Genomic DNA, 144,179 nt, shown 5'->3' with positions numbered 1-144,179 from the left:
CCTACATGAAACAATCATCATCCATAGGCTGGATCACTGTGCTTGCCTCTCAGAGATCCACTATTACCTCCTCCAGTTTTCACTATATTATAGCCAGAGTAATCTTCCACGTCTATCAGAAATGCGGATCTGATCACTTCCCTCTACCACATTTCAGTGCTTCCTATAAAAGCAAGCAAATCCTTCACATGTTTCTACCAACCTTTCCGGCCTAAACCTATGACACTTGCTCCTCATGATGCAAAGTGTTTCTGCACACATTCCCTGTGCATAAAATGTTCTTTCCTTTTCTCATTGCCTGATCAATTCCTTTTCACTCTTTCATGCTTGTATTCAGTCGTGTCCAACTCTTTGAGACCCCACAGACTGTAGCCTGCCAGGCTCCTCTGTCCATGGAATTTTCTAGGCAAGAATACTTCAGTGGGTTGCTATTTACTACTTCAGGGGATCTTCCTGACCCAGGGATCAAACCCTCATCTTCTGCGTCTCCTGCACTGGCTTGCAAATTCTTTACCACTGTGCCACCTGGGCATCCCTTTAGATTTCAGTTAAATCATCATTCTCTTGGAGAAGCATTCCCTGACTTCTTGACTCATTGGGCCTTTCCCTGTTAGAATGTAAATTCCAGGAGAGTAGAGACAACATATGATTTAATTACAATTTTATTCCCAGCACCTAGTATAATACAAAGAATAGAGTATGGCTCAATAAATATCTGTCAAATTAATGAGGACCAGACATAGAAAAAGGGATCTACAGTGGAAGCTGAGAAAAAATAAGCATGAAAGTTAGAAGAAACTGAGCTTTACAAGCCTTGGCTTCACAAGCTAGGGGTAGGGGTGGGTGGAGAGCATTTTACAAAGAAAGGGAGCCATAAAACCATCAAATGCTCCTGGAAAGTCAAGCAGGCCCATTGTTGTTGTTGATCAGTCACTCAATCCTGTCTGACTCTTTGCAACCCCATGGACTGCAGCACACCAGGCTTCCCTGTCCTTCACCATTTCCATTGTCAGTGATACCATCCAACCATCTCATCCTCTGTCATCCCCTTCTCCTCTTGCCTTCAATCTTGCCCACCATCAGGATCTTTTCTAATGAGTCGGCTCTTCGCATCAGGTGGCCAAAGTATTAGAACTTCAGCTTCAACATCAGTCCTTCCAATGATGGAGTTAACTAATATGTGGGTAATTTTTAGTGCTTTCAATAGAGTGATGAGGGCTGAATAGGAAGTATACTGGGCTGAGGAGTATGACAGAGAAGCAGAGATAAGTGTGTATAGACAGATCTTTAAACATGCTTGTCTCTGGAGAAAAGGAAAAAAGTAGAGTGGTATATGTAATAACACGTAGGTTAAAAGGAGTCTTTTATTTTAAACAATGGGAAGAAGATTGTTGTTATTGTTTAGTCACTAGGTCGTGTCCGACTCGTTTCACCCCATGAACTGTAACCCACCAGGCTCCTCTGTCCATGGGGTTTCCCAGGTAAGAATACTGGAGTGAGTTGCCATGCCCTCCTCCAGGGGATCTTCCTGACCCAGGATTGAATCTGTGTCTCCGCATTGGCAAGTGGATTGTCTACCACTAAGCCCATGGGAGGAAGATGCTTAGGTTTAAGTACTGCTAGAAAAGAAGCAGTTCAGAGAAAGATTGAAGATACAGAAATTAAAATATCTGTGGAATAAAATGAATATTATTTTTGTTAAGAGAAAAGATGCAAATTCCCTTGAAAAGAGTTTTACTTCCAGCCACCCAGGATAGACCTGTAAAATCAAGAAAAGTAATTCAGATTTTAATATAAAGTATGAGAGTGAAAATAAGGTAATCACAAAAATGATTTAGGTTTAATCTCTAAAAGGTATGATCTGTACCCCCTCATTACCCTCCCACCTGGGATGTCACCAAAGATTTAGGAAACATTGGAAATGTAGTCTTGAGAGCTTTGAAAGTGAAATGAAAGCTGAATGCTCATATCCCCTACTTCAAAGTTATTTTAATAGGTTTAGTTCTTAAATAATGCTAATTTTTTCCTATTGGAAATTTCTGAAGCATATTCCTAGTCGTTGTTGTTGTTTCTTTCTAGTTTACAAATTGATTACTCTTGAGTAGCATGATAATGATAAAAGAGAAAGGAGGACAGGGGATCAGAAGGACTCAGTGACAGCTCTAGTTCTGTTGCTAATTAGCCGTGGGACCTTGCTATGCTGTTTAATCTTCCCTGCCTTACTTTCCCCATCGACAAAATAAGGATAATAAGGTCTATCATACTTTTCTCACAGGGCATAGATCATGAGGATCAAATGAGTTCATGAATATGAAAGCCTTTGTACTCATATAAAACGCTATACAAAGCAGCTGGATAAGAACATACGAAACCTCAGTACAAAATGTTCCATCACTTTCCAGGCATGTGACTTTGGGCAGACTCCTTAACACTTCTGTTCCTCATTCTCCTCTCCCAGGAAATGGGGGGTAATATTCCCTAGCCCTGGAAGTGTTTACTACGATTAAATGAGTTGTAAATGAAAGGTGAGAGCATATTTGTTAAATGTGCCTTGATTCGGGACTTATTCAGCCTATGATTTTTTTTTTTTAATTTTTTAATTTTCGGTATAAGGAGGGGCAGATGCTATACTGAATGGTTTGACATTAGATAGGATTCAAACTCTGGGGCTTTCCTGGTGGCTCAGTGATAAAGAATCTGCCTCCAATGTGGGAAATCCATGTTTGACCCCTGGATTGGGAAGATCCTCTGGAGAAGGGAATGGCAACCCACTCCAGTATTCTTGCTGGAAAATCCCATGGAGAGAGGAGCCTGGTGGGGTTACAGTCCTTGGGGTCACAAAGAGTCAGACAAGACTGAGTGACTACACACACACAGGATTCAGACTCTAATGGGTTGAAGTCCTTTATTATAGCTTTGCTATTTGAAGGGCAAGCCCAGGGAAGCAGCAGCACTTGGGCGCTTACTAGGAATGCAGAATCTCAGGCCCCACTCCAGACTCATAGCATCAGAATGTACATTTTACCAAGATCTCCAGATGATGTGTGCACAATTAATTTTGGAAATCAGTTTAATAAGCCATCCACTTGCAAGAAGTGCATTCAAAGAGAGCAGTGTACACACTGTTACCTATGATGCCTTTGCCTCCCATTCATTTTTCCTTTTGTCTTCAGTCCCCCAACTCTCTTATACTGTGAAAATAAAATGAACCATGGAAGAGAAAAATGGAGCAAGAAGCTGAACAGTCTTCTAACATATTCGTTCAGTGGTTTTATACTAGGGCAAGAAATAGTTCCAGAGCTGCCATATGCCTTTCTATTGTCACTCCTTAGATGTCTCTGTCTGTAACAACACTGTCAAAGTGGGGACCTTCTTCTCCTAATTACTCATGGGTTCTATAACTCACCACCACCATCTAAGGCACTATCAAAATGTGCTGTGCTAAAGAGAGTGTCCAAGTTACTGCTCATTAACAACCAAGACAACTACGGAGCTACAGATTTTCCTGGTAGCTTCTCAAAGGTGAAGGTGAAATATAGGAAAATATTTAAGCGATTAGTTTGTAACTTTTTAATAGGCATTAGAGGTAGGCCACTTTTTTAAAAAATAGGCAGAAAATAAAATCGAGTCTGTTGCAGTAAATTTCAGTAATAATCACACCACATAGTCTGAGTCTATCATGGGCAAAAGTTTGGTTGTTTCCTTTTTTTTTTTACTTTGTTAAATGATCAGTTTGAAGATGAGGGAAGCTTGTTATGGTAGACAGTGATGATATTTCAGCAATGAAGTAAGTGTGCACATTTCTGATAAAGGTAAAGTAAGTCTACCCCAGTTCAATCCCCAATCTATCGCCTTTTGCTAAATTATCAAGAGTCATCTTGCTAGTGCTCCAAAGGAAAGAGATTTACAAAGTATCCCAAATAGGTTAGCATATCCTAGGCTGAAAAGATATGCCATAAGAACAAACATTTGAGGATGTTATCAGGGAGTGTTTCTGCATGAAGCCCACAATTTTTAAAATCACTCTATTTGCTTCATTTACGTTTTCCTTTTAAAAGGCAAATGGTCCTTTAAACGTAGTGTCCAAGGTTTTGATTTACAGAAAACCAGATGTTAGTGCAGTTTGATTTAAGTGTCTTTGGGGCTGGCTGTGACTTTCGAAGCAGTATATATTGTATTTATGTGGTGGCCTCTCACACAACATTTAAAGATTTGTGTGTCCCTTGGAGATACAGGTGAGAGAATTGTTGCTCTTTACTTCATGCTAACAGGCTCAAATTTTCAATTTGTAATTAAATAGCCCATAGTCATCTTGAGGGGCTGTTAGAACTGGTGCTATTTAAGCAAATTTCAAGGAAGTTATGGCAAATAAAGGCTCAGAAGATGGTCACCTGAGAAATCATGATGATTAAAAGAGACCCATCAGGGCTCTTAGAATGCAGTTAGCAGTGATTGTGAGCCTTTGAAAGAAACACAGATCCAGTCATTGCTAAATACAGGCAAGAGTGAATAATGGATTCTTCTCTTATGATCTGACTGCAAAATACATTTATTTTTTCTAATTATTTGTTTATTTGTTTTTCTATGACTGTGCTGTCTTCATTGCTGCTCTGGCCTTCTCTAGTTGCCGTGTGAGGGCTTCTCTTTGCAGTGGCTTCTCTTGTTGCAGAACTTGGGCTCCAGGGCGTGAGGTTTTCAGTAGTTGCGACTCCCAGGCTCTAGACCACTGGCTCGATAGTTGTAATGCAAGAGCTTAGTTGCTCTAAGGCATGTGGTATCTTCCCCAATCAGGGACTGGACCCCTGTCTCCTGCATTGGCAGGCAGATTCTTTACTACTGAGCCAGCAGGGCAACCCCTGGTTGCAAAATTTAGAAAAGAAAATATATGAATTTATATTTGCAAAATGTCTGAAAGGCAGGGAAAAAATAAAATTTCAACCAAGGAAGCAATTTTGCTGTAAATGCAAATTAGCTTGGATATTATCTGATTCATATCCCATGTGAGGTTTGGTCTTGTTCTAGGTATATAAGTATGGACTCTTCACAGGTGTTCAGGTTCAAGGGAAAATAGACCTACTGATAATTTTTTTAAGTTCTCAGTTTGCTCACCTTTCCACTTCTAGCTGTTGGAAGAACAAAACCACTGTGAATGAGACTCTTGTGCCTTACATTTTTCAGAAACAACAAGAAAATGTAAAAGAAACAAGTTAGACAGCTTTTTTCTTTTAAAAAAGGAAGGAAAGAAGGAAGGAACATGGGCAGGAAGTCAGCAAAGCAGGGAGGCAGGCAACCTGTGTAACCTGATGTGGTTCACTAAAAATTCATACCTTCCAGAGTATCATCTCCAGTTAAGGGCAGTTTATGATTAGATACTGTTCATAGGGTTCTCAAGGCAAGAATACTGAAGTGATTTGCCATTCCCTTCTCCAGTGGACCACATTTTGTCCAAAATCACTGCAGATGGTGACTACAGTCATGAAATTAAAAGACACTTGCTCCTTGGAAGAAAAGTTATGACTGACTTAGACAGCATATTAAAAAGCAGAGACCTTACTTTGCCTACAATGATCTGTCTAGTCAAAGCTAGGGTTTTTCCAGTAGTCATGTGTGGATGTGAGAGATGGACCCTAAAGAAAGCTGAGCACTGAAGAATTGATGCTTTTGAGTTGTGGTGTTGGAGAAGACTCTTGAGAGTCCTTGGACTGCAAGGAGATCCAATCAGTCCATCCTAAAGGAAATCTGTCCTGAATATTCATTGGAAGGACTGATGCTGAAGCTGAAACTCCAATACTTTGGCCACCTGATGTGAAGAACTGACTCATTTGAAAAGACCCTGATGCTGGGAAAGATTGAAGGCAGGAGGAGAAGGAGACAACACGGGATGAGATGGTTGGATGGCATCACCGACTCAATGGACATGAGTTTGGGTAAACTCTGGGAGTTGGTGATGGACAGGGAGGCCTGGTGTGCTGCAGTCCATGGGGTCGCTAAGATTCAGACATGACTGAGGGATTGAACTGAACTGATGATTAGATACTGTGAGCAGCTATCTTGTTAATATGATTTGATTGGAACTGCAAATTGATATCCTACATCAAAGAAGCTCTTTCTCTGGTCATATTTTTGGGAAATTACCTTTCAAGTTATGGTTTTAAAAAGGCAATAACAAAACGTTGTTTGTATTCTTACTATAAAAGCAGTTCACTGTTCCTGAAGAATTTTTTAAAATATAGACAAACAAAGCAAAAAAATATCGTTTGACTTCACTACCTAAAGAGAGTACTGTATACATTTGCCTATGAAGTTTTGTTTTTCAGTATATACACACACATTATAAAAAATAATGTTATGTAACATATGTGAAATGTCTTCCTCATCACTGCATATTCTCTGTAAATTATTTTTTAAAGACTGAATGGTCTGCCACTTTGTGGATTTGTGATAATTTGTTAATCCATTTCTATTGGGGAATGTTTATATTATTTTTAATTTTTAGAAACAGTGCTGAAATCAACATTATTTTAGTTTGGTGGTTCTCAGCTAGGGGTGGTTTTGTCCCTTGTAGACATCCAGCAATATCTGGGAACATTTTTGGTTGTCATAATGGAGAGGAAGGGAGAGATGGCATTGCCATGTACTGAACAGAAAAATATATTTCACAAAGTTGTTGAAACCCAAATGAGATCATTGGTTGTGCTTGTAAAATCAAAATATTAGTTTCCACTTATTTACCATAATACTGTTTTAAATTCTATCTACAGAATAGTCATAGTTTCTGCTGAAAAATTTTAAAGCATGGAGGTATGAATATTTTTATAGGTAACATAATTGTAAGTAACCCCCCACATGTATCAGAGGAAAACTTTCCAAATATTCATTATCAAAATAATCTCTCCATTATTTGAGAGAATAGTTTTTTTCCCTCAAAAAAATAGTTGTTTTCTTACATATTGTTAATACTTTGCCTTTATCTTGAAGGGATAATGTGATTTGGATAGATATTGTTTACTTTTGCCTGATCTCTTGTTTCCTTGGTCAAGCTTTCCAGAGCTTTGTCAGTTTAAGAACCAACCTTTATTTTTGCTTTTATTTCCATTATTCTGGGAGGTGAGTCATAGAGGATCCTGCTGTGATTTATGTCAGAGAGTGTTTTGCCTATGTTCTCCTCTAGGAGTTTTATAGTTTCTGGTCTTATGTTTAGGTCTTTAATCCATTTTGAGTTTATTTTTGTGTAGGGTGTTAGAAAATGTTCTAGTTTCATTCTTTTACAAGTGGTTGACCAGTTCTCCCAGCACCACTTCTTTAAAGAGATTGTCTTTTCTGCATTGTATATTAAAATTAAAAGCTTCGGCACAACAAAGGAAACTATAAGCAAGGTGAAAAGACAGCCTTCAGAATGGGAGAAAATAATAGCAAATGAGGCAAATGACAAAGAGTTAATCTCAAAAATATACAAGCAACTCCTGCAGCTCAATTCCAGAAAAATAAATGACCCAATCAAAAAATGGGCCAAAGAACTAAACAGACACTTCTCCAAAGAAGACATACAGATGGCTAACAAACACATGAAAAGATGCTCAACATCACACATTATCAGAGAATGCAAATCAAAACCACAATAAGGTACCATCTCATGCCGGTCAGAATGGCTGCTATCCAAATGTCTACAAGCAATAAATGCTGGAGAGGGTGTAGAGAAAAGGGAACCCTCTTACACTGTTGGTGGGAATGCAAACTAGTACAGCCACTATGGAGAAAAGTGTGGGAATTCCTTAAAAAACTGGAAATAGAACTGCCATATGACCCAGCAATTCCACTGCTGGGCATACACACCAAGGAAACCAGAATTGAAAGAGACATGTGTACCGCAATGTTCATTGCAGCACTGTTTACAATAGCCAGGACATGGAAGCAACCTAGATGTCCATCGGCAGACAAATGGATAAGAAAGCTGTGGTACATATACACAATGGAGTATTACTCAGCCATTAAAAGAATACATTTGAATCTGTTCTAATGAGGTGGATGAAACTGGAGCCTGTTACACAGAGTGAAGTAAGCCAGAAAAAAAAAAAAAAACACCAATACAGTATACTAACGCATATATATGGAATTTAGAAAGATGGTAACAATAACCCTGTATGCGAGACAGCAAAAGGGTCACTGATGCATAGAACAGTCTTTTGGACTCTGTGGGAGAGGGCGAGGGTGGGATGATTTGGGAGAATGGCATTGAAACATATGTGAAATGAATCACCAGTCCAGGTTCAATGCATGATACAGGGTGCTCGGGGCTGGTGCACTGGAATGACCCAGAGGGATGGGATGGGGAGGGAGGTGGGAGGGGGGTTCAGGATGGGGAACATGTGTACACCTGTGGTGGATTCATGTTAATGTATGGCAAAAGCATTGCAATATTGTAAAGTAATTAGCCTCCAATTAAAATAAATAAATTTATATTTTAAAAAAAGAACCAAACTTAAATTTCATTGATACTGTGTTTTATGTGTGTTTTCTGTTCCATCATTTTATTTTCTTTTCCTCTTTTTTTCATGTTTTCTTTGAGTTCATTTTGCTGTTCTCTAAATTCTTTTTATATATGTCTCGTTCATTAATAATCTTTTATAATACACACATTTAAAATTATATCTTTCCCATCTTCAGTTCATCTTGCCTGGTTTGGTTTAAACTGTTAATTATTGTTACCTCAAAATATTTTCTAAATTCTGTTATAGTTTTCTTCTTGGATTAATAGATTTAGAACATATGGGAATATTTTGGTTTTGTTGCAGTAACTGTTTTTAAAGATCTCTTGTTTAATTGCATGCCTTGTGTGGTGTCAAACCTTTAAAACTGATGAAAAAAATTAGAGAACAAAATGGTCAGTTTTTAAAAAATATTTTTTATTTGTGTTTGAAAAGAATGAATGCTCTGCAGCTATTGGGTATAAGTGCTATATATTTCTATTAGTTGAAATTTGTTATTCATAATTGTCTATGTTCTTGGTGTTTTTCTCTTTATGATTTTTTTAAATACATTTTAAAAATTTTCACTGTGATTGTATTCTTGCTTATTTTCTCTCACCTGTTGATTTTTGCTTTATACGTTTTGAATCTATATTATTAAGTATATACAAAATTATTTTTATAATTTTGTCATGAATACTTCTTTTATTATAAAGATGTGACCCTTAATGGAATATGACTTTACTTTAAAAATCTTTCATGCAATATTAATACAGATAATAGGGTTTCTTGAACTTGGTATTTTCATGCTAATTTATTTTTTATTATTTTATTTTCAACCTTTCAAAAACTTGTTTAGATGAATTATTTTAAAAAAACATATAATTGAGTTCAGTTATTTTTCTTCTATGACAATCTTTGTCTTTTTAAGTAGTGCAGCTAGTATATCTAATTCAATGTAAATTTTGGTAGATGGGATTGGATATACCTATCTTTTTTGTACCTTATATCTTTCCCACCTATTTTTCATTTGTTTCTCTCTCATTGTCTTTTGGGGATGGATGTTAATATCTTTATTTTTTCCTTGCTTTTCATTAACTCACTTGAGAATTATGCAGTGTGATTCTGTTCTGTTATTTGTTACCCTAGAAATGATAGTAATATACCAATTGCATCAAATTGTGAAATAGATCAGTGCTTTTTACCTTCCTTCTAGAAAATGTGAGTAGTATAAAACAATTTAGTTACACTAATACCCTTCCTAACATGTTATTTGCCTGTATTTTAGTTTTAATTTGTATTTATATGAGACACAGACATAGTTATTTATTATGACTTTATTTAGTCACCGTTTATTATTTAACCACACATTTACCACTTTTTGAAGTTTTCATTATTTTTATATCTTAGAACTTATGTCTATGGTTACATTTCTATGCTTTGAAGTATTTTCTTAGAATCTATCTAGGAAATTAGGATCTGCTGATGATAAACTCTCCCGTGTATATTTATTTATTTGTTTTATTGTTTTGGTTTGAAAATGCCTTTATTTAACCCTCATTCTTAAAAGTTATTTTCTCTGGATATAATTCTATGATAGGTTTAGCAGTTATTTTCTCTTAATACTGAAAATATTTTCTTGTCTCTGTTTCCTCTATAGAAGTCATTCTGTTATGTATTTGATGGTCCTTTTAATATATTGGGGCATCCCGGGTTGGGAAGATCCCCTGGAGAAGGGAAAGGCTACCCAGTTCATGGAGAATTCCATGAACTGTATAGTCCATGGGGTTGCAAAGAGTCGGACACGACTGAACAACTTTCACTTTTAATATGTTGCTCTTAATATTTCCCCTTTGTCTTTATAGTTCTGCATTTCTATTCTGATGTGTCTAATTGTGAATTTCAGTATTTATCCCTTGAGAAATTCATCAGTCTTAAGTCTGTGGAATGATGTCTTCATTCTGTTCTGGAATTTTTTTCAGTCTTTAAATTTTCATGTAATGCCTGTGCCACATTCTTTTCCTTCTCTCTTCTTGACATTGTGATTAAATAGATGTGAAACTTACACACACAACCTTCCATGCCCTTCTTTTTTTATATTTTACACGTAAATAGAAACTCTGTCCTGCAAATGGATCCTGCATCTATAATTTCTTCCGAATTACTAACAGTTTGCTAATTTTCTCTTCAGTCGTGTGTGCTGGGAACTTGTTCATGCACTTCTTAAACTTGGTTACACTATTTTTCTTTACTAGGATGCATACTTGATTATTATCTGTAACCTGTTAGGTTTTTTCTTTAATAGTTTATCTGTTCTTTGTTGATATTTTCAAAATTATGTGTTTTAAGAAAATATGATAAGTATATTTAAGCTTATACTTATGGGCAATTTACCCTCCCTACTTAAACATCTAAATTACTGAACAAATATGTCAAACAACAGTTTTCAGACACTGTGGGACAGGCAGCTCAGCAAGGCAATCTCTGAGAGAAGGGAAATAAATGAGAGAGTCCAAACTCACTGCCTCGAGAAAGTTTCAAGGCCTCAGTGTGGAGAGGTAAAACCCAAACAGAGCCTCTGTTCTTTCTTAGTTGAGAAGACAACAATTTTTGTTGTTGTTGTTGTTTAATTTTTTAAAAAATGAATTTATTTATTTTAATTGGATGTTAATTACTTTACAGTATTGTGGTGTTTTTTGCCATACATCAACATGAATCAGCCATGGGTGCACATGTGTCCCCCCATCCTGAAACCCCCTCCTACCTCCCTCCCCACCAATCCCTCTGGGTTGTCCCAGAGCACCAGCTTTGAGTGCCCTGCAAATGCAGGGAGGTCAAGGTGTTTAGAGTTTGCAGGGTTGAGTAATAGGAGATAACTGCTGAAGAGAGCTCCAGAGACCTACAGAGGGTCAGACATACAGACGACCTCCAGTCATCACCTGAACACAGGTGCAAGTATGCATGTGAGAAAATACCCAAGGCCAGGGAAAGGTCCATCAGGGCCCAGAATAGTTCATGTGCCACCAGACAGTGGAAAAACCTTATTTCTAAGGCATCAGGTAGAGTATTCAAGATTAATTAGTACCTTTTTTAGGGGAGGAAAATTAGCCCCAGAATTAATAGTTGTCTGGTTTTACCTAACAAAGTTTTGAAATAAAATTTAATAAAACCCTTTTGATGTAATTTAATTATGCTCCAGAAAAAACAATCCTCAAGAATATTTACCTTCTTCCAGCTCACAAGAAGGTAAAATTACAATGTCTGTATCCAATAAAAAAAATTATTAGACTTGGAAAAAATCAGAAAAAAATGTATCTAATAATGAGAAAAATCAACCATTGGAAACAGGAAACAGAAATTACAATGATGACAGAATTGGTAGACAAGGACATTTAAAATGATGATAACTATATTGCATATGTTAAGGTAGAGCAGAGCATTAGCATGTTAAGGAGAGAAATGGAATATATTTTAAAAACTCAAATTGAACATCTAGAGATGAAAAAATAATTTTTAGGTGAAAAATACATTAGATGGAATTAATAGCAGATTAAGCATTTGATGCAGGAGAAAAGAGCAGTAATCTTGAAGACTGAGCAGTAGACAATATCCAAAATTAAACACATAGAGGAAAAGGACTGAAAAAAATACACAGAGTATCAGTGAGCTATGGACAACTACAAGTGGCCAATGTGTGTGTAATTGGAGCCCACAAAGATGAGGGAAATGGATGGGAGAAACATTTTTAAAAAGTAACACGCAAAATACTTCCAAATTTGATTAAAAGAAAAACTAAACCACAGATCAAAGGATCTCAATGAACCTCAAGGATGAGAAATACTAAACACTAGTGTACTTCATAGTGAAATTATTCAAAATTAGAAATCAAGATAAAATCTTGAAAGCAGCCAGAGAAAAAGTATAAGTGAACAAAGATATAAATGACAGCTAACTGCTCATAAAAAAGCACAAGCCAGAAGATAGTGAAATCATGTCCTTAAAATTCTGTAGTGAGGGGTGGGGGAGTCAACAGTTGTGGGACTGGCATGAGGGAAGCAGATTTACTAATGTCTACTATAATTCCCAGTGAAGATGGACACCAGAATTTGTGGTTTATACCCCCTTTTCCCTATTGAGTCATTTAAAGAAAAATTCAAGTTAGCTGGTACTGATAAATGCTAAATGAGAAATAGATTTAAGGGACTAGATCTGATAGAGTGCCTGATGAACTATGGACAGAGGTTCGTGACATTGTATAGGAGACAGGGATCAAGACCATCCCCATGGAAAAGAAATGCAAAAAAGCAAAATGGCTGTCTCGGGAGGCCTTACAAATAGCTGTGAAAAGAAGAGAAGTGAAAAGCAAAGGAGAAGAGGAAAGATATAAGCATCTGAACTCAGAGTTCCAAAGAATAGCAAGAGATAAGAAAGCCTTCCTCAGTGATCAATGCAAAGAAATAGAGGAAAACAACAGAATGGGAAAGACTAGAGATCTCTTCAAGAAAATTAGAGACACCAAGGGAACATTTCATGCAAAGATGGGCTCGATAAAGAACAGAAATGGTACGGACCTAACAGAAGCAGAAGATATTAAGAAGAGGTGGCAAGAATACACAGAAGAACTGTACAAAAAAGATCTTCATGACCCAGATAATCATGATGGTGTGATCACTCACCTAGAGCCAGACATCCTGGGATGTGAAGTCAAGTGGGCCTTAGAAAGCATCACTACGAACAAAGCTAGTGGAGGTGATAGAATTCCAGTCGAGCTATTTCAAATCCTGAAAGATGATGCTGTGAAAATGCTACACTCAATACGCCAGCAAATTTGGAAAACTCAGCAGTGGCCACAGGACTGGAAACAGTCAGTTTTCATTCCAATCCCAAAGAAAGGCAATGCCAAAGAATGCTCAAACTACCACACAACTGCACTCATCTCACATGCTAGTAAAGTAATGCTCAAAATTCTCCAAGCCAGGCTTCAGCAATACGTGAATTGTGAACTTCCAGATGTTCAAGCTGGTTTTAGAAAAGGCAGAGGAACCAGAGATCAAATTGCCAATATCCTCTGGATCATGAAAAAAGGAAGAGAGTTCCAGAAAAACATCTATTTCTGCTTTATTGACTATGCCAAAGCCTTTGACTGTGTGGATCACAATAAACTGTGGAAAATTCTGAAAGAGATGGGAGTACCAGACAACCTGACCTGCTTCTTGAGAAACCTATATGCAGGTCAGGAAGCAACAGTTAGAACTGGACATGGAACAACAGACTGGTTCCAAATAGGAAAAGGAGTACATCAAGGCTGTATATTGTCACCCTGCTTATTTGACTTATATGCAGAACACATCATGAGAAACGCTAGGGTAGAAGAAGCACAAGCTGAAATCAAGATTGCCGGGAGAAATATCAATAACCTCAGATATGCAGATGACACCACCCTTATGGCAGAAAGTGAAGAGGAACTAAAAAGCCTCTTGATGAAAGTGAAAGAGGAGAGTGAAAAAGTTGGTTTAAAGCTCAACATTCAGAAAACTAAGATCATGGCATCTGGTCCCATCACTTCATGGGAAATAGATGGGGAAACAGTGGAAACAGTGTCAGACTTTATTTTTCTGGGCTCCAAAATCACTGCAGATGGTGACTGCAGCCATGAAATTAAAAGACGCTTACTCCTTGGAAGAAAAGTTATGACCAACCTAGATAGCATATTGAAAAGCAGAGACATTACTTTGCCAAGAAAGGTCTTTCTAGTCAAGGCTATGGTTTTTCCACTGGTCATGTATGGATGTGAGAGTTGGACTGTGAAGAAAGGTGAGTGCTGAAGACTTGATGCTTTTGAACTGTGGTGTTGGAGAAGACTCTTGAGAGTCCCTTGGACTGCAAGGAGATCCAGTCAGTCCATTCTGAAGATCAGCCCTGGGATTTCTTTGGAAGGAATGATGCTAAAGCTGAAACTCCAGTATTTTGGCCACCTCATGCGAAGAGTTGACTCATTGGAAAAGAGTCTGATGCTGGGAGGGATTGGGGGCAGGAGGAGAAGGGGACGACAGAGGATGAGATGGCTGGATGGCATCACCGACTCGATGGACGTGAGTCTGAGTGAACTCCGGGAGTAGGTGATGGACAGGGAGGCCTGGCGTGCTGCGATTCATGGGGTCACAAAGAGTCGGACACGACTGAGTGACTGAACTGAACTGAACTGATAAATGCCTCGAATAAAAGAAAATTCAGTGTCGTGTCTGTCACTCTGGATTCCCATGTACCCTTAGATTTTTGTTCAGTAATTTTGTATCCTCTTAACAGCACTTTGACATCTTTAGTTTGTTTTCATTCAGAGGATGGTCTGAACAACCTGTGCTGTGCTTAGTTGCTCAGTCCTGTGTGACTCTTTGCCACCCCCATGGGCTGTCGCCCGCCAGGCTCCTCTGTCATTGGGGATTCTCTAGGCAAGAATACTGGAGTGGATTGCCATGCTCTCCTCCAGGGGATTTTCCCAACTCAGGGATAGAACCCAGGTCTCATGCATTGCTTGCGGATTCTTTACGGCCTGAGCCATCAGGGAAGCCCCTCAATATTTCTGAAAATGTCACTAGTAAATTTCATGCTCATTTCCCACCTCACTACAAAAGTATTGTAAATGTTTTGTTATTTAAAGATCATAGTTTAGGTAATTAATCATATTGGTAATATACAATAATGTGAAAAGTTGAGTACATCACTGAAAGGCACAAGGTGTAGAAAGGAAACAAAGTAATGTTGTTGCCTCTCTCCACTTTTCTACAATATAGAACTACAACTCGTCCTTCAGGGACCTCACTCTCTGGGCAGGACACTCTGACTTGCAAGAAGGGCATGTTATCAATAAAAAAAAATAAAAACTTCATAAAGCTGAATTTACACTTCATTTTAAGTTAGAAGTGAACATTAATAGGATTTCTAATATTGTGTCTCTGCTGGTCTCCATGGATCATGTTGTTGAAAGCGGAACCATATGAGTTTGTGATTTTGAAGTAAAAATGGACAAATATTGGTGTCTTCTTATGGTTTAACTCACCCCATTTCAAAAACTACTGATATAGGCAAAACAGCACAGAATTGGGAGACAGAACTTTGAGTCAACCATTTGGCTATCTTGGAGCTCTTGAGACATTACTTTGCATCTCTGAACCTCTGGAATATTGTGAGACTTAAACAATATAACTTTCTTAAAATGTTTACCAAATTCTGGCACAGCGGGGAATCAATTTAGCGTAATAGTTTAGATGGTGGTCCACGTATCAATCAACTGTGAAATAAAACTAGTTCTATCATCTACTAGATGAGTCACCTTGGTAAAACTCCATAAACTTTCTATGCCTCAATTTCCTCATCCATAAAACAGGGATAAAAATAATACTCACACCACAGTGTTGCAATCAAGATTAAATACCTTTGTTTATAATATACTTAGAAAACTGCCTGGCACATAGTAAGCAAATAGGTATTCTTTTTATTATAGTAGAATATCATTAAAAATTGACAGCTTCCTTCCATCCCCTTCAAGTGAACACAATCAAGAAATGCAAACAGAAGAAAACTAATGCAAATGAGCTTCATTACTCATATAGAAGCTAACAACATTATTGAAAATAAGAGATATCTGGAATTCCAGTCATGATGAACAGAAGGTTCATGCTTATCAGAAAGCAAAAGACTAGAAATGCAATAATTATTTCTTAGTGTAGGAAATGGTCATGTAGACTCTCTCCTCTCTCTCTCTTCTTGTATCAGATGGGAAGTCGAACAGCTGTTTTGGTTACTTACAGTTTTTCAGTAATGCGCTTCACTTTGCCAGTGTAGAAAATCAGTGCATTGAATTGTTGAAATCCTCTATATTCCTTCTCCACATGGCTTCTGCTCCAAGGAAAATGTGACATAAGGGGCTCACAGCTAGAGTTACTATCAAAAGCTAGGCAAGCAGAGAAATATTCATGCCCCTATAGGATGCTGCAATTATGGAATACAATAGCAACTTTAGGCCAAATGTTGAATCCCACAAGGATCAGTTTGAAATGTTCACCCTAACTTTGTCTTATACCACACATATTTTGCAGTTTTGTAGCCTTTTTTAAATTTTCCGTTGGTTTTTATTTTATTTTTATTTATTTCTATAAAAGTCCCAAAGAGTCTGGAGTGAGTTATATTTATCTCCAGAAATGGGTACACTCATTGCTCTCACTTCCTTATTAGAAATTTGAAAGCCTTTGTGAACAGGGGTTCCTAACTTTTCTTGGCTCATGGCACCCTTAGGTTCTCAGTAATTTTTCATGGCTCCCTAGCCCTCCCACCCCTAAAAACTTAATTCCATTTACTAAGCAATTGGTCCAAAGAACTTAATAAGTATTAATATCCTAACAACATAGTAGCTGTTTGGAATAATATTTATACTTTATAATACTTACAAATTGAAAAAAATTAACTTCAAATAATCCCAATTAACCAATGGATATATGTATTTGTTGGTCACTGTACAACGTCTCAAACCTTGGAATCCAGTCAGACACTACAACGGGCATCTCCTGTTCCACCTTGATTTTTGCACAGCACTTGCTTTTTATCACAGTTACCAGAATGCCAGCTTTGCAAAGATATAGCATCCTCAAAATGAATGTAGTGTGCCTGGTAGTCCACAGATGTTACTGAGTTTACCTTGAAATTTTAAACTATACTATGGTGTGCCTATAGGTTTACTGTGTTGCCCTGTGACACCTTGACACACAATTTGGGAACCACAGGTCTATGCCATTTCACATACATTTGAAATTATTTCAAATAGGTATCCATTATGGACACATTGCTTTATGGAGCTAAGTATCACTTTCTACTTTTCAGAGTATTGTTACTGAGAAGGAAGCTGGATGGTGGTATTTGAATAAGTAAATGTAAGGAGTTACATCATCATAAAACATTTTTTGAGACTTTATTGAACATAAAGGGTGGTGAGGAAGACAAACAGAATTTATGTCCCTTAAGATGTTAGTGTATTTGACTAAATAATTTATATGTATGAGATCTGATTATTTCATTTTCTCAGTGAACTTTGTTAATACTTCCCCTATATCTCTGTTATATAGTTCTTCAAAATTTGATTTACCTTTTTTTTCTGTTCATCCCCTCCCTCTCTCTTTCTGCTATCATCTCTCTCCCTCTCTCCCTAGCAACCCACACTCAAATATTATTATCTCATCATCACCCTAATAAGCTCTATGATTCCCAACTTTGTGTTTTTATCCATGGTATTTCCTGTCTGATAGAATCAATTTCTCCCTAGTTTTCGCTTAACAAACTCCCATTCATTCTTCTAGCCTACCTCAAAGATTTTTCTTAATGAAATCTTCCCCTTCCCTTACCCTGACTATTCTTCCCTTTTCAGGACAAAATTACTCATTTACCTCTGTTTCTTCTTATACTTCTCAGTATATATGCCTGTGTTTCTATTAGTATTCAGTAAGATAAGAAACCCCAGAAGGGAGAGCAGAGAAAAACAGAAAGGTGGGAATAGAGTCAGATGACAAGGGATTTCACAAAGAGATTCTGCTTTCCATGATTTTAGTGGGGAGCAGATTAAACAGTCTGTGTATTTTTATGTATGGAGCTTGAAGTATGCTGAGAAGTCAGTCAAAAGTGAAGATATTGGAGAAGCAAAGAGAAAGTGGAATCTGCAAAACTGAGCTTGAGCTAATGAGAACTTACTAGAACCTAGGGTGGTTTCTCACTGCCTCAAGATTCCAACTTTGACAATGGGGGTGCCCTGCAGGAGAAGCTGGCACTCACCATCAAGCAGCTAAACATTCCTCTGGCCTGAGTCAAAGAAGTTGAAGGAGAAGCTGGAAGAACTCCGGCCCCATACCCATCCTGGGAGCTCACAGAGAAGCTTAACTGAGTTGTAGCAGAGCCTCCTGTCCTACATGAACCTTTCAAGGAAAAATGAAGATGGAAGCTCCTTTAATTCTGCCTTCTAAATCTCACACAATATGTATCTCTTTTTTTGTCTATGTTATTTTATTTGAGCATCATAACAACTCTCTAGAGAGCATGTAATATTTTTTAATTGAAGTATAGTTGATTTAGTTGATTTATTAGGTTGAACAGTATGAAAAGGCAAAAAGATAGGACACTGAAAGATGAACTCCCCAGGTCGGTAGGTGTCCAATATGCTACTGGAGATCAGTGGAGAAATAACTCCAGAAAGAATGAAGAGATGGAGCCAAAGAAAAACAAGCAATACCCAGTTGTGGATGTAACTGGTGATAGAAGCAAAGTCCGATGCTGTAAAGAGCAATATTGCATAGGAACCTGGAATGTTAAGTCCATGAATCAAGGCAAATTGGAAGGGGTCAAAGAGGAGATGGCAAGAGTGAACGTTGACATTTTAGGAATCAGCAAACTAAAATGAACTAGAATGGGTGAATTTAACTCAGATGATCATTATATCTACTACTGTGGGCAAGAATCCCTTAGAAGAAATGGAGTAGCCATCATAGTCAACAAAAGAGTCCAAAATGCAGTACTTGGATGCCATCTCAGAAACAACAGAATGATCTCTGTTTGTTTCCAAGGCAAACCATTCAATATCACGGTAATCCAAGTCTATGCCCTGACCAGTAATGCTGAAGAAGCTAAATTTGAACAGTTCTATGAAGACCTACAAGACCTTCTAGAGCTAATACCCAAAAAAGATGTTCTTTTCATTATAGGGGAATGGAATGCAAAAGTAGGAAGTCAAGAAAAACCTGGAGTAACAGGCAAATTTGGCCTTGGAGTACATAATGAAGCATGATAAAGGCTAATAGAGTTTTGCCAAGAGAACACATTTGTCGTAGCAAATACTCTCTTCCAACAACACAAGAGAAGACATTACACATGGACATCACCAGATGGTCAATACCGAAATCATATTGATTGTATTCTTTGCAGCCAAAGATGGAGAAGCTCTATACAGTCAGCAAAAACAAGACTGGGAGCTGACTGTGGCTCAGATCATGAACTCCTTATTGCCAAATTCAGACTTAAATTGAAGAAAGTGGGGAAAACCACTAGACAATTCGGGTATGACCTAAATCAAATCCCTTATGATTATACAGTAGAAGTGAGAAATAGATTCAAGAGATTAGATCTGATAGAGTGCCTGATGAACTATGGGCCGAGGTTCATGACATTGTACAGGAGACAGGGATCAAGACCATGCCCAAGAAAAAGAAATGCAAAAAGCAAAATGGCTGTCTGGGGAGGCCTTACAAATAGCTTTGAAAAGAAGAGAAGCAAAAAGCAAAGGAGAAAAGGAAAGATATGCCCATTTGAATGCAGATTTCCAAAGAATAGCAAGGAAAGATAAGAAAGCCTTCCTCAGTGATCAGTGCAAAGAAATAGAGGAAAACATCAGAATGGGAAAGACTAGAGATCTCTTCAAGAAAATTAGAGATACCAAGGGAACATTTCATGCAAAGATGGGCTCGATAAAGAACAGGAATGGTACGGACCTAACAGAAGCAGAAGATACTAAGTAGAGGTGGCAAGACTACACAGAACTATACAAAAGAGGTCTTCACAACCCAGATAATCATGATGGTGTGATCACTCACCTAGAGCCAGACATCCTGGAATGTGAAGTCAAGTGGGCCTTAGGAAGCATCACTACGAACAAAGCTAGTGGAGGTGATGGAATTCCAGTTGAGCTCTTTTAAATCCTAAAAGATAATGTTGTGAAAGTGCTGCACTCAATATGCCAGCAAATTTGAAAAATTCAGCAGTGGCCACAGGACTGGAAAAGGTCAGTTTTCATTCCAATCCCAAAGAAAGGCAATGCCAAAGAATGCTCAAACTACCACACAGTTGCACTCATCTCACACACTAGCAAAGTAATGCTCAAAATTCTCCAAGCCAGGCATCAACAGTATGTGATCCATGAACTTCCAGATGTTCAAGCTGGATTTAGAAAAGGCAGAGGAACCAGAGATCAAATTGCCAACATCTGTTGGATCATCAAAAACACAAGAGAGTTCCAGAAAAACATCCATTTCTGCTTTACTGACTGTGCCAAAGCCTTTGACTGTGTGGATCACAACAGACTATGGAAAATTCTGAAAGAGATGGGAATACCAGACCACCTGACCTGCCTCTTGAGAAATCTGTATGCAGATCAGGAAGCAAAAGTTAGAACTGGACATGGAACAACAGACTGGTTCCAAATAAGGAAAGGAGTACGTCAAGGCTGTACATTGTCACCCTGCTTATTTAATGTATATGCAGAGGACATCATGAGAAATGCTGGGCTGGATGAAGCACAAACTGGAATCAAGATTGCTGGGAGAAATATCAATAACCTCAGATATGCAGATTACACCATCCTTATGGCAGAAAGTGAAGAAGAACTAAAGAGCCTCTTGATGAAAGTGAAAGAGGAGAGTGAAAAGTTGGTTTAAAACTCAACATTCAGAAAATGAAGATCATGGCTTCTTGTCCCATCACTTCATGGCAAATAGATGGAGAAACAGTGGAAACAGTGTCAGACTTTATTTTTTTGGGCTCCAAAATCACTGCAGGTGGTGACTGCAGCCATGAAATTAAAAGACGCTTACTCCTTGGAAGAAAAGTTATGACCAACCAAGACAACATCTTAAAAAGCAGAGGCATTACTTTGCCAACAAAGTTCCATCTGGTCAAGACTATGGTTTTTCCAGTAGTCATGTATGGATGTGAGAGTTGGACTATAAAGAAAGCTGAGTGCCGAAGAATTAATGCTTTTGAACTGTGGTGTTATAGAAGACTCTTGAGAGTCCCTTGGACTGCAAGGAGATCCAACCAGTCCATCCTAAAGGAAATCAGTCCTGAATATTCATTGGAAGGACTGATGATGAAGCTGAAACCCCAATACTTTGCCTACCTGATGCAAAGACCTGACTCATTTGAAAAGACCCTGATTCTGTGAAAGATTGAAGACAGGAGGAGAAGGGGACAACAGAGGATGAGATGGTTGGATGGCATCACCGACTCAATGGACATGAGTTTGAGCAAACTCCAGGTGTTGTTGATGAACAGGTAGGCCTGGCGTGCTGCAGTCCATGGGGTTGCAAAAAGTCAGACATGACTGAGTGACTGAACTGAACTTAGGTGTCCAGCAAGGTGATTCAGTCATACATATATATTCCTTTTCAGATTCCTTTCCATTATAGGTTATTATAAGATATTGAATATAGTTCCCTGTGCTATACAGTGGGTCCTTGTTGATTATCTATTTTATATATAGTACTGTGTATCTATTAATCCCAAACTACGAATTTATCCGCCCCCTTCTCTATACCCTTTTGTAAACATAAGTTTGCTTTCTATGTCTCTGAGTCTTTGTTTTTTTCAATAAGTTCGTGTCATTTTTTACAATTAGATTGTACCTATGAGCAATATCATATGGTATTTGTCTTTCTCTAACTTACTTTACTTAGTATGATCTCTGGGTCCATCCATGTTGCTGCATATCACAGTATTTCATTCTTTTTATGGCTAATAGTCCATTGTGTGTGTATGTATGTGTGTGTGTATAGTAAATAGTGTTTCGATAAACATTTGGGTGCATGTATCTTTTCTAATTGGAGTTTTCATCTTTTCCATATATATGCTCAGGAGTGGGATTGCAGGATCATATGGTAGCTCTGTTTTTAGTTTTTGAGGAACCTTCACACTGTTCTCCAAAGTGGCTGCACCAACTTACATTCCCACCAGCACAACAGTGTAGGAGGATTCCCTTTTCTTTACACCCTCTCTGGCATTTGTTACTTGTGTGTGTATGTATATATATGTATATACTTTTTATTTTATATTAGAGTGTAGCTGACTAACAATGTTGTGATAGTTTCAGGTGAACAGCAAATGGGGACTCAGTCATACATATACATGTATCCATTTTCCCCCAAACTCCCCTCCCATCCAAGCTGCCAGGTAACATTGAGCAAAGTTCCCTGGGCTATACAATAGGTCCTTGTGGTTGGCCATTTTAAATATAGCACTGTGCACATGTCTATCCCAAATTCCCTAACTATCCTTTCCCCTCATTCTTCCCCTGGTAACTGTAAGTTTGTTCTCTAAGTCTGTGAGTCTCTTTCTGTTTTGTAAGTAAGCTCATTTGTATCTTCAGATTCCGTATATAAGAGATGTCATACAATATTTCTGCTTCTCTGTCTGACCAACTTCACTTGGTATGACAATATCTAGATCCATTATTATTATTTCATTCTTTTTAATGGCTGAGTAATATTTTATTGTCTATATGTACCATATCTTCTTTATCCATTCTTCTGTCAACGGAATTAAGGTTGCTTCCATGTCTTATCTATTGTAAACAGTGCTTCAGTGAACAATGGAGTGCATGTATCCTTTCGGGTCATGTTTCTCTCCAGATATATGCCCAGGAGTGGGATTGCAGGATGATATGATAGCTCTGTTTTAGTTTTTAATGAACCTCCATATTTTTCTCCATAGTGGCTGTACCAATTTACATTCCCACCAACAGTGTAGGATGGTTCGCTTCTCTCCACACCCTCTCCAGCATTTATTGTTTGTGGATTTTTTTATCATGGCCATTCTGATTGGTGTGAGGTGATATCTAATTGTAGTTTTCATTTGCATTTCTCTAATGCAAATGAAAGATGTTGAACATCCTTTCATGTGTCTCTTGACCATCTATATGTCATCTTTGGAGAAATGTCTGTTTAGGTTTTCTGCCCATTTTTTAACTGGGTTGTGTTTTTGTTTTTTTTTTCAATATATATTAGTTGTATCAGCTGTTTGTATATTTTGGAAATTAACCCTTTGTTGGTCACATCATTTGTAAGTATTTTCTCCCAGTCTGTAGGTTGTCTTTTCATTTTGTTTATGGTTTCCTACAATATATACTTTGTAGTCCACACTAATTTGGACCTCTGAAGAGAAGGAAATTCCGAGAAACATAGTTCTGACTTGGCTAAGTTGACACAGTGCAAATACACCACAGGCTTTAAGTGCCCTTGCTCAGGTGTCTGTCTCTGCCCCTAGAATGTGGCTACTGGAGAGCAGGGACCATGTCTGACATAATGTATCTCTAGTGCTTCATGCAAAACCTGACACATAATAGACACTTACAGATTTTTGTTGAGTGATGAATGAATGAACACACAAATAAATGAATAGGAGAAGATGTTGAACATCATCAGACATTATACAAGTAGTAAATATCTGGTCATATTACAAGAGAATTGACTTGTTACCAAAAGGAAATACTTAACATAGCTTACACACTCTAATCCCTTTAGGATGAGATGAATATATTTAAGCCTATCAAAATTTTATCATGTATATACAAGTTCCAAATTTATAGATTATGTTTATAGAGGTTCACTTGGTAACTTATTATTTACTTAAATATAACTGAATCGCCACTTTTCTGGACATATATGACAACAAAAATATTCTTTAAGACAAGCCACAATTAAATTATAAAAATAAGAATACATGTTGACTTACTAGTTAAATACCAATTTTTTTATTTAATTTCATTTATATACCTCATATTTCAGAATCCACTAGCACAGAAGTCACTGAAGATAAATATTGCCAACCTATCTCTGTCTGCATTTCTATTTATCACAACTTCTCCTGGCATCAATTCAATCCCAAGTTCTATTTTCAGAGTGTTTTGGCCTGTTTTAAGCTCCAGAGCATCACTACCATGATCATTCCTTAATTTTCAGTCTTCAAAGGCATCATCATATATAGCCTACACTCACCTGTAATCATGTGATTAATAGGCTACAACAAGACGGAACCCCAAATCTACATAGAACTGCATCCTTCATAGAAAAGCTTTAAGAATAAGCATACAAGTTAAACTTATTCTGATCCTTATGGAAGTAAAATCCAAACCTTGCCTTGCTGTCATTATGGGTAGGATGCAGAAACATGTCTCACTAATAATCCCCAGAATATAAGTAATCTTTCACTTTTGCTATTGGCTCATTACAAAATAATAAAAATTTAAAATAATAATAAAATTTGTTAAAATAAAATAAAAACTTGATCCTTGACTTTTGTTTATATCTTAAGGTATGTGAAAACTTTTACAGATATGACAAACATATAAGAAATTCCATTTTACTAAGAATAGACTAACTCTAATCCTGGTTATGATGAAATTTTCTTTTTTTTTAAATTTCTCTAAAAGCCTGTTGTATTTTTTATTTAATGAATCAGTTATTCTAACCCCTGGACAACTTTTCAAAATCTTTAGCAAGTAAACTTCTTTTCTAAAAGTTTGTCTCTGCATCTTCAAATAGAGAGAGGGAACTAAAATTGATGAGTGACAACTCTGTGTTATAAATAGGTTATGAGGCAGTCATTCTTACTCTCATTTACAAGTGAGAACATTTATGATTAGAAATGTTAAAAATTTCCTTAAAAGTAAACAGCTAATTTCAATTCCAGGATTTTAACTTAGGATTTTAACCAGTTGTAGAGGACAAAGCTTTAATTTCCTCCATTATGTCATAATGCTTCCCTACCCACCATTACTATACAGTGATTTCCAGGATTGAGGGTAAGTTTTAAGGAAGCATAGCATTTCCTTTCCTAATGTTTCACATTATCCTTGGGCACAGTCATTATTCATTCATTCTTTGATTCAACGAATATTCAATGAGTACCTTATATATACTGGTCACTTCTCAACATGCTAGAGACATATTGATGAACAAGACAAAATCCCCCTTCTTAATTGAGTTTCTATTCTAGTGAGGAATAAACATATAACCACAGAAATAAATATAGTGTCAAGTAACTAAAGAAAAACATCACAGGGTTAAGGGATGAAAGATGATAGAAGTTGGGGTGACAAAATGGGCTTTATAAATAAGGGGCAATGGGGTGCTTATAAATATCAACACAAGTCTAATAATGTAGCTTCTCCAATTATACAGAAATAAGATGAAAAGTATATTCCAAATAAGATTTTCATTTATGCTTAATTGCTTTAAAAATAGGATTGATTACTGCTACCATGAAATAATCAAGCTAGACTAGAAAAGTATGAGATTTCAGAGTAATAATAATGAAAAGTCTTTCAAGACTTCTATTGACCTGTCAGTATTCTGCTTCCAGTATCATCTTAGATCATATTTAAGTGTAAGAACTCTGGCCTTCCAAGTTCAGAGATTCTCACTCTCCAACTTTTACAGCCATCTTTCCCATTGATCCTGTCCTGAAATATGATTCCCTTAAAAAAATTTAAGGACACTTTCTTTCTACTTCTGTTACAAATGACAGATCCCTAAAAGTCAGACACATTTTCTATTTTCCTTTTTTCTTTCCATAACATTCTAAATATTAACACAGAGAACCACATATGAATTAAACATTATTTTCATCATGACTGGGCTTAAAAGGGATCAGGAAGAAAAAGGAAAATATAACCTTGACACTGTAGAGGAAAGAAGACTGAAAACAATTCTTATTTTAATGTTGTTTACCAAGAAGGCAATAGAGCAAAGTGATCAAAAGTCAAGTGAGTCCTGAAGTCAGATTCAGTTCAGTTCAGTTCAGTCACTCAATCGTATCCGACTTTTTGCGACCCCATGGATTGCAGCACGCCAGGCCTCCCTGTCCATCACCAACTCCCAGAGTTCACTCAAACTCATGTCCATTGAGTCGGTGATGCCATCCAGCCATCTCATCCTCTGTCATTCCCTTCTCCTCCTGCCCCCCAATCCCTCCCAGCATCAGAGTCTTTTCCAATGAGTCAACTCTTCACATGAGGTGGCCAAAGTATTGGAGTTTCAGCTTTAGCATCAGTCCTTCCAAAGAACACCCAGGACTGATCTCCTTTAGAATGGACTGGTTGGATCTCCTTGCAGTCCAAGGGACTCTCAAGAGTCTTTTCCAACACCACAGTTACCTGTGTTCAAATCCAAGGTCTGGAGTTGACTTCTTATATAAGTTGAACAAATTATTGCACCTTTTCGATGCCTCATTTCTCATCACAATTATATATAGGCTCCATATGTTCATTGCAATGAATGAGTAAGGCAAAAATGTAATATTCTTTTTTTGAAAAACGTATTCAGTATAATATTTATTTTCTTCTAATTTTTACTCACTTTTTTTTAAACTAGGGTGTAGTTACTTTACAACATTGTGTTGATTTCTGCTGTACAACGAAGAGAATCACTATACATTCACATAAAGTTATAATGTTCTTACTGCAGTACTAGGAACTTAATACCACACTATAAATAGATATCGTGCTGTGCTTCATTGCTCAGTTGTGTCAAACTCTTTGTGACCCCATGGACTGTAGCCCACCAGGCTCCTCTGTTCATGGGGATTCTCCAGGCAAGAACACTGGAGTGGGTTGCCATGCCCGCCTCCAGGGGATCTTCCCAACTCAGGGATCAAACCTAGGTCTCCCGCATTGCGGGTGGATTCTTTACCATCTGAGCCACCACAGAAGCCCACAAATATATTAGTTAATATTATTTTCACCATTGATAAATGGATGGATTTAAAGACAAAATATTTCTTTCCCCTCTCATCTGGAAAACTCCTTTGTACATTTCAAAACGGTTTTCTTTAACATCACCTTCCCTATCAAGTCCTCTGGGGTTCCCCAGGAAGACTTCAGTGTCCTTTTCTTGTGCTCCCATCATATTTTATTCCTAATTCTATGCTAGAATTCTAAAGAGATAAAGGTCCATCTAGTCAAGGCTATGATTTTTCCAGTAGTTATGTATGGATGTGAGAGTTGAACTATAAAGTGGAGCACAGAAGAATTGATGCTTTTGAACTGTGGTGTTGCAGAAGACTCTTGAGAGTCCCTGGAACTGCAAGGAGATCCAATTAGTCCATCCTAAAGGAGATCAGTCCTGGGTGTTCTTTGGAAGGACTGATGTTGAAGCTGAAACTGCAATACTTTGGCCACCTGATATGAAGAGCTGACTCATTGGAAAAGACCCTGATGCTGGGAAAGATTGAGGGCAGGAGGAGAAGGAGACGACAGAGGATGAGATGGCTGGATGGCATCACTGACTCAGTGGACATGGGTTTGGGTAAACTCTGGGAGTTGGTGATGGACAGGGAGCCCTGGTGTGCTGTGGTTCACAGGGTCGCAAAGAGTCGGACACGACTGAGCAACTGAACTGAACTGAACAGGAAACTCTCTTTCCAGTGGCTATAAAATCAATTTTCTGAAGTTTCCTAAATGTAAACCCTAAGATAAAGATTTATGTGCAGCTGGTTTATTTAGGGCGTGGTCCTGAGAGAAACTTGAAAAGGGCATGGAGAGACCAGAAGAGCTGAAGCCAAACAAAGGTGTGATTTCAGATGATGTGTCCCACTCAGTCTGATCCCATAGCAAGCTCTGGAGCTTGCATCATAACTCAAGAGTTCAACATCCCATAATGTGAGAAAGCTGGGCTTTCATGCCACCCTATCAGTCAGTCATTGGCTCAGCAGCTGGTATGGGGCATAAGCTCAAAGGTACTTCTGGCTTTCTGCATGCAATGCTTTGAAAAATATCTCAGGTGAGAGCCATCAAAAACAAAGCACACAGAACATGGGACATAGGGGCACACAAGTTAAGGAGGGAAGGAATCTGGGTGTAGGACCAGCAGTATCCTGATTCACAGTCCTTTCTTAATGAACTCCCACTATTTTAATGACTTAGCTCCCCTATGCTGCTGCTGTTGCTAAGTCGCTTCAGTCGTGTCCAACTCTGGGCGACCCCATAGACGGCAGCCCATCAGGCTCCCCCGTCCCTGGGATTCTCCAGGCAAGAACACTGGAGTGGGTTGCCATTTCCTTCTCCAGTGCATGAAAGTGAAAAGTGAAAGTGAAGTCGCTCAGTCGTGTCTGACTCTTAGCGACCCCATGGACTGCAGCCCACCAGGCTCCTCCATCTATGGGATTTTCCAGGCAAGAGTAAGGGAGTGGGGTGCCATTGCCTTCTCTGTAGCTCCCTTATACCACCATACTATTTTTGGTTCCTGTCTCAGTGCAAGAGGGGTTGGCCCTAGTAGCCCCTTTGTATAGTAAACAGCATTCTAACTTAGGGTAGTAACCAGAATGCCTGTGGCCTCAGCCTTAGAATAAAGCTGACACACCATGCAGGAGTCTCTGATGGCTGGCTTCACTGTTGCTGTTGATACTGAGCAGCAGCTATGGCCTGGTATTATTGCCCAAGTGTCACAATCCTTAGTCACTTTGCCACTCCTCCTGCCCTACTCCACCTCCTTTCCAACCTCTATATCTGAGTCTATGGTAACCACTGCCTCTTTTAATCTACAGTAGCTTACACAAGATTGAAAGTCTAATTTCCTTCCAACTCTACTAACCACATACACTGAGAGAGCCCCTTGCCTCATCTTTGTTTGAAGACTTGCTGCCCAGTACTTCTTCCTAAATCATTCTATCCATTTCACTTTAGCAGTTCCACTGGGGAAAGAGAAATTGCCTTTGTCCTTTCCAATTAAAAATTTAAAAGCTCTGTCTCCTTTTCTGATGTTCTTGCCATTCCACATGGGGTTGCATCATCAATTTCTCAGAGTACCAAACTCTGTCACCCATGTCTTCCATGTCACAGTTGGAATCTTTCCTATAAATAGAATATTCTTATAGTTAGACAGTGTTTTAAGAATGAAAATTTGTGTTCAGAATTCCACAGTACTGTTTTCATATATATATCCATATTCAAAAGTTTTTGTCAATACTGTTTAAGATTCAATGACATTTTCCCACTATGTCACAATTCTTTATTATAAAATTAGAAACTCTCTTTAATAGTTTGTAAGAAAGAAAAGAGCTGTTCAATGACAGAAATTTAATGTATAATTTTAAAATACCAAAAGGAGAAATCTTATATGGTACTTCTGCTTGAATTCAGATTCCTCTAGTCAGACATATGTAACTTCCTGGTGGCTCAGACAGTAAAGAATCCTCCTGCAATGCGGGAGACCTGGGTTTGATCACTGGATTGGGAAGATCCCCTGGAGGAGGGCATGGCAACCCACTCCAATATTCTTACCTGGAGAATCCCCATGGACAGAGGAGCCTGACGGGCTACAGTCCATGGGGTCGCAAAGAGTCAGACACGACTGAGCAACTAAGCACAGCACAGATAGAAGGGTAGATTAGATAGATTGATGATTTATAAGCTAGATTATGATAATTTCTTTCTACTTTGTTGTTCATTTATTCTTTAATATTTATTGACTTCCTACTACAGTGATAGGCCCTGGGAATAAAAGATGATAAAGAAACCAGAACTGCCCTTAAGATATTTAGCGGGAAAAATAGACATGAGAAGAAATAATTATCATACAGTGCTAATGAAAAAAAAAAGCAAAGACAAGAGGTAGGAATGCCAAACATTTTCCAAAATACTTTGTCTTGAATTTGCACCACACTCTGTTCAATTACTGAACTAATGATTGATTCTGAATCAGATCAACCCACCCAGGCCGAGTTAGATTCTCCCTCTTTGTGACTCCCTTAGAATTCATTACATAATCCTTTATTTCTTTGCTTGTCTACCTCCCTAACTAGACTCTGAGCATCTTGAACACAGGATTGTATCTAATTATCTTTGTATTCAAAGCATCAGTTATATTTTTGGCACATGGTTGCTCCTCAATAAATGCTTGTAAATGGAATGAATGAATGAATGGATAAACTCAACAAAAGATAGGGAGGGAAGAATTTCTTTGAAGTCTTTGTATATAAACTGATATTTAAACTACTAAGGATCTCATATTGTTCAGCTAAAATTCTGAAACTTCAGGTGAGGTTGAGAGGATTAATGAATGTCATGTGCCAGTCTCAACTTTGTTTTCTTGTATGAAGATCCAGACTTTGCAAATAAGATAGTTGTCTCCATCCACCATGCTGAAGCTCTATAGGGACAAAAACAACAGCTGCACATTCCAGAGCAGCTTATGAGATGTACTGAAAAGAGCTGAATATTTTTTATATCAAGAACATGGGCTTTTAAATACTTGTTGAATCAAATTCAGTAATGTTTGTGTTTGGTTTTTTTTGTTGGCTTTTTTTTTAATCTTCTAGATGGTTATTATTTGCTATCTCTACGGTACCATTACATGGCTGCTGCCTCAGCCTTTTGCAAGCAATTATGGTGAGTTTTAAAATCAAGTAGCAGTGCAGGGGTACAATTCTCCTGGTTCTCTAATGTAGTTCAACTTCATGCCTTAAGTATTTTTAAATCCATAGTTATGTGATCTTTTTTGGGCTTTTGAAATAGTGTTTAGGAGTAAGAGTCTTCTGCTGTTGATTTTCAACATTCAAATATTTCCCCCCATTTTTTGAAATGCAATCTAAAAATTTGGACTCCTCATTAAAATTAACTCTACTAACTTCAATATTCCCTTTGCAGATGCTTATACAGATAAGCATCCAGTCCCACTAGTTCCATAAACTATATTTGCCCCAGATGCCTCTTTAGAAGGTTCTAGAAAAGTGTTACTTTGAAAGACAGACACCTTCCTGAAATTTTTTCTTAGTGACTCTAAAGGGGAAATTAAGTTTGAAAACAACCAGATAACTCTTCTTTCCTTTTCCTCCAAGATAATCAGGATATGGATTCTAAAAATCTGAAGGTTTAGTAGTCTGGACTAGAGATAAAGCTGCCTTGCATTCTTTATGGGGCAGACGCTTCTGGGATACCCACATGTACAGTATCAAATGGAGCAGAACTCCAACTAGCTTGTCCTCGACTCATTCTCCTGTCACTTCTGAGTGCTTCATCTCTTCTCTTTCTCTACTCTTGAGCACCTTCATTTTACCCTGCCACTCTCCTGCTACTAAGCTCTACCTTTCTGTGAAGAAGTCAGTTTGACTTCTTTCAATTCTTGTTTGGCAGAAGAACTTCCAAATGTTCAAAAGAAACAATGATCTAACTTTCCTAAGAAGTTCAGTTGGATCATTCCCCTGGTGCAAGTGACCTGCTTTTATTGTATTCCAAGCTGCAAGGTTGTTTCCTTGTTTTTATAAAAATCAAGATTAGTAGAAAATAAGATAAGATCTAAAAGTTATACTCAGACTAAAATGTTATTTAGGAGCAGCTGGTGTTCATATAGGGGTTAGAATGCAATTAGCACCTGTCTTCTAAATATTTGGTAAGCATAAATTGAAATATATATATCTCATAATCTGTAAAATGGTCTGTTGCTTTTTGTGAGAAGAAACTTAAAGATAAAATTAGGAATACAAATAGAAAAGAATTAATTCAGTGATGATGCTGTTTATTGGCTTTTTAAGTAGAAACATAGCATGTAACAGGTTTAACTAAAAGGGACCTAAAAGATAATTTAGACTCATGACTTTTAGGAAGATCATAGTATTTTTTTCATGATAACACAGTCGAACTGGGAGAAATGAAACTAGGTCTCAGGACTCCTCATCCTATTATGCTCTTCTTAATTTAAGTGTCAGGTCAAGGAATTCATAGGCTGTCTGCTACATTAGGGCTTCTTACACTGGGCTCTTTGGAAGGGATTTGTAGATCTTCCCTAATTTCAGGTAAGTTTCAGTGTCAATGTGCACTTTCCTCTGGGTGGCTGGTGGTTGGGGATCATAGCTTTCAAAAGACTTAGAACAGCCCTACTATACTCCCCCTGCAAAAAAAAAAAAAAAATGAGGTATAAAAACCTTTGAACTAAATAAATATTTATCTTCTCTTAATGTAAAATCATGGATAAATGTTTTAGTGCTGTATCTTCCTTTTCAGTTCTGGTTCAGTCGTCCATGGAGAAGGAAAGTACTGTGGAGTAGGAAAAAAAAAAAAAAAAGAATCTTATACCTTGACCTTACATGATCCATCTATTCAGAGATCTTTCATTTACACACTCTGTATATGTGGTTTCCATTTCCTCACCACTTATCATACTAACCTACCCCCACCCCGCCACCAACTCATTCCTGAGGGAACTATCAAAATATCTAACTTACAAATGTAATATATCACAGTAAGGAAGTTCTCTTAGGCAACCTAAGACCTGTTGAAAAAAAATTAGTAAAGGGGTTTGCTTGCCATTTTTAAGTTACCCATCTAGATTCTTCATTATATGTTGTTTATTACTGTAGTACTATGGTTTCCTTTTGACAATTTTCTTTTCTCAGCTAGTATAAAACTATTTTCTCTTTGGCTGGCTCAGATTCCACCTTCTTCTCCCACCTGCTGAATCCAGATATCCTAAAATCTTTAGTTTTTGACCTTCATATATGTTATACACATTTCCTCAGGGGACCCATTCATTCTGAAGATTTACATCTGTTCTCTCCACCTAGGAATCCCCAATCTGCATCTTCAGCTTCTTTCCTAACATCTTATCTTTCAAACCAGCTAGATTTTTTTAAAATTTATTTATTTTATTTGGAGGCTAATTACTTTACAAGATTGTAGTGGTTTTTGCCATACATTGACGTGAATCAGCCATGGGTGTATGTGTGTTCCCCATCCTGAACCCCCCTCCCACCTCTCTCCCTATCCCATCCCTCTGGGTCATCCCAGTGCACCGGCCCTGAGCACCCTGTCTCATGCATCAAACCTGGACTGGCGATCTGTTTCACATACGATATATACATATTTCAATGCTATTCTCTCAAATAGCATTCTCCCACAGAGTCCAAAAGACTGTTTTATGTATCTGTGTCTCTTTTGCTGTCTCTCATATAGGGTTATAATTACCATCTTTATATATACCATATATATGCATTAATATACTATGTTGGTGTTTTTCTTTCTGGCTTACTTCACTCTGTATAATAGGTTCCAGTTTAATCCACCTCATTAGAATTGATTCAAATGTATTCTTTTTAATGGCTGAGTAATATTCCACTGTGTATGTACCACAGCTTTCTTATCCATTCATCTGCCGATGGACATCTAGGTTGCTTCCATGTCCTGGCTATTATAAACAGTGCTGCGATGAACATTGGGGTACACGTGTCTCTTTCAGTTTGGTTTCCTTGGTGTGTATGCCCAGCAGTGGGATTGCTGGGTCGTATGGCAGTTCTATTTCCAGTTTTTTAACGAATCTTCACACTGTTCTCCATAGTGGCTGTACTAATTTGCATTCCCACCAACAGTGTAAGAGGGTTCCCTTTTCTCCACACCCTCTCCAGCATTTATTGTTTGTAGACTTTTGGATAGCAGCCCTTCTGACCGGCATGAGATGGTACCTTATTGTGGTTTTGATTTGCATTTCTCTGATAATGAGTGATGTTGAGCATCTTTTCATGTGTTTGTTAGCCATCTGTATGTCTTCTTTGGAGAAGTGTCTGTTTAGTTCTATGGCCCATTTTTTGATTGGGTCATTTATTTTTCTGGAATTGAGCTGCAGGAGTTGCTTGTATATTTTTGAGATTAATTCTTTGTCAGTTGCTTCATTTGCTATTATTTTCTCCCATTCTGAAGGCTGTCTTTTCACCTTGCTTATAGTTTCCTTCATTGTGCAAAAGCTTTTAAGTTTAATTAGGTCCCATTTGTTTATTTTTGCTTTTATTTCCAATACTCTGGGCGGTGGGTCATAGAGGATCCTGCTGTGATTTATGTCAGAGAGTGTTTTGCCTATGTTTTCCTCTAGGAGTTTTATAGTGTCTGGTCTTACGTTTAGATCTTTAATCCATTTTGAGTTTTTTTGTGTGTGTATGGTGTTAGAAAGGGTTCTAGTCGAACCAGTTAGATTTAAGCTCAGTTTATTTTATATTCCTCCTTCAAATGTGGACCATCCCCATACATTCTCAAAGGAACTGAATCTCTCATACACAAATTGAATCTCCCTTCTGCATTCCAAATATCTTACAAAACCACCAACTTTTTCACAACCTCTAGATTGAGATATTCAAACGTTTTTGACATCCTATTCTTTTTTTATTGACGGCATCCAAGAACTACCTACATTCTATTTGTATTTTTCCACTGGTTAGCATTCCCTTTCAGTTTATTTAATAAATAAATGGGTTTTGAGAACCCACTAGGTGCCAGATGAATTGCTAGGGTGCTATGGGGGAAACAAGATGAGTTAGATTCTCTTTTAGCCCTTTAAGGAATTGCTAACAAGGAGTACCAAGCATATTTACAAAGAGCTACAATGCAAGGCCTTCATAGCATTGGCATTCGCTACCCTTGACTCTAATTATACTGTGCTATTATTGACTTTTGTCTGAATCCATACCCATCTATAGGATTTATTTCAAACTTTTCCATTCTACACACCCCACTTCATTTTTATTTTCTTACTTTCCTATCCATGGTCATTCCAACTACATGACTTTTGATTATTTTTTTCTCTCTTCTTTGATTTTTTTTTTTTTTCTCTCTTCTGGGCCTATGTGTAGAAGAATATGACTCCATAATCCTCCTTTTGATCCAGTGAAATTTTGGGGGCTGTGCCCTTTGGCAAACGGCATCAACCATAGGATAACCTGGACATTCACATTCCTACCTGAAAAGCTGATTTTAATTAACTGGAGCTCCCTTTCTCCAAGTCTCATTGCCTTTGGAAAACTGAGATCATTTGCTGCTTCAGTTCCAGCCACATTACTCTCACTGCAGGAGACCTGCCTTATGTAGTTATGCCACGGATGACCATCTAGGCCTTGTAAGACACCTAAATCACTTCCGAGTATCCTTCTTTTCCCACCTGAACACTTTGGTATGCTACAAGCTGTGATAAAGTGATCCCTAGGCCCAAATTAGTGAAAGGGGACACGACCGCCCAATAAACAAAATACAGGGCCCAGTATTTGATGCCGAGGGTGAAAACTACCGAAGTCTTAACATCCATGCCCATTCATTTCCTGATCTTTAGATATTCATATTCGACTTCAGGTAATGTAACTGAGTACTTGGCTCCCCCGAAATTCCTATGCTGCTCTCATGAATGTTTTATACAGCTCCCCAGCCTGGATGTTAACTGCTGTGTCACACAGTTGTGTGCAGAGGACAACAAATCACTCATACCTAGTTTTTGAGCTTTGGCCAGTTCCAGTTTTCAGGCAAAAGCTGTCAAAGCAAAAATACCTATTCTTAAAACTAGGCATCTTTTTTTTTTTTTTAATTTCTTCTGCCATTAATTAATCCATGAAAGCATCATTTTCGCATTCTTTAAAAAAAAAAAACAGAAATCCATTTTATTCAACTCTAAGATCTGATGAGAGAACAGTTGTTGAAACATGATTTTGTTTAATTTTAGGCTAAGATTTTATAGATCATTTGTAAATAGAGAAGAAAAGAGAGGCAGTAGTCACATTCTTGCTTTGATCTTGTTTCTAACCTGAAAGCTTATTCAAGTGATTAATGAAACAGGTGGTAAATCTAATTATCTACCTTTAAAAGCACTATTTTGGGTGTATGCGTATGTGTGCATGTATGTGTATGTTTGTCTGTCTGTGTGTTTCGCTGAGATTGCTTGATTTGCAATTTTGTATTTTACATTCCAAGAAACCTCACCTTTCAATGCTCTGTTTAGAAAACAGAAATTCAACATCTCTTCAAATATTCATTCCTGTAACTCTGAGGTGGGGGGTATGGAGGGGAAAGAATAGGTCACTGCACTGAGAAGAATTATGAGGGTATAGTGACATCTACAGGTAGCATGGATATTGTTAAATAGCATGTGTTTACCATCTGCTGAAGAATGGACTGTTCTAACAAGCCTCTCTTTGCCTTAAGTTTGTCCAAACGGGCCTTGCCCAAGGTGATCAGCAGGAAAGATTAGAACAATTAATCTGGAATAGCTGATGTAATGGATTTTGCTAAAATCAAAATATCTGTGCTAAAGGGGCCTTATTTTACCTACTTTCTTATACCTAGTTTATCTTCATTTCTGGCTCTCAGTGACAAAAGAGCCAAAATAAAACCTTTTTGTTCCAGTAGTCCCAACTCAGGTTAACATGATGTCAGAAATTATTCTCACATTTTCTTAATGAAAGGACTGAGAAGAACAGTAACAGTAGGGGATGTGGCTAATAATAAATTATCCTTGAATTAGGCTCATTAGTATCAATTATTTTGCTATCTGTGGAAAAACAAAACAAATCAGGAAAAGGTAAAGATAAAATTTAAGCTCCTTGTAGGGTGAGATTATGTTACAATTTTTTGTATTTCTCATGGTGGTTAGACATACATAGTGAATAGTTGCTCAACTGAGAAAAAAATAAAAAGATGTAAAATTGTTAGTTTCTCTGTCGTGTCTGACTCTTTGGACTCCATGGACCATAGCCCACCAGGCTCCTCTGTCGATGCAATTTCCTAAACAAGAATAATGGAGCGGGTTACCATTTCCTTCTCTAGAGAAGCTTCCTGACCCAGGGATCAAACCCATGTCTCCTGCATTGCAGACGGATTCCTTACCACTGAGCCACCAGGGAAGCCCCCAAAAGATGTAATGCTACTTTCAAAACTCTTTATTCTAATGTCTATTAATTGGAATTTAGCAGTCATGTTGCTAAAACATCTTTTCAGTATCCACTCTGTGCAAAGTGCTATACAAACCTGCTTAAAGGTTTAAAACCCCAACAGCTTAATAATTTCCTTGTCATTCCTTCATGACTTCTTTTTATTTCTGTATCTTTCTATTTCCAGTATTTACTTTAACATGAAAGACGGATACACTAATATATATATTATATATATAGAGAGAGAGATATATAGATAGATATAGATATAGGTTACATATATAATATATTATATACACAGTAATAAATATAATATATATATATTATATATGTCTTTCCCTCCAAAATTTCAAATGTTTTTTTCCATTTCAGTGCTTTTCATTGTATGTTTTTGTTTTATAATCTAGAATACCTTTTCTTTTTCTGAATATACAACTCGTACCCAGTTCAAATGTCCTGTTGTCTAAGTCTTTCCTGGATATATCAAAATAGAGTTATTTATTCCTTTTTTAATTTTCTTAACACTCTGTTCACCTCTCCTACCATCTTGCTGGGGCAACTCCTTTGCCCTTGGACATGGGGTATCTTTTTTTGGTGGGATCCAACATTCTCCGGTTGATGCTTGTTCAGCAATTAGCTGCAATTTTGGGGTTCTTGCAGGAGAAGATGAGCACATGTACTTCTATTCCGCCATCTTAACCATGGCAAAAACAGTCACCAAAAACAAGACCAGGAGCTAACTCTGGCTCAGATCATGAACTCCTTATTGCAAAATTCAGACTAAAATTGAAGGAAGTAGGGAAAACTACTAGACTATTCAGGTATGACCTAAATCAAATCCCTTATGATTATACAGTGTAAGTGACAAATAGATTCAACAGTTTAGATCTGATAGAGTGCCTGAAGAACTATGGACAGCGGTTTTGACATTGTACAGAAGGCAGTGATCAAGACCATCCCCAAGAAAAAGAAATGCAAAAAGGCAAAATGGCTGTCTGAGGAGGCCTTACAAATAGCTGAGAAAAGAAGAGAAGCTAAAGGCAAAGGAGAAAAGGAAACATATACCCATTTGAATGCAGAATTCCAAAGAATAGCAAGGAGAGATAAGGAAGACTTCCTCAGGGATAAATGCAAAAAAATAGAAGAATATAATAGAATGGGAAAGACTAGAGATCTCTTCAAGAAAATTAGAGATACCAAGGGAACATTTCATGCAAATTTGGGCACAATAAAGGACAGAAATGGTATGGACCTAACAGAAGCAGAAGATATTAAGAAGAGGTGGCAAGAATACACAGAAGAACTGTACAAAAAAGATCTTCATGACCCAGATAATCATGATGGTGTGATCACTCACCTAGAGCCAGACGTCCTGGAATGTGAAGTCAAGTAGGCCTTACGAAGTATCTCTATGAACAAAGCTAGTGGAGGTGATGGAATTCCAGTCGAGCTGTTTCAGATCCTAAAAGTTGATACTGTGAAAATGCTGCACTCAATATGCCAGCAAATTTGAAAAATTCAGCAGTGGCCTCAGGACTGGAAAAAGTCAGTTTTCATTCCAATCCCAAAGAAAGGCAATGCCAAAGAATGCTCAAACTACCGCACAATTGCACTCATCTCACACACTAGCAAAGTAATGCTCAAAATTCTCCAAGCCAGGCTTCAACAGTACGTGAACCATGAAATTCCAGATGTTCAAGCTGGTTTTAGAAAAGTCAGAGGAACTAAAGATCAAATTGCCAACATCCATTGGATCATGAAAAAAGGAAGAGAATTCCAGAAAAACATCTACTTCTGCTATATTGATTATGCCATAGTCTTTGACTGTGTAGATCACAACAAACTGGAAAATTGTGCAAGAGATGGTGTTACCAGACCACCTGACCTGCCTCCTGAGAAATCTGTATGCAGGTCAAGAATCAATAGTTAGAACTGGGCATGTAACAACAGACTGGTTCCAAATTGGGAAAGGAGTACATCAAGGCTGTATATTGTCACCCTGCTTATTTAACTTATATGCAGAGTACATCATGGAAAATGCGAGGCTGGATGAAGCACAAGTGGAATCAAGATTGCTGGGAGAAATATCAATCACCTCAGATATGCAGATGACACTACCCTTATGGCAGAAAGCAAAGAAGAACTAAAGAGCCTCTTGATGAAAGTGAAAGAGGAGAATGAAAAAACAGGCTTAAAACTGAACAAATGAACATCATGGCATCTGGTCCCATCACTTCATGGCAGATAGATGTGGAAACAATGAAAACACTGAGAGACTTTATTTGAGGGGGCTCCAAAATCACTGCAGATGGTGACTGTAGCCATGAAATTAAAAGATGCTTGCTCCTTGGGAGAAAAGCTATGACCAACCTAGATAGCATATTAAAAAGCAGAGACATTACTTTACCAACAAAAGTCCATCTAGTCAAAGCTATGGTTTTTCCAGTAGTCATGTATGGATGTTAGAGTTGGACTATAAAGAAGACTGGTGCCAAGGAATTGATGCTTTTGAACTGTGGTGTTGGAGAAGACTCTTGAGAGTCCCTTGGACTGCAAGGAGATCCAACCAGTCCATCCTAAAAGAGATCAGTCCTGGGTGTTCATTGGAAGGACTGATGTTGAAGCTGAAACTCCAATACTTTGGCCACCTGATGTGAAGAGCTGACTCATTGGAAAAGACCCTGATGCTGGGAAAGATATAGGGCAGGAGGAGAGAAGGTGATGACGGAGGATGAGATGGTCGAATGGCATCACTGACTCAATGGACATTTTGGGTAAACTATGCAAGTTGGTGATGGACAGGGAGGCCTGGAGTGCTACGGTTCACAGGTTCACAAAGTGTTGGACACGACTGAGCGACTAAACTGAACTGAACTGAACAGGAAACTCTCTTTCCAGTGGCTATAAAATCAATTTTCTGAACTGAACATTCTCTTCACCTATCATCTTTTCCCTTGAGATTAAAAATATTTATGTATCTGTTTTAGCTCTCCTTAGATATTTTTTTGAAAATAATTTAACTTATTTATTTTTGACTGTGTTAGGTTTTTTTTGTTGTGTGAGCTTTTCTTTATTTGTGACAAGCAGGGGCTACTCGTCATTGTGGTGCACAAGCTTCTCATTGCAGTGGCTTCTCTTATTGCAGAACAGTCTTTAGGCATACGGGCTCGGTAGTTGTGGCTCCCAGTATCTACAGCACAGGCTCCATATTTGTGGCCCACAGACTTAGCTGCTCAGTGGCATGTGAGATCCTCCTGGACCTGGGATTGAACCTGTGTCTCCTGCACTGGCAGGCAGATTCTTCACCACTGAGCTACCAAGGAAACCTCTCCTTAAATATCTTGAAGGTAGGAACAGTCTTGGACATTTTTATTTATGTGCCTTGTGCACCTTGGGTGCTCAGAAAATATTTATTGAATGAAGCAAAAGATTTATCCTGTGGATGTTGAATAACAATTTAAGAATTAGAGGATAAGGTAATATTTACAAAAATGATTACACCAGGTCATTAATTGGTCTCCATTTTAAGGAGTCTTCATTATTCCTAAAGATTTCTTTGAATATAGATTAAAATCTTAAACATAGTGTAGAGTTTCATTTGTGTGCTTATGTTAGAAAGAAGAAGAGGGTTAAGCACAAATCGATGGCTGAAGAGACAGGGAGGCAATAGAGCGGCCTGAATCCCCCCCCACCCCTTTTGGCATGGGGAAATGTAGGAATTTCCAGTGGTCATGGCCAGGATTACCTGGCTAGAGCAATTTTGCTAATAGCCCAATCAAGGAGGCTGGCTATCAGATGAGGCACCTTAGCAACAAGAGGCGATAGGATGTTCTGCTACATGGGATGCTCTTCTGTCAGAGAGCAGCAGAAGAGTAGGGCTTCTTGGAGACTCATGAAGAACCTTGATATATGTCCAACAAGCAGATCAGTATTTAGGCATTGTTGCACAGAAGGCATCTTCAGCCTGTCAACATGAGAGAAGCTGGAATAGCCACAATGAGGATTAAGCTTTAAAGAAAGAGGAAGGGGACTTCCCTGGTGGTCCAGTGGTTAAAATGCAATGGTTTCAATGCAGGGGATCCAGGTTTGATCCCTGATCAGGGAACTAAGATCCCACATGTGGCATGGTGTGACCAAAAATAATTCTTTTTTTAAAAAAGGAAGGAGGTGTCTCAGAGCCAGACCCTGCCAACACCTTTCATCTCAAACCCCATAGTCAGGACCACCACTCAAGCCTCACCTGAAGATAAGGAAAGGAGATGAGATTTTTTTTTAAAACTTGGAAGTTAATGCTTTAATTCAAACCAAATTTTAACACCCCATAGTGGCCACAAAACTAGGGAATCTTCATGAGATCATATTGCTGTACTGGAAAGGGAGATTCAACAATCCCCTAGAGAAGACAGTACAGTAACTGGCAACACTACAGCCACTTTATTTTCAGATTCCACCAAGCTGAAACTTCTCAGGAAACTCAGTTACATTAGTCAACAAAGGACTGTCTTGGTCTTCTAGGGCCATGTACTGGGTGACTTAAACAACAGATATTTATTTTCTCACAGTTTTTGGAGGCTGGGATGTCCATGATCGAAGTTCTGTCAGGTTTGGTGTCTAATGAGGGCTCTTTCTGTCTTGCAGAAGGCCATCTTCTTGCTGGTGGGGTGGATAGGGGTATGGGATGAGATGAGATGAAGTGAATCTCTAGAGTTTCTTCCTTTCTTATAAAGTCACCTGTTCTATCAGATTAGAGCTCCATCCTGATGACCTAATTTGACCTCTCTCACCTCCTTAAGGGCCTTATCTCCAATATAGTCTCATGGCAGGGGGTGGGGGGGTGGGGGGTTGTAGTGCTTATGACTCCATCTTGACTAAAGTCAACATATGACTTTAGGGGCACACAATTCATTCAACAACAAAGACCTCTTACCATGAGGCAGAAATTATTTACCAACACAACAGAATAGAGCAAACCAGGCTAAAAAATGATTTCCCATTCTATCCCAAATGCCTGTGTGCTAAGTTGCTCCAGTCCTGTCTGACTCTCTGCAACCCCATGGACTGTAGCCCACCTGGTGTCTCTGTCCATGGGGTCTCCTAGGCAAGAATACTGGAGTGGGTTGCCATTTCCTCCTCCAGGGGATCTTCCTGATTCAGGGATTGAACCTACATCTCCAATGTTTCCTGCATTGCAGGTGGATTCTTTACCTGCTGACCCATCAGGGAAGCCCCAAATATCCCAAATGCCTGGATATTGCAATTTCAAATAGAAGCAAGAGCTTTCAGACCTTCATTAAATAAATCTTGGATATATGGTCATGATTAAGACCAAAGGAACTAAAAAGCTGATTGGAAATTCAGAGGCTCAGTCATTTGTCTCCAATGCTGAGGTAGTTGATGCTGCCAAATACTGGGGGACTTTGGGGAGTGAAATTTCAGAATAATTTATCATGGCTTAAAAGTCAAAATATGTTCTTCAAAAATTAACATGTGCCATTGGCAATCTAGAGCTCAACAGCAGCAAGCCAAAACCTACAATCAACAATACATTGGAGAATATAGAAAGTAGGAATTAAATTGAAAATTTAAGGCCAAGTCCCCTCCCACCTAAAAAGGTTGCAACTGAAATCCACTTGTTAAGTCAGAATAGAAAATCTGCTCTTAAGAGATGTTTCTGACTTCCAGTTTTAGGTCTGACATATAAAGAGCTTAGAAGTACTCACAACAAGAAAACAACTGTTCTCAAGGAAAAAATCAACAATTCTTGTATTCAACAGAGAATGGAGCTCCTTGGCAAACTCCTGCCCTCCAAACTGGAGAGACAAAGAGAGAAAAAGCCATAACACTAGAGGAAATTTTAGCCTCTGACATCACAATTACAGCAAAAAGTGTACACAGCCTACTCCTTCCTAGTCAGATAAATTTAAACCTCACACTCCCTCAGATCCTTTTACCCAATACATCATGTTTGGCTTTCAATTTTTAAAAATCACAAGTCATACAAAAAGACAAAAAGCACAATCTGAGTGAACAAAGGAAGCATCAGAACCAGACTCAGATATGGCAGAGAGTTTGGAATTATCAGACTGAGAATTTAAAATAACTATGATTAATATGCTAAGTGTTCCCAAAGGAACAGTAGACAAATGCAAGAAAAGATAGGGAAGGTAAGAAGATGGAACTTTAAGAAAGAATCAAAAGAAAATGCTAGAAATCAAAAACACTGTAACAGAAATGATGAATGTATTTGATGGATTCATAAAGAAAAGAATAAGTTAACTTAAGGATATATCAATAGAAACTTTCAAAACTGAGAAACAAACAGAAACGAATGAAAAAGACTGAGCAGAATGTTCAAGGACTGTGGGACAGTTACAAAAAGGGTAATATCATGTGTGTAATATCAATACTGAAAGGAGCAGAAAGAGAGAAAGGAACAGAAGAAATATTTGAAGTTTTAAAAGCTGAGAATTTTCAAAAAATAAAAGACAGACACCAATCCACAGATCCAGGAAGCTCAGAGCACAACAAACAGGATAAATACCCCCCAAAATCGATATGTAAGCATATCATATTCAAACTGCAAAAAATCAAAGATAAAAAGAAAATCTTGAAAGAAGCCAGAGAAAATAATGCCTTACCTATAGAGGAATAAAAACAATTCAACTGGACTTACCTTCAGAAACCATCCAAACAAAAAGAGAATAAGGTAAAATGTTTAAAGTATTGCTGACTGTGAAGATGGCGGTGAGGGGGAAGCTAATGGCAGTGATGGGAGACGAGGACACCATGACTGGCTTCCTACTGGGTGGCATAGGGGTGCTTAACAAGAACCACCACCCAAATTTCCTGGTGATGGAGAAAGATACTACCATCAGTGAAACTGAAGACACATTCCGGCAGTTTCTAAACCAGGATGACATCAGCAGCATCCTTATCAACCAGTACATTGCAGAAATGGTGCAGGCACGCACTTGATGCCCTCTGGCACTGCATTCCAGCCATACTGGAGATCCCATCCAAGGAGTACCTCTGTGATGCTGCCAATGTCTCCATCCTGCGCAGGGCCAGGGGCATGTTCATGGCTGAAAACCTGCACGAAGGGACTCTCCACGGCCATGTAGCTTCTCCCTAGGCTTACCATCAGCCCTTGTCTAAGATGTGAGCCTCTGAGTTCCAATTCCCTGCCCCTTCCCACTCCACTGAGAGGCTAGGTGAGGTGCTTCCAGGTACCAGGGCTCTTCCATTAAAATCAAGCCTGGTTAGGGTAAAAGTAAATAAATCAATGAAAATTAAGAGAGCAGACACAAATTACTGGTGTCAGAAATGAAAGCAAAACCAGCACTATTGATCCCATGGACAGTAAACTGATAATTAAAAAATACAGTTGACTCTTTAATGACACTGGTCTGAACCATGCAAAAATTTTTCCAATAAATACAACAGCACTACATGATCTACAGTTGATTGAATCTTGGATGCAGTACCACGAATGTGGAGAGCCTACTATAAAGTTGTGCATGAATTTATTATTGCACAATGAATCAGTATCCCTAACCCCCATGTTGTTCAAGGGTCAACTATATTTTGAACAACTTTACAACTGCTAATTTGATAAAAGATGAAATTGACCAATTCTTTGAAAGACAAAATCTGCCAAAACTCACACAAGGGGTAATAGATAATCTGAGTAAATCTATAACCATTAAAGAAATTGAAATCAGTAATTAATAACATTCCAAAACATAAAACACCAGGCCCAAATGGTTTCACTATTTTTTTAATAAAAAAAATTTAACACCAAAAACATTTTATATTGAGGTATAGCCAATTAACAACGTTGTGATAGTTTCAGGTGAACAGTGAAGGGACTCAGCCATACATATACATTTATCCATCCTCCCCCTAACCCCCCTGCCATCCAGACTGGCATTTAATATTGGGCAGAGTTCCATGTGCTATACAATAGTTTTTTGTTGGTTATCCATTTTAAATATAGCAGTGTGTACATGACCTTCCCAAAGTCCTTCACTATCCCTTCCCCCCGCCACTATAAGTTTGTTTCCAAAGTCTGTGAGTCTCTTTCTATTTTTTAAGTAAGTTCAGTTGTATCATTTCTTTTTAGATTCCACATATAAGGGATGTCATATGATGTTTCTCCTTCTCCATCTAACTTACTTCGCTTGGTCTGACACTCTCTAGGTTCATCCATGTTGCTGCAAATGGCCTTATTTTATTCTTTTTAATGGCTGTGATATATTTCATTGTATGTACGTACCACATTTTCTTTATCCATTCCTCTGTCCATGAACATTTAGGTTGTTTCCATGTCTTGGCCATTGTAAACAGTGCTGCAATGAGCATTGGGGTGCATGTATCTTTTGGGGCCATGTTTTTCTCTGTATATATGCCCAGGAGTGGGATTGTAGGGTCATATGGTAGTTCTAACTTTAGTGTTTTAAGGAACCTCCATATTGTTCTCCATAGTGGCTGTACCAATTTACATTCCCACCAACAGTGCAGGTGGGTTCCCTTTTCTCCACACCCTCTCCAGCATTTGTTATTTGCGGATTTTTTGATGATAGCCATTCTGACTGGTGTGAAGTGATATCTCATTGTGGTTTTGATTTGCATTCTTCTAATAGCTAGCAACGGAGAAGGCAATGGCACCCCACTCCAGTACTCTTGCCTGGAAAATCCCATGGATGGAGGAGCCTGGTAGGCTGCAGTCCATGGGGTCGCTGAGGGTTGGACACGACTGAGCTACTTCACTTTCACTTTTCACTTTCATGCATTGGAGAAGGAAATGGCAACCCACTCCAGTGTTCTTGCCTGGAGAATACCAGGGACGGGGGAGCCTGGTGGGCTGCCATCTATGGGGTCGCACAGAGTCGGACACAACTGAAGTGACTTAGCAGCAGCAGCAATAGCTAGCAATGTTAAACATCTTTTCATGTGCCTATTGGCCATCTGTATGTCCTCTTTAGAGAAATGTCTATTTAGGTGTCTGCCCATTTTTTTAGTGGGTTGTTTGTTTTGATGCTATTAAATATCACAAGCTGTTCATAAATTTTAGAGACTAATCCCTTATCAGTCACATCATTTGCAAATATTTTCACCCAGTCTCTGGGTTGTATTTTTGTTTTGTTTATTGTTTCCTTTGCTGTGCAAAAACTTTTGAGTTTAAGTAGCTCCCATTTGTTTATTTTTGCTTTTATTTCCATTATTCAGGGAGATAGATTAAAAAAGATGTTGCTGTGATTTATATCAGAGAGTGTTCTGCCTATGTTATCCTCCAAGAGTTTTACAGTATCTGGTCTAACATTTAGGTCTTTAATCTATTTTGAGCCCCTTTCTGTGTATGGAGTTAAAGAATGATCTAATTTCATTCTTCTACATGTGACTGTCCAGTTTTCCCAGCACCATCCATCGAAGAGACTGTTTTTCCAACATTGTGTAGCCCTGACTCCTTTGTCATAAATTAATTGACCATAAGTGCATGGGCTTATTTCTGGGTTTTCTATCCTGTTCCATTGATCTATATCTCTATTCTTGTGCCAGTATCATACTGTTTTGATGATTGTAGCTTTGTAGCATAGTCTTAAGTCAGGGAACCTGATTCCTCTAGCTCTGTTTTTCTTTTTCAAGACTTCTTTGGCTATTTGGGGTCTTTTGTGTCTCCATACCAAATGGTTTCACTATTGAATATCACCAAACATTTAAGAAACAAATGATACCAATTCTCTAAAGTCTGCTCCAAAAAATAGATGCAGAGTGAACACCTCCTAATGCATTTTATGAGGGTCAGCATTATCTAATACCAAAACAAGGCACAGACATTACAAGACAGGAAAACCACCAATGGATATCTCTCATAAGCATAGATTTAAAAATCCTCAGCAAAATATTAGGAAATCAAATCCAGCAATATATAAAAAGTATTATACCCCAAAACTCAGTGTGTGCTCTAGATATCCAAGGGGAAGTTCAAAATTTTAAAGTCAATTAATGTAATCCATTACATTAACAGGTAAAGAAGAAAAATCATATGATCATAGTAATAGATGCAATAAAAGCATTCAGCAAGATACTATACCCTTTCATGGTAAACTCTAAGTAAACCAGAAAGAGGGGAAATTTCTTCAACTTGATAAAAAAAATCTGCAAAATGACTACAATTAACATCATTATTATTGATGAGAAATTATAAATAGATGCTTTCCCCCCTAAGATGGGCAACGAAGCAGGTATGTGCCCTCTCAGTACTCTTTATCCAAATTATACTGTAAGTCCTATCTAATGTAATAAAAAAGATAAAAATGTAAGGAAAATGTGTACAGATTGAGAAGAAGGGAATAAACTCTCTTTGTTTGCAGGTGATATTATTGTCCATATACAAATGTCAAAGAAATTAACCAAAACCCCTTCTGGAACTAATAAGCAATTGTTGCAAGGGCGCCAAGTCTGTTACTTTCCTATATGTCAGCAGTACACATTTGGAATTTAACAATAAAAAGCATAATATCATTTATGTTAGCAGCAAAAAATTAAAATACTTAGGTATAAATCTAATAAAATTTTATAAGGTCTATGTAAGGAAAACTGATGAAAGAAATCAAAAGTCTTAAATAAATGGAGAGATATTCCATATTCTTCTACAGGATGACTTGATACTGTTAAGGTGTTAGTTATCCTTAATGTAATCTATAGATTCAACTCAATTCCAATAAAAATCCCAAAAATTTACTTTGTGGATACCAACAAACTGGTCATAAAGTTTATATGGAAAGGCAAAAGATCCAGAATAACCAATTCAACACTCTAAAAGAACAGTTGGGAGACTGAAAATCCTCTAATTCAAGACTTACTCTAAAGCCACAGTAATCATGACCGTGTGGTATTGTTGAAAGAACAGACAAATCAATTTAATGGACCAAAGAGCCCAGAAATAGACCCATACAAATATAAGCAACTAATTGTTGACAAAGGAGCAAAAGCAATCCAGTGGAAAAGAATAGTCTTTTCAACAAATGGGGCTTAATAGCTGCAGATTCACATTCAGGAAAATGAATCTAGACACTGACCTTGCATCTTTTATGAAAATTGACTCAAAATGAATCATAGACCAAAATATAAAATGCAAAAATATAAACCTTCTAGGAGATGATAGAAGAGAAAATCTAGGTAACCCTGAGTTTGGCAATGAGTCTTTAGATACAGTGCTAAAAGCGTGCTCCATGAAAGAAAAAATAGCTAGATTGGATGTCATTAAAAAACAAAAACATGTATCTATAAAGCTCACTAAAGCAAAGCACAGTAAAATGAGGTATGGCAATAAAAGGCGTTAAATTTATCAAATAAAAAAAAATAATACAGTGCTGAAAAATTAAAAAAAAAAAAAAAAGAAAGTTAACAACAAAAACTTCCCAATATCAAGTAAAATTAGATTCCTTTCATTATAAGTGTTATTAGATTGATAAAATATATAAGGTAGATTTGGGGGAACAAGTAATTATTTTCATTTAAAAATGCTGAATTTTTAAAAAAAGACTTTATATTTTTAGAGAAGTTTAAAGTTTATAACAAAATAGAGAGGAAGATAGACATTTTCCCTATATCTCCTGCTCACACATATGCATAGCCTCCTCCATTATCAACATTACTCACCAGAATGGTACATTTTTTTAAAACAAAGATAAACCTACATTGACACATCACAATCACCCAAAGTTTGTAGTTTACTTTAGACTTTACTCTTGGTGTTACACATTCTATAGGTTTGGACAAGTGTATAGTGACATTTATGCAATCATTGTAATCTCATACAGAATATTTTCACAGCCTTAAAAATCCTCAAAAAAAAAAAAAAAAAGAATATTATTCTGTGATAACAAGAAATGAGGTATGAAGCCATGAAAAAACATAGTGGAAACTTACAAGCATAGTGTCACCTGAAAGAAGCCAATCTGAGAGAATTCCCCAGTAGTCCAGTGGTTAAGACTCTGTACTTCGACTGCATGTGGCCTGGGTTTGATCCCTGGTCAGGGAACTAAGATCCCACATGCTGTGTGGTGGGGCAAAGACAAAATTGTTTTTAATTAAAAAAGAAGAAACCAATCTGAAAAGGCTACATACTATGTAATTACAACTATATGACATTCTGGAGAAGACAAAACTATGGAAACAATAGATAGATCAGTGGTTACCTGGTGTTTAAGAAGGGGAAAAGGATAAATAGTTGGAGCATAGGGAATTTTTTAGAACAATGAAATGCTTCTGTATCAGAGACAGAGGAACGAGAGGGAGAGAGCAGGGAAGTGGGGAGGGGAAAGGGGAAACAATTCTTGCAGGTCAGCATTTTCTACATAAATGGACATGTTTTATATCTGTGCTGTCCAATATGAGAGCCCTATATAACTACTGCCTCTGGAGAAGGGATTGGCTACTCACTCCAGTATTCTTGGGCTTCCCTTTTGGCTCAATTGGTAAAGAATCCTCTTGAAATGCGGGAGATCTGGGTTCGATCCCTGGGTTGGGAAGATCCCCTGGAGAAGGGAAAGGCTACCTGCTCCAGTATTCTGGCCTGGAGAATTCCATAGAGTGTATAGTCCATGGGTTTGCAAAGAAACATGACTGGGTGACTTTCACTTGTAACTTCTGAATACTTCAAACATAGATAGTGCAGCTAAAGAACTGAATTTAAAATTTTATTTAATTTTCATTCATTTAAATTTAAATAGTCACATGTGACTAATGGTTAATATATTGAATAGCACATGTATATATACTTTTCTCAACTGAGAAAATTCAGTGTTTAAAAAAAACTCATTGGGTAGGTCATTTTGAGAGTGTACTACACTTAAAATATTAACTTTAAATATTTTGGATATTAAAAAAAGTAGATTTATGTTCCTCCTCCTGGAAATTTATTTGAGGGAAAAATGCATGAACAATTAAATAACAACTGAAATGTAACCTATACACATAAACTACAGACACTACTTTCAGCTATGTGAGGATATAAAGAAAATTATAAAGATAAAAGTAAAAAGAGGTTAATAAATATTTTTTTTGTTGTTCAGTTGCTAAGTTGTGCCCAACTTTCCAACTTTTTGTGACCCCGAGGACTGCAGCACACCAGGCCTCCCTGTCCTTCACTATCTCCCAGAGTGTGCTCAAACTCATGTCCATTGAGGGTTACATAAATAAATAGATGGAGAAGTCTTAAAAAGGAATGGAAAAAGAATATTTTGTGTGACCTAAAACCTGTTTTTATTCTTACCTACCAAAAGTTCTAAATATTAATAGTGCCCTAGGAGGGTTTCAAGTAACATTTTGAGCCATTCTCGTTTTATTCATCCTGTCACAATTTGGACAGTTTGAGGCTTGTATTTTAATAAATGTCCACAGCTAGCTAGAAAATATTCATTACTGAAGGAAAACTCTGCAGTTGAAAATGATCACCAAAAATGTTCATAGAAGTTCCAGGATAGCTATGGACTTCCAATTATTATGTTTGAATTTAACTTAAAAACACCTTATCTTCTGGGAAAGCCTAACCTCTAAAAGTTTAACACTTCATTGAAACATGTATATTATCATATGTGAAACAGATCGCCAGTCCAGGTTCAGTGCATGAGGCAGGGTGCTCAGGGCTGGTGCACCGGGATGACCCTGAGGGATGCCATGGGGAGGGAAGTGGGACATGTACACCCATGGCTGATTGATGTGACTGTATGGCAAAACCCACCACAGTATTGTAAAGTAATTAGCCTCCAATTAAAATAAAAATAAATAAACAAAAATAAAAAATAAATGAAGCATTAACAAGACATCAATGTGGGTAACAGTGTGGCTTCTCCTCAGATTCACTTGAGACTTATTTTAAAATCCAGATTCCAAGGTTGCTCCTGATTCAGTGGTATAGTGGGCCTGGAAATGTGTATTCTGAATCAACTTCCCAAGTGATTTTGATTAAGGCAGAAATGGAACCCATTCTTTTTAAGAACTCACAATTTTTGTTGCCCACTGGTTTTCCTCAACTAACGCTGAGAGACTGGAAAGAACTCACCACTCCCCCAGTGTCTGGTTGTTTTATTTACTTCCAATGTTCCCACTTCCCATCCCACTCGCTCCAACACACAAACTCTGCTTTCCCTACATCATTTGTGTGAGTCTCTGCAGCATGACTGTGCATTCTAGACATGTGAACAGACTCTGAATTCAACAAAACTTCCTTTAAACAGAGCCCTAATTAAAACAGTGCTGCTTTAATTTCAACACCTATTTATTTATATTGGTGGCTCAACAGTAAAGAATCCACCTGCCAATGCAGGAGATGCAAGAGACGTGGGTTTGATCCCTGGGTAAGGAAGATACCCTGGAGGAGGAAATGGTAACCTGCTCCAGTATTCTTGCCTGGAGAATCCCATGGACAGAGGAGCCTGGCAGGGTTACAGTCCATAAGGTCACAAAAGAATTGGACACAACTGAAGACTAAAACAACAATATCTTTGTATCCTTCACTGATCATTTGATATTGTTCTGGATATTGACTACTTAGTGTTTTTTGTCATTACTCTTCATGTGGACTCCATTTTGTTCTTTAAATAGCTTACCTATGTGTTCATCTTCAGCAAAAAGCTGAAAGCCAGGGAAGTCTTGGCTCTATCAATTTGGACTTGAATGCACATTTGATAAAATCCAGAACGTACAGACATCTCATCTAGACCTCTTGCTTTCAGTCACAAATGTCACATTCAATCCAACTCATTAAATCTAACAAATATAGGCCCCTTGGTCAATGAGTGTTTAGTAGATATTAAAGTCTGAAGAAAAATTGCATTCTGCATTCTATATTACATTCCTCACATCCATCACTAACAAAGCCTGAAGTTCAAATCCTGATACTGGATTTTTGTTTCCCTTTATTGTTGCTCTCTGAATGGCATATGCAATTTTCAAGCTATTGTCTTTGTAGGATTCTTCTTTTCAAAAAAAAATCATTGTCAATGGCTTAAGGAAAACCCTGCCATAATCAAAGCAGTCATAGTCATTGGATGACGAAAAATAGGGAGGAATAATTTGAAGTGCAGCAATCTTTTTCTGGGGGCTGAGTTTCTTTAGCCATCTGCAAACTGAAAGGAACTAACTAGGTGGTAGAATTCTGCCATTGTTCACTGGGTGGTTTGTGTATGCCAAGCTGAGATTTTTCAGAGTCTTTCAAAACTGCCTGATAACAAATAGAAAGAAGAGTTTGATGACAGCTGATGCCTCTGAGTAGTGGAGATTATACTGTTGTTTTCCTTTGTGCTGTTCCTATTTCCCTCCCTCTCTATTAATGATCAATTGAAACATTAATATTCTGGGATAGATTTTTATAATGAGATGGAAAAATCAGCAGAAATGTAAGAATGGTTTTTCTAAAACTAAACTGGGATTTTGAAAAACTGATAATCCACTTAAACATTGATGGAGATGTTTTTATTTTGATCTGAGTTGCTTGCTCTATAAGGAAAGACTGGTATATGGTAGCACATAATTATAAAACTTGAAGCTGTCTCCCAGTATCAGTGGATACCTAAAGATGTGCTTTTAAATGAAGAGAACTTTAGTAAAGTCACAAAGCCTTGTTTCAGTTCATTGATGAATGATTTTATAATATTATAAAATCATATATATATATATATATATATCCAAATGTCATAGAGGGAAATATTAAAATACTAAAATCCTTTTGAAGAGGGTTTGCTAAAATATATGCCGGAGGCACAGATTTCAGAAATGGTTCTATTTAATATCTTTATTAATTAGCTAGTACATGACTAAAACAATATATTAATGACAGGCGTGAGTTTTGTTCCACTGAAAGAAGACACTAATGAATACTAAAATTACCCAGGAGATGCATTAATATAGCTCTAAATATGTTACTCATATGCTGGTTTTTTTTTTTTTTTTTTGTCAGCTATCTTGAACCCCTACCTTGTTTCTCTTTTGTTTGAAATCCTTTGAAATGCAGCATTTAAGAAAGTAACTTGATCAAATCAATGCATTTCTAATTACCTGGCTAGCCTAAGTCCAGATCACAAGATAAAGACTGGGTTTGTGTTATAGCTTTGCCTGGGAAACTACTTTCATTTTTAAATTTATTGGAACTGTAAAGAGGAAAGTGGATATGCGCTTTCAGCCATACTCTACACTTCTACAGGCATCTCTGGGTCATGGCTCTGAAACCCTGTCTCTACTCTCTGCCTTTGCCTTTCCCAGATCTACAATGTGTGTCTTCTGCAGGAACTTGGCCTGCTGCAGTTTCTGAACTGGTCATTCTAAGAATAGCAGAGAGGATACCAGTAACTTCAACCCTAACATCTGGAGAAGTCCAGAATCAGGTCTTTTGAAGGACACAGTACACTGTACCACTTGGATGAATCACAGGCATTCATGTAACATCCTTATTGCCACATTCCACTTCCACTTCCACTATGCAAAACTGGTTCCTAACATGGAATTTCTCTCTTGTGGTTTCCACACATTCCTGTTATCCACTGAGCCTGAGCGCCTACCCTGGATTCACACCTTTTTTGATTAGGTCCCCTACAACTGGGCTGACTCAAGCATATTATCCCCCTTAGAGCTTTGGGTTCTTACAAAATATACATCTACTCTCCTTTGAGTAGCCATAATACAGTATCATTCTTTGGTGAATTTGGGATGACCTATAGTTAACATGGGCTTCCCAGGTGGTTCAGTGGGCTGCTTGCCAGTGCAAGAGACAAAGGTTTGATTCCTGGGTCAGGAAGATCCCCTGGAGGAGGAAATGGAAACCCACTCCAGTATTCTTGCCTGGGAAATCCCATGGACAGAGCCTGGTGGGCTATAATCCATGGGGTTGCGAAGAGTCGGACCCAACTGAACAACTGAGCATAGTTAACATATGACCCTTAGAGTATGTCTCTCAGTGATCAAATATGTCAAGCAAGTTTTGGATGTGGTTTGAAATTCTGGAAAATATAGAGTTAATATTTCAAGTCACTTATTAAGCTCCTTGTGTCTTAGATATCATCTTTATTGGCACTAAAACAGCTATTTTGTTTTGAAAATGTCCCTGGCCTATATTTCTTGCCCCATCCAAGGGCCACTACATTGTCACTGAAAATAGCAGAAAAACATAAGCTGAAGATCTGCCAGGAACACTGCAGACAGAACCTCCAAAATGTTCAGTGCCAAAGTCCTGAGAATCAGTGTGAAAAAAAAAAAAAATGGCAGGAGGACATGTTTTGATAGTCAAATATGTTAAGAAAACTCATCACGCTGTTATCCTTCTTGGAGTTTCTCAGTACGTATTGGCATATTGAGTGATTTGGGAAGTCTTGCAGTGAAAACAAAACTAGAACTTAACCTTGTTTAAATGATTTGCCTGTTTTATGAATAGCACCTAATACTATTTCACAGGCCCTGTTTTTGAAAATACTGATGTCCGTACCACTCAAGCACTGTTTAGGGGGTACATTTGACTTCCTGTAACAATGTCTCAGCAAGACAGGCTGGTACAGTATGATGTTCCACCCGTCATTGCTGTCATTCCCTCCCTAATAGGTCCCTGGTATATCTTCAAACCTGCTTTTCACCATGTACCATGATTTCTCCAAATACCTCCCATATCAACTGAGAATAATATAGCTCCAGAAGGGAGGAACTTCAGAGGTCTGCTCCATCCCTGCTGTGAGACCTGGGAGGCCCAGACAGAGTTTCAAGCTAAGGACCCTCACTTCCCCAACAGGTCGATTTGCCAGACATCCTGTTAATGAAAAACCAGGTCCTATATTTCTTTGTCCCGTGTTATTTTCTCCTCAGACAACTCAAGGAAGTGAGATCTGAAGGGGATGACCCTGTTAGGCAAAGAGAGGAATTCCATACTCTGTCAGGAGTCAGGGTGAGCAACCAGCATGAGCAGTGAAGGGACTGCTGCTGCTGCTGCTGCTGCTAAGTTGCTTCAGTCGTGTCCAACTCTGTGCAACTCCATAGATGGCAGCCCACCAGGCTCTACCGTCCCTGGGATTCTCCAGGCAAGAACACTGGAGAGGGTTGCCATTTTCTTCTCCAATGCATGAAAGTGAAAAGTGAAAGTGAAGTCACTCAGTCGTGTCCGACTCTTCACAACCCCGTGGACTGCAGCCTACCAGGCTCCTCCATCCATGGGATTTTCCAGGCAAAAGTATTGGAGTGGGGTGCCATTGCCTACCCCCAAAGAGAGGGTGTTCCCCCAGAGTCAAGGCCTTGGGAGGACCCAGATGGAGGTGACCATATCAGGTGCCTCCCTCACTTCCTTTTTGGAGTTTCAGAAAGATAAAACCCTTGGTCTGAAGAGAGATGGCCTCAGGTCAGTACAGTGAGTATCCCAGTAACTGCTAGGAGTCACAGGGAGGACCCCAAGTGAGGACTGAGGGGACCACCCACTTAATACAGGTTCACTTAACAGAGCCCAATTCTGCCCACCCTGAAAGTAAAAGAAAGAGTTAGTCACTCACTCGTGTCCAATTTTTTGTGCCCACATGGACTGTAGCCCATCAGGCTCCTCTGTCCATGGAATTCTCCAGGCAAGAATACTGGAGTGGGCTGCCATTCCCTTCTCCAGGGCATCTTCCCAACCCAGGGATTAAACCCGGGTCTCCTTCATTGCAGACAGATTCTTTACTATCTGAGCCATCAGGAAGCCCACTCTGAGCCCTGAGAAGTCTCCAGTTGGGTTGGCTGGTGGAGCTCTGAAATGCCTTCTCAGTTTCTTCAAGTGCTTATGGGACAAACAGGCCAGGAGACCCATGAGGCCCTAGAACACTACACTTAGAAAAAGTCTGGTGGAGTTGGCCTTCATCAGAGCACGCAAAGTTGAGTTTACCAGCTGGCACCACTTCCACCTTCCCCCTCTTCCTTAGCCTGTGAGGTCCCATTGCCATGCCTCCTACCCACACTCTTGCTTACTGGTACCAACAAGAGCCATCATGCCTCCGTATGAGAACCAATGGCAGCACATATGAACAGTGCTTTCAGGACCACAAGGAGACCCAAAGATTCAGCATCAGGAGTGTTCATAGGCACCTCATCAAGCATATCAGCTGAGGATTCCAGTGGTCAAGCAGAGCAACAAAGTCAGAGAACCATGCAGTCAGAGAACCACGCAGCTTTGCCAGACACTAAGAAGTTACCCAAACACACTTTAGATTAGAAAGTGGTTTTGTTGGTGATTTTACTGGGGTTCAGTTATCAAATGAAAGAGCCCCCCACAAATTTAGACATGGTGAATGTCAGAAAAAATGATAAGGAGCACTTCACTTCCTGGGATCCCTAGGAGAGTCTCTGAGCATATGGAGCTGGTCTTTGGGGTGGATGTGAAGGGAGTGGGCAACTCCTGTGTCCTTCTCAAAAAACTGGACCTCACCTAAGATGTGAGGCTGAGTTATGTAAAGGGAAGGCATGCATAAGATCAACCCCCTGGTGACTGTTCTGCACCTAATATTCAAGTGTATCACAGTGGGAGGATGGGACGTGTCCTGTGCTCTTGTCCCAGAGCAGGTGAACACAGTATGCCAATTAGATGTTTCATTCACATCGTTTCCATGGAGTTTCTGAGAAATAAGTGTGATTCTCCTTCGAGGCAGGATGGTAAGAAGCCACTGGGCACCTTTGCACTGGGCGAGGAGGGTCAGAGACCTCAATATCAGACTGGCATTTAAATTAGTTATTGTGTATAATATGCCATTGTACAGGAGACAGGGATTAAGACCATCCCCATGGAAAAGAAATGCAAAAAAGCAAAATGGCTGTCTGGGGAGGCCTTACAAATAGCTGTGAAAAAGAAGAGAAGCGAAAAGCAAAGGAGAAAAGGAAAGATAAAAGCATCTGAATGCAGAGTTCCAAAGAATAGCAAGAAGAGATAAGAAAGCCTTCCTCAGCGATCAATGCAAAGAAATAGAGGAAAACATCAGAATGGGAAAGACTAGAGATCTCTTCAAGAAAATTAGAAGGGGACATTTCATGCAAAGATGGGCTCGATAAAGGACAGAAAAGGTATGGACCTAACAGAAGCAGAAAATATCAAGAAGAGATGGCAAGAATACACAGAAGAACTGTAGAAAAAAGATCTTCATGTCCCAGATTATCACCATGGTGTGATCACTGACGTAGAGCCAGACATCCTGGAATGTGAAGTCAAATGGGCCTTAGAAAGCATCACTATGAACAAAGCTAGTGGAGGTGATGGAATTCCAGTTGAGCTATTTCAAATCCTGAAAGATGATGCTGTGAAAGTGCTGCACTCAATATGCCAGCAAATTTGGAAAACTCAGCAGTGGCCACAGGACTGGAAAAGGTCAGTTTTCATTCCGATCCCAAAGAAAGGCAATGCCAAAGAATGCTTAAACTACCGCACAATTGCACTCATCACACACACTAGTAAAGTAATGCTCAAAATTCTCCAAGCCAGGCTTCAATAATATGTGAACTGTGAACTTCCTGATGTTCAAGCTGGTTTTAGAAAAGGCAGAGGAACTAGAGATCAAATTGCCAACATCCGCTGGATCATGGAACAAGCAAGAGAGTTCCAGAAAAACATCTATTTCTGCTTTATTGACTATGCCAAAGCCTTTGACTGTGTGGATCACAATAAACTGTGGGAAATTCTGAAAGAGATGGGAATATCAGACCACCTGACCTGCCTCTTGAGAAACCTGTGTGCAGGTCAGGAAGCAACAGTTAGAACTGGACATGGAACAACAGACTGGTTCCAAATAGGAAAAGGAGTACATCAAGGCTGTATATTGTCACACTGCTTATTTAATTTATATGCAGAGTACATCATGAGAAATGCTGGGCTGGAAGAAACACAAGCTGAAATCAAGATTGCCGGGAGAAATATCAATAACCTCAGATATGCAGATGACACCACCCTTATGGCAGAAAGTGAAGAGGAACTAAAAAGCCTCTTGATGAAAGTGAAAGAGGAGACTGAAAAAGTTGGCTTAAAGCTCAACATTCAGAAAACGAAGATCATGGCATCCAGTCCCAAAACTTCTTGGGAAATAGATGGGGAAACAGTGTCAGACTTTATTTTTCTGGGCTCCAAAATCACCGCAGATGGTGACTGCAGCCATGAAATTAAAAGACGCTTACTGCTTGGAAGGAAACTTATGTCCAACCTAGACAGCATATTCAAAAGCAGAGACATTACTTTGCCAACAAATGTCCGGCTAGTCAAGGCTATGGTTTTTCCAGTGGTCATGTATGGATGTGAGAGTTGGACTGTGAAGAAGGCTGAGCGCCAAAGAATTGATGCTTTTGAACTGTGGTGTTGGAGAAGACTGTTGAGAGTCCCTTGGACTGCAAGGAGATCCAACCAGTCCATTCTGAAGGAGATCAGCCCTGGGATTTCTTTGGAAGGAATGATGCTAAAGCTGAAACTCCAGTACTTTGGCCACCTCATGTGAAGAGTTGACTCATTGGAAAAGACTCTGATGCTGGGAGGGATTAGGGGCAGGAGGAAAAGGGGAGGACAGAGGATGAGATGGCTGGATGGCATCACTGACTTGATGGATGTGAGTCTGAGTGAACTCCGAGAGTTGGTGATGGACAGGGAGGCCTGGGGTCGCAGGCCTCAAGGGGTTGCAGAGTCGGACACGACTGAGCAACTGAACTGAACTGAACTGAACTGATAATTTGCCAAACCCTGTATGTTCTAGGTTTTAGGTGATGATTAAATTATTGAAGACAAGGGTAGATTAGATGGAAGGACTTTTCATAGGGAGGGAAGTTGGTGATCCTTAACACAGATTTTGGAGAAGGCAATGGCACCCCACTCCAGTACTCTTGCCTGGAAAATCCCATGGACGGAGGAGCCTGGTAGGCTGTAGTCTATGGGGTCGCTAAGAGTCGGACACGACTGAGTGACTTCACTTTGACTTTTCACTTTCATGCATTGGAGGAGGAAATGGCAACCCACTCCATTGTTCTTGCCTGGAGAATCCCAAGGACAGAGGAGCCTGGTAGGCTGCAGTCCATGGGGTCGCACAGAGTTGGACATGACTGAAGCGACTTAGCAGCAGCAGCAGCAGCAGCAACACAGATTTAGGGAATTTGTGTTGCATCTATCTGGGGATGTGTATCTTATACCCATATTAAATAATTTATCATGTGATAGGGAAATATTACGTAGTGTTTCTTGCTATTCAGCATTTTGAGTGATTGGATTTTATTTATTTTTAAAAACATTCATTTATTATTTATTTATTTGGCTGTGCCAGATCTTACTTGTGGCATGTGGGATCTTCAATCTTCGTTGCACCATGCAGTATCTTTAGTTTTAGCATGCAAACTCTTAGCTGTGGCATGAGGGATCTAGTTCCCTGACCAGGGTTTGAACCCAGGTCCCCTGCATTGGGAGCATGGAGTCTTCATCACTGGACTACCAGGGAAGCCCCTGGATTTTCTTGGTTCTAGGATGCTACATATTTTCTGGCTTCTGCTGGAGTTAAAAAAAAAAAACAGACTGAATTATATCATCAGGGTCCAAATTAATCACAGTAATAAATGCCATGTTGAAGTCTCAACACAGGCCAGTCAATGTGCCAGATACTTAACACATTTTAACTACATCCCACCAGTTCTATAAGACAGAGCTTTTATCAAACTCACTTCACAGATGCAGAGCCTGGTGCTCATGGAGTTGTCATGTGGCTGTTAAGGGACAGATTTGAAACTTGATCCAGGTTGGGATTAGTCAAGGGCCCAGTCAAGAGCCCACATTACCCCAGTTCTTCCAGTCTGAGGCCCACCTTGTGTTTCTTATATTCAGTTTTCTTTTCTTCCTAAAAATGCAACTCAGGCAATTAAAAAAAAAATCTGTGCTTATACTACTGGATTGGAATACTTTCCCAGAGCAATGTGAGTACCAAAATAAATGACAGGGATGAATAAAGAAAAGAAAGCTAGTACTCAGTGACAAAATGATCATCTACATATGCAATGTCAACTAACTCAAAAGATCAGAGGCTCAGAAAATCATGCTGGACAGTCCCTTCCCCATAAAATATAAATCTCTCAGAACAGAATTTACATCAGAATCTAAGTCTGGTTGGTGAAGAGAAGGAAAATATGAGTGTATTTTCCCCACATGACAGAATACCACCTGTATGGAATTCCTGCCTTATGCTTTAGCTTCTCCATCTCACATCACTCCTAAGACAGGGACCAAGGTTTGTGGTAAGGACACTGCTCTGTGTTTGCAGGAATGAGGCATTTCTCAGGAAGCCTTTAACCCAAGAGGAAAGAGCCAAGAGGAGGGTCTAACTGTTAGAGGGCGTGGAAGACCAAGACCCCAGAATACAGGGGAGTCACACCTAGACAGTTTTCCATCTGCTATCAGACAGCCCCAGAGACAGCTGGCAGGCTGAGCACACCCTCACGTGTTCTTCAGGTTTCTCAGGGACTTAACAGTCTTGGCCTAAGAACAACAGAAAGAGGTATTTAGAAAGAGTGTCAGTCTTTGATAGATATGACTGTGGGGACCCTGAATGAGGAATGATGGAAGGACCTAGTCAGAACAGTGGGGTTTCTGTGAAGTCTGGCTCAGGCCATCAACCCTTAGAAGTCCAAAACAGTGCTGGCTTGATGTGGCTAATCCTGGCTTCCAGTTGGAGGGCCCCAGAAGGGGAATATCTTGATTTAATGGGAGCAGCTTCAAGTTAGCAGAGAGTAGAGTCCCTTGCCTGGTCAGGTATCTGGCCAGAATCTGAACAAGAATAATGGAAGCACTCACCCCACAACAGAGAAGCCCCACGAATTCCCCAATACTGTCAGCCCTGAGATGCCCAGGACAGGTGTTTGAGGTAGAGGTACCCCCTCAGCCTCCCTAGTCAGTCTTATGAAGATGAGGACCCTGGACTGGTGGGACAGCCACAGATCTGCAGAGAGAAAACCCAGGCCTTAACAAGAGTCAAAAAAAGTATTAACAGGAGACCTCCAAAACCAGAGGGAGACAAATAGAATTCAGTAAATTCTTAGCCCTGAGAGATCCAGAAGCACTACTTGTGAGTGGTCCCCTCATTCCACCAGTGTGATCTCAGAGAGGGCAAGGCCTCCTCTGGCAAGATCAGACCCCAGTTCTGCACAGTGGGTAATCTTGACCATAACAGGCCTTAAGGTGAGGACCATCAGTACTAATGAGAGGATCTCTCCCCCAAAGAGGGAGGCTCACAGAGTGGCGCCCCTCCTGACAAGCAGAGATGCTCAGAGCAGTGCCCTGACTCCCCCCACTAGGGACTCAGGGAGGCGAGGGCTTTGTTTGGGGGCTGGAGGACTCAGGCTCATAGATGGAAGAGTCCCAGGATCTGATACACTGCACACGGAAGACCCTGAGAGAGAAGCCAGGGACGGATGAATATTGAGCTACCGGGGTTCCCGTAGCACGCCGCCCTTGCCGTTGACCCCGGGCGACCTCACGTAGGACCGTACGCAGCTCCCCTCCACTTCCGCTTCGAAGGCGAGAAGCTCCACCGGTAGCCGCAGCGACCGTTTGGCGGAGGCTTAGTGTCCAGGAGTCGTCTGGAACCAAGGTGAGGACCTGAATGTGGCTGAAGGGACTTTCCCAACCCTCCCAGTAATAAAAGTGACCCATCCACATCCCACCCCTGTGTTATGGCTCTTGTGGGCCCCTCAAAGCTATCGTCTGAATGTGGTCTAGAGTGTCTCAGGCTAAGGCGTTGGTCTGTGGGGGTAGGCTGGGATTCTACCCCTGGAGGAGGTCTAGGTCCTAGATGAGGGCCCTGAGGGCTGAGGAGCAGAGTTCGACACTGCGAAGGGGCCACACTGAGCGACTTCCCTATACTGGGCTCTAGGACGCCCCGGGTAGAGCTGGCCGATTCTGGTGCCCCCTGCAGGTGGTTTGGGGGAAGTGAGAGCCTTGCTCTAACAATAAAACCAGTTTAACAAGGGACCTAGTCCCCAACAAGATTCATGGCTGTGACACTAAGTGAGGATGGGGGCTCCTCCCATAAGAAATGGGGCCGCATAAAGTGCCAGCCCTGTTTTCAGGCCTGGGAGAATCTGGCGTTTTGACAAGACACTTCCCAGGTCATTTCAGGGAAGTGACAGACCAGGTCAAAGGGGGCAGCCTCAGGTTGGCAAGGGAGGGTTTCAGATTTGCGAGGGGTTATGGTGAGAACCTTGGGGGCTGTGGGGATGTTCCACACCACGTCATTCGGACACATCCTCCATGTTGTCATTTCTGGCAGACCTCAAGGATACATGTCGGTTCCCACTGCAGGCTAATGGGGAAGTAAGGGTCTTGGTCTGAGGGCAGTGGTCAGCAGAGAGAGAAACCTTAGACCCTGTCATGAGTCAAATGTAGACCTTGGTTGCTTCTATGTCCTGGCTATTGTAAATAGTGCTGCAGTGAACATGAGTACAAGTGTCTTTTTACATTACCGTTTCCTCAGGATATATGCCCAGTAGTGGGATTGTTGGCTTATGTGGTACTTTTATTCCTAGTTTTTTTATGAAAAGTGAATTAAGTCAGAAAGAGGAAAGGCAATATCATATATTAATGCATTTATATGGAATCCAGAAAGATGGTACTGATGAACCTGTTTACAGGGCAGCCTGGAGAAGCCAACATAGAGAACACACTTGTGGACACAGTGGGGGAAGGAGAGGGAGGGGCAGATTGAGAGAGTAACATTGAAAATGTACACATTACCATATGGAAAATGGATAACCAGTGGGAATTAGTTTTATGACTCAGGGAGCTCAAAGCCAGTGCTCTGACAGCTTAAGAGGGGTGGGATGGGGTGGGAGGTGGGAGAGAGTTTCGAGAGGGAGGGGATATACAGTATACCTATGGCTGATTCATATTGATGTGGGGCAGAAAATAACACAATATTGTAAAGCTTTATCCTCCAGTTAAAAATAAATAAACTTATTTTTAAAAAGACATATAGAAGAAAAGAGAAGCAAAAAAAAAAATATTTTAGACTTTGAATTGGGATCTTGTGTGGGACCACAGGAACATCAACCTGCCTGCAACAGCTTCCATTCTTAGAGGACCATGTTTGGGAAGATGAGGTCATCTTCACTTCCTCCTGTTGGAACACAGTGTGGTTGGCTTTTACTATCAGACGGGCATCAGTTCAGGAGAAAGTAGAGTTTCTCTACCAGGAGCCCAATTGAGGAACCTGAGTGAGGAATCAGAGCGTACATCCCAACCCTTGGATTTCAGCCCAGGAAATCTCAGGGATGGGCTGTGAGGTTGAACATCTGCTTCAGTGCTTTATAGCAAGTCTAGGGGAGGGGAAATGTCTAGTCTGAAGGTGCAGCCATCAGTCAGGAAATGGAGAATAGTGCCCAAAATTTTAAGGAGCCAAGGTAAGGGCCATGAATGATGATCCCAGTGAACTCAGGATAGAAAATACCCTACTGAGCTCTCAGCACTGGGTATCCCCTGGGAGGGAGGTGGACTGAGGCATTCTTTCACTTGCTTCTGGATCATGTGGAAGTCTACAGTGTCTGCATCAGAGTAGCAGACGGAAAGGTGCCCAGGTTCCACCAGGACTTGATGTGATAATACTGGAGATGAGCTGAGAGGACGCCACTGCCAGCACCTGCTGTCACCTCAGTAAATCCAAAGCAGGGCTGAGAGGATGCAGAGGAATATTAAGGCCTCTGTTCTTCCTCTGGGATTCTCAGGGGACAGGCTGAGAAGGAAAACAGGAGCCTTGTGGGTTCCTAGGGCAGTGTCCTCAAGGACACCTGCTGAGGTGGCCTTTGATTAAGCTAAGGTAGAATCTCCCTGTTGTAAGGTGCTCATGTCACCTCATTCTCCATCCTCCAGGTGCCGCAGTCTCCTGTCTGTTGGCCCAGACTCCTGCCTGCAGTCCCTGACTACAGCTGCCATGCCTCGTGGGCAGAAGAGTAAGCACTGTGCTCGTGAGAAACGTCGCCAGGCCCGGGCTGAGACCCAGGGTCTTCATGATCAGGCTACCACATCTAGGGGAGAAGAGACCACCTCCTCCCCTCCTGATTCAGAGAGCACTCCCTCAAGTTCGTCTGCTGCTGGCACCGCCACGGGGCCTCAGGGAGCCCAAGGCACCACCAGTGCTGCTGCAGGTGCTATACGCAAAAGATCTGGTGTCGGTGGCGCAGCACGCTCGAGATCTGGTGTCGATGGCGCAGCACGCTCGAGATCTGGTGTAGGTGGCGCAGCACGCTCGAGATCTTGTGTAGGTGGTGCAACACGCTCGAGATCTGGTGTAGGTGGTGCAGCACGCTCGAGATCTGGTGTAGGTGCCGAGGGCCAAGTTCAGGAAGGTGAAAATTCCTCCCGGGCCTCAGCTGCTGCTGAGAGCTCTCACACAGATCTTCTGACCATGGAGTCAGAGAATTTGGTGCAGTACATGCTGTTTCAGTATAAGATGAGGGAGCTAATTAAGAGGTCAGAAATGGTGCAGGTTATCCACAAAAGGTACAGGGAGCAATTCCCTGAGATCCTCAGCAGGGCCTCTGAGCAGATGGAGATGGTGTTTGGCATGGTGCTGAAGGAAGTCAGGCCCAACAGTCACTGCTATACCCTGGTGAGCAACCTAGATCTCAGCGACAGTGAGTCTATGAGAAGTGACTGGGGGCTGATGAAGAATGGTCTTCTGATGCCTCTGCTGGGTGTCATCTACCTGAATGGCCATCGCGCCTCTGAGGAGGAGGTCTGGAAGTTCCTGAATATTCTGGGCATCTATGATGGAAGAATGCACTTCATCTTTGGAGACACCAGGAAGCTCATCACAGAAGATCTGGTGCAGGAAGAGTACCTGGAATACAACCAGGTGCCTGGCAGCGATCCCCCTCACTATGAGTTCCTGTGGGGTCCTAAAGCGCTCACAGAAAACAGCAAGACGAAAGTCCTGCAGTTTTTGACCAAGGTCAATGATTTGGTCCCCGACGCCTTACTGCCACATTATGAGGAGGCTTTGAGAGAGGAGGCAGAGAGAACCGGAGCCAGAGCTGCAACCGGGACCGGCCCTTCTGCCTCAGCCAGCGCTGGCCCTTCTGCCTTGGCCAGGGATGGCACTTCTGCTGCAGCCAGGGCTGTCACTTCAGCCTTGGCCAGGCCTGATATGTCTGCCTCGGCCAGGGCTGGCCCTTCTGCCTCAGCCTGGGCTGGCCCTTCTGCCTTGGCCAGGGATGGCACTTCTGCTGCAGCCAGGGCTGGCACTTCTGCCTCAACCTGTGCCCACTCCAGGGCCACATCCAGCCGCTCATCTGGCCCCTAGTGTGGTCTGAAGCCCATTCTTCACTTTGTGGTTGGAAAAGCCTGTCAACCTATGTTCCTAATATGCATCAATAACTTGTTGACTTTTTATTCCTCAATTTTCAATTGTTACTTTTTACAACAAGTTTATTTTAGGTTCATGATAGAAGTACTCGAATTAAATGTGTCTCATGCTATTTGCTGTTTGTCAGATTTAGGATTAAGAGTTTTGTTTTTTGAAATACATATTGGAAATCCTCAAATCACTTTTGTGATCCAAGATGAGAATAACTACACTTTAGGATAAGAATATCCATAGAAATGTGCAAGACACCGCACTAAGAGAGGCTCAGAATATAGATGCATAGAGAGATAGCTGAAAGTTTGTCAATTTTTGGCTTGCTTTACTCTCTGTTTAGTTTCCCTCTATGTAAATGTAAAAGATATATACTTTGATCGGATTATATTTTTCAAGAATGTTTGAGAATATAAATTACAGCAAATGATTTATACGTGGTTCTTCTTTTACACAAAAATTAATTGAGCATCTGCTCTTAAGAAAACTCCATGCTTGTACTGGCAATGTTTAGTCAAAAAAAAAATAAGCAGTGCATGCCTCTGCCCATGCAGTTATAGTTTCTCAGAGAAGCTGTCATTATTTGGAAGAGGCTGAGTTACTCTCTAAATCACAAAGAACAAGAAAGAAGCAAGGTAAAGAGGGGGTGGCAAGAACATATTACTTTGGTTTCATTGCTAAGCAGAAGTTTGGCTGATTGGGGAGGTTGGATCTTTTTTTATTTTTTATCAGTTAGAACACTGCATAGTCGCTGACATCTCTTAGATGCCAAAAAAAAAAAAAAACCAGCTGATGTAACATCTGAGGTCAAGATAATCATAGTAATAACTGCCATTGCCCCTAATGTCTCAATAGATACAGGTGCCGTGTCCGATGCTTTCCATAAATACATATATTCCACCAGTCCTACAAGACAGAGCTTATCAAACTCACTTCACAGTGGAGAGCTTGAGGCTTATAGAGTTAGAGTTTGGTTTTGTGCCGAAATACTTAAGGCTGGTAATTGACAGAGCTGGGACTAGACTCCTGCCCTAAACTAACTTTAGGACTCATACTATTCTTCTCTCCCCACCCTGAGACATACCCTTGTTTTTTTTTTTTTAAACAAGTACTTTTGACATTTCATTTCCTTTTCCTTATTTAGTTACTTTTTATTTATTTGGCTGTGCTGAATCTTATTTGCGGCACATGGGATTTACTTCCCTGACAAGGGATTGAACCTGGGCCCCCTGCATCGGGAGCCTGGGGTGCTAGCCACTGGACCACCAGGAAAGTCCCCACCCTGTATCTTTTATTTCAGTGTTTTTCTCAGCACTTCAAAATTTGTCCTAGGTGATAAAAAAAGAATGCCCTTGTGCTCAAGCTACTGGATTGGAATGTGTAGCCAGAGCAGTAAGAATACCAAATATATTTAACAAAAAATACATATACCTTATTCATTACTCACAGATGAATGAAAGAGACAATATTCTGTGCCAGTATAAGCATGTACGTTGGCCATGTTAGATAACCTCTGAAGACCAAGGGCTCTCCATATCTTGCTTACAGTCTCTTGCCTATAGAAAGTAAATCTATCAGAACAGAAATGCCATGAGAACCTTCACCTGGCTGATGAGATAGATAGATGTACTTTTTTTTTTTTCCCTGATGGGCTATCACCTCTCCTGGGACTCCTTGGGCTATAGCTTGTCCATCTCCCATCACTCCTGGGACAGGGACCCATTCATTCTCTGTAGCACTGCAGAGCAAACACGGCTCAAGAGTTTGCAGAGATGTGGAATTTCCCCAGAAGCCTTTAATCCAAGACACAGCAAGATGAGGACCCCATGTAGGAGGATTGAGGAGAGCAACACCCCAGAATATGGGGTGGGGGTCACTGGGATAGCACTCCCGTCTGCTCTCAGACACAGGATCTCAGAACTGTTAGGCCAAGCATGCCTTGCTTATTTTTCAGGCTTCTCAGAAACTTGGTCTTGGGGCAGAGTTCTGAGGTTGCATAGGAGAGAGGGTCAATCTCTCAGAAATGATGGTGATAAACCTGAATGAGGGTGATAGAAAGACCCAGCCACAACAGTAGCAACTTGTAAAGACCTGTCCTCATTGGCAATCCCATGAAGTCCAGAAAAATCCAGGCTGCTGTGGCTAACATTTTCAACTCAGGTCCCGGGAAGGTGGGGACATTGGGAATCAGCAGAGTCCTCAGCCTCAGATCAGCAGAGAATAAAGTCCCAGGAAGGGTGCAGAGTCAAATTGAAGACCCAGGGTGTGGATATGGAAGCCCCTCAACCCCAGCTGACAGGGCTACACTAAGTCCCTCCTCTCCAGTTAGCCCTGGGAAGCATAGGTAAGTGCTGGCCAGCTCAAGCGCCCCCTGACTTCTGACTGGAGGGTTTCAAGGAGATGTGGACCTTGGTTTATAGGCTGTCTCTTCATCAGAGAGTGGAAATCCCAGGCATGACATTTGCACAGTCCTGTATGAGGAGTGTGTCAACCAACTACCCCATTATAGATAAATTCTTAGAAAGTCCTGCAAATGTAATGGGCCCTGGGAGGGAAGAGGCAGGGCTTTCAGAGTAAGTGTATCCCTTATTTCCTGAAGGAGAATGGCTTCAGGGCATTTAAGTCCTTGGACTAATGGAGGAAGCCTCTATCAGCTGAGGAAGGGTACCCAGTTCCTAACAGGAATCAACTGATGGCACTGACTGACAGCGAAGGATCCCTCCCAGAAAGAAGGGGGCTACAGAGGGCACTGTTCCTGTTAGGCCTTAGACTGTGCCACTTAGGCCTGGTGACATGGTGAGTCCTACTCACTTCCTTCCAGAACATCTCATGGAGGTAAGGAACCTCATCCTGATCAAAGGGAGCAGCCACAACTCATAGAAGTATGATTTCCAGATTGTGCCAGAAGCCAAGGTAAGGACCCTGATGACTGAAAAGACCACCCACCTTAAAACAATGGGGCAGAACATATTCCCTCCACTACAGTTAGCCTCGGAAGACCACAGGCTGTGGTGGCCCGATGAAGCAAATTCCACCTCTTCCTCGCGGGTCTCAGGGAATTGGGGGCTTGAGGGGAGAAGCCTTAAGGTAAGTCAGTGAATATTTCCAGGTTGTAAGTATTTCAAGGTTATTTCTAAGTCAGGGTGAGGATGGTAAAGAATGTGGGAACCCACATACCAGGATGACCACATAGAATCCTGCCTACTATCAGGCTAAAAGGCCCCAGGCAGAGTTGTCAGCCCAAGGGACCCTTCAGTTATGACTGAGGAGTAGCAGGAAAGTTAGAGTTTTGGTCTGATTGTGGTGGTCCCATGTCAACAGAGGGGGGGATCTTGGGCTTGGCTGAGAGTCAAATTTGGGGCCCTGAGAGGAACTGTCTTTTATCCTCAACCAGCTTCTAGAGCTTTCATCCTTGTGAGACTATGGGCAGGGGTAGCTAGATAAGGCCACCCTTATTTCCTCCTCCAGGCTCACAGGGAGGTATGGGTCTTACTATGAGGAGATAAGCCTCAGGTCTAGAAGGAAGGGATTCCTCAGGCCCCACCAGAAGTCAAATTTTGGAGCGTGAGTGCAGACTGAGGGGTGGACCCATCCTTGAATAGAGACAAAGAGTGTCATGCCATACCCTTTGATATCAGTTCTAGAAAGCTCAGGGGAGGGCTGTCAGGCAAGGCTTTCCCTCACTTCTTTATATCAGGCCTTCATTTTGTTGTTGTTGAATCACTAAGTCGTGCCTGACTCTTTTTTGATTCATGGACTATAGCCCCCCAGGCTCCTCTGTCCATGGGATTCTTCAGGGAAAAACGAGTGGGTTGCCATTTCCTCCTCCAGGGAATCTTCCCAACCCAGGGACTGATTTAGGTCTCCTGTAGCTCCTGTATGTACCACAGGCAGATACTTTACTACTGAGCCACTAGAGTGGCCCTATTTCAGGCCTAAGGGAGGTCAGATCTTTGATGGAAAGTGCAGCCACCAGTCATGAGAAAGGAGGCATATGGTGCCTTCCAAGCACTGTGGTAGATGCTTTACAATTACCATGCCACCAGTCCTTCCAGACAGGGCTTCTCAAACTCCACAGATAAAGAGCCTGAGGCCCTCTCAGAGTTTAATGACCTGACAAACTTCCCATGGCTGGTAAGTGGCAAGGATGGTCGTAGGCCCTTGAGTTGAGTTAGTCTAAAGCTCACCCTCTCACTCCTGCAAGCCTGAGCTGACCTTGTGCCCTTAATTCCCTTTTTATTTTCATTACTCTGAACTGTATCAGAAGCAATAAGAAGAAGGACTCTCAGGTCAAACTATTATATTGTAATACATAGCTAGAGCAATAATAATAAAACTAAAATAAATGTGACATATGAAGTGAAGAAACAAAGCAATGATGTTTGCTGACAATAGGATCATCTGTTCATATATATGAGGTCTCAGATAAGCTTTAAAGATCTGAAAGCTTTAGAGTAACACATAAGCTCAAAAGATCAGGATTCAAAAACAAGTCATCTTAGAGCCATTTCTTTGTATAAAGAAATATCTATTAGACATAAAATATAAAGTTTATGTATTCAAACACAAGTTCCCTGTTTAGTCTGGCTGAAGGAGAGGACAGGTTTCCCAGAGTCCAGCTCCAGCAGCTAGGGAATCAGCCTGAAGGGATGAGCAGTGCTGGCGAAGAATGATGTAGCCTCTGACTCCAGGTACAGGACTACATGTTTATTTCAAGAATCAGGTCTTCTTTTATACTTTGACAAAAGCATTAGGTCAGAGGTTTGACATTTTTCAGTTCCCCCTCACCCAGATTTATTGTCTCATTGTTGCCCTTTAAACAGAGTTCCTGTTTCAGCAATTCTCTCAGAATGGTGTTTACTTGTGATTACATTGTAACTCATGCTTATGTCTGGGCTGCATACCACAGTCCTCCGTTTATTTCTTGTCTTTCTAAATCCTGCTTGCCCCTGGTATCCTAAGCTCACTATCTCCTAAAAAGGCTTCTAGCTATTCTTAATTATTCCTAAACCCTAAACTCAGCAAACTTCCTTTGCCATCAACATTTCCCTCACAAACAGGTCTCAGATAACAATCCTTCCCATGGCCTCAAGCTGCGGCCTATGTGCTCACCCTGGGACATTCTTTGTAAAAATCTTTGAACCCAAATGTCAATGGTTACTTTATAGATTATTTTCTGGCACAACTGCAGAAGGGTTTGTGCTTTCTCATAATTCTCTGAAGAACAATAAGCACCTTAACATTCTTTCTAGCCAACTCAACCAAATAAAGGAAAGAACAAGTCAGAATCACAAAACCTAACCCCTTCATCCTGGGACCGTGCCTGCAGGATGAGGAGAGGGGGTTGGGGCCATGCCTCCATTTTGTCAGTAATGCCTAACACGGCTCCCGACACAGGTTACCATGTTTGTTTCTCTCACGGGTCTCTACCTGGGCCCCCTTACTTATGCCATGGATTTCCCATCTCTCCTCACTCCTAGGACAGGGACTCCTTCTCTGCAACACTTGCAGTAGGGAAACTGCTTGGGGCTTTTCAGGGATGTGACATTTCCCAAGAAGCCATTTATCAAAGGAGCAAGGGCCTATAGGAAGATAGCCATGCATCTGGACTGAGGAAAGCAACACCCCAAGAATATTAGGTATAAGAAGGCTCCAGGTAGAGCTCTCAAGCTGAACATCTCGCTCACAGTACAGTTGTCAGGGGCTTGAGACCTTTGGTCTAAGGAGGGCAATCTCAGGTCAGAGAAGGAATTGTCAGATATATATGTAAAACCCCTTCAAAAGAAGTGAAAGAAATAGCCACCCAGAACCACTGGGGTTCTGTAGCGTCCATTTACTGATATCAGCCCTGGGAGGTCCTGAATTCCATCATAGGATGAGGAAGAGAGAGGCCTTGAGAGCTGAGAAAGACAGAGCACTACTGCCATGGGCAGGGCACGTTCCAGAACCAAGTCTTCCAGCTCCTCCCACATAGTGACATCCAGGGCAGATCCTTCATCTTGTGATTGAAAAGAGAAGTATTCCAAGTATTTGAGTGCCAAGATGGAGCTGAAAGGAACATATTTCATGTCTTCTTTTGTTCTTGCTTGACCTCAGTAACTGGGAGATGTATCTTTTTCTGTTTAGGGCTTTCTTTTTCTTTTTTGGTATTCTTAAAATACTCTTCCTTGTAATTGAAAGTTTATTTGACTTCCATATCTGTGTTTATGAACAAAATATATCCCATTTGTTGCTGTATTTCAGTGTAAGTATAAAGGTTTTGGTATTTTGTATAATGAATCAAATCCTTGAATCTCCCTTTGTGGTTCAGAACAAGATAACATGTCAAGAGAACTGGCATTTGCTTGCCAATGTGAATGAACACAGAAAAATTGTTGGTATCAGGAAATAAAGAAAACGGTCCTGACTGAGTGGCATCTGTAATACAGTGGAATGGGAATTCCCAGCCCCTGTATCCCCTCAGCAGCCCAGATTTTAACATTGTATAAGTAACAAAATACCTCTATAGAAGGTCCAGAATGCAATTAACAAATTGCAGTACCACAGGTAAGCATATAGCTTAGATCAGCTATACTTGAAATGGGTAAGAACAGCAATTTGACTTTATTGGCATTAACCCTTGTCTCAGGCTGGCACAGTTCAGTACAAAGAGAGATTGTGACCTTACTTGGTGGGGGAAAGTGAGAGTGGGGTGAATGTTCCGAGTGTCCAGGAAAATGTTAGAACTAAGAAATGAATTCAAGAAAGCTGCAGGACACAAAATAACACACAACAATCAGTTGTGTTTGTAAACATTAAAAACAAACTATCTGAAAAAAAAATAAGAAAACAGTTCTATTTCAAAAATGTCTAAAAGAATAAAATACTTAGAAATAAATTTAACCAAGGAAGTAAAAGATCTATACACTGAAAACATGGAGACATTGGTTGAAGAAAGTGGAAAAGACACAAATAAAATGATGTCCCAAGTATACGGATTGGAAGAATTCACATTGTTAAAATATTCATACTACCCAAAGTGATCTACAGATGTAATGAATGTGTGTCATAATTCCAGTGGAATTTTCCAGAGTAATAGGCTAAAATTCATATGACACCTCAAAAGACCTTGAATAGACAAAGTAATCTTGACAAAGAGGAACAAAGTTGTAAATATGGTGCTTCTTGATTTTGAACTATAGTACAAGACAGTGTGATGCCAGCATAAACATAGACACACAGATCAATGGAACAGAATAGAGCCATGTATAAACCCATGCATATATAGGCGAGTAATCCTTAACAAAGGCACTAAGAATACAAAGGAAAAAAAAGTATTCTCAATCAACAAATAGTGTTGAAAAAATGGAAAATCTGCCTGCAAAGAGTAAAGCTAGAGTCTTATCTTGCATCATACTCAAAAAAATGGATTCAAGACTTTAAAATGAGGCCAGAAATCATAAAATTCTTAGAAGAAAACATAGGGGAAAGCTCCTTGTCATTGGCCATGGCAATGTTTTGTGTTTTTTTGTTTTTAATTTGACAACAGAAACACAGACAAGAAAAAGAAAAATCAGTGGGGCTACATCAAATTAAAAAGATTCTGTAGAGCAATGGAAACAATCAAAAATTGAAATGGTGAAATAGAAAAACTTTGCAAGCCATATATCTGATGTTAATATCTAAATTATAGAAGGAACTCATACAACTCAATTACGGACTAATTAATTAACAATAACTAAAAAACGAGCAAATAACCTAAATATTTTCTAAGGAAGACATAGAAATGGCCAACAGCTATGTGAACAGGGGCTCAGCATCACTAATCATCAGTGAGATGGTAATCCAGACCACAATAACAGATCACCACATACCTGTTGGGAGAGCTATTATCAAAAAGCCAAATGGTAAGAAGTGTTGGCAAGGGTGTTGAGAAAAGGGAACCTTTGCACACAGTTGCTGAGAATATAAATTGGCACAGCCACTATGGAAAACAATGTGGAGGTTCCTCAGAAAATCACAACTGTAACTATCGTACGACTCAGCATTTCTACTTCTGAGTATGCAGTTGACCCTTGAACAACACAAGATTGAACTGTGCAGGTCCACTTATAGACGAATTTTTTTTCAATAAATACATGGGAAAACTATTCCGAGATTTGAGATAGCCTGAAAAAACTCACAGGTGACACGCATAGTCTAGAAATATAAAAAATTAAGGGAAAGGTGTCATGAATGCATAACATTTATATAGATACTAGTCTATTTTATCACTTACTGCCATAAACTATACACAAATATGAAAAGGTTGTATTTATCAAAAGTTGTGCACACACAGACACACACACACACACTTATGGACCATGAACAGCACTATTCATCTCTGATGAGCAGTTTCTGTAGTAAACTGTGATCGCAAAAAAAGTGATCACCAGTGGTTCTCAGGTATTTCTCACTGTGTTTAGTACAAATCTTGAATAACACCATTGAACTCATATGAAGTGCTGCTAGTGGTGCTGGAAGTGCTCTCAAGAAACAGAAGTCATGATATTATATGAAAAAGTTGAATTACTTGTTGTGTACCACACTTTGGGTCTGTAGTCATGGTTGCCACCATTCCAAGATGACATACTCCTTTCCCTATTTGGAACCAGTCTGTTGTTCCATGTCCAGTTCTAACTGTTGCTTCCTGACCTGCATACAGATTTCTCAAGAGGCAGGTCAGGTGGTCTGGTATTTGCAGCTCTTTCAGAATTTTCCACAGTTTATTGTGATCCACACAGTCAAAGTCTTTGGCATAGTCAATAAAGCAGAAATAGATGTTTTCCTGGAACTCTCTTGCTTTTTTGATAATCCAATGGATGTTGGCAATTTGATCTCTGGTTCCTCTGCCTTTTCTAAAACCAGCTTGAACATCTGGAAATTCATGGTTCCCGTATTGTTGAAGCCTGGCTTGGAGAATTTTGAGCATTACTTTACTAGCATGTGAGATGAGTGCAACTGTGCAGTCGTTTGAGCATTCTTTGGCATTGCCTTTCTTTGGGATTTGGAATGAAAACTGACCTTTTCAGTCCTGTGGCTGTCTAGGTTGATCAAAGCTTTTCTTCCAAGGAGCAAGTATCTTTTAATTTCATGGTTGCAATCACCATCTGCAGTGATTTTGGAGGCCAAAAAAATAAAGTCTCTCATTGTTTCCATCACTTCCCCATCTATTTGTCATGGTGTGGTAGTATCATGTCATCTTCAAACAGTGCATTTTACTTCTTTTTCAACTTGGATTCCTTTTATATCTTCTCTACTCTGATTGCCACAGCTAGGGCTTCTAAAATCATGTTGAGCAAAAGTGGAGACAATGCACATCCTTGAGATTTTCATATTAAGTGAAGTCAGACAAAGACAAATATCACTCATATGTGGAATATAATTTTTAAAAATGATACAAAGGAACTTATTTAAAAAATAGAAACAGACTGAACAGGTATAAAAAATGAACTTATGGTTACCAAAGAGCAAATGGGGCAGGGAGCAATAAATCAGAAGCTTGAGATGAACATATACACATACTGTATATAAGGTAGATGGCCAAGAAGTATCTATTCTATAGAGCAGGAAACTCAATATTCTGTGATAACTTATATGACAAAATATTCTTTAAAAGAATGGATATATATATAGGTATAACTGAATCACTTTGTAGTACACCTGAAACTTATACAACATTGTAAATCAACTGTACTCCAAGAAATTTAAAAAGAAAATCACTGAGGAAAAAACAGATCTGTCTGGACAGGTTTTAATGCAGATGAAAGTGCCCTATTCTGGGGGTTTTGCCACAAAGTACATGCATTGGTAAGGAAGGGAAGTGAACTCCAAGATTTGAGACAGAAAGAGGCTAATTCTATGATTTTGTGCAAATGCTGTCAGATTTTTGTGCAAATGATCAGGACTCCCCTAAACTATAGGGCTGCTAACCCTGAACCTTCAAGGGAAATGATAAACACCATCTGTCAGTCTTTTGGTTGTACAACAAGAAGGCCGGACAGCATGAACCTTTGTGGGGATTGGTGTCATCAGTGCTTCATCCCTGAATTCAGGAAGTACCTTGGGGGTTATTGACTGCCTTTTAAAATTCTTTTGATACTGGACAATGCTTTGGCCACCCAGAACCCCATGAGTTCAACACTGAAGGCATCAAAGTGTCTCCTTTCCCCTAAACACAACATCTCTAAGTCAGCCTATAGATCAGAGGGTCAAAGGGACCTTTAAGGGTCATTACACATGGTACTCTATGAAAATGATTGCCAATACTATGGAAGAGAACCCTGATAGAACATCATGAAGTCTGGAAGGATTACACAACTGAAGATGCAATTGTTGTCACACGCGCACACACACAAAAAAAAGCCCATGAAAGCCCAAACAATAAATTCCTGCTAAAGAAAACTGTCCAGGTGTTTTGCATGCCTTCACAGGATTTGTGACAGAGTCAGTTAAGGAAATCATGAAAGAGACTGTGGACATGACATGAAAGGGTGGGAGAGGGTGCAGAGTCCCAAAATACAGATCTTGGAAAAACCCAAGAGCTAACAGACACTACAGCAGTGGAATTAACAAAATACGACTTGATAGAGATGAATGGTTCCGAACCAGAGCTGGATGATGAGGAACAAGATGTAGAAGAAGCAGTGCCAGAAAACAAATTGACATTAGACAATCTGGCAGAAGTGTTCTGAGGACTCAAGACTGCTTTGACTCTTGTATGGCATGGACCCTTCTATGATAAAGGCACTGAAAAGAAAGCAAATGGTGGAAGGAGGACTGATAACACACAGAAACGTTTTTAGAGAAATGCAAAAGCAAAATCTTCAGACAGAAATTACAATGTATTTCCATAAAGATACACTGAGTGTGCCTGCTTCCCCTGCCTCCCCTTCCACCTCCTCCGTTCTTCCATCTCTGCCACTCATCAAGGTCAACCCCTCCTCTTCCTCCTCCTCTTCAGCCTACTCAGCAAGAAGGTGTCAGGAATGAAGACCTTCATGATGATCCACTTCCAGTCAATGAGTAGTAAATAATCATTGTGCCATACCGGTAATAATCTTATCTGTTGAGTATGTGTGTGAGTGTCTTTTGCTAAGAGCTCATAACTGTAGGCAAGGACTGTATGAGATGTTTCTGTGTCGTCATCATCTTCATCATCACCACCAGCTAAGTATTCATCATGTAGAACATTGCGTGCAAGACTTGTATTGAAATGGATAGCCTACCATTGCATAGGCAGAAGGTGAGTGATATTTAATATAAAATTAATAATGTTTCACTTTATTATTGTTTTATAACTTTAGTTTCAAAGAATTGTATTATTGCACACTGTCCCACCTCTCTCTTGACAATGGATAAACTGCCTATCAGCCTGTCATCACAGGTAAGTTTTCTCTTAAAGTAACAATGTTTTCAGTACTGTATTATAAGTATTACCAAAATAGTGTATGCCATAAAAATTTTTAGCTATTCATTCATTACTGTATATGTTCCGCTACCATGAAGCAATCCTATCAATTACACTAGGCTACTATAAAGCAGTCATATTGCTGCTTCATTATCAAAGCTGGAATCATTATACCTGTAAATAAATATGAATTGCTTTTCATATTATTTTTTCATGTTTGATATTTAGTGTCTCATATGTATAGTCTTTTGTGTCATATAAGACAATATAGATGTCAGTACTTACAGCCAATTTTTCTTATAAATGGATGCTGTAAATTTACAATGTTGATAAATACAGTACTGTGAATATATTTTCTCTTATAATTTTCTTAATAACATTTTTTCTCTAGCTTACTTTATCATAAGAATACAGTAGAAAATACTTATAGCATACAAAATATGCATTGACTGTTTATCATTAAGGCTTCCAGTCAATAGTAGGTTATTATTAGTTAAGTTTGAGCAGTGTCAAAATTATACAGGGATTTTGACTGCGTGGGAGCTGGTACTTCTAAACTCCACATGGTTCAAGGGTCAATTGTACATCCTAAGGAAGTGAAGTCAGTATCTCAAAGAGACATCTTCACTCCTGTGTTCATTGCACCATTATTTACAATAGCCAAGATTTGGTAACAACCCAAAATCTACCAACAGATAAATGGATAAAGAACATGTGGTAGATGCAGACGATGGGATATAATTTCACCTTAAAAAGTAAAGAAATGTTGTTATATGGGACAACATGGAGAAACCACAGGGACATTCTAAATGAAATAAGCCAGTCTCAGAAGGACAAATGCTGCATGGTTTCACTTATATGAGGTATCTAAAGTTTTTAAACACATTGAAACACAGAAGGGCCATGGGAGGGAGAAATGGGCAGTTGCTTTTCACTTGATATAATGTTTCAGTTATTCATTGAATAAATTCCAGAAATCTGCTGTGCACCATTGTGCCTGTATTTAACAGTACTGTATTGTGTGCCTAAAATTTTGAGAGTAGATTTGATGTTAAATGTTTTTGCCACAACAATAATTTGACAAGTTGATTGTTTTGCTCTCTCTCCAGTAGAGAGTAAGCTGAGTAAGTGCAAGCATTTAGAAAACAGAACTCTTTTATGCTGTTAATGAGAATGTCAATGGGTGAAACCACTGTGGAAAACAGTATTGAGGTTTCTCAAAAAATTAAAAATCGAAATATGATATGATTCAGCAAATCCACTTCTGGGTATCTATCCAAAGGAGTTAAAATTAGACTCTCCAAGAGATATCAGCATTCCCATATTTGTTGCAACATTATTCACAATAATCAATACAGGGTAACAGCCTAAATGTCCTTTGATGAATGAATGGATAAATATATGCTATATATATATATATATATATATATATATATATATATGTAAAATGGAGTGTTGTGTGTGTGTGTCCTCAGTCACTCAGTTGTGTCTGACTCTTTTTTGACCCCATGGAAGGTAGCCTGCCAAGCTCCTCTGACCATGGGATTTTCCAGGCAAGAATACTAGAGCAGGTTGCTATTTCCTCCTCCAGGGGATGTTCCCAATCCAGGGATCGATTGAGTCTCCTGTGTGTCCTGCATTGGCAGGTGGATTATTTACCACTGAGCTAACTGGGAAGCCCATAATGGAGTACTATTCAACCTTAAAAAGAAGGAAACTTTTTCATTTGCAATAACAGAGATGACCTAGAAGACATTGTGCTAAGTGAAATAAGCCAGACACAGAATGACAAATACATGATACCACTTAAATGAGGAATCTAAAACAGGCAAACTGATAGAAGCAGGGTAGGATGGTGATTGCCAGGGCCTGGGAGGAGGCGTAATGTGGAAGTGATTGTCAAAGGACACAGATTTTCAGTTATACAAGATGAATAATTTCTAGAAATGTAATGTGGAGCATAGAGCCTATACTTAACAATTCCATATTGGATACTTAAACTTTTGCTAAAAGGATTGTTAATTGTCCTTGCTCCTCCTCACCTCCACAAAAATAAATGAGTAAATCAATAAAGAGTATAGGAGGAAACTTTTGGAGGTAATGAACATGTTTATGGCATAGACTGTAGCGGTGGTTCAGAAGTGTATCAGATCAGATCAGATCAGTCGCTCAGTCGTGTCCGACTCTTTGCAACCCCATGAATTGCAGCACGTCAGGCCTCCCTGTCCATCACCAACTCCCGGAGTTCACTGAGACTGACGTCCATCGAGTCAGTGATGCCATCCAGCCATTTCATCCTCAGAAGTGTATATTTATTTCCAAACATCGAGTTGTATACATTAAATGAGTACAGTTTTTTTATATGATAATCATATCTCAATAAAGTGTTTTTTTAAAAAAAGAGCAGATATTTGGTCTTATTTGGGATTGTAGTCTGAGCATAATGCAAAGTGTGCTGCTGCTGCTGCTCAGTCGCTTCAGTCGTGTCTGACTCTGTGCGACCCCATAGACGGCAGCCCACCAGGCTCCCCCGTCCCTGGGATTCTCCAGGCAAGAACACTGGAGTGGGTTGTCATTTCCTTCTCCAGTGCATGAAGGTGAAAAGTGAAAGTTAATTCGCTCAGTCCTGTCTGACTCTGTGCAACCCCATGGACTGTAGCCCACCAGGCTCCTCCATCCATGGGATTTTCCAGGCAAGAGTACTGGAGTGGGGTGCCATCTGCAAAGTGTACAGTAGGCACTTTATATTTAATCAATAAAAGCAGAAAGAAAAAGTATAAATAAGGAAAAGACTGTTAATTTTTGGTTTACCTAACTCCTTCTTGTGCTTTTTCTTCTAAAAATTAAAGTTATATGCTTGTATTTGCTTATATTATTTAGGAATGTAAGATAAATTCTAATGGATTAGGCCGTATGCTTATTCTCTTGTTTATTTCCCAATTATTATTTGAGAAGGAGCTCTTTATTTTTTCTGTTGGCTGTGAAGCATGCTGGACCATCCCCAACCAGGGATCAAACCCACCCATGCCCCCTGCATTGGGAGCAGGGAGTCGTAAACAGTGGACCAAGAGAGAAGTTCTGAGAATGACCTTTTTGGTAGGCTTACTAGTACTGTGGATGCTTTTTAAAAAACTGGAACAACAGCAACCTCCAAAACAAGATCCTGTCCATTGAATTTTAGAGTCTAGGAGGTACTATTATATGAAAAGATGGTGAGATACTCTCTATGACCAAAAGCAGGGTTCTCCAAACTTCAGGCCTCCAACCAGCACCTCCTGTGAGATCAGCAGCAGCATTTAGATTAGAAATAAAATTCACAATAAATGTAATGTGCTTGAATTATCCCCAAACCATCCCCCATTCCCAGTGTGTGGAAAAACTGTCTTCTACAAAACCAGTCCCTGGTGCCAAAAAGGTTGGGGACTGCTGAAAGAACAAGTCAAAAGCAGGGGTAAGGAGGGCAGGCAGTTGGAGTTGAAAGCAAGTGTAAATGGCCTGCGGTGAGGCAGTTTGGAGCCTTGTTGTTGTTCAGTCATTAAGTCATGTCCCACTCTTTGTGACCCCATGGACTGCAGCTCACCAGGCCTCCCTGCCCTTCACTATCTCCCGGAGTTTTCTGAAACTCAAGTGCATTGTCAGTGATGCCATTGAACCATCTTGTCCTCCGCTGCCCCCTTCTCCTCCTACCCCAAATCTTTCTTTCCTAGCATCAGGGTCTTTTCCAATGAGTTGGCTCTTTGCATCAGGTGGCCAAAGTATTGGAGCTTCAACTTCAGCATAAGTCCTTCCAATGAATATTCAGGGTTGATTCCTTGAGGATGGACTGGCTTGATCTCCTTGCTGTCCAAGGGACTCTCAAGAGTCTTCTCCAAGACCACAGTTAGAAAGCATCAATTCTTCGACACAGCTTTCTTTATAGTCCAGTTCTCACATTTGTACATTACTACTGGAAAAACCATAGATGTAGGTACCTTTGTCAGCAAAATGATGTCTCTGTTTTTTAATACAATGTCTAGGTTTGGAGCCTTAGGAAAATGCAGAGCCTTCAGTGAGAAGTCATATTAAGTGAGGTTGTCTTGTGGGCTAGAGAGACAGTGGGAGTGGTGGGCATGGCCAGATTCTCAGATGGAGGGCCTCAGAGAGTCCAGAGACTCCTGCACTGGTGACATTTACCCTGGGTTGAGGGAGCCAGAGACCTTTCTATTAAGAAGGTACTCGATTATTTCTATCTTGTGTGTAATTGGGCAAATTCTAGGGAAGTTCTAGATTTTTTTGCTGGTACTTAAATACGTGGAAATATTGGTTATTTAGATGAAAGGGTAGCTAGGAAGGAAGATACTGGTCAATGACAAAAATTCTAAGAACTTTGAGTGGTTTGCAACTGGGAAAGATTTACCTCAAGCACATTCTATGTTACATCCTCTGGTGTGACTGTTACAAGATTGTCCTTGCTAGGCAACATTTTAATTCACTGTGATTTTCTTTGTCTTGGAGTTTGGTTAATGTGCTGTAGTTCAGGAGGCTAGTGAAACCGCATGTGAAACAATTGACCAGCTTAAACTGCTTTTGCCTCCTCAAAGAGATTGTTGATTAATCACACCTTGCGTCATTTTACAAAGAAAGAACTGTAAGTGTCCAAGAAGGAACGCATGACCTCAGGATGACCCCGGAGCCAAGACGTCAATCTGGGGAACTCAGAGACTACAAATGTTGCCCCAAGGGCCATTGCAAAATGAGAAGTCCTTCAATAAGGAAAGCCTGGCTTCCTGTAACCTGAGTAGCTGATGGACTAATTTAAGACTAGCCAATTAGCTTCCAAGTTAGAAATTCCCGTGACCCCTTAGATTTCACCCAGGCTGCTGGATTGAAGAGAGATTTGATACCTTGCCTCCTGCTTTGGTCGGCCTTGCAGTAAAGCTCTTTTCTCAAAAGCTCTTGCCATAAGTATTGGCTTCTGTGCACATCTGTCAGTGAGCCCATGTTCAGTGAGTTTGGGCAGCCTAGTTGAAATTTAGGACTTGTGACCATCTGCTTGATGCACTTAGCCCCTGGTGGTTCTCAGCACCCACCCTGAGTGGCCACCTCGACTGAGTTTGTCTAGAAAGTCGGCTCTCAGGTTCCTGTTTCCTAGCCATGGCACTCTGGGCTCCTTGGGCTTCTTTGGCTCCTTTCCTTTTAAGAAAAGGAATAGCTCCTGGATCATATATCTTTGGGGTGAGTAACCTCATTATAATGTTCCTATAGCTAAATGTGCTATGTGTAGTTAGAATGTGCCTGTAGTCTAATAAGAGAGAAGGCAATGGCACCCACTCCAGTACTTGCTGGAAAACCCCATGGATGGAGGAGCCTCGTGGGCTACAGTCCATGGGGTCACTAAGAGTCAGACACGACTGAGCGACTTCACTTTCACTTTTCACTTTCATGCATTGGAGAAGGAAATGGCAACCCACTCCAGTGTTCTTGCCTGGAGAATCTCAGGGACGGCAGAGCCTGGTGGGCTGCCGTCTATGGGGTCGCACAGAGTCGGACACGACTGAAGCGACTTAGCAGCAGCAGCAGTAGTCTAATAATCTCATCAGGGATGTGGGTTAGAGAGGACTGGACTGCTGAATGGCATCACCAACTCAATGGAAACGAGTTTGAGCAAACCTCAGGAGACAGTGAAGGACAGGGAAGCCTGGAATGTTATAGTCCATGGGGTGGCAAAGAGTCAGACACACCTGAGCAACTGAACAATGACAACAACACTGTGGGTTAGGGTCCCGCCTAGTGGAGTTTCTTCCATCTGGATAAAATCCAGAGGCTAGGATGAGGGGTTGTTTAGGGACCCTCCTGAGGGGAAAATGCAAGAGGTTAGAGCTGCTGAGGTATTCAACGATTGGGTTAGAGCCTCGAACACTACGTTAAGGTCCCAGGTCTTTGGATTTATTTGCCTATTTTTAACTATGTCTGACTGTTACATGTGTTGGGATTGGCTAATAGGAAGTTGGCTATTGGATGACTGTGACAAAATTTTATTAAACCTGTTATTAATGAGGGTCCTCTGAATCGGGAGATAAACGCCTTGCTCCTGGACTGGAAACCTTGCTTTATGGAGGTGATGGAGTTTTTTACTCATACTTTTGGCCACCTGATGTGAAGAGCTGACTCATTTGAAAAGACCCTGATGCTGGGAAAGATTGAGGGCAGGAGGAGAAGGGGACAGAGGATGAGATGGTTGGATGGCATCACCGACTCAACGGACATGGGTTTGGGTGGACTTTGGCAGTTGGTGATGGACAGGGAGGCCTGGCGTGCTGCGGTTGATGGGGTCGCAAAGAGTCGGACACGACTGAGTGACTGAACTGAACTGAAGGTGATTGCCTGTAGATATTGTTACAGATGGATATCCTTTTTTAAAAGAATACTTTTACTGGAGAATTACTGATTTACAATCTTGTGTTTAAGGTGCACAAGAAAGTGATTCAGTTACATATATATTCAATCTTTTCCAGATTCTTTCCCATATAGGTTATTACAGAATATTGAGTAGAGTTGCCTATGCTATATCAGAGGTCCTTTTCAGCTATCTATTTTATATATTGCTGGTTTGTGTATGTTCATCCCAATTTCTAATGTATCCATCCCCCCATGTTTCCCCTTTAGTCATCATAAGTCTGTTTTCAGAATGTGAGAGTCTGTTTCTGTATTTTAAATAAGTACATTTGTGTCATTTTTTAAAAATTAGTACCTATGAGTGGTATAATATGGTATTTGTCTTTGTCTGACTTACTTCATTCATTATGAAAATCTCTTAAGTCCATCCGGTGCTGCAAATGACATTCTTTCATTCTTTTTTATGGCTGAGTATGATTCCATTGTATTTATGTATCACATTTTTATTCATGGACCTGTAGGTAGTTTCCATGTCTTGGCTATTGTAAACAGTGCTGCAGTGACCATGGGTGTGCTTGTACCTACTCGAATTATGGTTTTCTTCAGATATATGCCCAGGTAGTCTATTTTTTAAATGTTATTGGAGTACAGTTGATTTACAATATTGTGTTAATTTCAGGTATATGGCAAAGTGATTCAGTTATACATTTATGTACATTCATTAATTTTCAGTTTCTCTTTTCATATAGGTTATCACAGAATATTGATTAGAGTTTCCTGTGCTACGTAGGAGGTCCTTGTTGGTTATCTATTTCATATATAATGGTGTGTGTATGGTCATCCCAAGCTGCTGATTTCTCTCTCCCTCACTACGTTTCCCCTTTAGTAACCATAAGTTTGTTTTCATCATCTTTCTGTTTTGTAAATAAGTTCATTTTATCACTTTTTAAAATTAGATTGCACATAGGAGGGATATACTTGTCTTTGTCTGACTTAATTCGCTTAGCATTACAATCCCTGGGTACACCCATGTTGCTGCAGATGGCATTCTTTCATTCTTTGTTATGGCTGAGTAATACTCCTTTATATTTACAGACCACGTCTTTATCTACTCCTCTGTTGATGGACATTTAGGTTGCTTCCATGTCATAGGTATTGTAAATAATGCTGCAATGAACAGTGGGTGCTGTACCTTTTTTGAATTATGATTTTCTCTGGATATATTCCCAGGAGTGGGATTGCTGAATATTATGGTGGTATTATTTTTTTGTCTTATTTTCCTGGAGTATAAGTGATTTACAGTGTTGTGTTAGTTTCAGGTGTATAACAAAGTGACTCAGTTATGCATACACATGTATTCCTTCATTTTCAGATTCTTTTCTCATACAGTTTATTACAGAATATTGAGTAGAGCTCTCTCTGCTATACAGTAGGTCCTTTTTTGGTTATCTCTAGTATATACAGTTGTGTATGTGGACTTCCTGGGTGGTGCAATGGTAAAGAATCCACCTGCCAATGGAGGAGACACAAGAGAAGCACATTCGGTCCCCTGATCGGGAAGATCCCCTAGAGTAGGAAATGGAAACTCACTCCAGTATTCTGGCCTGGAAATTCCATGGACAGAGGAGCCTCTTGGACTACAGTCCATGGAGTCACAAAGAGTCCAACACGACAGTTGTATATGTTTATCTCAAGCTCCTAATGTATCCCTCCCTCAACATTTCTCCAATGGTAACCATAAGCTTGTTTTAGGTATCCCAAAGTCTCTTTCTATGTTGTAAATAAGTTCATTTGTGTCATTTTTAAAAATTGGATTCTACATATGAGTGTTGTCATATGATGTTTGTGTTTCTGTGTCTTACTTAGTATGACATTCCCTAGGTCCATCCATGTTGCTGCACATGGCATTATCTCTTTTTTATGGCTGAGTAATATTCCATTGTACCACATCTGCATTATTCATTTCTCTGTAGATGGACATTTAAGTTACTTCCATGTCTTGGCTAATGTAAATAGTGTTATAATGAAGATTGGGTACATGTGTATTTATGAATCATAGGTTTCTCTGGATATGTGCCAGGAGTGGGATTGCTGGATCATATGGTAACTCTATTTTTAGTTTTTAATGGAACTTCCATAACGTTCTCCATAGTGACTGTGTCAATTTGCATTCCCACTGAGAGTTCAAGAGTGTTCCCTTTTTTCCACACTCCATTATTTGTTGTTTGCAAATTTGGGGATGATGACCATTCTGGCTGGTGTGAGGTCATACCTCATTGTACTAATCATTTGCATTTCTCTGATACTTAGTGATGTTGAGCATCTTTTCATATGCTCTTTGGTCATCTGTATGTCTTCTTTGAAGGAATGTTTGTTTATACACTCTGCCTATTTTTTTATGGGATTGTTTATTTGACACAGAGGTGCATGAGCTATTTATATATTTTGGAGATTATTCCGCTGTTGTTTGCTTTGTTTGCAAATATTTCCTCTCATTCTGTGAGTTGTCTTTTTGTTTTTGGTTTCTTTTGCTGTGTGGAAGCTTTTGACTTTAATTAAAGGTCACCTGTTTGTTTTTCTTTTTATTTCCATTACTCCAGGAGGTGGATCAAAAGCCATTTTACTAAAACAAAATACTACTGCAATTTATGTCAAACAGTGTTCTGCCTAGGTTTTCCTCTGAGAGTTTTATAGTGTCTAGCTTTACATTTCAGTCTTTGATCCATTTTGAGTTTATTTTTATGGTGTTAGAGCATGTTCTAAATTCATTATTGTACATGTAACTGTCCAGTTTTCAAGGCACCACTTACTGAAGAGACTGTCTTTTTTGGTTCGCTAGTATTTTGTTCAGGATTTTTCCATCTGGGTTCTTCAGTGATATTCGCCTGTCGTTTTCTTTTCTTTTCGTTTTTTTTTTTTTCCTGTGTGCTTCTCTATCTGGTTTTGCTCTCAGGGTGATGGTGGCCTCATAGAATGAGCTTGGGAGTGTTCCTTCCTCTGTAATTTTTGAGCATTACAGTGGAAGAAATTGGTCAGTCAACTGCAGAGCTCAGTTTGCGCTGATGAGTGGCCAGGAAGAGCCAAGACAGCTGACCTAATAGTAATAAATTCCATCCAGGCACCAAAACGCCCACTTTAAAGCAATAGCCTGTAAAGAGCCATGTGAAGGAAACAAAGTCTCTGATAACTACCTTTCTTAAATACCAATTAATCCAACCTTGTCAATCCTTATATAACACTCCAGTCCTGTTGGTACAAAAATCTGGGACCTGGGATTATCATTTTCTAAAGAATTTGAGACTCATTAACCAAATTGAGGATGATTTCCCACAAGCTTGAAGAATGTACAGAGAGAAATGGGGGGATTGAAGAATAAAGCATTGACCAGTTTAAAGTGGTTTTGCCTCCTTAAAACAGGTTGTTGATTAATCAAACCTTGAGTTATTTTTAGAGGCAGCACTATGCATGTGCCAAAAAGGAGCCTATGTTTCCAGGATGACTGCAGAACCAAGAGGGTCCAGTCTGTGGAACTCTCAGAGTAGGAATGTTGCCAGGGGAGAACTGTATGAAGTCCTTCAATATGGAAAATCTGGCTTCTAGCAGCATGAATAGCTTACATGAACTAATTCAAGACTAGCCAATTAGTTTCCTAGGTTGCAGTTCCCCTAAACCCTTTCATTTTACCTCAAACTCTGGATTGAGGAGACAGATTTGAGAGCCCTACTTCCTGTCTTCTTGCTACTCCACCTTGGATTAAAGTTTTTCTCTCAAAGCCCGTTCCATAGTATTGGCGTCTATGTGCATCAGGCAGTGAGCCCTTGCTGGGGAACACTAGTGACTGATAGGCCTGGAATTAGTCCTCTCTGAATTCCTCTAGATCCGACGCTGTTATACTGCTCTTGGCCTAAAGCAGAACTTGTGTCCCTTAACACTCAAATGTATCTTGGGATAAAAGTAAGGACTCTGGATATATTCCAATACACTTCTTCGGGCACAAAGCCTTGAAGGCTACATCAATAAATGACATGAATAAAGAAGAGAAACAGATGATAGGGACAGTAAGATCGTCTCTCTATGCAGTGTCCGATAACCTCAATCAGAATAGCACAAAACCATCTTGGATGGCTTTTTTCCTTTAGAATTGTATTCATATCTCAGACATGGTGACTTGGGTTCTAGATCACTGCAATAAAGTGAAAATTGCCATAGAGTAAATCATTAGGAATTTAGGGGATTCCCAGTGCTTATAAAAGTTGTTAATCCTATTGTACACTTACTAGAAGATGTCTAAAATATGCACAGAGCTTAATTTACAAATGTAAGACAGTTACAATAGTAACAAAGACAACTGATCAGAGCACCAGAAGAAATGAAATAAGGAAAGAGTTTAAAATGTTTAAAGAACTAACAATATGTGAAACAGGGACCCCAAGTGAATACATGATGTTGGGAAAATGATGCAGAACGTTCAATGCATGGTTACCATAAACTTTCAGTTTGTAACAAAACACAGTATTTGTGATGCATGACTACATGCGGTACAATGTTTGAAAAGTATGCCTGTCAATCAATTAAAACAAGTCATGAAAAGAGACTGACTCTGGCTTTTGAAAAGCATGGACCAGCATTTTTCTCTGGGAACATACCCCATTCTGCCCCCTGCCTTCTGTATTACTTTCCCCATCTCAGGTCAAGTCTGGGACATGAAACTGTAAGGTTTGCATTAGGGACACTGCTCAAGAGTTTGCCGGAATGTGGCGCTCCCCAGGAATTCTTAAATCCAAGAGATAGACAAAATTTGGGCCCCCATAGGTGAGGACTGGAGAGACAAGCACCATAAAATACAGGTCATTCAGAGACCTGCCCAAATTTGCTCTCAGGCCTAGAATGCCCAGACAGGACATTCCCTCTTATAAGCCTTGTAGTTCTCTGTGAGGTCAAAGTCTCAGTTTAAGAAGAATGGCCTCAGTTCAGTAGAGGGAGAATCTCAGGTTGGAGGGTCACGTCCCAGGACTGGCAAGGACCATGGTGAGTTCCCTGAGTGAAGAAAGAAGTATCACTAGACCCACAAACGAGGAGGCTTTACAGACCCCTGCCCCTATTCCTAACCCCGGTGGCTCCAGGCAGAGTTAATGGGGATGGGAAGCCTCTTCATTTCTGTCTGGTCTCAGCGAGGGAATGGATGGAACCCCAGTTCTTAGGAGGGTGGCATCTTGACCATCACCACCGGGAAGATGAGGACCATCAGTGCTGATGAGAGGGTCTCTCCCACCAAGGAGGAAGGCTCACAGAGTGACTCTGCCCCTGTCAAGGAGAGATGCACAGAGAAGCGCCCTGATTCCCCACTAGGGACTCGGAGAGGTGAAGGCTTCATTTGGGGGCAGGAGGACTCAAGTCCGTAGTGCGAAGGGTCCTGGGCTCTGACAGATGGCATGGTGAGGACTCTAAGGGATGACCCAGGGACTGCTGAACACTGAATGACGGGGTCCCCACAGAGCCCCACCCCTTCTATCATCCTTCAGAGATCGTGCACAGGGCAGCCATAGCCGAAAGTGTCTCTGCAAAACTTCCGTGCTGGTGGCGAAGAGCTCGGACTGATGTTCAGCGTGTTCGTGTGGCTAAGAGTGGATTCCCAGGACTGATCTGTAGGCAAGGTCAGGACCTGAATGTGGACTCAAGGGACCATTCCCCCGTCCTGTAACAAAGATAACACCCAAAGTCTCATCTCTGTGATCGGCAGGGGACGGTTCCTAAAACTCTCTTAGGCCGATTTCTTCGGTATATCTTGATCTAAGACATTCTGTAAGATAAGCGATTACTTGATTCTGTAAATGAAGGAAACCTAGGCCCTAACTCCAGTCACGGGAGAGCGCCAAGTGCGAACGAGGCATGGGGCAGTAAAGATGGTGACACAAAGCGGCACCCATGCACTCAATTCCCAGACTTCTCCCCTGCCGAACTCTAAGAGGTGAAACTTTGGAGGCTTGTGGACACAGTTCGGGAAAGGGAGGAGTGTCAGACTCTGAGAGATACGAAGATGGGGACTCTGAATGAGGACTGTAGAACACCCCGACAGGCTTCTTCCCACCACCCCGCCCCCCCCCCCCCCCCGCCACAACCCCACCTCTTCTGTCAACTATTGGAGATCCTGGGTATCACAGCTTTGAGAGTTAAGGAAGAGAGGGCCCAAGCCAGCAGATGTCCCAGTGTTCCTCCAGCAATTCTTCCTACACCTAATGAAGCTGAGCCAAATTCTGTACTTTGTGGCTGAAGATAGCATTCAGTGTTCTATAAGTAGTATAGAACGGGGCATCCCAGAGGGTGCACAGTGTATAATTCCTTGGGGTTTGTGTTCTGTATGAGGAATTTAGAGATAAATCTGTGTTTTTATATTCTTGCTACTTTTCAAAGGTTGCTCCTCAATGAAAGCTTATAATCTAAGTGTACGAATGACATCAGTCACACTTACTGTTGTTTATCGGTCTTAAGAGTTTTTCTGTTGTGTAAAAGAAGTGGGAAAGCTTCCATCTTATTTAGTAAGCTGGTGCAAGATAACCTGGCATTTCAATATGTTATTTCCTTGACAATTTGAAAACACTAAGCAGTGCAATATGTGGGATCAAGAAATAGAGGGAAAGTAAGATGGATGGTATTTTGTTTCCTCATCTTTTGTAGTCTGTGTTTTACAAAATTATAAATGACAGTGTATGTTTCGTTAATTCAAAAATGTAAAATTAAATTCTAAGAAATTCATCTCATGCTCACAGGCTCATTTATTCCCTAAACAGTAATTGAGCCTCTGCTCATAGAAGACTCCGTGCTAGTACTTGGAGAGCTGAGAAAAAGATCTAGCCACTGACTATAAAATTACAGAGTTGAGAAGCAGCTGTCATGTAAAGGAAATGGTGACATGACAGCAGTCAGATGTGAATTCCCTGATGCAAGGGAGTGGTGGGCCTCGGGAAAGTATGACTTCTGGTGCAAAGTAATTATAAGTTGAGTGCATGGCGGGCTGGATGAGGCTGTGGCAATCGTGACCAGGGACCAGGTTCTCACATGGTGGGCTGCATAGTTTAAAGACAAAGCCTGGGAAGGGAAACTGCCCTTAACAGTTACAGGCACACTTCACTCTGTTGCCCGTTGCTTTATTGTATTTCACAGGCACTGCTTTTCTTTTCTTTGTTCTTTTTCTTTAACAAATTAAAAGTTTGTGTTAGTCAACCTTGCTTCCAGCAAGTCTTTCGGCTCCATGTTGCCAACACCATTTGCTCACTTCATGTCTGTGTGTCACGTTTTGGTAACTCTTGCAATGTTCACACCCTCAGCAGCAAAAATGATGGACTCAGTGAAGGCTCAGATAGTGGTTAGCATCTTTTTTCTTTTAGCAAAGAGGTGTTTTTATTTAAGATATCTATATTGTCCTTAGGCATAATGCTATTGCCCACTTAATAGCCTATAATATAGTGTAAACATAAATTTTATGAAAGCACTGGGAAACCAAAAAATTCGTATGACTCAATTGTGATGTGGACTTTCCTTTCAGGGTTGAGACCCAAACCTTCAGTATTTTCTGAGTCTGCCTGTGCTTTGGAATTGTGAGTAAATCAGAGAGCAATCATGTGAAGCTGCCATGGAATGTGTCCTGTGCTCTTATTCCAGTACAGGGAAACCCTGTGGAGATTAGATGGTTTATTCATGTTCTCTTCTGTCTATGGAGTTTCCCAGAAACTCCATAGTTTCCCCTGAGGTGGGATGATGCCTTGAAGCCACTGGACTGGCTCACTCTGCCCTTGGGGTGGGGGAGCCAGAGCCCACACCACTAAAAAAATAATAATAATTGAAATCAAGTTACTTGACTGTAATTTGACAAACAATAGGGAAGGAATAGACACTTGTGGGTGGTTAAATGAATGAAAGTGGGAGTGGTTTATGAAAAAGGGCAAGTGAGAGATAGGTAAGTTTGGGGCCCTTGAAATATTTAGGAGCTTTGTGTTACATCCACTGAGGATATCTACCTCATGGTGACCTTCAGTGGCATACTCTTAATTGGGATATGCTAGTTTTCCTTGCTAACCAGGATTTTTCTGATAGAGGGTTCTCTGCCCTGCTGCTGCTGCTGTTGCTTCAGTCGTGTTCGACTCTGTGCCACCCCATAGATGGCAGCCCACCAGGCTTCCACGTTCCTGGGATTCTCCAGGCAAGAACACTGGAGTGGGTTGCCATTTCCTTCTCCAATGCGTGAAAGTGAAAAGTGAAAGTGTAGTTGCTCAGTAGTGTCCGACTCTATCGACCTGATGGACCCCAAACTACCAGGCTCCTCCATCCATGGGATTTCCCAGGCAAAACTACTGGAGTGGGGTGCCATTGCCTTCTGCAGTTGCCATGGCAGATCCTTGTAAATGTCAGAAAGAGATGTCCTCATATTCTTCTCAGGGGTAACAGAAAAGTGATGAGCTTGATTTGAGATGGAGGTCTCAGGTCAGCAGAGGGGGAACTCTTAGGCCTTCACCTGAGTCACATTTAGGGTACGGAGTCAGCACCCTCAGTGGGATCACCATCATATGCGTTCTCAACCTGCCTGATGCAGTTGTCACTCATGGCATGACAGGTGTGGTCAAGCAATGCCACCCTCACATCCTTTTGGATCTCAGGAAGTGAGAGCTTTTCTCTGTAGAAATGTTCTCAGATCCACAAAGAGGGGAGCCTCGGGTCCTGCCTGCATCCAAATCAAGCTAACTGAGGATTGAGGGGCCCACCCACTTTTGGATAGAGGGGTAAGAGGGCCTGGCCCTGCACTCAAGACTGAGATCCTGAGAGAAGGGTGTGGGACTGAGCCACCACCCCAGGCCCCAAAGATTTTTTTAACTTTCCTTTTTTAAAGCAGTTTTAGATTGACAGCAAAATGGAGCAGAAAGTACAGAGAGTGCCCATATGTGTTCTTCCTGGACACGTGTACAGCCTCCCCCACTGTCAGTGTCTCCCAGTAGAGTGGGCTGTTTGCTACAATCTAGGAAGCTACTTTAGCAAACAGTCCTGACCTAGCACACTTACTTGCTTACTTGCATTATCTTCATTCTTGGTATTGTACCCACTGTGAATATAGACAAATGGATGATGACTTGTATCCAGCCTTATGGGCTTCCCTGGTGAGTCAGCAGTAAAGAATCCACCTGCCCATGCAGGAGACACGGGTTCAATCCCTGGATGGGAAGATCCCCTGGAGAAGGAAGAGGCAACTCACCCCAGTGTTCTTGCCTGAGAAATCCCATAAACAGAGGAGCCTGGCAGGCTACAATCTGTGAGGTCGCAAAGAATCGGACATGACTGAGCAACTAAACAACAGCATCCACTCCTATAGGGTCATACAAAGCAGTTTCACAACAGTAGAACCTCTCTGTGCTCTGTTCATCCCTCCCTCTGCCCATCCCCACCGAGTCCCAGGCAACCATTGGTCTTTTTACTGTTTCTATAGTTCTGCTTTTTCCAGGAGTCATGTAGTTGGAATCATGCAGTGTGTAGCCTTTTCACATTAGTTTCTTTCACTTAATAATACACATCTAAGGTTCCTCCATGTCTCTTCAGGGTTTGGAAACTTATTCATTTTTCGCACTGAACAGTATTCCATTCCTTATCCTGTTACCTGCTAAAGAACCCCATTGTTGCTTTTTATAAGTTTTGAAAAATATGAGCTAAGCTGCTATAAAGAGCTGCATACAGGTTTTGTGTGGATGTAAGTTTCCAGCTCATCTGGCTAAACACCAAGGAGCATGACCACTAGATTATAGGGTAAGAGTATGTTTGTTGTTTAGTCGCTTAGTCATGTCTGACTCTTTGTAACCTCATGGACTATAGCCCACCAGGCTCCTCTATCCATGGGATTTCCCAGGCATGAATACTGGAGTGGGTTACCATTGCCTTTTCCAGGGAATCTTCCCAACTCAGGGATTGAACCCATGTCTCCTGCAATGCAGATGGATTCTTTACCATTGAGCCACCTTGGAAGCCCAAGAATATGTTCAGTTTGTTAAAAAAAAAAAGCAATTTATTAAGGTATGTTTGACATACAATAACCTGTACATATTTAATGTATACAGATTGATGAGTTTGGAGTTAAGTCTACTGTGAAACTACCACCACAGTTTATGCCATAAACATATCCATTACCTCCAAAATTTCCCTCTCACTCTTTTTAAAGTTTATTTTTAATTGGAGTATAGTTGCTTTACAATATTGTGTTGGTTTCTGCCATACATCAACATGAATCAACTATAGGTATTCATATTTCCCCTTCCACTTGAAACTCCCTCCCACCTCCCACTCCTTCCCACCCGTCTTCGTTATCACAGAGCAGTGGTTTGAGCCCTACATCTGCATCTCCATTCCTGACCTGCAAATACATTCATCAGTACCATCTCTCAAGATTCCATATGTATGCATCAGCATACGATATTTATATTTCTCCTTCTGACTTACTTCACTCTGTACAATTGGCTCTAGGTTCATCCAGCACATTAGAACTGAGTCAAATGTGTTCGTTTTTATTGGTTAGTAGTTTTCTGTTGTATATATATATGTACCACAGCTTCTTTATCTATTCATCTATCAGTGGACATCTAAGTGGCTTCCATATCCTAGCTATTGTAAATATTGCTGCAATTAACATTGGAGTACATGTGTCTTATTCAGTTATGGCTTCTTAAGGGTATATGCCCAATAGTGGGATTGTTAGATCATATGGTAGTTTTATTCCTAATTTTTAAGGAATTTCTATACTGTTCTCCATAGTGGCTGTATCAATTTACATTCCCACCAACAATGCAAGAATGTTCCCTTTTCTGTACACACTCTCCAGCATTTATTGTTTGTAGCTTTTTTGATCATGGCCATTCTAGGAGTTGCCTTCTCACCCTTTATGTTTTCTGTGTGTGATAAGAACACTTGCCATAGTATTTCCCCTCTTAGAGAGTGTACAATATAGTATTCTTAACTATAAGCTCTATATTATATAGTAGTTTCCTAGAACTTATTCATTTTGTTTAATTAAACTTTGTAACTTTTGATTAATACTAAGAATTGGAATACTGTCTGCCATATCAGTGAATAAACATTGTCAGTTATCAACAGTTGCAGCCCACACAGATGGTGAGCCTTGAGGGAACACAAGATGTAAAACTATGGGATACAGATAGGTGAGGTGCATATCAGAGGAATGATTTCAGTGAGCCCAGATTCTTGCATCTTCCCATACAAGGAAAAGCACTAAAGTCCTTAACTTGGGTTATCTGGTTTTCCTTCATTTATGATAATCTTTTGATATTCAGACTACCTGCCCTTTGTTGCAAAACTTTTATGTGACCTGGCTCCTCCCCTCCCTCCCTGGCCAGAGCAGTTTGAACTCTCAGGGTTACTTGAGATGCTGCCTCCTGGGTAGAAGTCCTAAACGTTTCTACCAAATAGAACATAACTGTCAACTTTTAGGTTGTCAATGTTTTTTAAGTCTACAGTTCCTTCCCATCCACCCTCCCATAGCCTCCGGCAACCACCACTCTATTTTCTGCTTCTTTGACTTTGACCATTTTAGATTGCTCCTATAAATATCATGTAGTATTTGTCCTTCTGTGTCTGGCTTATTTCCTATAGCATAAAGTCCTCTAGTTATATCCATGCTGTCATAACTGGAGAGGTTAGCTTCTTTTTAAGGTTGAATGATATTCCATTGTATGTATATTTTACATCTTCTTTATCCATTCATCTGTCCCTGGACACTTAGGCTACTTCCCTTTCTTGGCTATTGTGAGTAGTGCTGCAATGAACATGGGAGTGCAGAGTTCTCTTCAAGGTCCTGATTTCATTTCCTTTGGATAGTAGTGGAATTGCAGAGAATATTATGTGTTATTTTATTTTTTGAGGAACCTCAATACTGTTTTCCATAGTGGGTGTACCAATTTACATTCCTACCAGCAGTGTTGAATATGTATAGTTTACTAAGAAACTTGCAGACTGTCTTCAAAGTGGTTCTACCATTTTCCATCACCACCACCGAGTAATGAGAATTCTTGTTGATTCATATCCTTACCACCATTTGGTGTTAGTCCTTTGGATGCTGGCCATTCTAAAAGGCATGTTGTGATATCGGATTGTTTTTTTTGTTTTTTTTTTGTTTTTTTAATTTGCAGTTCCCTAATGGTATATGATGTAGATCATCTTTTCATATGCTTGTTGCCACCTGTGTATCTTCCTTGGGGAGGTATCTATTCATATCTTTTGTCCATATTTTATTAGATGTTAGTTTTCTTCTTATTAATTTTAAGAGTTCTTTATATTTTAGGTTGGAGTCTTCATCAGATACGTCTTTTGCTAATATTTTCTCCCAGACTATGGCTCATATTCTTGACCTCTTGATGGTATATTTTCACAGAGCAGACGTTTAAAGGGAATGAAATCTAGCTCATCAATTATTTCTTTCATGGATCCCCATCACTCTTTCCTATGATGGTATTTTGTTGATTGATTGATTGCTATGTGAAACATCTTTTTTAAATATAAATTTATCTAATTGGAGTCTAATTACTTTACAATATTGTAGTGGTTTTGCCATACATTGACATGAATAAGCCATGGGTATACATGTGTTCCCCATCCTGAGCCCCCCTCCCACCTCCCTCCCCATCCCATCCCTCTGGGTCATCCCAGTGCACCAGTCCTGAGCACCCTGTCCCATCCATCGAACCTATACTGGCGATCTGTTTCACATATGATAATATACAGGTTTCAATGCCATTCTCCCAAATCATCCCACCTTCGCCCTCTCCCACAGAGTCCAAAAGACTGTTCTGTACATCTGTGTCTCATTTGCTGTCTCACATATAGGGGTATCATTACTATCTTTCTAAATTCCATATATATGCATTAGTATACTGTATTGGTGAAGGCAGTGGCAACCCACTCCAGTACTCTTGCCTGGAAAATCCCATGGATGGAGGAGCCTGGTAGGCTGCAGTCCATGGGGTCGCTAAGAGTTGGACAGGACTTCACTTTCACTTTTCCCTTTCATGCATTGGAGAAGGAAATGGCAACCCACTCCAGTGTTCTTGCCTGGAGAATCCCAGGGACGGGGGAGCCTGCTGGGCTGCCATGGGGTCGCACAGATTCGGACACGACTGAAGCGACTTAGCAGCAATAGCAGCATACTGCATTGGTGTATTTCTTTCTGGCTTACTTCACTCTGTGTAATAGGCTCCAGTTTCATCCACCTCATTAGAACTGATTCAAGTGTATTCTTTTTAATGGCTGAGTCAAATTCTACTGTGTATATGTACCACAGCTTTCTTATCCATTCATCTGCTGATGGACATCTAGGTTGCTTCCATGTCCTGGCTATTGTAAACAGTGCTGCAATGAGCATTGCGGTACACATGTCTCTTTCAATTCTTGTTTCCTCGATGTGTATGCCCAGCAGGGGGATTGCTGGGTCATATGGCAGTTCTATTTCCAGATTTTTAAGGAATCTCCACACTGTTCTCCATAGTGGCTGTACTAGTTTGCATTCTCACGAACAGTGTAAGAGGGTTCCCTTTTCTCCACACCCTCTCCAGCATTTATTGCTTGTAGACTTTTGGATAGCAGCCATTCTGACTGGCATGACATGTTACCTCTTTGGGGTTTTGATTTGCATTTCTCTGATAATGAGTGATGTTGAGCATCTTTTCATGTGTTTGTTAGCCATCTGTATGTCTTCTTTGGAGAAGTGTCTGTTTAGTTCTTTGGCCCATTTTTTGATTGGGTCATTTATTTTTCTGGAATTGAGCTGCTGCAGGAGTTGCTTGTATATTTTTGAGATTAATTCTTTGTCAGTGGCTTCATTTGCTATTATTTTCTCCCATTCTGAAAGCTGTCTTTTGACCTTGCTTAAAATTTCCTTTGTTGTGCAAAAGCTTTTAAATTTAATTAGGTCCCATTTGTTTATTTTTGCTTTTATTTCCAATACTCTGGGAGATGGGTCATAGAGTATCCTGCTGTGATTTATGTCGGAGAGTGTTTTGACTATGTTTTCCTCTAAGAGCTTTATAGTTTCTGGTCTTACATTTAGACTTTTAATCCATTTTTAGTTTATTTTTGTGTATGGTGTTAGAAAGTGTGTTAGTTTCATTCTTTTACAAGTGGTTGAGCAGTTTTCCCAGCACCACTTGTTAAAGAGATTGTCTTTTCTCCACTGTATATTCTTGCCTCCTTTGTCAAATATAAGGTGTCCGTAGGTGCATGGATTTATCTCTGGGCTTCCTATTTTGATCCATTGATTTATATTTCTGTCTTTGTGCCACTACCATACTGTCTTGATGACTGTGGTTTTGCAGTAGAGCCTGAAGTCAGGCAGGTTGATTCCTCCAATTCCATTCTTCTTTCTCAAGATTGTTTTGGCTATTTGAGGTTTTTTGTATTTCCATACAAATTGTGAAATTCTTTGTTCTAGTTTTGGGAAAATACTGTTGGTAGCTTGATAGGGATTATGTTGAATCTATAGATTGTTTTGGGTAGTATAATCATTTTCACTATATTGATTCCTCCAAACCATGAACATGGTATATTTCTCCATCTGTACGTGTCCCATCTGATTTCTTTCACCAGTGTTTTATAGTATTCTATCTATAGGTCTTTTGTTTCTTTAGGTAGATGTATTCCTAAGTATTTTATTCTTTTCATTGCAATGGTGAAAGGAATTGTTCCTTTAATTTCTCTTTCTGTTTTCTCATTGTTAAGATCAGATCAGATCAGATTAGTTGCTCAGTCGTGTCCGACTCTTCGTGACCCCATGAATCACAGCATGCCAGGCCTCCCTGTCCGTCACCAACTCCCGGAGTTCACTCAGACTCATGTCCATTGAGTCAGTGATAGCATCGAGCCATCTCATCCTCTGTCGTCCCCTTCTCCTCCTGCCCCCAATCTCTCCCAGCATCAGAGTCTTTTCCAATGAGTCAACTCTTCACATGAGGTGGCCAAAGTACTGGAGTTTCAGCTGTAGCATCATCCATTCCAAAGAAATCCCAGGGCTGATCTCCTTTAGAATGGACTGGTTGGATCTCCTTGCAGTCCAAGGGACTCTCAAGAGTCTTCTCCAACACCACAGTTCAAAAGCATCAATTCTTCAGTTCTCAGCCTTCTTCACAGTCCAACTCTCACATCCATACATGACCACAGGAAAAACCATAGCCTTGACTAGATGAACCTTTGTTGTCAAAGTAATGTCTTTGCTTTTCAATATACTATCTAGGTTGGTCATAACTTTTCTTCCAAGGAATAAGCGTCTTTTAATTTCATGGTTGCAGTCACCACCTGCAGTGATTTTGGAGCCCAGAAAAATAAAGTCTGACACTGTTTCCACTGTTTCCCCATCTATTTCCCATGAAGTGATGGGACCGGATGCCATGATCTTCGTTTTCTGAATGTTGAGCTTTAAGCCAACTTTTTCACTCTCCACTTTCACCTTCATCAAGAGGCTTTTTAGTTCCTCTTCACTTTCTTCCATAAGGGTGGTGTCCTCTGCATATCTGAGGTTATTGATATTTCTCCCCGCAATCTTGATTTCAGCTTGTGTTTCTTCCAGCCCAGCATTTCTCATGATGTACCCTGCATATAAATTAAATAAGCAGTGTGACAATATACAGCCTTGATGTACTCCTTTTCCTATTTGGAACCAGTCTGTTGTTCCATGTCCAGTTCTAACTGTTGCTTCCTGACCTGCCTACAGATTTCTCAAGAGGCATGTCAGGTGGTCTGGTATTCCTATCTTTTTCAGAATTTCCCACAGTTTATTGTGATCCACACAGTCAAAGGCTTTGGCATAGTCAATAAAGCAGAAATAGATTTTTTTTGGAACTCTCTTGCTTTTTCCATGATCCAGCGGATGTTGGCAATTTGATCCCAGGTTCCTCTGCCTTTTCTAAAACCAGCTTGAACACCAGAAAGTTCACGGTTCACATATTGCTGAAGCCTGGTTTGGAGAATTTTCAGCATTACTTTACTAGTGTGTGAGATGAGTGCAAGTGTTCGGTAGTTTGAGCATTCTTTGGCATTGCCTTTCTTTGGGATTGGAATGAAAACTGACCTTTTCCAGTCCTGTGGCCACTGCTGAGTTTTCCAAATTTGCTGGCATATTGAGTGCAGCACTTTCACAGCATCATCTTTCAGGATTTGAAATAGCTTAACTGGAATTCCATCACCTCCACTAGCTTTGTTCATAGTGATGCTTTCTAAGGCCCACTTGTCTTCAGATTCCAGGATGTCTGGCTCTAGGTCAGTGATCATGCCATCATGATTATCTGAGTCGTGAAGATCTTTTTTGTACAGTTCTTCTGTGTATTCTTGCCATCTCTTCTTAATATCTTCTGCTTCTGTTAGGTCCATACCATTTCTGTCCTTTATCGAGCCCATCTCTGCATGAAATGTTCCTTTGGTATCTCTGATTTTCTTGAAGAGATCTCTAGTCTTTCCCATTCTGATGTTTTCCTCTATTTCTTTGCATTGCTTGCTGAAGAAGGCTTTCTTATCTCTTCTTGCTATTCTTTAGAACTCTGCATTCAGATGTTTATATCTTTCCTTTTCTCCTTTGCTTTTCACTTCTCTTCTTTTCACAGCTATTTGTAAGGCCTCCCCAGAAGCCATTTTGCTTTTTTGCATTTCTTTTCCATGGGGATGGTCTTGATCCCTGTCTCCTGTACAATGTCACGAACCTCATTCCATAGTTCATCAGGCACTCTATGTATCAGATCTAGGCCCTTAAATCTATTTCTCACTTCCACTGTATAATCATAAGGGATTTGATTTAGGTCATACCTGAACGGTCTAGTGGTTTTCCCTACTTTCTTCAATTTAAGTCTGAATTTGGCAATAAGGAGTTCATGGTCTGAGCCACAGTCAGCTCCCGGTCTTGTTTTGCTCCCGGACTGTATAGAGCCTCTGCATCTTTGGCTGCAAAGAATATAATCAATCTGATTTCGGTGTTGACCATCTGGTGGTGTCCATGTATAGAGTCTTCTCTTGTGTTGTTAGAAGAGGGTGTTTGTTATGACCAGTGCATTTTCTTGGCAAAACTCTATTAGTTTTTGCCCTGCTTCATTCCATATTCCAAGGCCAAATTTGCCTGTTACTTCAGGTGTTTCTTGACTTCCTACTTTTGCATTCCAGTCCCCTATAATGAAAAGGACATATTTTGGGGGTGTTAGTTCTAAAAGGTCTTGTAGGTCTTCATAGAACTGTTCAACTTCAGCTTCTTCAGCATTACTTGTTGGGGCATAGGCTTGGATTACTGTGATATTGAATGGTTTGCCTTGGAAACGAACAGAGATCATTCTGTTGTTTTTGAGATTGCATCCAAGTACTGCATTTTGGACTCTTTTGTTGACCATTATGGCTACTCCATTTCTTCTGAGGGATTCCTGCCCGCAGTAGTAGATATAATGGTCATCTGATTTAAATTCACCCATTCCAGTCCATTTCAGTTCGCTGATTCTCATTGTTAGTGTATAGGAATTCAAGGGATTTCTGTGTGTTAATTCTATATCCTGCAACTTTACTATATTCATTGATTAGCTCTAGTAATTTTCTGGTGAAGTCTTTAGGGTTTCCTATGTAGAGGATCATGTCATCTGCAAACAGTGAGAGTTTTACTTCTTCTTTTCCAATCTGTATTCCTTTTAGTTCTTTTTCTGCTCTGATTGCTGTGGCCAAAACTTCCAAAACTATGTTGAATAGTAGTGGTAAGAGTGGCCACCCTTGTCTTGGTCCTGACTTTAGGGGAAATGCTTTCAATTTTTCACCATTGAGGATAATGCTTGCTGTGGGTTTGTCATATATAGCTTTTATTATGTTGAGGTATGTTCCTTCTAGTCCTGCTTTTTTATCATAAATGGATGTTGAATTTTGTCAAAGGCTTTCTCTGCATCTATTCAGATAGTTATATGATTTTTATCTTTCAATTTGTTAAAGTGGTGTATTACATTGATTGATTTTCAGATATTGAAGAATCCTTGCATCCCTGGGATAAAGCCCACTTGGTCATGATATATGATCTTTTTAATATGTTGTTGGATTCTGTTTGCTATAATTTTGTTAAGGATTTTTGCATCTGTGTTCATCAGTGATATTGGCCTGTAGTTTTCTTTTTTTGTGGTATCTTTGTCTGGTTTTGGTATTAGGGTGATGGTGGCCTCATAGAATGAGTTTGGAAGTTTACCTTCCTCTGCAATTTTCTGGAAGAGTTTGAATAGGATAGGTGTTAGCTCCTCTCTAAATTTTTGGTAGAATTCAGCTGTGAACCTGTCTGGTCCTGGGCTTTTGATTGCTGGAAGATTTCTGATTACAGTTTCAATTTCCATGCTTGTGATGGGTCTATTAAGATTTTCTATTTCTTCCTGGTTCAGTTTTGGAAAGTTGTACTTTTCTAAGAATGTGTCCATTTCTTCCAAGTTGTTCATTTTATTGGCATATAGTTGTTGATAGTAGTCTCTTATGATCCTTTGTATTTCTGTGTTGTCTGTTGTGATCTCTCCATTTTCATTTCTGGTTTTGTTGATTTGATTCTTCTCCCTTTGTTTGTTGATGAGTCTGGCTAATGGTTTGTCACTTTTATTTATCTTCTCAAAGAACCAGCTTTTGGCTATGTTGATTTTGGCTATGGTCTCTTTTGTTTCTTTTGCATTTATTTCTGCCCTAATTTTTAAGATTTCTTCCCTTCTACTAACCCTGGGGTTCTACATTTCTTCCTTTTCTAGTTGCTTTAGTTGTAGAGTTAGGTTATTTGTTTGACTTTTTTCTAGTTTCTTGAGATAAGCCTGTGTTGCTATGAACCTTCTTCCCCTTAGCAGTGTTTTTACAGTGTCCCATAAGTTTTAGGTTGTCATGTTTTCATTTTCATTCATTTATATGCATATTTTGATTTCTTTTTTCATTTCTTCTGTGACTTTTTGGTTACTCAGCAGCATGTTGTTCAGCCTACATATGTTGGAAGTTTTAATAGTTCTTCTCCTGTAATTGACATCTAATCTTATCGCACTGTGGTCAGAAAAGATGCTTGGACTGATTTCAGTTTTTTTGAATTTACCAAGAGTAGATTTATGGCCCAGGATGTGATCTATCCTGGAGAATGTTCCATGTGCCCCTGAGAAAAAGGTGAAATTCATTGTTTTGGGGTGAAATGTCCTATAGATATCAATTACTTCTAACTGGTCTATTGTATCATTTAAAGTTTGTGTTTCCTTGTTAATTTTCTGTTTAGTTGATCTATCCATAGGTGTGAGTGGGGTATTAAAGTCTCCCACTATTATTGTGTTATAGTTAATTTCCCCTTTCATACTTGTTAGTATTTGTCTTACATGTTGCAGTGCTCCTATGTTGGGTGCATATATATTTATAATTGTTTTATCTTCTTCTTGGACTGATCCTTTGGTCATTATGTAGTGTCCTTCTTTGTTTCTTTTCACAACCTTTATTTTAAAGTCGATTTTATCTGATATGAGTATTGCTACTCCTGCTTTCTTTTGGTCTCTATTTGTGTGGAATATCTTTTTCCAGCCCTACTCTTTCAGTCTGTGTGTGTCCCTTGTTTCGAGGTGGACAACATATGTAGGGGTCTTGTTTTTGTATCCATTCAGCCAGTCTTTGTCTTTTGGTTGGGGTATTCAGTCCATTTACATTTAAGGTAATTATTGACAAGTATGATCCCATTGCCATTTACTTTGTTGTTTTGGGTTCGAGTTTATACACCCATTCTGTGTTTCCTGCCTAGAGAAGATACTTTAGCAGTTGTTGGAGAGCTAGTTTGGTGGTGTTGAATTCTTTCAGCTTTTGCTTGTCTGTAAAGCTTTTGATTTCTCTTTCATATTTAAATGATATCCTTGCTGGATACAGTAATCTGGGCTGTAGGTTTTTCACTTTCATCACGTTAAATATGTCCTGCCATTCCCTTCTGGCCTGAAGAGTTTCTATTGAAAGATCAGCTGTTATCCTTATGGGAATCCCCTTGTGTGTTATTTGTTGTTTTTCCCTTGCTGCTTTTAATATTTGTTTTTTTGTGTGTTTGATCTTTGTTAATGTGATTAATATGTGTCTTGAGGTGTTTCGCCTTGGGTTTATCCTGTGTGGGACTCTCTGGGTTTCTTGGACTTGGGTGACTATTTCCTTCCCCATTTTAGGGAAGTTTTCAGCTATTTGCTCCTCAAGTATTTTCTCATGGTCTTTTTTTTTGTCGTCTTCTTGTGGGACGCCTATGATTCTAATGTTGGGGCATTTAACATTGTCCCAGAGGTCTCTGAGGTTGTCCTCATTTCTTTTCTTTTTTTCTTTTTCCTCTCTGTTTCATTTATTTCTACCATTCTATCTTCTACCTCACTTATCCTATCTTCTGTCTCCATTATTCTACTGTTGGTTCCCTCCAGAGTGTTTTTTATCTCATTTATTGCATTATTCATTATATATTGACTCTCTTTTATTTCTTCGATATCCTTGTTAAACATTTCTTGCATCTTCTCAATCCTTGTCTCCAGGCTATTTATCTGTAACTCCATTTTGTTTTCAAGATTTTGGATCATTTTCACTATCATTATTCAGAATTTGTTATCAGGTAGATTCCCTATCACTTCATCTTTTGTTTGGCTTGGTGGGTATTCATCCTGTTCCTTAACCTGCTGAGTATTTCTCTGCCTTTTCATCTTGTTTATATTGCTGTGTTTGGGGTGGCCTTTGTGTATTCTGGCAGTTTGTGGTTCCTCTTTATTGTGGAGGTTCCTCTCTGTGGGTGGGGTTGGATGGGTGGCTTGTCAAGGTTTCCTGGTTAGGGAAGCTTGTGTTGGTGTTCTGGTGGGCGGGGCTGGATTTCTTCTCTCTGGAGTGCAATGAAGTGTCCAGTAGTGAGTTTTGAGATATCTATGGGTTTAGTGTGACTTTGGGCAACCTATATATTGAAGCTCAGGGCTGTGTTCCTGTGTTTCTGGAGAATTAGCGTGGTATGTCTTGCTCTGGAACTTATTGGCCCTTGGGTGGTGCTTGGCTTCAGTGTAGGTATGGAGGCTTTTGATGAGCTCCTATCCTTTAGTGTTGCCTGGAGTCAAGAGTTCTCTGGTGTTCTCAGGTCTTGGATTTAAGCCTCCTGCCTCCAGTTTTCAGTCTTATTCTTATAGTAGCCTCAAGACTTCTCCATCTATTTGGCACCGATGATAAAACATCCAGGTTAATGATGAAAAGTTTCTCCACAGTGAGGGATACCCAGAGAGGTACACAGAGTTACATGGAAATGAGAAGAGGGAGGAGGGAGATAGAGATGACCAGGAGGAGAAGAGAAAGGGGAGAGAGCAAGCTAGCCAGTAATCACTTCCCTATGTGCTCTCCACAGTCTGCAACACTCAGAGAGGTTCGTGGAGTTACACAGAAAAGAGAAGAGGGAGGAAGGAGACAGAGGTGGCCAGGAGGATAAAAGGGGGAACCAAAAGGAGACAACAGATCCAGCCAGTAATCAGTTTGCTAAGTGTTCTCCACAGCCCGGGACACACACAGAGATTCACCTAGTTGGGTAGAGAAGAAAAGGGGGAGGGGGAATATAGAGGTGACCTGGTGGAGAAAAAGGAGAGTCCTAAGAGGGAGAGAGCAGTCAAGCCAGTAATCTCACTCCCAAGTAAAATGGGTACTGAAGATTGGGTTCTTAAAGGTACATAATCAATAACAAATACCAAAAACCAAAGATTAAAAATCTAGAGTAGAGGTTAGAGTCTCAAAACCCAATATTAAAAAAACAAAGTCACAAAAATTATAAAAAAAAAAAAAATATATATATATATATATGAAGTTTGATTTAAAAAGAGTGTCTTTTTTTGCAAGGTAATAGTAGGTTATAAAAATGAAAATTAAAGGAGTAACAGGACTTAAAAAATTTTTTTTTAATTTTTAATTAAAAATTATAATAGTAAAAATATATCTAGGACTTTCTCTGGAGCTGTTGCGGATAGTGTGGGGTCAGTTCATTTTCAGATAGTTCCTTTATCTGGCTTATAATTCTCAAGATCTAAAGGCCCCTTCCTATGTAGTTGGTGCCAACTACAGGGTTTTAATCTGTTGCACCTGTCACTTCCAAACTGGTTCCCTCTGTTTATTTTAGCTTCTTCTGTTTGCTGGTCTCTTCAGTGTCTAATTTCCACCCTGACACAAGGGGCTGGTGGTGGTTACTTTTTTTAGGCTCCACTGTTCAGTCGTGCTATGGGGAGGGAGAAACACTGCAAACAAATATCACTGGCTTGTGTGGGGAATGCTTGCAGTGTCTCAGCCACACTGGGTTTGCCCCTGCTCACTGAGTGTGTGCTTTCCCAGTCTACACTGCTCAGGCTCTAGGTTGTTCTGCTGGGAACTGTCTGAGGCGGGGCCTGGGTTGCGTGCACTTCCCCGGTCTAAGCCTATCAGGTTCAGGTTCTCGGGTACTTGACAAAGGCGCAGACTTGGTTGGGCATGCGTTTTGTGCCCGTCCCAGGTCCGAACAGCTCAGGTGACCATGTGCTTGGTGAGCGCAGTCGCCCCAGTTTGGAGGCTGCATCTTATCGCCTCCCCTGTCCCAGCCCCTTGGTTTTCTGGGTGTACAACGGGCACATCTTCTCAGGTTTGCCATGTGTCTCTTCTGGGGAGCTGATCTCTGGCCGCAACCCTCCCAGTGGATGTCAACCATCCAGAATCCCAACAAGTCTTGGTTAGCAATGAAGCCTGCTTGCAGTTTGGTGGAGAATGCCTCTCTGGAGCTGCAATTGCCCCCTTCTGGCTCTGGCTGCCCTCGGCTGCCTGTCTCCAGTTGGGGATGGGCCGGTCCACAGCCTGCTAGCTCTGCTCAGTCCTTTGCTCTGTGAGCGGGCCTGGCAGTGTCTTAGGTTAGGGCTTTTCACCGGATAGCTATCCCACAGTCTGGGTTGCTATCTCAAGTTAGTAACCTCAGTTGCCCTCAGGGCATTCAGGCCTGGGGTCCTTACCCTAAGCAATGCAGCCCACGCCTCCCTGTCCAGCCCCCGCTTTCTAGTGGCAGATGCGAGTGCCTGGGCTGCTACTCCACTGGGAGTTGCCTTTAGGCATGTAATCTGTGGGTTTTAATTATTTATGTACCTATTTGTTTATTTTTCCTCCCAGTTATGTTGCCCTCTGAGATTCATAGGCTTGCCACAGACCCGCCAGTGAGAGTGTTTCCTGGTGTTCAGAAACTTCTCTCTTTTTTAAGACTCCCTTCCTGGGATGGATCTCCATCCCTACCTCTTTTGTCTCTATGTTTATCTTTTATATTTTGTCCTACCTCCTTTCAAAGACAATAGGCTGCCTTTCTAGGTGTCTGATGTCCTCTGCCAGCATTCGGAAGTTGTTTTGTAGAATTTGCTCAGCATTCAAATGTTCTTTCAATGAATTTGTTGGGGGAAAAGTGGTCTCCCCATCCTGTTCCTCCACCATCTTAGGACCGCCCCTTGAAACATGGGATCCTAATTCCACAACCAGGGTTTGAACTCATACCCCTTGCACTGGAAGCACAGTTTTGTTTTTTATAATTTGAACATTTATTTTTTGCTTGGGGATAGCCAATTAACAATACTGTGACAGTTTCAGATGAACAGTGAAGGGACTCACCCATACATATACATGTATCCACTCTCCACCAAAACTCTCTTACCATCAATATTGCCACATAGCATATAACCAAAATAAGAGAGATAAAGGAGAGAAAGTGATAATGCTCAGTAACCATATGATTATCTGCATCTGCAAATTCAGACACCCTCAAGTCATGAAGGGCTGACAAGATTATCAGGTGCTATCCTTCTATGTAGAAAGTAAATAATTTTTTTAATTAAAAATATTTATTTTTATTTATTTTTGGCTGCTCTGAGTCTTAGCTGTAACACTCAGGATCTTTGTTGCCACAGGCAGGCTCTTTAGTTGTGGCATGTGAAAGTTTTAGTTATGGCACATGAACTCTTAGTTCTGGAATGTGGGATCCAATTATCTGACCAGGGATCGAACCTGGGCCCCCTGCATTGGGAGTACAGAGTCTTAACCACTGGACCAACAGGAGGGTCCTGAAAGTAAAGATTTTAGAACCACCCTAAATCTGGTGGCTCAGAAAGTAAAGAATCCACCTGCAATGTGGGAGTCCTGGGTTTGGTACATCCCCTGGAGGAGAGCAACTCACTCCAGGATTCTTGCCTGGAGAATACCCATGGACAGAGGAGCCTGGCAGGCTACAGTCCATGGGGTTGCAAAGAGTAAGACATGACTGAGCAACTAAGCAGACACCCAAAATCTGGCTGAAGAGAAGGAATATATCAGCTCTTTTTCTCTGACAGCATAACATCTGTCCTGAGTTCCTTGATTTCTGCTGCATTTTCCTAATCTTACATCACTTTGGGGACTGAGACCCGTTTTCTCCAAGATTTGCTAGAGGGTAACTGCTCAAGTGTTCGTAGGAATATGCATTTCCCAGGAAGCCTTTAATCAAGTGACAGAAGCTGATATCAGAACTCCATGAAAGAAGACTGCAGAGACAGTGACTCCTGATTATAGTGGTCACCCAAAGAGGTATCTTACATCAGTAGAAGGAGCAGTCCCAGGCTGTGGTAGATGTAGTGAGGATGCTGAGCAAGAGGAATACAGAAGGACTTGAGTTGCATCCCCACTGCCTGTTTTTAGAGGCCTTTATGGACTACGATCACATGAGGGTCACCCTGACTTCCAACTTGGAATTCTCAGTGAGACTAGGACCTTGATGTAAGACAAGCAGCTTCACAAAGCAGAGAGTGGAGTTACAGGGTTCGTCCCATTTCAATATGAGGACGTGAAAGTGCACTCACAGTAGCACACACTGCATCGAAGGAGACCCTGGAAAATCTCTGTCGCTGTGCTGCCCAGGAAGCTCAGGGCACAGATGTCAGGTTGATTTCAGTCTGGAAATTCTCAGTGAGGTGTGGCCTCTGTCTAATAGGATCAGCCTAGTTTCGTGGGTGGACGAACCTGAGCCCAAGCAGGACCTCAGATGACAATGCTGAGTGTTAGTGGGGACCCCTGGAGAGCGAGCCAAAAAGCATTCTGTAAATTCTTAGCTCTGAGAGACCCAGAAGAGCTACTTCTGAGTGGTCCCCTCATTCCACCTGTGTGAACTCAGGGAAGGAAAGGCCTTCTCTCTCAGGATAGGGCCCCAGATCTGCAGAGGGGTGTCATCTTGACCATAACCGGACTTAAGGTGAGGACGATCAGTGCTAATGAGAGGATCTCTCCCCAAAGAGGGAGGCTTACAGAGTGGTGCCCCTCCTGACAAGCAGAGATTCTCAGAGCAGTGCCCTGATTTCTTTCACTAGGGACTTGGGTTGGAGATGGAAATGGCAACCCACTCCAGTGTTCTTGCCTGGAGAATCCCAGGGATGGGGGAGCCTGGTGGGCTGCCGTCTATGGGGTCGCACAGAGTTGGACATGACTGAAGCGACATAGCAGCAGCAGCAGCAGGGACTTGGGAAGGCAAGGGCTTTGTTCGGGGGCTGTAGGACTTGGGTTCATAGATGGAGGCATTCGGTGCTCTGTTAAACTGCACACGGAGGACCCTGAGAGAGAATCCAGGGATGGATGAATATTGAGCTATTGGGGTTCCCGTAGTATGCTGCCCTTGCCGCCGACCTCATGCAACCTCACGTAGGACGGTGCGCAGCTCTCCTCCACTTCCGCTTCGAAGGCGAGAAGCTCCACCGGTAGCCGCAGCGACCGTTTGGCGGAGACTTAGGGTCCAGGACTCGTCTGGAAGCAAGGTGAGGACCTGAATGTGGCTGAAGGGACTTTCCCAACCCTCCCAGTAATAAAAGTGACCCATCCACATCCCACCCCTGTAATATGGCTCTTGTGGGCCCCTCAGAGCTATCGGCTGAATGTGGTCTAGAATGTCTCAGGCCAAGGCGTTGGTCTGGGGGGGTAGGCCCGAATTCTACCCCCAGAGGAGGTCTAGGACCTAGATAACGGCCCTGAGGGCTGATGAGCAGACTTCGACACCGCAATGGCACCACACTGAGCTGCCCCCCTATACTGGGCTCTAGGAGGCCCTGGGTAGATCTGGCCAACTGTGGTGCCCCCTGGTGTCCACTGGAGGTGGTTTTGGGGAAGTGAGAGCCTTGCTCTAACACAGTAAAACCAGTTCAACAAAGGGAGCTAGTTCCGAACATGAATCATGGTTGTGACGCTGAGTAAGGATGGCGGCCACTTCCTTAAGAAACAGGGCCACATAAAGCACCAGCCCTGTTTTCAGGCCTGTGAGAATCTGGCGTTTTGACATGACACTTCCCGGGACATCTTTGGGAAGCGAGCGACCAGGTCAAAGGGGGCAGCCTCAGGTTGGCAGGGGAGGGTTTCACTTTTGGAGGGGTCATGGTGAGAACCTCGGGGGCTGTGGATATGTTCCACACCACATCATTCAGACCAGATGCTCCCTGACGTCATCCCTGGCAGACCTCAAGAATACATGTCTGTCCCCACTTTGGGCTAAGGAGTGGTCAGCCAAGGGAGTGGTCAGCAGAGGGAGAACTCTTAGACCCTGTCATGAGTCAAATGTAGACCTTGGTTACTTCTATGTCCTGGCTATTTTAAATAGTGCTGCAGTGAACATTTGAGTACAAGTGTCTTTTTCAGTTAGTTTCCTCATGATATATCCTCCATAATGGTACTGTTGGCTCCTGTGGTAGTTTTATTCCTCTTTTTTTTTAATGTGGAGTGAATTAAGTCAGAAAGAGGAAAGGCAATATCATATATTAATGCATTTATATGGAATCCAGAAAGATGGTACTGATGAACCTATTTGCAGGGCAGCCTGGAGATGCCGACATAGAGAACACACTCGTGGACACAGTGGGGGAAGGAGAGGGAGGGGCAGATGGAGAGAGTAACATTGAAAACGTACACATTACCGTATGTAAAATAAATAACCAGTGGGAATTAGTTTTATGACTCAGGGAGCTCAAAGCCAGTGCTCTGACAGCTTAAGAAGGGTGGGATGGGGTGGGAGATGGGAGAGAGTTTGGAGAGGGAGGGGATATACAATATACCTATGGCTGATTCATATTGATGTGGGGCAGAAGATAACACAATATTGTAAAGATATTATCCTTCCACTAAAAATAAATAAATTTGTTTTTAAAAGGACATATAGAAGAAAAGAGAAGCAAAAAAAAAAAAAAATTAACTTTGAATTGGGATCTTGGATGGGACCACAGGGACATCAACGTGCCTGCAACAGCTTCCATTCTTAGGAGACCATGTTTGGAAGATGAGGTCATCTTCACTTCCTCCTGTTGGGACAATGGGTGGTTGGTTTTTTACTATACGACAGGTATCAGTTCAGGAGAAAGTGGAGATTCTCTGCCAGGAGCTCAGTTGAGGAACCTGAGTGAGGACTCAGAGTGTACATCCCAACCCTTGGATTTCCGCCCAGGAAATCTCAGGGATGGGCTGTGAGGTTGAACATCTGCTTTACTGTTTTATAGCAAGTCTAGGGGAGGGGAAATGTCTAGTCTGAAGGTGCATCCATCAGTTAGCAAATTGAGAATAGTGCCCAACGTTTTAAGGAGCCAAGGTAAAGACCAGGAATGATGATCCCAGTGAACTCAGGGTAGAAAAGACCCTACTGAGCTCTCAGCACTGGGTATCCCCTGGGAGGGAGGTGGACTGAGGCACTCAGACACTTTAGACCTTCACTTGCTTCTGGATCATGTGGAGGTCTGAAGTGTCTGCATCAGAGTAGCAGAGAGAAGGGTGCCCAGGCTCCACTAGGACTTGATGAGATAATACTGAAGATGAGCTGAGAGGACCCCACTGCCAGTACCTGCTGTCACCTCAGTAAATCCAAAGCAGGGCTGAGAGAATGCAGAGGAAAAGTAAGCCTCTGTTCTTCCTCTGGGATTCTCAGGGGACAGGCTGAGAAGGAAAACAGGAGCCTTGTGGGTTCCTAGGGCAGTGTCCTCAAGGACACCTGCAGAGGCGGCCTTTGATTAAGCCAAGGTAGAATCTCCCTGTTTTAAGGTGCTCATGTCACCTCATTCTCCATCCTCCAGGTGCCCGAATCTCTTGTCTCTTGGCCCAGACCCCTGCCTGCGGTCCCTGACCACAGGCGTCATGCCTCATGGGCAGAAGAGTAAGCACTGTGCGCGTGAGAAACATCCCCAGGCCTGGACTGAGACCCAGGTTCTTCATGATCAGGCTACCACATCTGGGGGAGAAGAGACCACCTCCTCCTCCCCTCCTGATTCAGAGAGTGCTCCCTCAAGCTCCTCTGCTGCTGGCACCCTGAAGGGGCGTCAGGGAGCCCAAGGCACCACCAGTGCTGCTGCAGGTGCTATTCGCAAAAGATCTGGTTGTGGTGGCACAGCACGCTCGAGATCTGGTGTAGGTGCCGAGGGCCAAGTTCAGGAAGGTGAAAATTCCTCCCAGGTCTCAGCTGCTGCTGAGAGCTCTCACACAGATCTTCTGACCAAGAAGGAGGAAGAGGCACTTACAGGTGGGCTGGGGAGGGTAACATGCCCCAGGCAAAGTTCTCAGCCTGAGCAATTGCTCACTTAATGTTCAGGGTTCTCAGGGACTTGTGACTCCCGCCTAGGAGGGTACCCAGGTCAGCAGACCTTTATCTGAAGTTGGCCGGCTCAGGTCAGTAGAGAGAAATATTTCTAATGTGTGCCAAGAGGAAGGAGAGCAGCCCTGCCAAGCCCATATCAGCAGAGACCTCACGGAATCCTCCCTGTTGGCATGGCAGATCCTTGTAAATGTCAGGCAGAGATGGCCTCATATCCTTCTCAGGGGTAACAGAAAAGTGATGAGCTTGATTTGAGACGGAGGTCTCAGGTCAGCAGAGGGGGAACACTTAGGCCTTCACCTGAGTCAGATTTAGGGTATGGAGTCAGCACCCCCAGTGGGATCACCATCATATGCGTTCTCAACCTGCCTGATGCAGTTGTCACTCGGCATGGCAGGTGTGGTCAAGCGATGCCACCCTCACATCATTTTGGATCTCAGGAAATGTTCTCAGATCTAAAAAGAGGGGAGCCTCAGGCCCTGCCAGCGTCCAAATCAAGCAAACTGAATGAGGATTGAGGGGCCCACCCATTTTTGGATAGAGGGGTAAGAGGGCCTGGCCCTGCACTCAAGACTGCAATCTCCAGGGAAGGGTATGGGGCTGAGCCACCCAGCCCCATTAGTTTTTTAAGTTTACTTTTTTAAAGCAGTTTTAGACTGACAGCAAAATGGAGCAGAAAATATGGAGAGTTCCCATATATCTTCTTCTTGGACACATGCACAGCCTCCCCTACTGTCAATGTCCCCCAGCAGAGTAGGCCGTTTGCTACAATCTAGGAAGCTACATTGATATATCATTAGCACACAAAGTCCTGGACTAGCACATTTACTTATATTAGCTTCTTTTCTTGGTATTGTACTCTCTGTGAATATAAACAAATGGATGATGACTTGTATCCAGCCTTATGGGCTTCTCAGGTGGGTCAGTGGTAAAGAATCCATCTGCCCATGCAAGAGACGCGGGTTCAATCCCTGGATGGGAAGATCCCCTGGAGAAGACAAAGGCAACTCACTGAGTATTCTTGCCTGAGAAATCCCATAAACAGAGGAGTCTGGCGGGGTACAGTCCATTAGGTCGCCAAGAATTGGGCACGACTGAGTAACTAAATATCGATAGCACCCACCCCTTTATGTTCATACAGAGAAGTTTCCCAACAGTAAAAAGCTCTCTGTGCTCTGTTCATCCCTCCCTCCCTGCCCCCCAAACCTTGGCAACCATTGGTCTTTTTACTGTTTCTATAATTCTGCTTTTTTCTAAGAGTCATGTAGTTGGAATCATGCAGTGTGTAGCTTTTTGAGAATAATTTTTCTTTTTTAGTAATACACATCTAAGGTTCCTCCATGTCTTTTCACAGTTTGAAAACTTATTTATGTTTAGCATTGAACAGTATTCTGTTACTTATCCCATTACCTGCTGAAGGACACTGATGGTAGCTTTTTAAGTTTTGGAAAATATGAGTTAAGCTGCTATAAACAACTGCATGCAGGTTTTTGTGTTGATGTAAGTTTCCAGCTCATCTGGCTAAACACCAAAGAGCATGACCACTAGATCATAGGGTAAGAGTATATTTACTGTTTAGTCACTCAGTTGTCTCTTACTCTTTGCCACCTCATGGAATATAGCCCACCAGGCTCCTCTATCCATGGAATTTCCCAGACAAAATTCTGGAGTGGGTTACCATTTCCTCTTCCAGGGAGTCTTCCCAACTCAAGGATCAAACCCATGAGCCTCCTGCATTGTAGTTGGATTCTTCACCACTAGCCCAAGAGTATGTTTCAGTTCAGTTCAGTCGCTCAGTCATGTCCGACTCTGCAACCCCATAGACTGCAGCACGCCAGGCCTCCCTATCCATCACCAACTCCCGGAGTTCACTCAGACTCACGTCCATTGAGTCGGTGATGCCATCCAGCCATCTCATCCTCTGTCGTCCCCTTCTCCTCCTGCCCCCAATCCCTCCCAGCATCAGAGTCTTTTCCAATGAGTCAACTCTTCACATGATGTGGCCAAAGTACTGGAGTTTCAGCTTTAGCATCATTCCTTCCAAAGAACACCCAGGACTGATCTCCTTTAGAATGGACTGGTTGGATCCCCTTGCAGTCCAAGGAACTTTCAAGAGTCTTCTCTGACATGACAGTTCAAAAGCATCAGTTCTTTGGTGCTCAGCTTTCTTTATAGTCCAACTCTCACATCCATACATGACTACTGGAAAAACCATAGCTTTGGCTAGCAGACCTTTGTTGACAAAGTAATGTCTCTGCTTTTTAATATGCTGTCTAGGTTGATCGTAACTTTTCTTCCAAGGAGCAAGCGTCTTTTAATTTTGTGACTGTGGTCACCATCTGCAGTGATTTTGGAGCCCCCAAAAATGAAGTCTGTCACTGTTTCCATTGCTTCCTCATCCATTTAGTTGGTTTTAAAAAAAAGACAATTTATTGATGTATGATTGACATACAAAAACCTATACATACTTAATTTATTGATGAATTTGGAGATAAGTCTACTCCTGTGAAATGACCACCACAGTTTATGCCATAAGCATATCCATTACCTCCAAAATTTCCCTCTCATCCTTTTTTAAGTTTATTTTTAATCGGAGTATAGTTGCTTTACAATATTGTGTTGGTTTCTGCCATACATCAACATGAATAGTCCATAGGTATACATATGTCCCCTCCCCCTTGAACATCCCCCCACCTCCCACTCCTTCCTACCCATCTAGGTTATCACAGAGCACCAGTTTGAGCTCCCTGCATCACACAGCAAATCCCCATTGGCTGTCGATGTTCCATATGGTAATGTGTATATTTCAGTATTACTCTCTGTTTGTCCCTCCCTCTCCTCCACCCCTGTGTCACCAAGTCTGTCCTCTATGTCTGCGTCTCCATCCTGCCCTGCAAATACATTCATCAGTGCTATCTCCAGGATTCAGTGTGTTATGTGTCAGGATATGATGTTCATATTTCTCTTTCTGACTTTCTTCACTCTGTATAATAGGCCCTAGGTTCACCCACTACATTGGAACTCACTCAAATATGGTCTTTTTTATGGCTGAGTAGTATTTCATTGTATACATGTACCAAAGCTTCTTTATCCATTCATCGATGGACATCTAGGTTGCTTCTGTGGCCCATCTATTGTAAATAGCGCTGCAATGAACGCTGGAGTACATGTATCTTATTCATTTATGGTTTCCTAAGGGTTTATGCCCAGTAGTGGGATGGTTGGGTCATGTGGTAGTTTTATTCCTAATTTTTAAGGAAACTTCATACTCTTCTCCATAGAAAGAAAGTGAACTTGTTGAGTCGTGTCCGACTCTTTGCGATCCCATAGACTGTAGTCTACCAGGCTTCTCTGTCTATGGAAGTTTCCAGGCAAGAGTACTGGAGTGGGTTTCCATTTCCTTCTTCAGGGGATCATCCTGACCCAGGGATCGAACCAAGGTCTCCTGCATTGCAGGCAGATGCTTCACCCTCTGAGCCACCAAGGAAGCCCATAGAGGCTGTATCAATTTACATTCCCACCAACAATGAAAGAGAGTTCCCTTTTCTCCACACCCTCTCAAGAATTTATTGTTTATAGACTTTTTGATGATGGCCATTTTGACAGATGCCTTCTCACCCTTTATGTTTTGTATTTGTGATAAGAACACTTACCATAAGATTTGACCTCTTAGAGAGTGTACAATATATTATTTTAACTATAAGCTCTATATTATATAGTAGATCCCTAGAACTTATTCATTTTGTATAATTAAACTTTGTAACTTTTGATTAATAACGAGCATTGGAATACTGCCTGCTGTATCAGTGAATAAACACTGTCAGTTATCGACAGTTGCAGCCACCACGGATGGTGAACCCTGAGGGAACACAGGATGTAAAAATACAGGATACAGGCCCCAGATATGTGAAGTTCAAATCAAAGGAATGATTTCAGTGAGCCCCGATTCTTGCATCTTTCCATATATGGAAAAGGGCTAAATTCCTTAACCAGGGTTATCTGGTTTTCCTTCATTTATCATAATCTTTTGATATTCAGACTACCTGCCCTTTGTTGCAAAACTTCTATGTAACCTGGCTCCTCTCCTCCCTTCTTTGGAGCAGTTCTCTCAGGGTTACTCGAGACGGGGCCTCCTGGGTTGAAGTCCTAAACGTTTTTACCAAAGAGAACATACCTGTCAGCTTTCAGGCTGTGAATTTTTTTTTCTTTTAATTTATTTATTTTAATTGGAGGCTATTTACAATATTGTAGTGGCTTTTGCCATACATTGACATGAATCAGCCATGGGTGTACATTGTTCCCTTTCCTGACCCCCCTCCCACCTCCCTCCCCATCCCATCTCTCAGGGTCATCCCAGTGCACCAGCCCTGAACACCCTGTCTCATGCAGAGACTGTGAATGTTTTTTAAGTCTACAATTCCTTCTCATTCACCCTCCCATAGACCATGGCAACCACCACTCTACTCTGTTTTTGTGACTTTGACCATTTTAGATTCTTCATATAAATGACATGCAGTATTTGTCCTTCTGTGTCTGGCTAATTTCACTGTAGCAGAAGGTCCTCTGGGTTTATCCACGCTGTCATAACTGGAGGGGTTAGCTTCTTTTTAGGGTTAAATGATATTCGATTGTATGTACGTTTTGCATCTTCTTTATCTATTCATCTGTCACTGGACACCTAGGCTGCTTCCCTTTCTTGGCCATTGTGAGTAGTGCTGCAATGAACATGGGAGTGCAGAGCTCTCTTCGAGGTCCTGATTTCAGTTCCTGTGGATAGTAGTGGAATGTGGAAAGTATTATGTGTTATTTTTGATTTTTTGAGGAACTGCTACACTGTTTTCCCTGTAAATTGGCTGTACAAATTTATATTCCTACCAGCAGTGTTGAATATGTACAGTTTACTAAGAAACTTGCAAACTGTCTTCCAAAGTGGCTCTACCATTTTGCATCACCACCACCGAGGAATGAGAGTTCTTGTTGATTCACATCCTTACCAGCATTTGGTGGTGTCAGTCCTTTGAATGCTGGCTATTCTGAAAGGCATGTCGTGGTATCTGCTTGCTTTTTAATTTGCAGTTCCCTAATGGTATATGATGTGGAGCATCTTTCCATATGCTTGTTGCCATCTGTGTATCTTCCTGGGCAAGGTATCTATTCATATCTTTTGTCCATTTTTTATTAGATGTTAGTTTTCTTCTTATTAATATTAAGAGTCCTTTGTATATTTTAGATTAGAGCCTTCATAAGATATGTCTTTTGCAAATATTTTCTCCCAGACTATGGCTCATCTTCTTGTTCTCTTGATGTATTTTTATGGAGCAGAAGTTTAAGGGGAATGAAATGTAGCTTATCAATTATTTCTTTCATGGATTCCCATCACTTTTTTCTGTGATGATATTTTGTTGATTGGTTTGCTATGTGGCACATGGGAACTTAATTCCCCAACCAGGGTTTGAACTCACACCCCTTGCACTGGAGGCACAGTTTTTGTAAAATTTTAGCTTTTTTACTGGAGAAGGCAATGGCATCCCACTCCAGCACTCTTGCCTGGGAAATCCCATCGACGGAGGAGCCTGGTAGGCTACAGTCCATGGGGTTGCTAAGAGTCGGACACGACTGTGCGACTTCACTTTCACTTTTCACTTTCCTGCATTGGAGAAGGAAATGGCAACCCACTCCAGTGTTCTTGCCTGGAGAACCACAGGGATGGCGGAGCCTGGTGGGCTTCCTTCTATGGGGTCGCACAGAGTTAGACACAACTAATGTGACTTAGCAGCAGCAGCAGCAGCTTTTTTATTTTGTGTTGGGGTATAGCAAATTAACAATATTGTGACAGTTTTCAGGTGAACAGTGAAGGGACTCAGCCATACATATACACGTATCCACTCTCCCCCAAACCTCCATCAATACTGCCACATAATACTAAGCAGAGTTCCCTGTGTTATACGGTACATCTTTGTTGCTTATCCATTTTAAATATAGCAGTGTGTACATGTCGATCCCAAATCCCCTAACTATCCCTGTCCCACATCCTTCCCCAGCGGCAACCATAAATTTGTTCTCTGAGACTGTAAGTCTTTCTATTTTGTAGTTAAATTCATTTGTATCATCTCTTCTTAAATTATACATCTAAGATATGTCATATAATATTTCTCCTTCTCTGTCTGAGTCACTTCAGTCAGTATGATGATCTCTAGGTCCATCCTGTTGCAGATTGGCGGTTGCCACAAGAGGGGGTTGGAGGATAGATGAAATGGGTGTAAATGACCAAATAGCATAAACATTCACAACTTTCACTTACAAAATAAAGAAGCCCTAGTGTTCTTGCCTGGAGAATCCCAGGGACGGGGGAGCCTGGTGGGCTGCCGTCTATGGGGTCGCACAGAGTCGGGGACGACTGAAGCAACGTAGCAGCAGCAGCAGGGATATAATGTACAGCATGGTGACTGTAGTTAATCGTTGTTAAGTCACCAAGTGGTTTCCTACTGCCTGCAACCCCATGGATTGTAGCTTGCCAGCCTCCTCTGTCTTTGGAATTTTCCATGCAAGAATACTGGATTGGGTTGCCGTGTCCTCCTCCAGGGGATCTTCCCGACCCTGGAATTGAACCCACATCTCCTGCATCAACAGGCAGATTCTTTACCACTGAGCCACCAGGGAAGCACATAGTTAATAATACTGTATTGTATATGTGAATGTTCCTGAGAGAATATATATGTTTTTAAAGCGAGCTATAGTTGTGGGCTTCCCTGGTGGCTCAGATGCCAAAGAATCTGCCTGCAATGTAGGAGACCTAGGTTTGATCACTTAGTCAGAAAGATCCCCTGGAGAAGGGAATGGTTACCCACTCCAATGGGTAATTCTTACTTCGAGAATTCCATCGATACAGGAGTCTGGCAGGCTACCATCCTTAGGGTCAAAAAGAGTTGCACAAGACTGAGCAACTAACACTTTCACTTCATCTTCATAGTTGATGTACAATATTTTATGTTTCAGGGACACAACAAAGTGATTCACAATTTATAAATGTGATGTTCCATTTATAGTTATTATAAAATATCGGTATATCCCCTTTGTTTTGCAGTATATCATTGTAGCTTATCTATTTTATACATATAAGTTTGCACCTCTTAATCTTCTATCCCTGCCCTTACCCTGCCCCTTGCTGTTCTCCACTGGTAACCACTACTAGCTTGTTCTCTGTATCTGTGAGTCTGCTTCATCTCCCTAGTCTGTTTTATTGTTTAATTCTCCATATAAATGGTATTATACAGCATTTGTCTTCCTCTCTCTCACATATTTCAGTTAACATAATGCCTTCCAATCAATCCATGTTCTTGAAAATGGCAAAAGTTCATTCTTTTTTATGACTGAGTAATATTCCATTGTGTGTGTGTGGATCTTTTAGAATTAGTGATTTTTTTTTCATTTTTAGCAATAATTTAAAGTAAGTTGAGTGCCAAAGAATTAATGCTTTTGAACTGTGGTGTTGGAGAAGACTCTTGAGAGTCCCTTGGACTGCAAGGAGATCCAACCAGTCCATTCTAAAGGAGATCAGTCCTGGGATTTCTTTGGAAGGAGTGATGCTAAAGCTGAAACTCCAGTACTTTGACCACCTCATGTGAAGAGTTGACTCATTGGAAAAGACTCTGATGCTGGGAGGGATTAGGGGCAGGAGGAGAAGGGGACGACAGAGGATGAGATGGCTGGATGGCATCATGGACTCGATGGACGTGAGTCTGAGTGAACTCCCGGAGTTGGTGATGGACAGGGAGGCCTGGCGTGCTGTGATTCATGGGATTGCAAAGAGTCGGACACGACTGAGTGACTGAACTGAAACGAACTGAAAGTTTATTCAAGATTTAATGCAGGTTATTCTGACTTTAAGGTAGCATCACATGGCATACTTCTGAGTACATTCCTGAAAAACTCTTTTGTACTTATTTCTGTTTTATAGATCTATGCAACCACTGGCACTGGGGAGGCTATCATCTGGGTTCGTATCACATAGCAGGGAGCAAATGGATACCAGAACTGTAGAAATCATGGAAGCAAGAGACCACAGTGATCTTAGAGTAGCGAACCGAGTGCTGCCATTAGTGGTCATGTCTGGATGATAAATTCTGTTGCAAATGCACCCTTAGTGTGAATGGGTAGTTTTTAGGGAAATGAATTGTCAGAGGGAATACACTGCCTCAATATGGGCTGCTGTTCTTTTTCATAATTGTGGTTTGCCAATGAAATGTATCATCCCCAACTGGACCTGCAGAATATTGTGATGGAGGGTCACTGGCCACATCACTAGGTTCCTTATTAATCCATTTCAGCGCCACAGTCTGTGCTTTTTGTCTGACTCTTCACTGTCTCAGTGTGTGCTCAAAGGTCCGGCCAAAACTCTTGATGATCTGGTGGCTGGGAAGGACTATCTCTTCATCTCACACTGGCTCTGCCAGACACAGGTGCCTTCTTAATAAACAGGGAGGTTGGACTGGGGTGGGGTCATGGAAGAGAGTAGATGAGGCTGGAGGGGAAGGGGAGACGAGCAGTGGAAACCCTTAGACTCAGACAAGCATCGAGTACCTGACGGAGACCATCCAAATTAGTGTGTTTTTTTTTTTTTTCCCCATATATTCACCTGGGAGTGGGATTGCTGGGTCATTTGGTAGTTCTCTGTTTAGATTTTGAGGACCCTCCTTACTGTTATCCATGGTGGCTGCACCAATTGACATTCCCACCAACAGTGTACAGATCATGTCCACATGCTCACCAACATTTGTTACTTCTGTTCCTTTTGGATCATAGCCCTTCTGATAGGTATAAGATAATACCTCATTGTGGTTTAAATTTGCATTCATATGACGATTAACGATGTTGAACATCTTTTCATGTGCCTCTTAGCCAGCTGTATGTCTTCCTTGGAAAAATGTGTATTTAAGTCTTCTGCCCACCTTTTTCTTGATTGTTTTTTTTAAAACTCTTGTATAAACTTTTTATATATTTTGGATATTAATCGCTTATTGGTTATATCATTGGCAAATATTTTCTCCCATATAGTAGGTTGGGTTTCTCCTTTGCTGTGCAGAAGCTTTTAACTTTAGTTACAACCCATTTGTTTATTTTTGCTTTTATTTCCCTAGCTTTAGGAGACAGATCCAAAAAACTATTGTTATGATTTATGTCAAAGTGTGTTCTGCTCATATAATCTTCTAAGTGTTTTATGGTTTCCACTCTTATAGCTAGGTCTTTAATCCCTTTTCAGTTTACTTTTGTGTATAGTTTTAGAGAATATACTGATCTCATTCTTTGAGAGCTACATGTCAAAGAATGAGATTAGAGCATAAATACAATTTGGTAATGTCAGAAAATTAAATGTGCTTTTACATTTGAGCCAGTAATTCAGTGTTTTCAGAAATTAACTCTGAAGAGACACCCACAACCATATGAAAATATGTAAATGCCTATGCACATGTTAATTGAGGGAACATGATATATCCACAGAGTGGAGTACTACAAAGCTATAAAAAGGAATGAGTACAATTTTGTAAACTAATAAGGGATGCTTCCATGATAGATATAGATATATAAATTAATGTGGGAATTTGGGGCTAATGTCAATGATACCAAGTCCAGTGCCTTCCCATTCTGGTATGAAGAGGCTTTGAGAGCTGAAGAAGAGAAAGCCAGAGCCAGAGCTGCAGCCAGGGCTCCTATGGTGCCAAGGCCAGCGCACTTTCCGAGCATGTCCAAATTTCCTAATACCCCTAGTGAAGTCTGAGCAGATACTTCACATTGCATTTCAAGAAAGCGGGCAGTCTCTAGCAGAGGGCCACGGTGGGGCTCATGGAAATTCAGCATATAACATATTTGTGTTCCTATACAATATGCACAAATTGGAGGTTTTTCTTTTTTCTGTTTTTAACTGTTGTTCCTTTTAATTAAAGATGTGTTTAGCTTCAGAGTCCAAGTAAACTAATGGCACAGCTCCCACATGTACTGCAGATTATCAAGTTGAAAAATAAGAATTTTCATATTACATACCACAGACTGAAATCCTTGAATCATTTCTTGTCATTCAGAACAAGATAACATGATATTGGAATATGGATTTTTTTGTTAAAATGGAAATTTTTCCACAGTGAAGTCTGTGTGATTATCAGATACAGAAAAAAATCTTAAGAGGTATTCATTTCTTCGTTTGTTTTGTTTTAGTCTTTCTTTGTAAAATTGAAGTTTATTTATCTGGATTGGCTTCGCTTATTTAAGAATGTGGGAGAAGTGAAATCCCAGTAACATTGCTTTCTTGCACACTTGAACTATAGTTGTTCAAATATCAATTTAGCATCTGCTCTTTGGAAGGCTTCTGGGTGGTTTTGGGGATGCTAAGAAAAATAAACTCAACCCCTTCTTACAGAATTCTAGCGTCTAAGAGCAGCATTCATATACAGTAGCTGGTGAACTGAGATCTAGAGGCCCAATAAAAATGAGGTGTAAGGAGGTGAGGGGATTGAGGGCTTCCTCATGAGGAGTCTAGTGTAAATACACTGAGGCAAGGCACTTGGAGACTTTAGGACAATAAAAGTCTGGCAGTGGAAGGTAGTTTTAAGTTAGGCTACAGGGCGAGCCCACCAGGGAGGCTGTGGAAACACTGAATAGGGGTCAGACCCTCAGATGGCGGGTCTCAAAGTTGAGAGACTTAAGCCTGGAATGGAAAACTACACTGAATGAACTACCCTTCATTATTTTCCACGTAGCTATCCAATTTTCACAGCAGCACTTACTGAAGAGACTGTCATTTTTGGTTTGCGAGTATTCTGTTCAGGATTTTTACATCTATGTTCTTCAGTGTCATTGGCCTGTAATTTCCTTTTTTGGTGAATCTTTGTCTGATTTTGCTATCCGGGTGATGGTGGCCTCATAGAACGAACTTGGGAGTGTTCCTTCCTCTGCAATTTTTTGGAAGAATTTGAGATTGATAGGTAATAACTCTTCTCTGTTTGATAGAATTCACATGTGAAACCATCTGGTCCTGGGCTTTTGGATATTGGAAATTGTTAAATCACTGTTTCAATTTCAGTTCTTGTGATTGGTCTACTTACATTCTGTATTTCTTCCTTGTTCAGTCTTGGAAGGTTGTACCTCTCTAAGAATCCGTCTATTTCTTCTAGGTTATCCATTTTATTTGCATATAGTTGTCTGTAGTAGTCTCTTACGATCCTTTGAATTTCACATGAGTGCATTCTTAATGAAATCAACCCTGATTACCTTGGTGTGGTGAGAGCATAGAGGTAAAATGAGGGAGTGTAAAGCAGGAAAATCTGGCCCCCCTGCCATAAGAAGGTACCCTGAGCCCTGGTTAAAGGAATTTCATACAATTGGACACATTCTTGCATTTCCTTAGTAAAAAGTCTAGTCCTCTTCTATACGAGCCAGAATATCAGGGAGGTAGCATTGAACTGCTTATAAATGTGTGTGCGTGATGTTAAAAATGAAATTTTACCAGGAGAAATAACCATTGGTTGTGGTCTTAAAGGTAATAGACTACATAGAGGCCTTGGGTTGAATGTATTTCCCCTGGAAATTGCCCAGACATGTAGATTTGCTTGTCTGCGTGTGATCTCTGCTGGAGTGGTAAAATGTTTTGGTCATCTACCAGAAAGATTAAACCCCAGCATGCTCAGAAGAAAGTGAGGAAATCAGTGTTTAAACATGTGTGCTCCTGAATTGTTCTCTCAAACTCAGCTCTGGCTGAGTTTAAGACAGCTTCCTCTTTCACTTTCTTCAACATGATGCAATCACTCATTCACCCTCTGCCTCACTAGGTAAGTTTTTCAAGGTAGAGAGTGAGACAGAGTCTAAGCTTCTATATGGCCCTCTTCAGTAGACAAGCATGCCCTCAGCACTTGGCGGGGTGGAAATATTAGGAGCCTCTGACCAAATGGGCTCATCTTGGAACTGGTGGGATAGATTCCTTGGAAGCTGGGTAGCACACATGCCTTTTAAGCTACAGTTTGACAACCACATGTAATAATGGAAAACTTTTCAGGGTTCTTTAAGTGAACCCTCAGATCCAAGCTGGTCACCTTGAGACTGTCCATTCTTCTCAGTGGTTTCTCCAGGGAATTCATACAGCCAACTCTTCCCAGAAACCAAACCAGGAGATGGAATTGGGTCCTAAATTAAGGGGTGATGCCTCTCGTTTGCCCATTTTCTTCCTAGAAAGGAACAAAGTGCTCTGAGCCACAGATAGACAAGCCCTGAAGGCTTTCTTACAGCTCCCATGAATGCAGGGGTTTTCCAGGAAGAAGCCAGGATTTCTGCCTCATCCAGAGACCTCAAGTTCTTGATAAGAGTGCTGGTTGATGTTGACTGCAATCCATGAAGGCTGGGAAGAGGCAGCAAGCATTGGTTGAAGGCAATTGGTCCAGGCTCTGTTTGCTGGCCAAAATGTAAACTATTTTGAGCACTACAGTGGAAGTGCAGTCCATGGGGTTGCAAAGAGTCGAACATAACTGAGTGACTGAACTGAACTGAACTGAACAGTGGAAGAAATTGGTCATTCAACTGCAGAGCTCAGTTTGGGCTAATGAGTGGCCAGGAAGAGCCAGGACAGCTAACCCAATAGTAATAAAAGTCCATCCAGGCACCAAAACTCCAAACTTAATAGCATATAAAGAGACATGTGAAGGAAGTTAAATCTCTCATACTTACCTTTCTTAAATACCAATTAATCCAACCTTGCCAATGCTTATATAACACTCCAGTCTGGTTGGTACAAAGATTTGAGACCTGGGATTATCACTTTGTACAAAATTTGAGAATCATTAACCAAATTGAGGATGATTTCCTGCAAGATTGAAGAATGTACAAAGAGAGATGGGGGGGATTGAAACATAAAACATCGACCAATTTAAACTTGTTTTGCTTCCTTAAAACAGGTTGTTGGTTAATGAAACCTTGAGTTATTTTTAGAGACAGCACCATGCATGTGTAAAAAGGAGCCCCTGTTTCCAGGATGACCCCCGAACCAAGAGGGTTCAGCCTGTGAAACTCTCAGAGTAGGAATGTTGCCATGGGAGAACTGTATGAAGTCCTTCAATATGGAAAATCTGGCTTCAAGCAGCATGAATAGCTTACATGAACTAATTCAAGACTAACCAATTAGCTTCCAGGTTTGCAGTTCCCCTAAACCCTTTCATTTTACCTCAAACTCTGGATTGAGGAGACAGATTTGAGAGCCCTGCCTCGTGTCTTCTTGCCATTCCACCTTGGAATAAAATTTTTCTCTCAAAAGCCTGTTCCATAGTATTGGCTTCTATGTGCATCAGGCAGCGAGCCCTTGCTGGGGAACACTAGTAACTAATAGGCCTGGAATTAGACTCCTCTCTGAATTCCTCTAGATTCCACACTGTTAGACTCCTCTTAACCTAAAGCAGAGCTTGTGTTCCTTAACATTCAAATGTATCTTGGGATAAAAGTAAGGACTCTGAATATACTCCAATACACTTCTTTAGGCAGAAAGCCTTGAAGGCTACCTCAGTAAATGACAGCAATGAGGAGGAGAAACATGATAGTGACAATCAGATTGTATCTCTATGCAGTGTCAGATAACCTCAATTAGAACAGCACAAAGCCATCTTGGATGGCTCCTTTCCTTTAGAAGTGTGCGCATATCTCAGATATGGTGGGTTGGGTTATAGATCACTGCAATAAAGTGAATATTGCCATAAAGTAAGTCACAGGAATTTGGGGGATTCCCATGCTTATAAACATTGTTAATCCTATTGTATACACTTACTAGAAAATCTCTAAAAAATGTACATAGCTTAATTTACATATATAAGGCAGTTACTTAGTAAGAAAGAAAAGTTATCAGAGCACCATAACAAATAAAATAAGGAAAGAGTTTAAAATATTTAAAGAATTAACAATATGTGGATTAGGGACCCCAAGTGAACACTCGGTTTTGGAAAAATGGTGCCACAGATATGTTCAGTGCAGGGTTATGCAAATTTTAAGTTTGTAATGAAGCACAATACCATGAAGCATGATTAAGTGAAGTACAGTGTTTTAAAGGTATGCCTGTAAATCAATTAAAACAAGTAACAAAAGAGACTGACTCTGGCTTTTGAAAAGGATGGAGCAGCATTTTTCTCTGGGAACACACCCCATTCTGCCCCCTGCCTTCTGTGTTATTTTCCCCATCTCACCTCAAGTCTGGGACATGAAACTGTAAGGTTTGCATTAGGGACACTGCTCAAGAGTTTGCCGGAATGTGGTGTTCCCCAAGAATCGTTTAATCCAAGAGATAGACAAAATGAGGGCCCCCATGAGTGAGGACTGGAGAGACAACAACCCTAAAATACAGGTCATTCAGAGATCTGCCCAAACTTGCTCTCAGGCCTAGATTGCCCAGACAGGACATTCCCTCTTATAAGCCTTGTAGTTCTCTGTGAGGTCAAAGTCTCAGTCTAAGAATGGCCTCAGTTCAGTAGAGGGAGAATCTTAGGTTGGAGGGTCAGGTCCCAGGACTGGCCAGGACCATGGTGAGGTCCCTGAGTGAAGAAAGAAGTATCACTAGACTCACAAATGAGGAGGCTTTACAGACCCCTGCCCCTATTTCTAACCCCAGAGGCTCCAGGCAGAGTTATAGGGATGGGAAGCCTCTTCATTTCTGTCTGGTCTCAGGGAGGGAAGGGCTTGTCTGTCAGGATCAAACTCCAGTTCTGCAGAGGGGGGCATCTTGGCCATCACCACAGTGAAGGTAAGGACCATTGGTGCTAATGAGAGGGTCTCTCCCACCAAGGAGGAAGGCTCACAGAGTGGCTCCCCTCCTGTCAGGGAGAGATGCTCAGAGACGCACCCTGACTCCCCACTAGGGATTTGGGGAGGCTAGGGCTTTGGGGGCAGGAGGACTCAAGTCCATAGAGCAAGGATTCCTGGGCTCTGATAGATGGTACAGGGAGGACCCTAAGGGATGACCCACTGACAGCTGAACACTGAACCATGGTGTCCCCACAGAGCCCTGCCCCTGCCATCATCCCTCAGAGATCCTGCACCGGGCAGCCTGAGCTAGAAGTGGTTCCCCCCACAATCCGTGCTGGTGGCGGGGAGCTCGGACTACTGTTCAGGGCGTTCATTTGGACGAGAGTGGATTCCCAGGACTGACCTGAAGGCAAAGTGAGGACCTGAATGTGGAGTCAAGGGACCGTTGCCCCTCCTGTAACAAAGCGAAACCCACAAAGTCTCGCCTCTGTGGTTGGCAGGGGATGGTTCCTACAACACTGTTAGGCTTACTTCTTTGGTAAATTTTGATCTAAGAGATTCTTTAAGATTTAAGAGATTACTTGATTCTGGAAATGAAAGAAACCTAGGCCCTAGCTCCAGTCACTGGGAGAGCCCCAGGTACTAACAGGGCACTGGGTAGTTAAGATGGTGACACAAAGCACTACTGATGTGCTCAATTCCTGGACTTCTCCCCTGTCACAGTCTAGGAGGTGAAGCTTTGTTTGGAGACTTATGGACACAGTTTAGGTAAAAGAGAAGTGTCAGGTCTGATAGATGAAGGAGGGGACTCCGAATGAGGACCGTAGAAACACAACCTCCCCACCTTCATCCCTCGGCCTTCACACACCTCCCCTGCTATCAGCTATCTGAGACCCTGAGCATCATGGCCAGATATGAGTCATCCTTACTTCTGATCTACAGTTTCCAGGAAGTAAGGACTTAAGTTTGAGGGCCTGGCCTATGGCGGGTGGAGGGTGGATTCCCAGCGCTGGTCCAGAGTCTAGGTGAAGACTGAGCTCGGACTGAGGCAGGGGCCGCTCAGCCCATACCAAAGAGGGCTGCACCAAGTCTCACTGCTGCTGTAAGCCCTGGGAAGCCCCGGCAGAGCCATCAAATTGAATTTGGCCTGGGAAGTCTCAGGGATGGAAGGGCTTTGGTCTCAGGAGTAGCCCCTGCTTGCAGATGGAGAATATCTCAGTCCTGACAGCAGTGAAGTGAATGCCCTAGGTACTGACTGGGGACCCCTCCCCATTTAGGGGTGGTGTCACGAAGCAGAGTGCCTATGTATCTGGGAGGCTCCGGCGAGGGAGTAGTCACGTATGTGGTACCCTGACTTTGCTCCTCCAGGGACTCGTGGTATTCAGGACTTCGCTCTGAGGCTGAACTACCCAGGTTATTGGTGGGAGGAGTCCTGAGTTCTACCCAGACCTGAGCAACGACTAAGGTGGACACTGACTCTAAACTTAAGTTCTCATAAATTCTGGCCCTTTTCTATGTAGAAACCTAGAGTATCTGTGAAGATGAGCAGTCTTCTCACTTCTGTCTGGAGAGTTCAGAGAAGTGAGGGTGTTGGACTAAGTGAATGACCTCAATTATGCCAAGGTAGGAGGCCCAGGGCTTCAGAGGAGTCAGGGTGAGGACCCTGAAAGAACTGATGATTGCACTCACCCACCAACAGGGGAATCAATAGAGAGTACCCTCTGTACCACCCTCACCCACTGCACAGCACTGAGAAGCCCAGGCATGGAAGTCAGGTGTATGTGAACCCTCCATTCGGATGGTATGGGATTGGTGAGAGCCTTTGTCTGAGAGGAGGTACACCAGGGCAGCAGACACGGGTGTCCAAGGCTCTACATAGAGCCAAGGAAAGACCCTGAAAGAGGACAGAAAACCCCAGTGAGCCCAGGACAGAGTTCCCTAGAGCTGACTGCTATGGTTGCCCCCTGCCAGGGACACTGGGCTGAGGTACCTCTTCACTTCTTCAGGTATCACAGGAAGATGAGGACCAGCCTCTGGGGTATAAGCTTAGAGCCACACAGAGGAGGGGGCCCTGCGCCTGCCAAAAGTTGATACGATTGTCCTGAATATGAACCGAGAGGACCCCCACCCTCCAGAATGGAGGGGGGTGTCCAGAAGGACTAGACTGGCCCACTGTTCCTCAGCCTCAGGAGGCAGCTAGCAGGGCTGGCAGGCTGCAGCCTGAGACTCACCTTAATTATTTTGACAGAGTATTCAGAGGACAGAGTGATCAGAATGGGAGTCCTTTGGGTTTGCAGAGCAGTGCCCGCGTGGCAACCTGAAGAGTGGGCCTTCTTAAAGGCCAAGTGGTGCCTCCCTGCCGCGGGCATTCACACCCTCTCTCTCATCCTCTCTCCTCTCTGCCCAGATCACGTGCTGTTCTACCTGCACTCCTGCCTGTTGTCCTGACCACAGTCACCATGCCTCGGGGTAAGAAGGCTAAGCTCCACACCTGTGAGAAACGCCGCCAGGCTCAGCATGGCACCCAGGATCTGAGGGGCACTCAGGTCACTGCCACCACGATGGAAGCACTCTCATCTTCCTCCAGTCCTGGTCCTGGGGTTGATGCTAAGAGAAAGTCCGGTGCTAGGTCTGGTAACCATCTCAAGCGTCCTCGGGGGGCCCTGGTCACCACCACTGTGCCTGCAGGTGTTTCTCCCACAAGATCATCCAAAAGAGCCCTTGGGAAAATTGGGAAAACACGTAATTCCTCTCAGGCCCCTCTCTCCAATGTGCGGTCTGGAAAACACTCACTAACCAGGCCGGCAAATCTGTTGGTGCAGTTCCTGTTACGCATGTATAAGACAAAAAAGCCCATTAGGAAAGCGAATATGCTGAAGATTATTGATAAAAAGTACCACAATCGATTCCTCAGGATCCTCAAAAGAGCTTCTGACAGCATGGAGGTGGTATTTGGTATTGACGTGAAGAAAGACAACACTGCCAAGCATTCTTATGTCCTTGTCAGCAAGATGAATCTCCCCCGCAATGGGATCGTGCACCGTGGCAGGGGTTTTCCCAAGACCGGTCTCCTGATGAATCTCCTGGGTGTGATCTTCATGAAGGGCAACTGTGCCACAGAGGAAGACATCTGGGATTTCCTGGGTAAGATGAATATCTATGCTGGGAAGAGGCATTTCTTATTTGGGGAGCCCAAGAAGCTCATCACCCAAGATTTGGTGCAGCTGAAGTATTTGGAATATCGGCAAGTGCCTGGCAGTGATCCAGCATGCTATGAGCTCCTGTGGGGTCCCAGAGCGCATGCTGAAACAAGCAAGATGAGAGTCCTGGAGTTCCTGGCCAGGATTAACCGTTTGGATCCCAGTGCCTTCCACTTTTGGTATGAAGAGGCTTTGAAAGATGAGGAAGAGAGGGCCCAAGCTAGCGGATGTCCCAGTGTTCCCCCAGCAGTTCCTTCCACACCTAGTGAAGCTGAGGCAAATTCTGCACTTCGTGGCTCAAGAGAGTAGTCAGTGTTCCAAGTAGTATAGGACTGGATGTCACCGAGGATTCATAGTGTAAAATACCTTGGTGTTCCTGTTCTGTATGGGGAATTGATACATAAACCTGTGTTTTTATGTTTTTGCTACTTTTCAAATGTTGCTTCTAAATGAAAGCTTGTCTAGCATATATGTGTACAAATTCATCAGTCACACTTAACCATTTTTTGTTGGTCTTAAGGATAAGAGTTTTTCTGTTGTGTAAAAGCAAAAGGGGAAGCTTCCATCTTATTTAGTAAGCCAGTGAAAGATAACATGGCATTGCAATATGTTATTTCCTTGAAAATACAAAACAGTAAAATATGTGGGATCAAGAAATAGAGGAAAAGGAAGATGGTCAGTATTTCGTTCCCTCATCCCTTGTACTCTGTGTTTTACAAAATTATAAGCAACAGTATATGCCTGGTTAATTCAAAATGTTGAAATAAATTCTAATAATTTCAACCTCATGCTCACAGGCTCATTTATTCCCCAAACATGAACTGAGCCTCTGCTCATAGTAGGCTCCATGCTAGTACTTGGAGAGCTGAGAAAAAGATCTAGCCACTGACCATAAAATTATAGAGTCGAGAAGCAGCTGTCATGTAAAGGAAATGGTGACATGACAGCAGTCAAATGTGAATTCCCTGATGCAAGGGAGTGGTGGGCCTCGGGAAAGTATAAGTCCTTCAGTGGGAAGTAATTATAAGTTGAGTGCATGGCGGGCTGGATGTTTGGTAATCGGACCAGGGACCAGGTTCTCACATGGTGGGCTGCATAGTTTAAAGACAAAGCCTGGGATGGGAAACTGCCCTTAACAGTTATAGGTACACTTCACTCTGTTGTGCTTTTCTTTATTGTATTTCACAGGTACTGCTTTTCTTTTCTTTGTTCTTTTTCTTTAACAAATTAAAAGTTTGTGTTAGTCAACCTTGCTTCCAGCAAGCCTTTCGGCTCCATGTTTCCAACATGGTTTGCTCACTTCATGTCTGTGTGTCACGTTTTGATACCTCTTGCAATGTTCACACCCTCAGCAGCAAAAATGATGGACTCAGTGAAGGCTCAGATAATGATTAGGATATTTCTTTTAGCAAACAGGTGTTTTTAATTAAGATATCTATATTGTTCTGAGGCATAATACTATTGCCCACTTAATAGCCTGCAGTATAGTATAAACATAAATTTTATGAAAACACTGGGAAACCAAAAATTTCTTGTGACTCAATTGTGATATTAACTTTCCTTTGGGCGTTGGAAACCAAACTTGCAGTATTTTCTGAGTCTGCCTGTGCTTTGGGATTGTGAGTAAATCAGAGAGAAATCATGTGAAGCTGGCATGGAATGTAGCCTGTGCTCTTGTTCCAGTACAGGTAAACACTGTGCAGATTAGATGTTCTATTCATGTTTTCTCCTGTCTGTGGAGTTTCCCAGAAATCAGAGTGGCACTCCCCTGAGGTGGGATGATGCCTTGAATGCGCTGGACTGGTGCACTCTGCCCTCAGTTGGGGAGCCAGAACCCACACCACTAAAAAAAAAAATAATAATGATAATTGAAATCAAGTTATCTTGATTGTAATTTGGCAAACAATAGGGAAGGAATAGACACTTGTGGGTGGTTAAATGAATGAAAGTGGGAGTGGTTTATGAAAAAGGGCAAGTGCGAGATAGGTAAGTTTGGGGCCCCTGAAACATTTTGGAGCTTTGTGTTACATCCACTGAGGGTGTCTACCTCATAGTGACTTTCAGTGGCATACTCTTAACTGGGATATGCTAGTTTTCCTTGCTAACCAGGATTTTTCTGATAAAGGGTCCTTTGCCCTTGACCCCTGCTTATTCTTTGACATCTCCTGGGTTTAAAATTGAATCACAGTGTATTGGGTTGAATCTCCGTGGACAAATTGATCACACTAAGGACTGGCATCCTTGGCAGTCTCAGGACAGGCCAGGCAACGGGCCAGGCATTTTATAGGCATTATTCTCAGTCCCCAAGACAGACCTTCTGAAACCCATTTCACAGATGAAGAAATTGAGGCTCGCAGAGTTTGGTAAGGTATTCAGTTTCTCACAGTTCTTAAATGACAGTTGGAAGTAGACTCCTGGCCTAAATAAGCCTGATGCCCACACTTTGCCATTCCTCCTCGCCTGAGGCCAACTTTGTGTTCCTTCATTTGCCTTCCTTCTGATCGACTGGTCCAGCATGTATGTCAGGTGATAAAAAGGAGAACTCTGTGCCCAAAACACTGCATGGAAATATGTAACCACAGCAATAAGCATATCAAAATAACTGAGAAGTCTGAATAAAGCAGAGAAAGGTAATATTTAGTAACAATGTAATCATCTACATATCCAAAGTCAGAGAACCCAAATGATCAGGGGCCCAGAAAATCATGCTGGACAGCCCCTTGCATATGGAAGTTAAAACTGTTCAAAGAGAAGTTACACAAAAGGTGAAGTGTGGCTCCTAAAGAGAAGGGGTAGATGAAAGTGTTTTATCCTTTGTCAACACATCCATCCTGCCTTGCCTTACAACTTCCCTATTTCGCAGCACTCCTGGGACGGGAACCTGGTCTCTGAAGGGTTTTCAATAGGGAAACGGGTCAAAAGGTTGTCAGGATGTGTCCTTGCCCAGGAAGACTTTTAATAAAGAAATAGGAACCAGGAGAAAGAGGCCCTTACAGGTGGGCTGGGGAGGGTAACATGCCCCAGGCAAAGTTCTCAGCCTGAACAATCTCTCACTTAAAGTTCAGGGTTCTCAGGGACTTGTGACTCCACCCTAGGAGGCTGTCCAGGTCAGCAGACCTTTATCTGAGGTTGGCTGGCTCAGGTCAGTAGAGAGAAATATTTCTAAGGTGTGCCAGGAGGAAGGAGAGCAGCCCTGCCAAGCCCATATCAGCAGAGACCTCACGGAATCCTCCCTGTTGGCATGGCAGATCCTTGTAAATGTCAGGCAGAGATGGCCTCATATCCTTCTCAGGGGTAACAGAAAAGTGATGAGCTTGATTTGAGACGGAGGTCTCAGGTCAGCAGAGGGGGAACACTTAGGCCTTCACCTGAGTCAGATTTAGGGTACGGAGTCAGCACCCCCAGTGGGATCACCATCATATGCGTTCTCAACCTGCCTGATGCAGTTGTCACTCATGGCATGGCAGGTGTGGTCAAACAAGCCACCCTCACATCCTTTTGGATCTCAGGAAATGAGAGCCTTTCTCTGTAGAAATGTTCTCAGATCCACAAAGAGGGGAGCCTCGGGTCCTGCCTGCATCCAAATCAAGCTAACTGAGGATTGAGGGGCCCACCCACTTTTGGATAGAGGGGTAAGAGGGCCTGGCCCTGCACTCAAGACTGAGATCCTGAGAGAAGGGTGTGGGACTGAGCCACCACCCCAGGCCCCAAAGATTTTTTTAAGTTTCCTTTTTTAAAGCAGTTTTAGATTGACAGCAAAATGGCGCAGAAAGTACAGAGAGTGCCCATATGTGTTCTTCCTGGACACGTGTACAGCCTCCCCCACTGTCAGTGGCCCCCAGTAGAGTGGGCTGTTTGCTACAATCTAGGAAGCTACTTTTGGAGAAGGCAATGGCACCCCACTCCAGTACTCTTGCCTGGAAAATCCCATGGATGGAGGAGCCTGGTAGGCTGCAGTCCATGGGGTTGCTGAGGGTCAGACACGACTGAGCAACTTCACTTTCACTTTTCACTTTCATGCATTGGAGAAGGAAATGGCAACCCACTCCAGTGTTCTTGCCTGGAGAATCCCAGGGACGGGAGAGCCTGGTGGGCTGCCGTCTATGGGGTCGCACAGAGTCGGACATGACTGAAGTGACTTAGCAGCAGCAGCAGGAAACTACTTTAGCAAGCAGTCCTGACCTAGCACACTTACTTGCTTACTTGCGTTACCTTCGTTCTTGGTATTGTACCCACTGTGAATATAGACAAATGGATGATGACTTGTATCCAGCCTTATGGGCTTCCCTGGTGAGTCAGCAGTAAAGAATCCACCTGCCCATGCAGGAGACACAGATTCAATCCCTGGATGGGAAGATCCCCTGGAGAAGACAGAGGCAACTCACCCCAGTGTTCTTGCCTGAGAAATCCCATAAACAGAGGAGCCTGGCAGGCTACAATCTGTGAGGTTGCAAAGAATCACTCATGACTGAGCAACTAAACAACAGCATCCACCCCTATAGGGTCATACAAAGCAGTTTCACAACAGCAAAACCTCTCTGTGCTCTGTTCATCCCTCCCTCTGCCCATCCGCACCCAGTCCCAGGCAACCATTGGTCTTTTTACTGTTTCTATAGTTCTGCTTTTTCCAGGAGTCATGTAGTTGGAATCATGCAGTGTGTAGCCTTTTCACATTAGTTTCTTTCACTTAGTAATACACATCTAAGGTTCCTCCATGTCTCTTCAGGGTTTGGAAACTTATTCATTTTTCACACTGAACATTATTCCATTACTTATCCTGTTACCTGCTAAAGGACCCCATTGTTGCTTTTTTTAAGTTTTGGAAAATATGAGTTAAGCTGCTATAAAGAACTGCATGCAGGTTTTGTGTGGATGTAAGTTTCCAGCTCATCTGGCTAAACACCAAGGAGCATGACCACTAGATCATAGGGTAAGAGTATGTTTGTTGTTTAGTCGCTCAGTCATGTCTGACTCTTTGCCACCTCATGGACTATAGCCCACCAGGCTCCTCTATCCATGGGATTTCCCAGGCACGAATACTGGAGTGGGTTACCATTGCCTTTTCCAGGGAATCTTCCCAACTCAGGGATCGAACCCATGTCTCCTGCAATGCAGATGGATTCTTTACCATTGAGCCACTTTGGAAGCCCAAGAATATGTTCAGTTTGTTAAAAGAAAAAAAGCAATTTATTAAGGTATGATTGACATACAATAACCTGTACATATTTAATGTATACAGATTGATGAGTTTGGAGTTAAGTCTACTGTGAAACTACCACCACAGTTTATGCCACCAACATATCCATTACCTCCAAAATTTCCCTCTCACTCTTTTTAAAGTTTATTTTTAATTGGAGTATAGTTGCTTTACAATATTGCGTTGGTTTCTGCCATACATCAACACGAATCAACCATAGGTATTCATATTTCCCCTTCTACTTGAACCTCCCTCCCACCTCCCACTCCTTCCTACCCCTCTTGGTTATCACAGAGCAGTGGTTTGAGCCCTACATCTATGTCTCCATTCCTGACCTGCAAATACATTCATAAGTACCATATCTCAAGATTCCATATGTATGCATCAGTATACCATATTTATATTTCTCCTTCTGACTTAACTTCACTCTGTACAATTGGCTCAAGGTTCATCCAGCACATTAGAACTGACTCAAATGTGTTCCTTTTTATTGCTTAGTAGTTTTCTGTTCTATATATATGTACCACAGCTTCTTTATCCATTCGTCTATCAATGGACACCTAAGTGGCTTCCATGTCCTAGCTATTGTAAATAGTGCTGCAACTAACATTGGAGTTCAGTTCAATTCAGTTGCTGAGTCGTTTCCGACTCTTTGCGACCCCATGAATCGCAGCATGCCAGGCCTCCCTGTCCATCACTAACTCCCGGAGTTCCCCCAAACTCACGTCCATCCAGCCAGTGATGCCATTCAGCCATCTCGTCCTCTGTCGTCCCCTTCTCCTCCTGCCCTCAATCCCTGCCATCATCAGACTTTTCCAATGAGTCAACTCTTTGCATGAGGTGGCCAAAGTACTGAACTTTCAGCTTTAGCATCGTTCATTCCAAAGAAATCCCTGGGCTGATCTCCTTCAGAATGGACTGGTTGGATCTCCTTGCAGTCCAAGGGACTCTCAAGAGTCTTCTCCAACACCACAGTTCAAAAGCATCAATTCTTCGGCGCTCAGCCTTCTTCACAGTCCAGCTCTCACATCCATACATGACCACTGGAAAAACCATAGCCTTGACTAGACGGACCTTTGTTGGCAAAGTAATGTCTCTGCTTTTGAATATGCTATCTAGGTTGGTCATAACTTTTCTTTCAAGGAATAAGCGTCTTTTAATTTCATGGCTGCTGTCACCATCTGTAGTTATTTTGAGTAGATGTGTCTTATTCAGTTATGGCTTCTTAAGGGTATATGCCCAATAGTGGGATTGTTAGATCATGTGGTAGTTTTATTCATAATTTTAAGGAATTTCTATACTGTTCTCCATAGTGGCTGTATCAATTTACATTCCCACCAACAATGCAAGAATGTTCCCTTTTCTGTACACCCTCTCCAGCATTTATTGTTTGTAGCTTTTTTGATCATGGCAATTCTAAGAGTTGCTTTGTCACCCTTTATGTTTTCTGTGTGTGATAAGAACACTTATCATAGTATTTGCCCTCTTAGAGAGTATACAATATAGTATTCTTAACTATAAGCTCTATATTATATAGTAGTTTCCTAGAAGTTATTCATTTTGTATAATTAAACTTTGTAACTTTTGATTAATACTGAGAATTGGAATACTGCCTGCCATATCAGTGAAAGAACATTGTCAGTTATCAACAGTTGCAGCCCCCACAGATGGTGAGCCTTGAGGGAACACAAGATGTAAAACTATGGGATACAGATAGGTGAGGTGCATATCAGAGGAATGATTTCAGTGAGCCCAGATTCTTGCATCTTCCCATACAAGGAAAAGCGCTAAAGTCCTTCACTTGGGTTATCTGGTTTTCCTTCATTTATGATAATCTTTTGATATTCAGACTACCCGCCCTTTGTTGAAAAACTTCTATATGACCTGGCTACTCCCCTCCCGCCCTGGCTGGAGCAGTTTGAACTCTCAGGGTTACTCGAGATGTTGCCTCCTGGGTAGAAGTCCTAAAGGTTTCTACCAAATAGAACATAGCTGTCAACTATTAGGTTGCCAATGTTTTTTAAGTCTACTGCTCCTTCCCATCCACCTTCCCATAGCCTCCGGCAACCACCACTCTATTTTCTGCTTCTTTGACTTTGACCATTTTAGATTGCTCCTGTAAATGTCATGTAGTATTTGTCCTTCTGTGTCTGGCTTATTTCACTATAGCATAAAGTCCTCTAGTTATATCCATGCTGTCATAACTGGAGAGGTTAGCTTCTTTTTAAGGCTGAATGATATTCCATTATATGTATATTTTACATCTTTATCCATTCATCTGTCCCTGGACACTTAGGCTACTTCCCTTTCTTGGCTATTGTGAATAGTGCTGCAATGAACATGGGAGTGCAGAGTTCTCTTCAAGGTTCTGATTTCAATTCCTCTGGATAGTAGTGGAATTGCAGAGAATATTATGTGATATTTTTGATTTTTTGAGGAACCTCAATACTGTTTTCCATAGTGGGTGTACCAATTTACATTCCTACCAGCAGTGTTGAATATGTATAGTTTACTAAGAAACTTGCAGACTGTCTTCCAAAGTGGTTACCATTTTGCATCACCAGCACCAAGGAATGAGAATTCTTGTTGATTCATATCCTTACCAGCATTTGGAGTTGTCAGTGCTTTGGATGCTGGCCATTCTAAAAGGCATGTTGTGATATCTGCTTGTTTTGTTCTTTTTTTTTTTTTTAATTTGCAGTTCCCTAATGGTATATGAGGTTATTGATATTTCTCCCTGCAATCTTGATTCCAGCTTGTGCTTCTTCCACTCCAGCGTTTCTCATGATGTACTCTGCATATAAGTTAAATAAGCAGGGTGACAATATACAGCCTTGACGTACTCCTTCTCCTATTTGGAACCAGTCTATTGTTCCATGTCCAGTTCTAACTGTTGCTTCCTGACCTGCATACAAATTTCTCAAGAGGCAGATCAGGTGGTCTGGTATTCCCATCTCTTTCAGAATTTTCCACAGTTTATTGTGATCCACACAGTCAAAGGCTTTGGCATAGTCAATAAAGCAGAAATAGATGTTTTTCTGGAGCTCTCTTGTTTTTTCCATGATCCAGAGGATGTTGGCAATTTGATCTCTGGTTCCTCTACTTTTTCTAAAACCAGCTTGAACATCAGGAAGTTCACAGTTCACATATTGCTGAAGCCTGACTTAGAGAATTTTGAGCATTACTTTACTAGCGTGTGAGATGAGTACAATTGTGTGGTAGTTTGAGCATTTTTTGGCATTGCCTTTCTTTGGGATTGGAATGAAAACTGACCTATTCCAGTCCTGTGGGCACTGCTGAGTTTTCCAAATTTGCTGGCGTATTGAGTGCAACACTTTCACAGCATCATCTTTCAGGATTTGAAATAGCTCAACTGGAATTCCATCACCTCCACTAGCTTTGTTCGTAGTGATGCTTTCTAAGGCCCACTTGACTTCACATTCCAGGATGTCTGGCTCTAGGTCAGTGATCACACCATCGTTATTATCTGGGTTGTGAAGATCCTTTTTGTACAGTTCTTCTGTGTATTCTTGCCATCTCTTCTTAATATCTTCTGCTTCTAAAAGTTGGCTTAAAGCTCAACATTCAGAAAACGAATATCGTGGCATCCGGTCCCATCACTTCATGGGAAATAGATGGGGAAATAGTGGAAACAGTGTCAGACTTTATTTTTGGGGGGCTCCAAAATCACTGCGGATGGTGACTGCAGCCATGAAATTAAAAGACGCTTACTCCTTGGAAGGAAAGTTATGACCAACCTAGACAGCATATTCAAAAGCAGAGACATTACTTTGCCAACAAAGGTTCATCTAGTCAAGGCTATGGTTTTTCCTGTGGTCATGTATGGATGTGAGAGTTGGACTGTGAAGGAGGCTGAGCACCAAAGTATTGATGCTTTTGAACTGTGGTGTTGGAGAAGACCCTTGAGAGTCCCTTGAACTGCAAGGAGATCCAACCAGTCCATTCTGAAGGAGATCAGCCCTGGGATTTCTTTGGAAGGAATGATGCTAAAGCTGAAACTCCAGTACTTTGGCCACCTCATGCGAAGAGTTGACTCATTGGAAAAGACTCTGATGCTGGGAGGGATTGGGGGCAGGAGGAGAAGGGGACGACAGAGGATGAGATGGCTGGATGGTATCATTGACTCAATGGACGTGTGTCTGGGTGAACTCCAGGAGTTGGTGATGGACAGGGAGGCCTGGCGTGCTGTGATTCATGGGGTTGCAAAGAGTCGGACATGACTGAGTGACTGAACTGAACTGAACTAATGGTATATGATGTGGAACATCTTTTCATATGCTTGTTGTCATCTGTGTATCTTCCTTGGTGAGGTATCTATTCATATATTTTGTCCATATTTTGTTAGGTGTTAGTTTTCTTCTTATTAATTTTAAGAGTTCTTTGTATATTTTAGGTTAGAGTCTTCATCAGATATGTCTTTTGCTAATATTTTCTCCCAGACTGTGGCTCATCTTCTTGTTCTCTTAATGGTATATTTTCACAGAGCAGACGTTTAAAGGGAGTGAAATCTAGCTCATCAATTATTTCTTTCATGGATCCCCATCACTCTTTCCTATGATGGTGTTTTGTTGATTGGTTGATTGCTATGTGAAACATCTTTTTTAATATAAATTTATTTATTTTAATTGGAGTCTAATTACTTTACAATATTGTAGTGGTTTTGCCATACATTGACATGAATAAGCCATGGGTATACATGTGTTCCCCATCCTGAGCCCCCTCCCACCTCCCTCCCCATCCCATCCCTCTGGGTCATCCAGTGCACCAGTCCTGAGCACCCTGTCCCATCCATCAAACCTGTACTGGCGATCTGTTTCACATATGATAATATTCATGTTTCAATGCCATTCTCCCAAATCATCCCACCCTTGCCCTCTCCCACAGAGTCCAAAAGACTGTTCTATACATCTGTGTCTCATTTGCTGTCTCACATATAGGGTTATCATTACCATCTTTCTAAATTCCATATATATGCATTAGTATACTGTATTGGTGAAGGCAATGGCAACCCACTCCAATAATCTTGCCTGGAAAATCCCATGGATGGAGGAGCCTGGTAGGCTGCAGTCCATGGGGTCGCTAAGAGTTGGACAGGACTTCACTTTCACTTTCACATTTCACTTTCATGCACTGGAGAAGGAAATGGCAACCCACTCCAGTGTTCTTGCCTGGAGAATCCCAGGGACGGGGGAGCCTGCTGGGCTGCCGTCTATGGGGTCGCACAGAGTCAGACACGACTGAAGCGACTTAGCAGCAGTAGCAGCATACTGTATTGTTGTATTTCTTTCTGGCTTACTTCACTCTGTGTAATAGGCTCCAGTTTCATCCACCTCATTAGAACTGATTCAAATGTATTATTTTTAATGGCTGAGTCAAATTCCATTGTGTATATGTACCACAGCTTTCTTATCCATTCATCTGCTGATGGACATCTAGGTTGCTTCCATGTCCTGGCTATTGTAAACAGTGCTGCAATGAGCATTGTGGTACACATGTCTCTTTCAATTCTTGTTTCCTTGATGTGTATGCCCAGCAGGGGGATTGCTGGGTCATATGGCAGTTCTATTTCCAGATTTTTAAGGAATCTCCACACTGTTCTCCATAGTGGCTGTACTAGTTTGCATTCCCATGAACAGTGTAAGAGGGTTCCCTTTTCTCCACACCCTCTCCAGCATTTATTGCTTATAGACTTTTGGATAGCAGCCATTCTGACTGGCGTGACATGTTACCTCTTTGGGGTTTTGATTTGCATTTCTCTGATAATGAGTGATGTTGAGCATCTTTTCATGTGTTTGTTAGCCATCTGTATGTCTTCTTTGGAGAAGTGTCTGTTTAGTTCTTTGGCCCATTTTTTGATTGGGTCGTTTGTTTTTGTGGAATTGAGCTGCTGCAGGAGTTGCTTGTATATTTTTGAGATTAATTCTTTGTCAGTGGCTTCGTTTGCTATTATTTTCTCCCATTCTGAAAGCTGTCTTTTGACCTTGCTTAAAATTTCCTTTGTTGTGCAAAAGCTTTTAAGTTTTAATTAGGTCCCATTTGTTTATTTTTGCTTTTATTTCCAATACTCTGGGAGGTGGGTCATAGAGGATCCATCCTGCTGTGATTTATGTTGGAGAGTGTTTTGACTATGTTTTCCTCTAGGAGTTTTATAGTTTCTGGTCTTACATTTAGACCTTTAATCCATTTTTAGTTTATTTTTGTGTATGGTGTTAGAAATTGTGTTAGTTTCATTCTTTTACAAGTGGTTGAGCAGTTTTCCTAGCACCACTTGTTAAAGAGATTGTCTTTTCTCCACTGTATATTCTTGCCTCCTTTGTCAAAGATAAGGTGTCCATAGGTGCATGAATTTATCTCTGGGCTTCCTATTTTGTTCCATTGATCTATATTTCTGTCTTTGTGCCAGTACCATACTGTCTTGATGACTGTGGCTTTGTAGTAGAGCCTGAATTCAGGCAGATTGATTCCTCCAGTTCCATTCTTCTTTCTCAAGATTGCTTTGGCTATTCGAGGTTTTTTTGTATTTCCATACAAATTGTGAAATTCTTTGTTCTAGTTTTGGGAAAATACTGTTGGTAGCTTGATAGGGATTGCATTGAATCTATAGATTGTTTTGGGTAGTATAATCATTTTCACTATATTGTTTCTTCCAATCCATGAACATGGTATATTTTTCCATCTGTGCATGTCCTGTTTGATTTCTTTCTTTTTTTTTTTATTTTATTTTTAAACTTTACATAATTGTATTAGTTTTGCCAAATATCATAGCGTTCCATCTATAGGTCTTTTGTTTCTTTGGGTAGATATATTCCTAAGTATTTTATTCTTTTCGTTGCAATGGTGAATGGAATTGTTCCCTTAATTTCTCTTTCTGTTTTCTCATTGTTAGTGTCTAGGAATGCAAGAGATTTCTGTGTGTTAGTTCTGTATCCTGCAACTTTACTATATTCATTGATTAGCTCTAGTAATTTTCTGGTGGTATCTTTAGGGTTATCTATGGAGAGATCATGTCATCTGCAGATAGTGAGAGTTTTACTTCTTCTTTTCCAATCTGTATTTCGTTTATTTCTTTCTCTGCTCTGATTTCTGTGGCCAAAACTTCCAAAAACTATGTTGAATAGTAGTGGTGAGAGTGGCCACCCTTGTCTTCTTCATGACTTTAGGGGAAATGCTTGCAATTTTTCACCATTGAGGATAATGTTTGCTGTAGGTTTGTCATATATAGCTTTTATTATGTTGAGGTATGTTCCTTCTAGTCCTGTTTTTTTTTTTTTTTTTACCATAAGTGGATGTTGAATTTTGTCAAAGGCTTTCTCTGCATCTATTGAGATAATCATATGATTTTTATCTTTCAGTTTGTTAAAGTGTTATATTACGTTGATTGATTTGCCGATATTGAAGAATCCTTGCATCCCTGGGATAAAGCCCACTTGGTCATGATATATGATCTTTTTAATAATTTGTTGGATTCTGTTTGCTAGAATTTTGTTAAGGATTTTTGCATTTATGTTCATCAGTGATATTGGCCTGTAGTTTTCTTTTTTTGTGGCATCTTTGTCAGGTTTTGGTATTAGGGTGATGGTGGCCTCATGGAATGAGTTTGGAAGTTTACCTTCCTCTGCAATTTTCTGGAAGAGTTTGAGTAGGATAGGTGTTAGCTCTTCTCTAAATTTTTGGTAGAATTCAGCTGTGAAGCCGTCTGGTCCTGGGCTTTTGTTTGCTGGAAGATTTCTGATTACAGTTTCAATTTCCATGCTTGTGATGGGTCTATTAAGATTTTCTATTTCTTCCTGGTTCAGTTTTGGAAAGTTGTATTTTTCTAAGAATGTGTCCATTTCTTCCAAGTTGTCCATTTTATTGGCATATAGTTGCTGATACTAGTCTCTTATGATTCTTTGTATTTCTGTGTTGTCTGTTGTGATCTCTCCATTTCATTTCTAGTTTTGTTGATTTGATTCTTCTCCCTTTGTTTGTTGATGAGTCTGGCTAATGGTTTGTCACTTGTATTTATCTTCTCAAAGAACCAGCTTTTGGCTATGTTGATTTTTGCTATGGTCTCTTTGTTTCTTTTGCATTTATTTCTGCCCTAATTTTTAAGATTTCTTCCCTTCTACTAACCCTGGGGTTCTACATTTCTTCCTTTTGTAGTTGCTTGAGGTGTAGAGTTAGGTTATTTGTTTGACTTTTTTCTTGTTTCTTCAGGTAAGCCTGTATTGCTATGCACCTTCCCCTTAGCACTGCTTTTACAGTGTCCCATAGGTTTTGCATTGCTGTGTTTTCATTTTCATTCATTTCTATGCATATTTTGATTTCTTTTTTGATTTCTTCTGTGATTTTTTGGTTACTCAGCAGCATGTTGTTCAGCCTCCATATGTTGGAAGTTTTAATATTTTTTCTCCTGTAATTGACATCTAATCTTACTGCATTGTGGTCAGAAAAGATGCTTGGACTGACTTCAGTTTTTTTGAATTTACCAAGGGTAGGTTTATGGCCCAGGATGTGATCTATCCTGGAGAAGGTTTCATGTGCCCTTGAAAAAAAAGGTGAAATTCATTGTTTTGGGGTGAAATGTCCTATAGATATCAATTAGGTCTAACTGGTCTATTGTATCATTTCAAGTTTGTGTTTCCTTGTTAATTTTCTGTTTAATGATCTATCCATGGGTGTGAATGAGGTATTAAAGTCTCCCACAATTATTGTGTTATTGTTAATTTCCCCTTTCATACGTGTTAGCATTTGTCTTACATATTGCAGTGCTCTTACGTTGGGTGCATATATATTTATAATTGTTATATCTTCTTCTTGGATTGATTCTTTGGATTGACCTGGAGTACCGCCAGTTGCCTGGCAGTGAACCCCCTAGCTATGAGTTCCTGTGGGGTCCTAAAGCCCTCATAGGAAACAGCAAGACAAAAGTCCTGCAGATTTCGACCAAGGTCAATGATTCCGTCCCCGACACCTTACTGCCACATTATGAGGACTCTTGGAGAGAGGAGGTAGAGAGCTCCGGAGCCAAAGCTGCAGCCGGGACCAGTCCTTCTGCCTCAGCCAGCACTGGCTCTTCTGCTCGGCCAGTGCTGGACTTTCTGACTCGGCCAGACCGGGCACATCTGCTGCAGCCAGGGCTGGCCCTTCTGCCTTGGCCAATGCTGACCATTCTACCTGGGCCAGACCTGGCACTTCTGCTGTAGCCAGGGCTGGCCCTTCTGCCTTGGCCAGTGCTGACCCTTCTACCTTGGCCAGACCTGGCTCTTCTGTTCCAGCCAAGGCTGACATGTCTGCCAGGGCCAGTTCTGGCC

The 144,179-nt window shown here is 41.1% G+C and overlaps 2 protein-coding genes and 1 pseudogene across 2 annotated transcripts; all 3 read left to right on the top strand.

Annotated features, from left to right (window-relative positions):
• The first annotated feature begins 43,673 nt into the window (after positions 1-43,673).
• On the top strand, positions 43,674-44,140 carry LOC781211 (V-type proton ATPase subunit F-like; annotated as a pseudogene).
• A 17,207-nt stretch (positions 44,141-61,347) lies between these two features.
• Positions 61,348-65,403, top strand: LOC526966 (melanoma-associated antigen B2). Its single transcript, XM_015461750.3, has 2 exons — positions 61,348-61,537; positions 63,811-65,403. Exon 2 carries the CDS (start codon positions 63,872-63,874, stop codon positions 65,240-65,242), a length of 1,371 nt encoding a protein of 456 aa, XP_015317236.1. The 5' UTR covers positions 61,348-61,537; positions 63,811-63,871; the 3' UTR covers positions 65,243-65,403.
• A 10,740-nt stretch (positions 65,404-76,143) lies between these two features.
• On the top strand, positions 76,144-130,498 carry LOC509870 (melanoma-associated antigen B3). The gene is made up of 2 exons (XM_024988634.2): positions 76,144-76,559; positions 128,873-130,498. Exon 2 carries the CDS (start codon positions 128,925-128,927, stop codon positions 129,972-129,974), a length of 1,050 nt encoding a protein of 349 aa, XP_024844402.1. The 5' UTR covers positions 76,144-76,559; positions 128,873-128,924; the 3' UTR covers positions 129,975-130,498.
• Positions 130,499-144,179: the final 13,681 nt, after the last annotated feature.

The sequence above is a fragment of the Bos taurus genome, chromosome X, assembly GCF_002263795.3.
Source record: "Bos taurus isolate L1 Dominette 01449 registration number 42190680 breed Hereford chromosome X, ARS-UCD2.0, whole genome shotgun sequence".
Classification (NCBI taxonomy): domain Eukaryota; kingdom Metazoa; phylum Chordata; class Mammalia; order Artiodactyla; family Bovidae; genus Bos; species Bos taurus.
This window is presented reverse-complemented; position numbering and strand designations above follow the sequence as displayed.

Coding starts and splice junctions, on each gene's coding strand:
- LOC509870 (XM_024988634.2), top strand. CDS start 128,925: ATGCCTCGGGGTAAGAAGGCTAAGCTCCACACCTGTGAGAAACGCCGC.
- LOC526966 (XM_015461750.3), top strand. CDS start 63,872: ATGCCTCGTGGGCAGAAGAGTAAGCACTGTGCTCGTGAGAAACGTCGC.